The sequence below is a fragment of the Crocodylus siamensis genome, chromosome 2, assembly GCF_052110815.1.
Source record: "Crocodylus siamensis isolate JL-2025a chromosome 2, ASM5211081v1, whole genome shotgun sequence".
Taxonomy (NCBI): domain Eukaryota; kingdom Metazoa; phylum Chordata; order Crocodylia; family Crocodylidae; genus Crocodylus; species Crocodylus siamensis.
Genome location: NC_143396.1, coordinates 79,074,777 through 79,218,610, shown reverse-complemented (window position 1 = coordinate 79,218,610; position 143,834 = coordinate 79,074,777). Strand labels below are relative to the sequence as shown.

At 44.2% G+C, this 143,834-nt stretch overlaps 1 protein-coding gene and 1 long non-coding RNA gene across 7 annotated transcripts; one reads left to right on the top strand and one right to left on the bottom strand.

Annotated features, from left to right (window-relative positions):
* Window positions 1-44,974: 44,974 nt before the first annotated feature.
* LOC149870429 (uncharacterized) lies at window positions 44,975-143,371 on the top strand. 6 transcript variants are annotated; one of them, XR_016440751.1, is made up of 7 exons: window positions 44,975-45,060; window positions 45,265-45,372; window positions 92,481-92,555; window positions 122,015-122,115; window positions 138,208-138,310; window positions 142,592-142,783; window positions 143,093-143,371. It is a non-coding gene; the product is annotated as an uncharacterized LOC149870429 (long non-coding RNA). The 6 variants fall into 6 exon arrangements; XR_016440752.1 differs by lacking the exon at window positions 45,265-45,372 and having other exon boundaries at window positions 45,046-45,060; XR_016440753.1 differs by lacking the exons at window positions 45,265-45,372; window positions 92,481-92,555 and having other exon boundaries at window positions 45,007-45,060.
* Window positions 77,513-134,372, bottom strand: MFAP3L (microfibril associated protein 3 like). Its single transcript, XM_090036200.1, has 3 exons — window positions 134,238-134,372; window positions 90,090-90,494; window positions 77,513-82,308 (listed from the first exon to the last, which is right to left on the bottom strand). Exons 2-3 carry the CDS (start codon window positions 90,409-90,411, stop codon window positions 81,446-81,448), a joined length of 1,185 nt encoding a protein of 394 aa, XP_089892326.1. The 5' UTR covers window positions 90,412-90,494; window positions 134,238-134,372; the 3' UTR covers window positions 77,513-81,445.
* Window positions 143,372-143,834: the final 463 nt, after the last annotated feature.

The window sequence follows — 143,834 nt, the reverse complement described above, 5'->3', positions numbered from 1 at the left end:
ACTGGCTTAGAGTAGTTGACTCCAGTATCCCTATTTCTTCCCCTACCAGTTGTGCTGTAGATACTTGGTGTGTTGGCCTAACAACACCCCCTTCCCCACCCAACACACACATGTACAAACCAAGTGTATTTTTTCAGTGTTTCATCTCTAAAAACCACTTGAAACAATTATCAGAGGTTCCTTGAATGTTTTAATAAGATGTCCACTTGAGCACAGGTGGAAGGGGGGCTAGATTTGTACCTTATAGACTAACCAAAGTAGGTAGGTAGACAGACAGACGCACAGACAGATAGCTAGAGATTGCACAAGCTTTTGTGAGTTGAAGCTCACTCAAATGCTGTGTAAGGACATGCACAAAGCTATGTATAAGGAGAGAAAAATTAAAAACTGAATACAAGAAGCATCAGAGGCCCATCTACCATCAAACTAGCATGGTTAAGGTCCACCAGGTTCTATAGCCAATAGCACATAAGAGACTGATGTGACTTAACCTGCATTTGAATCCCCAACCCACATCACCAGCTACCCAATTACAGTTGGCAGCCACTTTCAGAGTGGTACAAAGCTTAAGTTCACATTGCTGAATCTGTACCATGGCGCCTTGGCCACTCTTTTACTATACCACCTAAACTAAGCTAACCTAGATACAATTTCACATCAGTTTAGAGCACAGAGGAGAATGATGCCTTTTAAGTAATATTATTGACGAGGAAATTCTTTATTATGGCTGCACAGATTTGATTTCTGCCTTACTATACTGTCATGGAAAAAGTTGGTGAGAACAACTATGCTCTCTTATTCCTTATTGTCTCTAACAATTGTGAAATTAGCTAGGGACAATTATGAGGGTGGTGCTTGTGATATGCATGTATTTGTCTACTGGCAACTACACATTCTGCAAAGTCATATCAAATAGGCTGCTAAACAGCCATCAGATGTGACTGTTGCAGGTGATTACTAAGGAGCATTTATGCTTTTAGCATTTGTGTTTGAATGGAGGGTCAATGGCTCTGTATCCCATTATCAAACCCCTGAATGATAGGTTGATAAAATCTTAAAGTTGTGACTTCCAGCAACAACTTGAAGGTAACTAACACCTGGATTTACAATACTAACAGCAGGATTTACAATAGAAATGCTACCAAGTACAATTATAAAAAGGTAGAATAATAGAAGTAAATGTGTTCTGTCTCCTGTTGTTCTCAAGTAGTTCTTCACTGTTTTAAATTGTACAAATAAATACATCAGGTCTAATTCCCATGAAAAGGTTCTTGTCTGACCTCTGTTTCCTCCTCTGCTTGTCAAATCTTCTTTTGAATGGGGCTTATCAGCAACTGATGGGCAATTGGTATGATTACATCATCTGGAAATATAAATGTCATGCAGGTGTGGGACTGAGGTCAGAAGATTTGTTATGATGATGATAACAAAGTGATATCTGCACCTAGTTATGACTGGGTAATCACTTGGCTCCATAGAATTTGAGGTTTGCATCCTTCACCTTTCCTTTTTTCCTTCTAATTCGTACTTAGTATGTATACCTTTTGAAGTCTCACCAGGTGTGCAAATAAGTTTTTCAGATGCTCATAGGACTCCGTCTGATTGCATGATGGAGTTGGTGTCCTGTACTTCTCTTCAAGCACATCATGAGTTTCGGTTAAATTCTTATGCTACACTTTTTTCCAGCAGCCACAGCAGCACTTATTGTACAAGGCCACCCATACTAGACTTTCAGTTTATTACTATATTTATTTGAAGCAGAACCCTACTCTTAATAAACTAGCTCCCTATGTGTATTCAGTTTTACCTTTTTTATTTTGGTGACAAAAATGTTTGTGTTAATTTTTACTAGTTTTGGCTGCAGAAACAAAGCTGTGAGAGGGTGCTCTAGATTTGCTTCCTCCTTGTTAACAGCAAGAGAACAGTGCTGTTAGGAATACCTATTATTGTGCACTCACTCCAGTCCATGAATGGGGCTTTTGTGTCCCAGTGAAATATGCCATTTTAATGAAACTTCACAGCAGGAGTCCAGGTCACTTTGTTATTAAAACCCCCCCCAAAACAAAAACAAAACAGCTTTCCACAAAATATTTTTTTTTCCTGCCTAAAGGGGATTCTCCTCAAATTAGATGGCTTGAGGTCCAGGATGCATGTTAAGCTCTGGTCAGGGGGGACAGGTTTATGGCCTAGCTTATGAAGAACTGGAAATCATAAACTGTAAAGAAGTAGCTGCCAGCTTTCCACTAATGCACAACAGATGCTTTTACAAGGAATGTCCTTGGGTAAGAACGTGAAACGGTAATTTTATGAAGGGAAAAGCAGTTGTGGGTTTTTAGGTGTCTCTCTCCTCCTTTTAGGCCTGTATACATGCAGGAAAGGATACTAAGGCAACCTGTCTCTACAGCAAAAGGAGACCGAACCTACCACCAATATAATTGGTTTCTAATTACACCAAGCCGGGCTCAGACCCATAACATTTTATGCATGTGTGTGGGTGTATCAGATTTTATAGATGCTCATATAACTGAAATAGCTATGTTGGACCTTTTTTTTGGTAAAAATGTCACAGCTGGATGTCAAAACAGTGCTGCATAGGAAATTATCTGAGTAACTCTATCCCTTCCTGTTTTATAATGGCCTTATACTACTGTTTGCACATATTTAAATAATTCATAGCTGGTGAGGCTTTGTAAATGTCTTTGCATGACCATTTGCACAGATGCTGAAAAAGAAAAGATCAATGCTATTGTGTCATTTGATATCAGAGCCATCTATGTGTTGACTGAAAATAAAGCTCCCCCTAACCCTCATTGCTTGTAAGCCTGGTTATGCTCCCCCTCAGCCAGTAGACAGGGTCATTAAGCTTGGTTAGCACCGGGGCCCTAGTTGGGAGGCACTCATTCAATTCCTCTTTGCTTTATCCAGTCTTGCTCACTTATAAACTAGGGAGTGAAACATCCTTTTACTCATGTTCCCTGTGTTGCGCAGGATATAGTGTGGAACTTAAATAGCTTGTAAGGGCTAATGAGCCAGAGTAATAATACTATTCTGAAAGGTTGTTTTAATTGGATATTTAGATAAATTTTAAGTGAGACACTAGATTGAAAGATGACCCATCTCTTCCTCCCCCCTCCCATTTTATACTACAAAAGGGCACAAAAATCCCCAAATCCCTTGATGATATTTTGGAGTCTGATGAATACCTGTTGTTAAAGGTGTACAGTTCATTGATCCCAACATATAATTTATTTTATATATTATATATTTCAAGATACAGGGCCAGAAAAAACATTTCCCTTAGCCTGAAAGCCAACCTACCATTTTCTAGATTTTAGCAAAGTGTGAGGGACTAGGGAAGGGGAAAGGAACAGAAAACTAGAGTTTTTTTCATAAACTGAATGGTAACCTTAACTATAAAGCTCCTATTACTGATTTATAACTTTTCACAACTCAGCTGTAATGATCTTTAGTGCATCATTTAAGGAATTTCTTTTGGTGAATCTATGCTATGTATCCACACACGAATGAACCCCTAAAGCTTATGGGGATAGATAGCAAACTTCTCTGTTAACTAGTCAGCAATAGTTCACAATTCTTACATATATGCTGCATTCTGTCCCTAGAAATACATTTTTGTATACGAATGATAAACATCCTATTAATATTCGCTAAGAATTTGAGTCAGCTTCCCAGTTCTTTTGAATTGAAAATCTGAATTATTCAGTCCACATTATAAAGGTAATGTATATTCAAAAGAGTTTATTGTTAACAGTGTTGTTGAAAGAATATCACAGCATTATCTAAAAGATTCATTTATTCAAGCAGCCATACAATTCGACCTTTAATACTGAAGTAGATGAACTCTATCCAATTTTTCCTCATTTACTTTCTTTTTAGAAATCTTCACCCCTCTCACCTCCTATTTCCTTCTGCTGGTTTCTCTTAGTAGGTCTGATTTCTTTTACCCTTCTTCTAGTTATTCAAAGATTTCCATGCAGTTTCCTCCTCTTTTAATATTTCAAAATATCTTTTCCGTTGGCTATCAAATTGTCTTTTCCTACATTTCTAAAAATGTGGGGAAGAAATTCTGTTGCTGTTACTGATTTTATGGGCAATCTACTTGTCCTGTTGAATTGCTGCTGTTGGGATAATATTTTGGACTTAATTTCATTTGAAAGGGGACTAACATTAATGAAGGCAACATCAATTCAGACTCTGAGGATTATAAACATTCCCCAAGAGAATTTGAATCAGAAATACTACTTGCATTTGTTCATCTAGAAACAGCCTTCTCTCTAATAATGTGATGAAGTTGAATACAGATATAAGACACATAATTTGCCTAAAGAAACAAAATTCCCACTGCTTGAAAATACACATTAATATAGCATATTGCAAAGTGACTTGAATTCTCTTCTCAAAACTTGGAAAATTCCTATGACTAATTTTTCCTGCTCCATATCCACTCCCATTTGGGAGACTACTACAGCACCTTACTTCTCTGCTAACTAAAAATCTTCTGACTTGCAGCTTAAATTTATTTAAATACCTTTTTGTTTTTGAGTCCGTATTGTCCTTTATCTAAGGAGCCTTTCTCCTTCCCTGGTGTTTATCCCTCTGATAACTTTAAAGACAGCAATCATATTCCCTCTTGGCCTTCACTCTCCATTTCCCAGGTTACACCTTGGGATCACATTTATTTTTTTTATGGTGGTACCACACTGGTGGTTCAACTATTTTTCATTCAAGTAGTCTTTCTCCTCTTCTGTTTCTTTCAGCTGATAAACCTGGGAGTACAACCTTGTACTCTATACTACTAATTTTCATCTAGTTACTATTACTCTTCTCCTCAAGGTCATCCAGTTTTCCTGTATGATAGTCCATTCCTCCATATTAACAATGCACCCACCCCTTACTGTACTGTTGCATCATTAGCAAGGAGTTGTTAGGGTGCTATATTTTATTAGACCAACTGTGTAGCTGGTGATATAGTTAGACGAACTTTTGATTGCAAAACAGAGACGAGTTTTCCAGATCAGAAATGACTGGCAGAGATACAATCATGCATACTGCTGTAAAAATGAAAATGATCACCCAGAAAATCCAAGTTCATGGATACAACCTCTCTTAATCTCTTCCCCTCAGTGCCATTCATCAGTTTAATAATAAGTAGAATAAGGCAGTATGTTATTTTATCTTTCTGATACCCATGTTCCAGCATACAAGGCTCTTTGAGGTCTGTTTCTATTCTTTGCTCTGACTTGCAGTGTAACCTTGGGCATTCACTTTAAATTTTCTCTGCCTAAGTTTAGAATTGCAGATAATGAGAATAAGACTGGGAAAATGCATTGAAATAGACAAATGAGAAGCAATACTGTATTCTAATCTTACTATTTAAACTTACTTCAGAACACATATAAGTTCCAGTCATAAAGCTGTACATTTCAGAAAGATATTTCAAGGAGCATAATCCAACTCAAATTTCTAGGACTAGAGAAAAATGCTTACAGTTCTCACATAGGTACTTTAATTACCTGTTATCTTTTCCACCTGGTCTTCATACAAAATGAATATTCTAGATAAGTGATTCTTAACCTTTTAAGACTCAAGGCACCCCTTAATAGATGCAAGGCACTCCTCGGAAATTGCCAGCTCCTAGTGTTCGCTCATTTTATGACTACAGAAAAATAAAAGAGCAGTTCTTCTGTTGCAAAGAACTCAGAAAGACACAACTGGTCACAATGTTTTTGACACTTTATGGGGATTCCTATTTGAACTTTTTGGGCACATCTGGAAGAGCAAGCTCGTGTGTTCCCTTGGGGACACTTGTGTTTCCTCTGGTATGTAGCATGTTGTTCTGGGTGGGGTAGGGGAGGCTAGGGCCAGCACTTCAGCTGGCCCCTGCAACCTTACCTAAGGTCCTGGGGGCCTCCCAGGACTCCAGAGACAGCGATCCAGCAGCAGGGAGCCTGGCTGGCAGCCAGAGTGTGGCTTCAGCCAGCCAGACTCCAGTGCCACCATGTGTACCACCCCACTTTTTTCCGCTGCAGGTTTTTTTGACACTGGGATCTCCTAATGTCAAAAACTGCCACCCCGGGCTGCAAATCGGCAGTGCAGGGAATGCCTGCATGTGTGGCATGTGCAGTGTGTGGTGCCACAGACAGGTCTGTGGTGCCGCATACTGCATACACGTGCTCATCTGGACGCGCACTCTGGATTTATCCTGTGAATCATGTTTGCACACCTAACAGTGCTAACACTGTGACACCCTAAGGCACTCTTGAAAGGCTCTCAGGCTGTGGCATCCTGGTTGAGAATCACTGCTCTAGGTTTAAAATGCAGATTCAGGGCAGGTCCTGTGTTATACTGAGAACCTTCAAAAGCCTTTGATGTCAATAAGAGCTGAAACTACTCAGAAACTCCCAGGAGGCTGTTGGAGCTGCAGCTGATAGAAATTCCTTTCATCAAAATGTGCTGATGGAAGTCTCAGCAAGAAGCATCCACTTTTATTGAAAGTATATTATCAAAAAGTACAATACATCTTTTGGCTTTAATGTGATTTTTTTTCAGAAGTTGAAGAAAATGTAATGAAAAAATGTGTTTTTGTTGACATTTTTGGAAGAGAAAAAAAAAATCCTGACCTTGTAATTCTGTAACTTGCTGTATTCAACATCCCTCATGCAACATACTCTTGGGAAAACATGCAGATTTGCTGACCAGAAGGACATAGAAGATTTTGAATTACTGTGCTTGAGCACACCATGTAATCCAGTATCTTGTTTGCAGTGAAAATGATATTACACTTTTGCGCACACGCACAAGAAAAAAGATTCTTAAAGGCACTGTGGCTGGTACACATATTTGTACAATTCACATCCTGGTAGCAGATGATTCATAGACAGTTAAAGGAACATCTCTTGTTTACGGAGCTTAATTTCTCTAGAGAACAATACCACGCAGTTTGTGCATTTGGTCACCTAACAAATAATTGAAAAGATTGGGATTGTTTACCTTAGAAAGGAAATGAGTAAGAGACAGCTTAATTGTAATATATAATAGTGAATGGTCTAAAGAAGGTAAATTAGAAATGTCTGGTCTCTCTCTCCCATTACACAAGACCAAGGGAACATTAAATGAAATTTAGAGTAGGAAATTCAAAACAGATGAAAAGGAACTTCACACTATATATCAGGGCTGTTCAGCTGGAGGCCTGAGCAGTTAATATGCAGCCCATGGGCTCTGGCAGCTGGTTGTCCTAGTGCCACATGGTAGGAGAAGGCCTGGGTGTGTGGGCACTGTCAGTGCAACCCACTCATTGAGGACAGGGGCCTGCATACCAGCAGCCCAAGCAGCAGACGGGGGGAGTTTGGGGGGGACTGTTGCTGCAGCATGTGTGACTAGGGTGGCCATTGGTCATGTTTTATATTGAAACATCCTGTTTTTAAACTCTTTGTCCGTGTCCATTTCTGAATGAGGAACAGACTGCAAAAAGTCCTGTTATTCAGTTCATTGGTGGAAATACATGTCAATCATTTGTCCTCATGATTCTATTCGTTATGCCTAGAGGTAGGGTGGTGCACAGCCTGGAGAAGAAGGGTTTGGAGCCAGCCAGGGAAGGAGGGAGACATGGGTGACTGGTGCCTCCTAAGACAGGGGGGACACAGTTTGTGGGTGGCAGCATTGGTGTTGGGGTGGCCAGCAGCGACCGCCCGCTGAAACTGGCAGTGGTGGTGGGGGGCAGGGGGGACTGGCAAGTGGTGACTGCCTGCAGAAGCTGGTGGTGGTAGTGGTGGTCAATCTCAGGTGCCCCCCCATACCTTTCCTACAAGTTACCTATGGAGGGAGAGAAGGAAGTGGTGGTCTCTCTCCTTCCTGCTGATTGGGCCAGTGGCCTCAGCCCTTGCTGATGATTGGTCAAGGGGGCCCACCCCTCACCAAGGGGCTGTACTGTATTCTGGGGATGTGTCAGCGATCACCTTATGTATGACCTGCATGCCATGCAGCCAGCAAGCTGCATACTAGCACCACATACAGCCCCAGCTACAACAAATTTGGATATACTTAGACTGTGGAACTCATTATCACTGGGTATTGGTTAAGTCAGCAAAGATCAAAAGAGAATTGGACATTAATATGGATAACAATAATATCCAGAATTACCATAATGAACAATAAAACATTTGGAGTGATATTACACCTAGTTTTTAAGGCTTAAGCAATATCTGATTATCAATATTGGCATGGGCAATTGATGTCTCCCGAGTCTGGGGGGGGGGTGGAACAAAAGGAGTGCCATTTTGCTTGTTCCACCAACCCTCCCCTCCACTTCCAGATATTCTGCTTGATGCCTGTCTTTTGTGGCCAGGTAGAGGCAGGGCAGAGCTTCTCCTACCATGGCAGACTCTTAGTGGGAGGATCCTGGCATCCTCTTATAGTCAACACCCTGGGCAAGTGCTCCCCCCATCCTAGTTGCACTAGTACAACTAAATGTTCTAAACAACTGTTAAAGAGAAAAATAAAACTAAATTCTTATGCACCAGGTTTGATTCCAACTTACTGGATCAAATGCAGACACTTCCAAAATGGAGGTAATTTACGTACCACATGCAGGATCAGCACCCTTTGCATTCTGCCATCTGGAGTTAAGAGTTGGCTTAGAGAAGGTGTGAGGTGGGATTCTCCAAAGCATCCAAGTCCCACTTCTGTTTCTCAATCATGAACGTGCTTCAGAAAATCCCAGCCATAAATATTTTTCTGTATAAAGCTTTCAGACACAATTAAGAATCTTAGCACTAATCTACAAAGCTATTAGCTGGATGGGGTGCACTGTAGTGGATGCATTTCCTTCATCTGTGGCCCTGATGAGACAGTCACTATGCTCAGGCATGCAGACTGCTAGAACCCAGACAGGCCAAGAAGATAGTTTCAAGGGGCTGGGAACAAAGTGTTCTGAGCAATAAGGGTTGGCTGTACACCTCCTGTGGGAGTGGGGGACACCATTAGCAACAGATATTTTAGTAATTCTCTGGAAGCATGTGCAAGTAATGTGAAGCAATAAAATCTGGAGTTTATTGACATTTGAATGTGCACCCAGGACGATAGCACATTGAGGTGTGTCAGAGCAGCCCTAGCTGGCAGGGGTTTTGTGCACTGTCAGCCTGTCAGCCTGGGGCTGCTCCCCCTGACTCAACATGCTGCAGAGGGGCTTGCTGGGGCACAAGTTTGCTTCATTGTGGGGATGACTGGCAGGCATCCCCTGCACTGAAGCACCCTCATGCCCGGGCCAGCAGGGGCAGCATCTACATGTGTGCCGATGCAAAGTTGTTTACTCCACAGCAGGATAATACTTGTATTTAGAAGTCTTATCTTGCTGTGGACTAAATTAGTTTACTCCAGCCTAACAGGGACACAAGTATAGATGCCATAGTGTTTACTGCATAACTAATTTGTCTACTGCACAGAAAGCATCTCATGTAGACGTGTCCTGAAGTTTGTTTCCTGAATAACCTAACACTTATTCAGTTTCCTCTGTGCTCTATAAACTTCAGGTTGTCACGAGCTGCTTGTTCCATCTGTTTTCTACTCACACTCCTTAGCACAACCTTTGTCCCGTATTATGAGGCTCCTGGGCAGACAAAGGTATCCATATTTTGTCTGCCTAGCTGCTGTCTACTGTAACACTTGTGCAGTTTTTCTTCCTTTCTCTTAAAGAAGATCATTGTCTTTGTGTTGTTGATTAAACCAGCCCAAATCACTTGCTTATCTTACAGAAGTCAACTTGGCTCTGCAAACCATTCCACATCCTGAAAATGAGTATCCTTTTCAAACTTCAGGTTGTTTTTCTCCTTGCTATTTATGTTCACTAAGGGGACATCTACATGATCATTAAGGCACTGTAGTTACTGCGTGTTTAGGTTAGTATTTCCTTAATGAAGTAAGTGAATGCACAGTACTGTAATTATATTTACTGTTCAGTAGTACTGGGACATGGTTTTTTGTGACAGTTACTGCACAGTAGTTTAATAGCACTGCACAGTAGCTTATAGTTATTAGCACAAATTTTGACCTGCACACTACTATGCAGTGTTATTAGGCTACCACGCAGTAAATGTCTTGTGTAGATGTGCCCAAATGTTTTTGCTTAACTTGGCCCCTACTTTTGTAATGCACTTTGAGCCATGAGAACCTCACTATCCTATAAAGTCAGATCAGGCTGAACCTCAATAACTGTGGAAAACTGTTTCTATTTATATCCATACTGTATACTACTTTGTGTAAAAATATCTCCTGCTTTAAGAAGGATGGTGATTTCATGAATCTGTAAATCATGACAGCAACATTAATACCTGTGGAAACCACTGTCAGAACATACAGAAAGGGGCTTACAATTCTAGTGCTGCCACTTTCCATGGTAATATTGCTGTCCCTTGATATGTTAGGTGTTTCTGATAGACCCAACTTCTAGGATCAAGAGAAAACATGGGAATTTCAGCTTTCCTCTAAATGTAAGATATCTATATGATTTATTTTTGATGGTTGTGGAGAAAAACTTGAACCTGTAAAGTGAGAAATGCTCAGAAATAGGAATGGAAATGAAAAAGCACCACATTTATTATTTACAAAAAAATCTCATTAACTTGAAGCCACTCTCGTGATTTTTGTGTGGAAGGCTAAGCACATGATTTCTGGCATACTGGATGTTGGCTATGTAGTAATTTTATGAAGGAAGAAGCTGTAACAATGTATTGTTGTACTGAACGTTTTAAAACATAGCTGGGTAGGTCTCTGAACTGTTCTTGTTGATTTTCTAGAAGTCTTGGAATAGTACAGCCTAGAAGAAGCAAATGTTTAAAAATGATAACTGGGATGAGCTAGGTAATTATAAGCTAGCCACCTTGACTCTGATCCTAGACAGAGTAGTGGGACAACTTATATGGGACTTGATTAATCAAGAAATAAAGAGATCTTAATACAATTAATAGGGAAAAAAAGATGTAATCAAACTAACCTGATATCTTTTATTCCTTATTTGTTCACTGAGGTAAAAGAGCTTGTGAAAAAAAATCTGACAGAAGAGTTTCCTGTTGCAAAATACTGTTTTGATGTAAGTAAAACATCCCATGAGAATAGTTAGCCAGCATACTGGGGGGCAGTGAGCCTCGAGATGGAGGAGCAGCCAGCCCTGCGTTGGCTCTTCCTCTGTCTCCACATGTCTCAGTGAGGAGGCTCTGCTTCAGAGCCCCCCATGTTGAGGCGCATGAAGCCCCCTGTGCCATGGCACATGGAGCCTCTGTACTTAGGCACCCTGCACCCCAAGCCAGCTGGGGAGCAGCTGGCTGGGGCGTAGTGTGCCTTGAAATGGGGGAGCAGCTGGTAAGTGTCTCATCTAGTACTGGCTGCTCCTCTGTCTCAAGGCACGCTGCTCAGGATGCCTCAGTACAGGGCTCCATGTACCTCAGCATGGGGGGCTGCACAGCAGAGCCTCCCAGCACTGAAGCACATTGAGACGGGTGAACCATCAGCCTGAGGCTGCCTGCTTCCCTGTCTTGAGGCACATGGTACCCCAACCAGCCAGGGTGCCCCAGCACAGGGGCTCCACAGTGCCTAGAGAGGGGAATCACACCACTTTGGAGTGCTTTGCACCACTTTTTTCTTTTTTGTTGTTGTTGTTTTATTATAGAGAAATTGTGGTAGCAAATTTTGCCCTGGTGTTATAAATTAGCAGTGCCATACTGTGTAACTTGCAACGGGTGTGGTTTGTGGTGCTGCAAAGAGGTTTGGATTCATTTGGATCCAGCTGTGGTCTCAGTTTAGACTTGCTCCAGTATGGAGCAACCTAGAACAGCTGTTACAGGGGAAGTTTTTTTTGACCGACACAGCCCTGGGCTGGAGTTTGCTCAGTCACTCTGTAGGAGCGGTGCACAGAATCTAGTGAGCACTGTAAGGCTGCTCCCTAAGGCTAATTTGAGCTGTGAAGATCTAGAAAGTTTCTTCTGAGGGTATATGAATTTTGAATAGTTTATAAAGAGGGCTGAATCTGACTAGACTTTCACCTCTTCTACTGATGTAGGAACCATGCAAAACTATGCAGCCTCCTTCTACAAGGCCAGTATCCGCTACTTTACACTTCTTATGTTATAAGCAATTACATTTCATTCATGGGACAAGAAGGATGTCCAAGAAGATCATTCAATATTCCTTTCCATATATCCACACTTGTTGGCTCTGGCATGAATCCTTCTTGCTTTTACTAGCTTTTTGATTAATCAGAATACACTGAGTTAAAAAAACAGCATAGCTACTTACTCTTGGAAGACCATTTTTATCAACATCTAATAACTGTCTCAAAGTAGATTTGTGTCTGCTAATTTTGCTTATTAATGAATATAGCTGAGGAATACGAGACGATAAATGAACTAGAATATTACTGGAAGCATAAATGTTCCAAAATTGGGAATAGATAGACCTTGGTCTTTAAAAATGCCAAAGAAATGTTTTGTGTAAGTTTTTTTCCTTGTGTTATTACCAGCCATATGGATAATGTAACAATACTTCATTTTCATTATTAAATGAATAGTTTCTTGGATAAGGTTATTATTCATGGTAGCTTGTGTGTTGAATGAGGGCTTTCATTTTGCTGAGAAAATGCTCTGGTTCAAGGGTCAGTACAAACAAAGTTATACTCAGTGTCGGTTAACCCTGATGCCAGATATTTTAACAGTGTTTTTGTAAAATGTCTACTCAGCTGCCTTTGATAATTACAGTTGCTCAGCTTATCCGCTGATTGTCAGTTTTAAAGTGAGAAGCTAAAATCTCTAATGTGAAATCTTCGCTTTCCTGAGCTCAGTGACAAAACTCCTATTCACTCCTAGCAGGGCCAGGATTTTATTAACCTAATGTTAGATGTGTTTAACTGTGAAGGTTAAAGCAGCAGTTAGGAGAAAAATCAGTGTTGAGAAACCATTCATATATAGTTGATCAAAGGTAGCTATTTTCCACAACCTGCTCCTCCTCTGGAGCTAACTGGTGTTTCACTCTAGAACACATGTAGAAGATGGAACATGTTCCCTCTTTAAATGGTATTTGTTGGATTATAACCTCCTAACCCTACAGATAATTTTGGCCATAGTGATGGTCTCAAATGTGTGATTTTTAAGGGGAAAATGGTATTGCTTCCTCAAGCACCCATTACTTCGATTCTCAATTCTCTGACTAGGAGACTCTTTCCACCTGGGACTATGTTGAACATCCCTGATGTAAAATATCTTATTTGTGCCTCTTGCAACTAGACATATGTAGGTAGGGATAAAAGTATTGGGTAAAGATAAGTTAACTAATAATTCTTACACCAGAGTGTTAAACTATGTCTTTTACATAAGAATAGGAGCAAAGTATCATTATTGTTTTATCACAATAGCTACTGTAGAGCAGATAACATACACTTACTTGTGTTTGCAAATGTATACTGTTAAAAAGGCATACAGAAGCCCAGACTTAACTCCTATTGCAGTAAAAGGAAGGACTTGCATGGAAACTATTCCTGAAATAGGAACAGAAATCTGGGGCAGAGTTAACATTTTTGGATCCTGGTCATTAAAAATGGTTTTATTCAATGGTCAGTGTACATGAACTTGTGTTAAGGTAGGCCTTAGAACTGTTTAAATAACTTTTGTTGGTGGTGTTCAGAGTCTTCGCAGATATAATAATACATCTTCTCAATTACATTTTACAAACTTAACCATAACCTAATTTATTTATTTAGGAATATTGGGAATGTCTACATTTATTAACGTACTGTTGTTACTGCGCGTTAAATTTAGTACCTCTAATAACTAGGTACTAACTAGATGCATAGTAATCAGTGCTACTGTACAGTAGTGCTGGTGCACATTCTTTTTGTGATGGTTAATGCACAGTAGACTAATTCTGCTGTGCATTAGTGCATTAGCACAGCTTTTTCTGTGATGCACTAATGTGGAGAAGAATTACTGCTCATTAAGCATCTTGTGTTGATGCACCCTCTGTGTAGTAGGAAGCTCGTATCTGATTCTCACATGTTCCTCTTAAGAACAGGCGACTACCCTACAAGGCACAGGCACCTCATCATGGTACAGGTGGAAAGAAGCCAGAAGAAAGAATCTTTGGAGGAACTACAGTATGCATCAGAAGAATTCAGGAAATACTTCATAAGAAGGACAGGAATAAAGTGACCCAGGTTTCACTGGAAATAAGAATGCCAAATAGTCAACAAAGTATGGCCAATTCCTAGACTTCTGATATCATAGTTGATGACAGTGCTTCAGTAGAGGTGGTGAGGTCAAGTGTGATGGGTGCACAGATGGCAGTACAAGATCATGTGCAACAAGCTCATAAAATTTGCAGTATTCCCCAGTGTGAGTGTCAGTATCCTGCTGTTGCTGCTGCTTTTGCCTTGTGTACTGTTCCTGCCCAAGGGCATGCTGTTGCTGTTCAGAAAGGCTTATTCTTTCCTCATCTCAATACTCTTGCTTTATAGTTATGGCAAAGTGAACAAAAAAGTTAACTAGACGGATACTCTCAGACAAGTGCATCTTTAGGATGTCCTGATATGCTTTCGTAGGTAACCACTTTTGATCTTCCCATGTCCCAGTTTGCCATGCAGGAGTGGCTTGGCTATTTCTGTTATTCACCTAAGCCTGTTACAGCCAAACCTTCATTTTACTTTGATGAGAGAGTTGTGTTAGTCTGAAATCTGACATAAGGCAGGTGGAGATGTACCTTATAGACTAAATAAATCAGAAATGCGTAACGTTTTGTGAGCCAGAGCTCACCCCATTACATGCTAATGTATATTTGATTTAATTAGTCTAGAAGGTGCATCTCTACCTTGCCTTCTTTATGCTTTAATGAACATGCAGATAGTAGGACTTTGTTATAGGACTTTATCGATGGCCATCTTATCATATCATATCACTGTACTTAGTGAAGGGCACAGAAGCGGTTCTGACAGTCCAGTATCCCATTCTCACACCTGCACACAGGAGGCTAGAGAGTCACGGGTGCTAAGGTGCAGGGTTGATAGTCCAGAGGTTGCAAGTTTGAGGCTATAGCAGAAGTGCTTATGATGTGACCCCCTCAGATTCCAGTATATCTGCGAACTTTAATGAGATGTGACTACGCAGTAGCAACAAGATACTGCACAGCAGCTAATTGCTACTGCTTAGTAGCACTGGGGGGCACTAGCCATGATGTGATGCTACTGCACAGTAGTAATGAGCTACTGCACTTACCAAAGAAAGTCCCAAACTAATGCCAGGCTTACTTTATTAACCTGCCAAAGATCACATTAGCTTTGTATATGCAAGAGAATATCAGCTTCTGATATACTGGGTGCGTCTACGTGAGATGCTGCATTGCCATAGTGACGAGCTATGGCAACACTGTGTTCGCAGGTACTAACTGTGATGCTGCTACTGTGCTCATTGCTACTGCGCAGTAGGCTCAGAAACAACCCATGAGCTGCTGGGACTGTGCAGTACCAGTAGGGACTGTGCAGTCATTTAGTACTTGCTTTAGTACTGACTCCATGCAGTACCAACTGTGCAGTGGGGTACATCTGTAGCCGTGCCCACTGAGCCTTTAAAATACAAGTAGCAGATCCTTCAGTGTACTATATATTATTTATATAACGTGGATGGACACTTGGATACTTAACATACAGGGTGTTTCTTGTCTTCAGACCACTATAACTACCATTACATGACTCACAGCCTTTAACCTGCCCATCAGCATACTGAAATAACATATAAGTTTTAATGCCAAGTATATGAATACACAGCCTATTAAATACATCTCACATCTTTCTGGCATTGTATTTAGTAAGCTCTTGCTAAATTCAATAGAATAATTTCCCCAGAGATACAAAAGGAGTTGGAGCAGGTCCTGGCTTGACTTCAGCAAAATTAACGTATATCTACATAGCAACATTAATTTGTAATTTTAGCATGTGCTAGCACATATGTGCTCCCTTAATCTGGCTAGCACATGTAACAAAGCCAGTGAACCAGCGGTAGCATGACGTGCTAGCAAGCAGGGTATGTACCCAGGGTCCCTTGAGAGTTTGTGCTCTGATTACCAACCCCTGCTGCAGCCTGTCACCATATCTTCACTGCTATTGTTAGCTAGCCATGCAATCAGTTTTACATTTACTGTGTAGACATATGCCCTGAACAGGGATGCTCTCCCAGTTTGGAACTTATTTTATTAAAACGTTAGGAACGTGCAACACATTTTTTCCAAGCCCAGGTTTCTTGTATGGGGAGATCATGTTACAGATTGGCAGAGTTACTGGTAGGTTAGTGACCTTCCAACTCCATCTCTAACTACACTAGTAACTCCATGTTTACATGGAAGTAGCTTTCCTCAGTTTTCTCTATATTTTTTCTGGGCCCACTGGCCTACAGTGGTTACTGCTCACATGTAACCATTGTACTTACAGAACGGTCTGACCAATGCAAGCTTAGCAGTTGCAGCTATGCCTGCCAACAAAGTGAAACTGCCTGTTGGCTGAGGGTAGCCAAAGAGTAGTATGCTGATGGGGAGGTTAAAGGGAAGGAAGAAAAAGAATACAGTGGGGAGAAGCAGGAATAGCACATGAAGAGAGACGGATCTATGGGGAACAAAAGCAATCCCATTGGAGTTTGAGCCCTGCAGTGTTTAATAAGCTCAAGGGACATGTTGAGAGTAAAATGAAAGACCATGTATTTTTATTTCATCTGCAGTCAATGAAACTTAAGCATGTCCTTAACATTACATAGATGCTTAAGTGCTCTCTTGAATCAAAGGGCATAAAACTACTAGTTAAAACCACTGTTCAGACCTGCATTTCTCTATTGGTATTTTCAATTCAACATATGTCATTCCTGCATTGCGAGAAGCAATATCGGGAATTGCTGTAATCCCATTTGAATTAAAAAAATGTCAGTATTTAGATAAATACAGGTATTTCCTGCTCAGCAGAAGAATTTTAGCCTTAACAACTTCTTCCAGTCTAGCTTATCCCTTTGAGACCACACTTCACATAGGGAATATTACCAGCAGGATTTCATTCTGGAGATTTAGCATGTCCTTAAAATACTCATATATAACCCAAACACAGTTTATTGTCAGACCATGAAGAGAAATGTACAGAGCTGCCAAGCTAGACCTAGGGAAAGGAGGGACATTTATATGAGAGAGCAGAAATAGCTTTTAGCAAAAATCAGATCACATCTGCTAACATGATGCATTAACATGCCAGACCCAGATGTTATGATAACCTGGTATTTGTCGTAGTGCTTTCAGGTCCTAGTTTCAGATCAAGTCTTCATTGTGCCTTCATCATGAAGTCAATGATTTTCAGCACTAGTCTCAGAAAGATGGAAGTGAAGCTGCTCTGAAGGCTCTCATTGCTGTCACCCTCAAGTCTGTCTCCAGTGAGAGTGCGCGGCTTCAGGGTGGCTTGTGACATGGGACTGGCATGTGCAGAGCAGGAGTGGTTGCTTGGGCATGCTTATTGTGCAGAAGTAGCACAGCCATGCCCTGTGTTCACTTTTATATTCTGTGTTTGTTCCTCTTGTCTTCTTACTCATTTTCCTGTTCTGAGCCTTCTACACATCTCAACCACAATCCCTCTTTGTGTCTCTCTGTAAGTACTAAGGATTAGGTGGTTAGTTAGAGCAAGTAGAGACCATGTCCAAGTCAGGGAAGAATCCAAAGAACAGTTAGAACTTGAGCCTGAGATCGGGAACCAAGTTGGGGGCCACAATCCAGAAATTGTGGTCAAGACGGCGTCAGAAACCATGAATGGGGGATTCCAAGATACTGGGTTCAGACAGGAACAGAACTAGGCTACGGCTGGAGTGAAGGACAAGCCAAAACAATCTAGGACAGAAACTGATGTCTGGACAGCAACTTAGAAACAAGGCTGGAGGAGGCATCAAGGCAGGAATTTAAAAAACAAGTATTGGTTTCCAATACTGGGGAAATTTAAACCTTCTACCTTCCTAATTCATCCACTGGCTTTCAGTCCCTTTTATTGTCCTGACCTCTGGAGATTCATCATGTTTTGTTTTCTGTTGACATCTCCCTTTGCTCTCTTCCATGTTACACTGATTCTGAGTGCTGCTGAGGGTGAGCACAGAGGGGCCAGCCTGGGCTGGGCCATGGGGGCAGGGCCCTTCCCAGCTGGCTGTGGTTAGGGCTCGGGCCACAGGAACTTCTGGCTTCCCATGCCCAGGCCAGACTGGGCTGTCATAGAGCTGCAGCTGGCTGAGAAGGACCCTGGCCCAGCCCAGCCCAGCCCAGCCCAGCCCAGCCTGGGCACAGGGAGCCGGGAGCAATCCAGGCACACAGCTTCTGGGGTCCCAGCCTGAGCCATAGCCAGTGGGGAAGGGCCCTGCCCCCATGGCCTAGTTCAGGCTGGCCCCTCTATACCTGCCCTCAGCAGTGCCTGCAGGCTGGCCTGGCTCAGCCCTGCAGCCCCAGCCCCTCTGCCCCAGCCTCAGCCTCAGCCCTGGGTGAGACAGGCAGATGGTGGGGCTATGCTGGACAACTCTGACTACCACCCACCACCATGCGAGTGGCCAGTGGGGTGGAAAGCTGTGCAGATCCTAGCTGAGGTTCCCATGCCCATACCCATGCTTGAGTGGGGACACAGGGGAGTTTTATCCCTCTTCCTGTCCCCCCTTCACTTGAGGCTGCTGCCCCAGCTGGCTCTGACTACGTCCCCACCACCCAAGTGGCCAGTGGGGTGGAAAGCCAGAGAGACCCTGGCTTGCATCCCCATGCTGGTAGGAGAGAGGAGAGACAGGGGAGTTTAATCCCTCTTCCTACCCCGCTTTGCCTGCAGCACTACCCTGGCCAGTGTCTGCCCACACTCCTCCAGGGACAAACCTGGCAAGGGTCGTTTCCCCCTTCCTGTTCCAGGCACACCCTGGCTGGGGTCCCTGCAGGCCGGGGGGGGGTGTTAAACCCCTACCCAATCATACTCAATGGCCTGCTAGGGCCTGACCATGTCTTCCACCCCTTCCCCACAGACAGGTTCCCTCCAGCCTTGCGGCTGCTGCAGAAGGGAAGGGAGGGCTCGCTCTAGTGCCCCCAGCGCCTGGCCTGAGCCACTGCAGGCATGTGGTGGCATTTCCAGGCTCAAAAGTGAATGTTACTCACTTGCAAATTGGTTCAATCTATGCAGATTAGACTAGCCATCAAAGATTGAATCAATTCAGGCTCAGGCTTTCTGAATGTCTCTACATAGCTTTAATGGGAAAAGGGTGGTTCAGAACTTGCATACTGAAACCTGTCGATAAATCAGGGCTGAAGGCTATGTAACCTGTGCCAATCTTTGAATAAGTTTTGATTGCTGGTGAGATATGCATTGATTTAGAGGTTTTCATGGTTTTAATTGGGCATGGCAGTCTGCCTATGGACTGCAACTGGTTGGTTTTGCACAACTGGGTATGTCTTTTCCTAGTTTGGTTTTTAGAGGCATTGTGGGAAGAGAAATTAATGTTTGCTAGTATGCCTGTTACTGAAATATCACAGCTAAAAATACTTAATACGCTATAATTAAATCTTGATTCCTGCCTGAGAATATGTATAGTCTGGCTACAGGTTGCCAAGCCTTCCCAATCCAGGAATCAAGCCAGGCATAAGATATTTTACACTATTAGTCCTTTGGGGAAAGAGTGAGTCTAATACAATCTTGTACAGTCACACGCTGGTGCTAAATAAATCATGTATAGTAAAAAATAATCTTAACCATTTAGGATGACTAGTGTCCAGCGTCATGTTCTTACAAGAAAAAAACAAGATACCAACCATATTAATTTGCACACTAATAGCCTTAGGAAACATCATTGCAGTGTGTGAGCTCTGGATTTAATTTGCAAAGCAGCCTAAAGCTGGGGACCTAGCCTCACTTAAGCATAGTTTAAAGAAGCTGATGTGCAGCTGATGTAGGGTTTTATTTATGTATTTATTCTTGGTTCAATGTCATTAACATTTAAAAGAAAGCATTCAAGATTATTCTGTATGATACAAATATGTCAATAACCTGAGCCATCAACATGTGGGTTTTGTAGTCTGACAAGGCTCCATTATGGCTATGATATCCTAACAAGCTTGTATGCTGGATGTTAGGGCAGAGCAGGAAATAGCTGGCACAGTTTTACAGGAGCTGGAATAAAAACAAAAGAACTTAGCTTAACGTTTGTTCTGTGTGATGAATACTCTTGCTATCGGAGGCATGCAGCATACATGTACTTTTAGCTCACTTTAAAAGCATGTATTTGCAGTTCTGTTTTTCAAACGGCTAAACTGATTATTTTCAATTTGCTTTTACATTATCCCCCAGGCCTGAAGCTTACATGCCAATTTTCTATCAAGAACAGATTTTTATAGTGGGAGTTAAAAACTCCCTGAAAACAAGGATTGCTGACACTATGCTAATTCTAACAGCACAAATAGGTAACTTGAATCAATTGTTATTAACTGAAGGGTGTTATTAACCAAGTCTTAAATTAAAGGGTTTGATTCACCACTCACACTGGTGTAAATCAAGAGCAAGTCTGTAGAAGTAAATGGAGTATCTTTAGGTGGAGGAAGTAAAGAATCAGGTCCAAAATCTCTGAGAGAGCTGATTTTTTGCTTAACAGCTTTTTTTGCAGTCATTTATGGTTGAACCTCTAGAAGAGAAATGTTCTTTGAATTTAATGGTCCAGATTTGCAGACAACAATGAGTCATGGGTAGAAATGCTGAAAAATAGCAGGACCAACTAAGAGGGAAGGCAGGTCTTAAAAGCCTAATTCAAAAGAACACAGGGCAAATCTGAAGCTCCAACAGATCTGAATATTCATCTAACAAATCTCCTTTTACTTTAGTTTCCTGGAAGGATATTGTTTGTAGTGCCATTATCTAGTTTATCCAAATTGTCTTCAACACTAAATAATATAGTTACATAACAGTTCAAAACTCACCAGCACACATGCAAGTGCAGTAGCAATACACAGAAGAAAACCTACATATAAACACAATTACAGTTGATTTTTAAAAACAGATTCACACTTCATGTGCCTTTTTTCCCTGTTGGATTGAAATGGAGATTGTTCCTTTGTGTCTAAGTATCACCAAGTTATTACAACCAGATTTACCTGAACACATTGTAAAATGATTTAGGGAATGGTGTACCATTAAACCCATCCAGTCAGAATAGAACTGTGAAAATATATACATTTTTCTGGATCCTTGGAAAATGCAAAGAAAATTATTCTGAGTCATTCTGAAAGTGTAATATTTGGAATTGTCAGCGCCTTTAACATTGAAACCCAAAATCAATTGTTTCAGGGCATTTAAAAAAAAGAGTGATGATAATGTTCCCTTATATCCCCTTATATCCAAAATTCCTGGGGTTAGGAGCCTTGCTTGGTCTGCCTTCCTAAAGCAAGGTTTTTTTGGGTGTTGTATTTTATTTGGATCATCTGTACAGTTGAGAGAGATGTTAGACAACCTGTCAAGCACAAAGTACCCTTCCTCAGGTCTGGAAAAGAAGCAGGGAATGCCAGATAAAACAATGGCTTCTATGTAACTCTATGTGCAAACAAAAACAGTCACTTAAAACATTTTGTAAACTGTAAAGCCTCACAACAAGAGAAGTGCAGCTGAATAGGTAACACATTATGAACAGAATAATCAGGCCATTCAAAAGGGAAAAGGGTCTCTGGAATACAGAATGCCAGTTAAATAATATAAAAGCATTGTACATTTTTATTTTTACTCAAGCAAGTGCATGGCTTTTAATGTCCAGTAAAATTATGAATTTTTGTTCCCCGGCCCATCTTCTGAAAGTGGTTTTTTAGACTTTCATACCTGGACTGTGGAGTCAGAGATGGAACAGTCACCCAGCAGGTGACTGGGCATCTCTATCCTTTATCATTTTCCCGTGAGTATTCATTCTGGAGCATCGTGGATGTTTAGTTTCACCTAGGTGGTTTCTCTGATGGCATTTGCTGCCTTGGATGAGATGCATTACACTGTGATACATGTAGAATCCGTGGATTATTATGGTTCTATTGTCAAGTGTGTAAAAGCAGGCTCTTCCTCTTCTTTCTCAGACCTGTGGATGGAAGGGTAATGATGTGGCTGGGCACCTGCCACACACAGGCCAGTATCTGGTCACCAGTGCGCTGTACAATCATGGTTGTGGTTACATGGCTGCAGAAGGAGCCAGTTTTTTCTATCCTTCCCCCAGTGCGACTACCCTGCTCACCCTGCCCTGGTTATGCCACTGCCTGAGGAAGGGTACTTTATGCTAGAAAGCTGGTCTAACATCTCTCCCAACTGTAGGGTTGGTCCAGTAAAAGATACAACAGGTGTTGGGGCTTAAAGCCCACTTTATGGAAATGGGAGGCCCCTCCCCAGCTTGCTTCTGTGCCCATATGGCTGAAGGCAGGCGAAACTTGGGTGCATCTGAAGCCCAAGCCTCCGGGGGTTTGGCCTGCATGTAGGATGCCTGCCAAAAGACTTTGGAAATATCTGAAGCCCCTGGTGGGGGTGGAGGATGTTTGCCGGTTGTAGGGCCACTTATGGTTTTGGACTAACTCATGGATTTGGACTTGATTTGGCTTGGAACAAGAAAAAATTCTTAAAAAAAAAAACCTATAAGAAGCCATTGCTTCTTGAATATTCCCTGGGCCATCAGAGCAACAACAACACTCTTATCCTACTTTCTGCCTGAGTCAGAGTAGGGAACTGAACCAAACTCTCCTGCCCATTAGAGTGTAGGCATCTGGGGGCTTCTCTCAATTTCTTCTGTTGAAACCGCTCCACTTTGCAAAAAAAACATTAATTTTATTAATTGAAAATAGAAAGACATGGGGGGGATCTAAGATTTTGAAAAGAGGAATTCAAGTGGGGTGGTGCATTACCCCATTACATAACATGTTCTCCAATTAAAAAGAAACTAGAAGCTTTACTAATATGCTAGGGCCCTAGGGCTATTTTATTCAATTATAATCCAAACAAAAACAAGTGCAACTGAGTCAGTGGGGGGACGACTGCCAGGTCCAGGTAGAGGCAGGCATCTGGTGCTGGTGGGGGAAGAGGGGTACCACTGCTACCCGCCCTGCGTGGCCATGGACAGAACTGCTCCCTGCATCCCCCACACATGAATCCCCCAGACACTCCACCATGGCCTCAAGTGCCTCTCACTGACTTTTTATGCATTGCCCCTGAACCCCAGATGCCTGCTGGCTCTACTTTCCCCTATTATCCCTCATATCCCCATGCTCAGCCCCACCCCATCATGCCCCAAACCCAGCAGACACCACCACCCCACCCATGCACCATTGAGTCTCATCCTGCCCACTGCATCACACACAGATTCATTCCCATCATGTCCAAGGCTCACTCACCCCTCGCAATCCCCCACGCACGCCACCAAGCCCTCTTCTGCCCCTCTGAGCATTTATCTCCTCAGACTTCACCCCCCTCAACCCCAGACTCCATCTGCCCTCATACTCCTTGTCCCCATAATGTCCCGTCCCCTCCTTACCCCAGTTGACTCCTTCAGCTCTACCTGAAAGAAGAGCAACTATTCCTCTCAGGCAGTTTGTTTTAAACTGTAAGCAGAACAGGAATCAAAGGGATGGGGGTTCAACTGCACCCCCCAAACCTGCCTGGGATATGCCCCTGGAAAAAGAATATCACCTGGTATAGGAGACTTGAGCACCATTACCTAGTTCAGTGATTATTTAATCATTTGATACAAAGTGGAACAACTGTAATATTAAATAGGCTATTTAAGCTAAAAGAAGGGAAGTGTTATATGTATGTCTGGGCAGCACCTATGCTGTTATAGTGCAGTCTGCCAAGTATGCTCAGTCGGGTTGCACAGGGCAAGTATAGCTACATGGATTTCAAGCTGTAAGTGCCAAGAATTGCAATGATGTGGCTATGCGAGTGCCGCTTAGACTTGTGAAGGTGAAATAGGATGTAGCTCCAAAACTGCATTTTCTCTGAATAAGTTATTGACTTTCTGTACATCAAAAGCTATTAAATTTTTTCTAGTTGCACCTGTATTGACAGGTATGGTGACAGGTATCTATCTCCCTCTGGTTCCACAAGCATGCATTTGAGCTTCACTCTGGACTTGTGCCAAAAGCTGCTCCCATGGATATAAAAAGATACCTAGCCACTCAGCCTGGAGAGTCAAAGGCATCTGAACGTGATATTCATTATATCACTTTCTTGCGTGTTGGTGGCTACGGATATCAGTCTACCTTAACCAGACTAGGAAAGACCTTTTACGTCAACATTGTACACCTTTATTGAGCTCAGTAAATTTGTTTGACTAAAGCACACTTTCCAGGAAAGCATCTTGATTTGAATACATTAAAAGATGGAGTTTTTATCCCTTTTCTTGATTGTTTTTTCCACTGGTTAATAACTGTTGCAGTTTCGATATGTTGACTTTATTTCTAATTTGAATTTGCCTGGCTGCTTTTTCCAGCCATTGATTTTTGTTATTCCTTTCTTTGGTGGATTAAAGAGCTTTTATTTTCTCCCAGAGTATGTACTCTGACTGTAATATAAATATGCACTGAAGATAGAGCAATGTGAAAAGAAACCACTTCAGACCTACTTTTTGAATTGCTTTACTATTTATCAATAACAGAAATAGCCTGGTAATACTTGACACACCCCATTTTTGTCCATGAATAATCAAGAATTCCTCTGTTACAAGGAACAAGCTGTTCTTTCTTACGAGGAGGCCAGCTTGGGATAATTTTATATCTTTAATAAAGTGATTCCTTGATTTGACTTATGACGGTAGATCTTTTCTATGATCTGTTATTCAACTTTAGTCAAGAAATAGTTCTAAATGCTTACTTTGAGTATTCAGCAATCTGTATTGATCTGTCAGTCACCACTACAAGAGCATGAGCTACACATTTTATACTTTAAATAAAGGGAATACTATAAGCTTGACATCTGATCGGTTTATAAAAGGAATTAAACGTTGTTTCAGGAAGCATTTTAGTTCCTTAGCCTTCATCCTATTTAATTCATTCTTTATAAATTGAACATATTTTTCTCTCTCATTGTGCTCCATACACAGACAGACACACAGTAGGGGAAGTTGACTAACTAACTGGGCATATGGAAATTAGGAAAACTAAGTATAACTTTTCTGTATCACCACCATGCTACATGAGAATAGAAGAGAAAAAAGAAACTGGGCCATTTTATGTGACTGAGCAGTGCCTCACTACTGCCAAGAAAGTGCTAAAGCTAGTATCGACAAGAACAGGAGATCACCACATGATAAGCAAAACGGGCTTTTATCCTGCAGTCAGCTTAGTGCTACCTACCCCTCATTTCTGTCTTGCCTGTTGGCTCTAAAACTGGTGAGCTCTGTCAACTCAGGGGCCAGTGGCAGCCAGTGAAAGAGCAACCTTCAAGATATTTTTCTGACAGAGATTGCAAGTCTTCGTTATGATCAGCACTGAGAGAACAGGATGGGCTTCAACATCCTTTTTCAGTCAGCACAGAGGCAGCCCATCACTCTTGGCTCCCAGCTAAGTGCAGTAATGAAAGATAGGCACTAGGGAATGAATCTCTCTCTCTCTCTACTTTAACATTCCTAATGGTTTCATAAAATATATACTGGAAGCAAAAAGTTATTGCTTTAACACAAATTCCATTTACAATTTAAATGACATGTAATTTACATTTACATGTAACAGTAAAATGAAAAAAAATTAAAAGGGTCTTTATTTCAAAGGATTATATTATGATGTTTTAATAGTGCATTTTATTGTGTGTTTGACTCTTAGGACTGGATGCTTTAATTCTTAAGATAAGAAAAAACATAAATATTAAAGGACACTCATTACCATAATTCTCTATATAAAAATGGCTTAGTCCATCTGTCTGTGTGTCTGTTTGTCTGTAATCCTCTTAGAGCACTCTGATTGGTTGTCTTGGCAGGTGGTCATACTGCTTATTGAAACAACCAATTAGAGTCAGTCGTACAGACAGATGCACAGACAGATGGGTGGACATGGGGCTGGGGGGCGAAGGGGGGAACTCTTGGAACTGTCCAGCTTGGAGGTGGTGGCAACGTGGGGTGCTGCTGGACATGGGTGGAGTGGGATGGCAGAGCACCGCCATGACAGTGGGGATGGAGGGAACTAAGTGCTGCTCCTTGGAGGTGGCAGCAGCCCTGCTCCTTGGAGGCAGCGGTGGTGCAGAGTGATGGTAAGAGGGGGATGGAGAGGGGGGCAAGCTTCCCCCCTACCTCCCTGCTCCTGGGAGGCAGTGCAGGGTGGTGCGTGGCGGTGCTCCATTCCCGTCCCCCCCATCATTCTTGACAGGCAATTCACTAGTGACATAATATATCAGATATAGAGATTATAATTAATCCAGTAGCAAATATCAGAAGTGCAACAAAAAGTATATCTGTATCTATATATTCATCTCAATTTATATGACGGAAGATTGTGGCTATGTGGGGCATATTTTGGATTTCACACCACGTGGGAGGGCTGGCTATGCTGCATATACCTAGGAACAATCATTTCATCATTGAATAAGGTTACATTCATGAAGTCTGTCTTGCCAAGACATGCTTAAATTCATGTACCTTAATAGAAAGAGTGAAATGGAGTACGTGAAGTGCTGTACTCAGTCAAATACATATGGAAATTTGCATTAAAAATAGGTTATGGAGCTCTCTACTGATGAATCAGATTAGCCTAGATTATTTTTTAAGCCTAATACTAAAGATGCCACCACTGAGGCACAAGGTGATGAGAGAAATGGTTAATGATCTATAAATGGGCATGAAAGACTAGTTCTCCTATTGTAGACACCAGGGCAATTCTGGAGTTGTTTCAGTGAAGCCAGTGGAGTTTTGTTACCGGTAGCAAGGCCATGGGAGGAGAATCAAGTTCATAAAGCTTAATTCAAGCCTCTTATATCCTGCATCATTCAGTTGACTTCAGTAACTCTGATCTTTCCCTCTGTAAGATCATGGTAGTTGCTCAGTCTGTAAAAGCTACCCCCTCAGTGCTTGGCATTTTTGTTTCTCCTCCCTTTTCATGCCACCATTTAATGTTTTTTTTCACTTGTACTTTGTGGAAGTCAACTTATTTCAAAAGACACTCTCTAGATACTTTTTATAATGTTTAAAATAAAGTTTTACTTGTTTCCAGGAATCCTTTGAAAGTGTGAAGCTGAAATCTGTTTCCTCACTGATTCACTCTGTTCTTCCTCTGTGTGCGTGTGCGTGCGTGTGCTGACTTATTATTATAACATTGCTCATCAGTGCTGGGCTGCTGGCATCCAGCGTTTCTTGAATTGAAGCACTGAAGCATTTCATTCTTCTATCCCCAAAATAAATGTATAGAATGTCATAGACTTTTGAACAAGAGCAGAAAAAAGATTAATTCATAAGTCTATAAAATTTGACAAGTGATTCAGCCCTCCCCATGTTCCTACTGGCCTCTTCCTCTCTGCTGGGCAAGCTTTTATCTGTCTGGGTCACTCCCCTCTTCCAGTCACATGGCCCGGTCAGCTGCACCTCGTCCTTGATAGCCCTAAAGGGCCTGTCTCAAAGAGACCAGGTCTCCTTTCCACTCTTTTCTCTTCCCTCTTTGTAACCAGGGCTTGACCCCCTTGTTGTGTAGTGCCCTATTAATTAACACTAAAACCACCTGGGAAACAAAACAAACAAGCAAAAGGCCAGGAAGAGATGCACAAATGCATCCTGGGAGATTTCTGTTGGCGATTGTAAATTGACAGCAGTAGCATGTTTTAGAGCTCAAAAAGCTTCTGTGTGTATTTTTTTCACTCCTGGTCTGTATATAGTCTTCAGAACATTTCAGGTACAGTTAATAGATAGGCATCTCCAGAATTTCTGCCAGAAGTGCGCGGCACAGCGGCTTCTTTAATCCTGGAGTTTCCCCCATGTGACTCCCGCCACTGATTAGTGGAGGGGCCCTGTTGCTCACCACCCACACCTGATAACCAGGAGGCAAAAACTGCTGCTGCAGTTTCAGGTGCAAGTGGTGAGTGACGAGGCCCCTCCATCAGTCACCGGTGAGGGAAACTCCAAAATTAAAGAAGCTGGCACACTGCGCCACACATTACTGGCATGAATTCCAGAGATCCCTATTAATAGAATATTTATGAAGTCTACGGTATTCTATATATCTTGTAATATAGTTCAACCCCAAACCAACCCTTTGGTCCAAATACCTCTGAAATCTGTAGAAGCTTGCCTCCAAAACTGTATCAAAACATTGCAGATGAAGCCCTTTTCTGCACTGAAACAGCTCCCTTTGAAGCCTTATACTTGAGTCCAAGTTTCAGATCATGACTAAGAAATAGGAATGGCAGGGAATTATTGAGGACTTTGGATTTTGACACTTGCTATACTGGATAAGACCTAACATTTTTTTCTGAAATTCTCTCCTATTATATTGAGTTTGTTTTTCTCTCTTTAATTATAGTTTCACCCACTTTGCCAGGTGAAGATGTAAGATTTATTGGTTTCTGATTCCCTAGATAGACTCCATAGAGAATTTATTAAGGTTTCAACATTTTCTACTCTGTAGACTTTTGAAACTGTGGCTGTTTTTAATGCATTTGCCAATATGCAGAAGATTACATCTTTTTCATTAGTGACTTAGCCCCTTCATATTAGTGCTGCTTCACAACTCTTGGATATAACCTTTGGGCTTGATGACTTGCTGTTTTTCAATTACTGTTTTGCTCCAGCACTACTATTTCCAATACTTTTGTTTCTTGGAATCCCTCATATTTTTTACCAGAAAATGATTGAATCAGTTAAAAATGACTGATGCATGGGCATTTCCTTTCATTCAGGTACAGTGGAATAACTCAGTGAGTTTCAGCTTCATAATTAAACCCTCATTGTGTACTGATGCTGTGTTAGCACACCAGACTGTAGCACTACTTCTGAAGGAAAAATGCCCAGAATCTGTTGGATTTCCTGACAATATCTAAGCCTATCTTTATATAGGTATTTTTCTTGCATTTATACAAGGAAGCATATTTCAATAGAAGTGATCAAACAGGTTTGTCCAGGCAACTTTTGATTTGAGGAAGCCTTCCAGTTCAGCTCAGCAGAATTGCCAGCTGGCTAGAAATGGATCCCACAGGAAGAGATGAGCAGGCCTACATAACATGGTGGTAAACATGGCAATAGATAGCCTATTCTAGAGTACCCTCCATTACCAGCATCATTTGTCCTGTGAATGGGGAAACACTTCTTGAAAGTTGCTGGTATAAGAAAGGCTTTAAAAGTCATGATAAATCACTGTCTTATCTTGTCATCACATTATTTCATAGACATTAGTGCTGGAAGGGACCTCATAAGATCATTGGGTCCAGCCCTCTGCCCAAGGGGCAAGAAGTCAAAAGATCCCAGCAAGATAGGTATCCAAATGTTTCTTGAAAGTGTCCGGAGTAGGTGCTTGCACCACCTCTGTGGGGAGTCTATTCCAGACCTTGGGGGCTCAGACAGTAAAGAAGTTTTTCCTTATGTCCAGACTGAAATGGTCTTCCAGGAGTTTGTGACTGTTGGACCTTGTCTTCCATTGGGGTGCTCTGGTGAACAAACATTCCCCCAGATCCTGAAACGTTTCTCCAGATCCTGATGCACACCCTTTATGTACTTATAGGCTGCCACCAAATCACCCCTGAGCCTACACTTTTCCAGGTTGAAGAGTTCCATGGCTCGCAGCCTCTCTTTATAAGGCCTATTCTCTTGCCCCTTGATCATGTGCCTGGCTCTCCTCTGGACTCTTTTAAGTTTCTCCACATCCTTTCTGAATCGCAGAGTCCAGAATTGGATCCAGTACACCAGCTGCGTCCTCACCAAGGCTGAGTACAGTGGGAGGATGACATCCTGGGTCTTGCATCATTTCTGCCATCAAGTGGAGAAGAATGATTCTAAAAGCCCTGAAGCCTGGACAGTATCCACTGAAGTGAAAACTTTTGTTTTAATTATGAGAAAAAATTGTTGGGGACAATGAAAATGGAAAATAAACCTCCTGATAACCATAACTGTGTGTCATAAGTCTGGGGGAAACACAGACATATAGAAATTAAACACTGGAAGGGACCTCAAAAGATCATCAAGTCAAACTCACCTGCTTTGGTCAGGAATACTGCTGAGATCAAATGATCCCAGTAAGGTGTCTGTCTAGTCTCCTGTTGAAGACTTCCAAGGTTGGGGGCTGCACCACTTCCTTGGGAAGTGTATTCCAGATTCTGGTCACCCTTATGATAAAGAAGTTCTTCCTTGCATCCAACCTGAAACCCTCCTCTAACAGTTTATGGCTATTGCTCCTTGTCCTCCCCTGGGGTGCCTAGTGAACAGTTTTTCTCCCAGCTACCAATATTCACCCTTTACATATTTATAGGTGGCCACCAAATCCCTCCTCAGTCTTCTCTTCCCCAGGCTGAATAGTCTCAGATCCCTTAGTCTTCCCTCATAATGTTTGTCCTCTAGGCAGTTCTTGCGGCCCTTCTTTGAAATTTGTTTCAAAGCACACTAAGGCATGCAAAATTTCAAACTCACAGAGCACAGGAAAGAAAACGATAATGCAGAAGCATGCCTTTTGGGAAATCATGACCTCTTGTTCCAGCTCAAATGGCTAATTTCAGCATGTTAATCCCAACATAGGAGTAGACCTTAAGGTTGGAGTGAAAGAATAAGCATGCTTAAATGATATATAGACAATGAGAAGAGTAATACTCAACAGTGACTGCTTCAGGTAGGAACATGAAACCAATTCAAGATACCCTACTGTTGTTCAGCTTCTCAGGATCACTTTGTTTAAAATGTATTTTGTTGGAGTGTTGGTTGTAGCTGTGTTGGTCTAAGGACATAGGCAGGCAAGGTTGTGTGTGCCTGAAAGCTTGCAAATAGCATTTTTCCAATAGCAGTCTCCCAGTGCCTGAGGAGGGGTGTTTGTGCCCGAAAGGACTTTTTTCCAACCATTTATTTGGTTTACTAAAAGATATTACATCTACCCAAAGAACCTTGCCCTTTTTTTGGAACAGCTGTTGAAGCAAGAAACAGAGGGATGTCCACCAAATGATATGATGTAGTGTATCCTGACATAATTCACGGAGCATCACATGCTACCATATACCAGATCCTGATAATCCTCTTTAACTCTTTTAGTTATAGGAGGAGGTAATGCAAAGGCCTGCTGATACTGCTTGACTTCATCAGATAGAAATGATGATTCATTATTGAGTGGTAAATAAGATAAAAGATCATTCTTGAAGTAGTCCATGGGCAGTAAACAGCTACACTGGCCATGAATTGTTTTAAATGCAAGTCCTTACCAGGGTTTTGAAAATGTACTTTGAATTATGTGTCTAAACGGAGCAATAAAACAATGAAATGGCTGGCTGTCCCTGTTGTGCTGCCAGTCCCTTGCTGCATTTGCTGTCTCTGAACGAATCCTTGCTCACAGCAGATAGAGAGTGTGAGAGATTCCTATCCATTCTTCTAACCAGAGAGATGTTGCTGTATTTGGGATCCAGTAAGAAAATAAAAAGCAAACACCCCAAATCATTACTAACATATTAAAAAAACCCCATCTTTAGCTGCATCTGAGAGTGACTACAGCACTTACCTTTCATTTTCTCTTTTGGACTCTATCATTAAACCTTGGAAGGTATATCTGCATTGTATGCATCCTTCATATATAATTTATTTGTTATGACATACTTTTATGCATTTAAATCCTGCTTCTCTTAACCTCATGACAAGAAAACTTATTGACTACTGTAAGACAAAGTCTGTGCTTGGAGAACTGTTCACTCTTATAGAAAAGCTCTTGCCAAGACTAGCTCCCTTTTCTTTTATACTGTGCTTCCCATGCTGTACCTGTATGTACTTGTGTGTGGAATACCAAAGATTGGACCAGCTATCAGAAATGTTGCAGGTGCAGTAAAATCAGTGCTTATTTGATACTGGAGAAAAACTGGAGCAGGAAAAAGCCACAAGAAAGAGGAAGGGCATGTTGGGCAAAGGAATTTATCAGAAAGATCTGATTGGTATTAACTGCTGAAACTTCAGCTACCTTATAAATATGTTCTGTTGTCCCTGAGATATAAAAACCCTAGAGGAAGTTTGCAGAAGGCTCTTTCTTAATGCATTGCAGTTCAAGATATGCTCTGTTTCCTTGTAGCTATTCACAAAAGAGTGCAATGTGTACACTCTTCTTGAGTACAGATGGGTCTGAAACAACACCCTGGATCAACAACTCTGCAGATTTCTGGGAAAGCACAGCCTGGATTTGGATTAGGAGCTGGACTTTCCTGATGAGACCTGTTTCTACTTTAGCTTTGAAGAGCCTGAGAACCTGACAAGCAGTTTCCAGAAGAATCCAGAGTATGTAAGTTTGAAAAGAGCAGTTTGTCCATCCTGCTTTGCTCTCCATGTCCCTTGTGTCAAAATGATGACCCTTCAGAGAAACCCAGTATAGATGGAAGACCGTATTTTATAGGGGGTAAGATTTAAACTTAGGAGGTTGTATACACAACAAAAACACAGGGTGAAATACCATACTTACTCAAACACAAGATGGCCCCCAGTAATTGGGGGGGGGGCAAGATGACCCCCAATGACTAGATTCTATATATAGACTATAAATTTGTTATAATTTTCCAGGTATAGAATCTAAGTATTGGAGGATTGCTGTGACTCCTCCTCACTGACTGCTACAGCAGGGAAAGCAGTAGCAGAAGGGTCAGGTGGCACCCTTGCCTTCCACCCCACTCACTTCTTCCCTCTGCAGCGTTCCTGGCCCCATGCCACATGAACCCCTCACACTCAGCACTCCACAGCCTCCACCACTTCCCTCTGCTGCCTCCAATCTCTGCCTCTTCCCCCCAAACTTCTCCCAGTCTCTCTGCCCCTTCCCCTTCTGCTCCCTGCAGTTTTTGCCTCTTCCCTTTCCCCCCACCTTGCTGTCAGATGCTGCTCAGGCTGCTCCATCCCAGAGAACGGCGCATGGAAGTTCAGCCCTTGCCTGGCCTTGCAGCACTGTTGGCACTGCTGATTGACTGGGCAGGGGAAGAAGTTTCCATTTACTCCATTCCTAGGAGAGATCCCAGCCCAGCCAGAGCTGAGCTGTGCCAGACAGTAAGAGGGACGAGTGGGAAAGGTCTGGGCAGAAGCTTCAGAGGGGAAGTGGAGGTGCAGGAGGAAGGAGGCTGCTGTGGATCTGACTCTATCCCTGACCCAGGCTCAGGACCAGAATCAGAGCTGCAGCAGCCACTTACTCCCCTCTCTGCCTCCTATGCGAATATGCGGGGCTTTTCCCCCATGCTAACTGGGGGAAAGGCCTTGTCTTATATTCAAGTAAATGCAGTAATTCTTGCTACATTTTAAGTTGCTTTTGAAGACACAAATGCAAACATTTTTTAGGATGGAAATTTAAGCATCTTTAATGCTCTCCCATTGCTATTCTGGGATTTTAATGATGGACACAGGTAGATGGTTGCTAAATTAAGTGGCAGACGTGCTGAATGGCTACCAAAGAATAACACATACCAAACTGAATGCATACCAAACTGTAGCTAGCCCTCAGCAATGATGAACAGTGAAGGAGAAAAAAAAAGCACAATACAAACAAGGAACAATAAACAGCATTTATAGAAGTCTACCTAGAAACAGCATCCACGGAGGGCTTACATTTGTTTAACAGAGATAACAAAAACCTTATTTAGTGTGGCGTGGGAGGGTGCTCCATCCCCAGTGAGTCCCAGTGGTAAATCCTTGCCTGAGAGTTTTGCAAGAACTGACACTGTTGACACAGCTGATAACAGTGACGTGCTGAGGGCAAAGGGAAGACCTCCTAAGCGGGGGAGAAATATGTAGAATTGTCTGGAAATTTCAAATCCTCCATCAGGTGGGTGGAGGAGAATGCCAACATGGGGAAAATGTCAAAAACAGACCACTTTAAGCAGAAGAAACCATTAGAAAATTAGATGGTCAAAAACAGACTTTTAAACAGAAGAGACCATTTTAACAGACCATTAAAAAACAGAAGAGAAGATTGTGCTTGTACGAATAGAGCTTTATGTTCCCTTGTGAGCTGTATTTTAAAACAGAAAGGTAAAAGAAAAGAAAACCTTGCCCTAGCCACCCTAGCATGGGGGATGCTGCTAACTGGTTATGTTCATGGTACATCTAGGAATCTCTAGACAGATGCAAAAATTGTCCTCTGAAAGCCCTTCTCATATGTTAGTGCGCTCTGAGCATGCTCACTTGAGTCAATCTTTCATTATTAGGCATGATACCTTCCATTTATTGACCTTGAAAAATGTGATCTGATGCTCTATGCCACATTGGGGAATTTCTGGTAAAGTTATTCTTGCTATGCTTAGTGTTAGAGTCTGAAAACAATGCAGAGTCCAGGAACTCCAATTAGATTCCCTGGGTAAGGTGGGGTTTTTTTTTCCATTTCTTGGCCAAGAAAGACTTCAGGCATGGTCAGAAAAACACTACTCCAATGTACTTTATAACAGGGGTGTGTGAAATGGGCTGTATTCGATTTGGATTCAGATTCAGCCCAAATCAGGGACAGTGATTCAATTAGTTAATTTGGATCACTGTCCCTGATTTGTTTTGGCCGAATCTGAATCTGAAGATTCAATGCTGATTCAGAGAATCAGCGATTCATCCATAGACACAGCTTTACATGTTTTTTCTACATACCTTGAGGTACCAAGTGTGGCTCATGAATGCTGCGATGCTGGGGCAAATGGAGCATCCCACAGGGGCTCAGGGCCTGCCCCCCCAACATGCTTGGCGGTGAACCCGGAAGTGGGACGGAAGTACTTCTGGTCCAGTTCCGGATCTACTGCCAAACATGCTGGGGAGCCCCCCATGCTCCTGTGGGACACTCCATCTGCTCCAGCATCACAGCCTTCATGAGCTCCCTGCTACCTTGAGGTATGTAGAAAAAACATTTAAAGCTGTATCTATGTCTGAATCACCGAATCTTTCCAAATCTCTCCGAATTGATTCAGAGAGATTAAAGGGTCTCCTGACTCAGTTTGGATTTAGAGATTTGGCCACCAAATCAGGCCAAATCTCTGCCAAATTGAATCAGTGACTAAAGCTTTGTAAACCTACTTTATATCAGGTTTTTATACTGATGTATCAATTACATTGTAATCAAGAATAAATCAGACACACAATTGTCCTGGGGTAGCTCACACAGTAGGTAACTATTATGGCATTTTGCCTGTAGGTGGTGATAGTCTGTATGCCTTTAGCCAACAGTTACTTTGGGATTGGAGCCAAAACCTGATCCAGCATAATTTATACCAGATTCTTTCACAGATTATTCGCCACTGAATTGGGCAAAATTACTCCCATTTAATGGTATGTGTCATCAGTCTGCTACGTTTTTATATGTGTGTAATGCTGGTTACACCAGTATACATACTTTATCTGTCTGTTCCTTTAATACAATTCTTATTCCATCCAGTACAGGGCAGTGGCCCATACCCATGTGGTCTGAGCAATTAATTGTTGTGTGTCACATGGGCCACTTGCCCTAGTAATCTTTGGTCATGTGAAATTTTATAGAGTCATAGGATCATAAGAAGGTAGGACTGGAAGGGACTTTACAGATTCATTTGAAATCATTTTGTTTTACAGATTGTTTAGATTCTGCCAATCCTAGGATTTTAAAAGCAGACAAAAAAGGCAAAGGAAACAGCACTACTGTCATGCGTGTAAATGCAGGCTGCAGGCAGTTTCAATAAATAATGAGAACATGAGAGGCACCAGTAGGAAACCCTGAAGAAATGCCAGTTTTGCAGATAAAAAAATGTAAGAAATGAAACAGCAGCAAAGAGAACAAAGCTAGAATAGACTTCAGTTTGACCACAAATCAATTTGATGGAGTCATTGTGCATCCATACCTGCATCTGCATCACTGTACACTGTATAGGTGATTAACAACAGTGCAAATAATATCAATTTTATCTACCAGTATATGTCCGTGGAGTTTAATGGTATGGCTATAACATGTTCCCAGCACTGGAAGCATATGTCCAGCTGCTCCCACTTGTGTGCATCAAATCCAGAAATGCAGCAGTGATGTTGCTTCAGGGGTGTCCCTTATCACTGCTGTCAAGCATGGCTGAAATCAAGGTCTTCAAAGTAGCCATGGGAGTTGCCCCAGGAGAGGCTTCATTGCTGCATTTCCATGTTTGATGTATGTGAGCAGTAATGCTTTTGCTGGGAAACCTCAAGGGCAAGAGCATATTGTCCCTGGCTAGGGCAGGGACAATGTGCCCCAATGGTCTCTCCACCACTCACATATAGGGGCTTTCCTTTCAAGCTAGAATCCTAGTCCTTTGTAAATGGGAAACAATACCAGACTGTGAGTGCCATATCATGAGAATTCCCATTTTTGCCATTATTTGCTTTGGACATCATCTGCCTAGCAAGAATATGTTCTGTTTAAGTGCCTGATCCAACTTCTTTGGGAAAACGGCTCTTGACTTCAGTGAGAGTTGGGCTGGTTTCTTAATAGTTTAGGGCACAGAGCATTTCATTCATATAGTTCTCACTCCAAATATCAATGATATTTTTTCTGTGCAAGACTGCCTGATGTTCAGGCGCGGTGTGATTTGTTCCATAGCACAGCTGATGTGTTATCTGCCAATGCTACAGAAAGTAAACATATTATTCCTTCTGTACATCTGCTGCTACCAAACAGATTTAACATATATTTGCTTTTGTTCTGTTTTTATTTGGAGGGAAGCGGAGGGGTGAACATAAGCTGAAATCCTGAACAACTGTATGTAGTAAATAAAGATCTCATGATACATTTTGCCACACATGTTCAAATTTTGCATGTATGTATACTTTATTCTGATTTTATTGACATTAATGTAAATTAGGAGTAACTTCAAGTAAATTAATGGATTTACATAGATGTAGAGCCAGTGAGAGACAACAGAATTAGATTTACATAGCATACATAGAAAGGGAGAGAGAGAGACATACACACTCCTGGGAGGACAAATTATCACATTACATATTCTGTGTGACATGTTTGTGTGATCCTTCAGCTTCCTTAATTCTCACCGTGAACACAAACTGAGACATCGGTGTACCAAGTAAATGCCAACAACAACAAGCAAGGCTTTCTATCATCTCTGGTTTGCTAGGAGATGCTGTGCCATCTTGGCAACAATGGTCTGTTCTTAATTATTCATGCCTTTGTCCTTTCTCAGATGGCCCACAGCAATATGTAATACCTGGATATGAAGCCTGTAGTATTTAGAAAACTGCAATGATGTAGCACAGTGGTTCTCAACCTTTTTATACTGGAGGCTTGAGGTACCCTGTGGAAAATGCCAGGTCTTAGTTTTCACACATTTTTTGACTACAGAGAAATAATAAAGCTATTTTGTTGCAAAGAACTCAGAAAGACCACAGCAGATCAGAACGGTTTTAACATTATGGATTCCAATTTGACATCCTTGGGTTTATGAGTCATGTTTGTGAATCATGTTTGCACACCTAACTGTTAACATTACATGGTGTTCTGTGGCATCACTGAAAGGATCCCGAGGCAACCCATGGTGTTATGGCACCCTGGTTAAGAATTACTGGTGTAATGCATCTCCTCAGTAGCACAGCTTACTGTGAGCACATCAGACCTGTCTTCCACATTTTATGCTGGTTTCCCTTAGAATTTTGATGTAAGTGCATTGTTTCAGTCCTTATCTTCAGGATGCTCTGGTCTTGACCCAAGATGAAGACCATGATCAACCATGAACCTCTTTGGCACAGTAGAATTCTCCATAACAAGGGTAATGCTGCATACTCCCATTATAGCAGCTTCACAGAAGGCAAGGTGGGAGATGGTGGCTATAGTTTCAGAAAGAACGTACAGAGCACAAGAATGGAAAAAAGTGTCTGTGTATTTCTTGAGAGAAAGTAGGGCTGAATCCTAACAAGGCAACACTCAGTGCAATGCTCCAGCAACAATTTACAACTTAGTTGTATTCAGGATCTGAATCATCAGAGTGAATCCATGGAATCCACAGCACTGAATGGTAGGGCTGCGCAAAACTTCAGTAGCCGATTTAATTCAGAGGAGATTCGGCCTGATTTGGGAGTTGAATCTATGAATCTGAATCAAATTGAGAGACCCATTAAAAGGTCTGAATCGAATTGGAAGCCTCCAAATCAATTCGGAAATTCGGGGAGTCCCCGCTCACCGCCACAGGGAGCTTGACCTGGGTTCTGTGCCAGTAAGTAGGGGGCAGGGGGCTGGTGGAAGGGGGAGGGGATCATGGGGGGGGCCCCCACCTGGCCCCATCCCCTGCCGGCTCCCCCATCTCCCATCCACTCTCCCAGGCCCCACCATGACTGGGACTGGGACCCCCACCTTCCCCAGTGCCTTGGCACTTAAAAAAACAAACAAACAAAAAAAAGTCCCACACTTACTGGCTGCAGCAGGGGCCTGATCGGGGCTTCTGGGAGCTCATGGCAGAGCCCCCCTGAATAGCAGGGGGTAGCGGAGTTCAGTCCCCCCACCTGGAACCTGTGCGGCAGCTGTTGCATTGCGTAGATGCTGTGTGGCTTGGCAGGGTGCTGTGGAGCTTCATGTGCTGTCCCAGAGCTGGGGCCACACGGGTGAGCCCTGCCGGGCTCTGGGTGACTGCTGGAGCCTGCCTCAGCTCCGGCACAGTGCACAGTATCTTGCCGAGCCATGCTACACCCATGAAATGTGACAGCTGCTGTGCAGGTGCCGGGGGGGGGGACTGATCCTCACCACCCCCTACTGCCCCACACTGCATGGGGCAGCTCTGCCACGAGCCCCCGGAGGCCCCAATCACCACTGCTGCAGCCAGTGAGTACGGAGCTTTTTTCTTTTTTTTTTTTTAAGTGCCTGGACATGGGGGCTGGGCCAGGCAGCTATGGGGGGAGGGGTTGGGGGAGTGGGACAGTGTGGCCCACCCACTGCTGCCAGGGGTGGCCAGCTCACTGCCACCATGCTCCTGCCGCCAACACTGCCGCTGCCACCGCCGTCTGTTTGATTCAGAGGAGATTCAGCCCAATTCAGCAGCCAAAACTCCAAATCTGAATTGGCCGAATCAAATTAGGACAGTGATTTGAATCACTGAATTGAATTACTGTCCCTCTGAATTGGCTGAATCCAAAGCCGAATTGAATATGTACTCCTTTGCACAGGCCTACTGAATGGTATGTGATCCAATCCTCTAAAACTGGGTTATTTCTTCATAACATCAAGATAAGTAGCTAAGGTAATAATTTAAGATACTGTAAAAAGGAACAGGGCATGTTATAACAGATGAGCTTATTTCCCTTTTTGAGGCTAACTTCTGGGATTCTAGCATAATCTCTTTAAAAACAAAACAGAAAGAAAGACCATAACAGAACACTAATAATATAAATCAGGAAGTAGCACATTATGGTATTGATGATACAACAAGTTGAGTTACAATTACAAATATACTTTTTAAATCTCTATTGAAATCGTGTCTCAGACAGAGTAAGGCAGAGGCAGTAATACTAGCATTTAATTGGCACTTAACATTAACAAACTCGTATCAGGCTCACTAGAATTCTTCACTCTTCCTCTACTGGTACATTTCTTGCTTTGTCATGCATGCATGGACTTTGCTGGCAGAGCTAAAGTAGATGTGTGGTTTTTGGCAACTGTGTGGGAAAGGAAAAGTTTCAACTCCTTTTTTCCTTCTCTGCTGCCTTATAGATTTGTCTATACAAGTACAGCTTGTTCCAGGCCTTTTGGAATCCTGAAGGGAGAAATGGCAATGTGTCGACATGTGATGTGACAAGCCTAGGAGGAAATATTTCTTTTCTTATACCTACTGCTTGTAGGGCTCAATGAAATTAGAGTCTGAATATTTTATTCACTGAAAAATGAAGATTTGGACTCACCAAAACTATATATGAATTTAGCATTTTGACCAAAAAAAAAAAAAGTAATTTCATTTTTCTCTCAAAACAACTCTTAAAAAAAAAACCTTAAATCAAACAATAAAAAGGGTAATCTCTACAAACCAAAACATGGTTGAACACAAAACTAATTTTTTAGTTGTTTTCACTTCGCTGGAAATAAAAAGTATTTGTTTGGGGTGAACCCAGCAAGCCAAAAAAATCAAGCAAAACAAACAAACAAACAAACAAAAACAGTTATTATTACAGATGCTTCCATAACAACTCTTTGGGGTTCAAACGGAGGAAACAAATACCATCAACCTGCTAAAGAAAATCCTGGTTTCTAAGATGTACAATCGTTGCAACATCCACACAACTCAGAGCACAATTTTTGCTTTGCTGAGAATACATTTCTAGTGTCCATACTTGCTAAGTCTTTTTGTTTGATCAGTCCAAGTTAGGTTATTACTACTTGAAGGCAGATATTCAGATGCTCTTATGCTTATATTTCATATGACTTGGAAACATATTTTACTTTGAGTCATGCTTTTAATTTAAAGTGGCCTGGCTCTCAGCGTAGCTGAAGTCCAGATTGGCCCTGGAAGATTTTCTGATTTAATTATAAATTTAAGCCTTCTGTGACAAGTTCCAGGCTGTAGTGATTCAGTCCATGACAAATACAGAGTCTGAGAGAAACAGGAATGAAAATTAAGAACTAATTTTCAGCCATTTAAGTAACATTATCAGTTAGATACAGCATTTGCAGAGCAAATTGGCTTTGGGAAACTATTATATTCTTCTTCTCTGGAGAGCAGGAAAGGAGAAAGCCTGGTAAACAGTATGTAGCTGCTTTTTTTCCAAGGGCTTCTAATATTAGTGATGGAAGACTACTGGAAATGCCTTTTCTTTTAATAGTAATCTTCCACTATTTTAAAGAAAAATGCTATTACTGAAACCAGTTCTACAAGGAGCTACTCAGATATTTTACATGGAGGTTTCTTTTTAATTCTGCTCTTTACCAATATTATTTACCATCAGTAATGTCATTGATAAAAGATTTTGATAACAAGGAATCAAGAGCACACAGTATTTCACTAAGGATCAAAGCTGGGATTTAGAAAGGGATCAGCAGTACAACTGAGGGGGATGACCAGGGCAACAGATGCTGCCTTTGTGAGGGGGTGCAAAAGCAGCCATTGCCACAGTGGCGGCTCATCATATCTCTGCAATCAACACAACAGGAGCTGGCACTTCCTTGGGCACAGAGCTGCGCTGTTATGCCTCTGACATGGATGATCCTGCCTTGAACATGGGGTTGGACTAGACGCCCTCCTGAGGTCTCTTCCAGAATAATGAATCAAAAAATCTCTCCCTGCCAGGTATGGACTGGTTCTTCTTCTTACACTTCTGTAAAATACATGGTAACCACTAAAGTAAATAAAGTTAAGCAGTGTAGATGAGAACGAAAGAAGTCTTGAAGCTAGGGACAGACATTCATAAGGCCTGAGCCTGAATTGATTCAATCTTTGTAGGTTAGTTTAACCTGCCTATACTGAACTGATTTGCAAGTGAATAGGCATTCATTGTTGATTCCAGAAATGCAGCCGCGTGCCTGCAGTGGCTCAGGCCAGAAGGCAGGGAGTTGCTAAAGCAGCCCTCCCTTTCCTTTGGTGAGAGAACCTGAATTGGAGGTGTGTGATTACTACTTGAAGGCAGATATTCAGATGCTCTTATGCCTATATTTCATATGACTTGGAAACATATTTTACTTTGAGTCATGCTTTTAATTTAAAGCGGCCTGGCTCCCCATCCCCCACCCGCCCAGCCTGCAGGGCTGCTAGGCTTTTAGGATGGGGAGGGAGAGGGAGTGTGGCCAGACCTTGGACCCTGGCCACATTGAAGCCATACCCCCGTGGAGGGGGAGGAGGAAGTGGGAGAGAGTCCTGGTCACTGCAGTGGCTCCCTGAGAGCCCAGCCTAGCCTGGGCATGGGGAGCTGGGAGCAATCCCAGCACGCAGCTCTCATGAGCTCCACCTCCGGCTGGGAAGGGCGTTGCCCCTACAGCCCGGTCTGGCCTGGTTTTCTTTTGGCTCCCCATGCCCAGGCTGGGCCAGGCTGTCAGGGAGCCATTGCAGTGGACAGGGCTGTCTTCCTTCTCCTCCCCAACTGCAAGGTGAGGAGTGGGGTCTCTGTGCCGTGCTCCTTCAGCGGCATCCTGACAGCCTGGCTGCAGACGCAGGAGCTATGTGGCTGGATTGCTCCTGGCTCCCTGTGCTCAGGCCGGACTGGGCAGAGCCCTGCCCCTGTGGCCTGGGTTGGCCCCTCTGCACTCATCCTCAGCAGCACATGCAGCTGGCCCTGGTCCTTTTTTTAAATTTAAATATAAGCTAAACAAATGATCAATCTGTGCAGGTCAACCTAATTTCTCATAAGTAAATTGATAAAAGTATCTTTTTGTTGTTTTTGTATTGGTTCATAGTATCTGCTCAAGTTTGCTGAGACCTATTAACCACTTTTAATTATGACTTTAAACACAGCATGAGTAAATGACTAAAAGTGCCGATCAAAGGCAGAGATACTGAGTGAATTAATCCAAAGCTGAAATGCATTTTTCACTTCACAGCTCTGCTCTCCTCAGGCACAATCTAGTTAAACCTCTTGGAGAGAATTACTGAAATTCAGCAAATCTCAGTTATAAATTTCACTCTGTGCAGTCAGCCTCCTACAGAGGTCTGTGGTGTTTCCTTTTTCCCTTTTATAATTAGATAGGCTGCTGTAAAGCAAACTTTAACTCAGATAGGAAATTCAGATAGCTTGCCTAATATACTGTAATAAGTAGCTCATCAGCCGTGCAAGCAACATACAGATTATTTGTAATACCTTCAGCTGGAAAAAATATCATCCACAACTGTGTTAAAAGGTTAGCAGTAAGCTTTAGGGAGAACTTAGAGGCATCTTGAAACAGCCCTATATTTCTTCTGTCTGGCAAACATCATGCTAAATTGAAATTGTATTCCAGAAGATGTTTCCTAGGCCCTAAACAAACCCATTTGTGAAAGCAAAGATTGGATTGGAGAATTGGGTTGATTCCATTGTGCCTAATGGAATTAAGTCCACTTCTGGGCTAAATACAGATATTCAAAAAGCCTGAGACTGAATTGATTCAAGCTTTGCAGGTTAGTCTAACCTGCTTAGATTGAACTGATTTGCAAGTGACTAGACATTCACTTTTGATTCCAGACATGCAGCCACATGCCTGCAGTGGCCCAGGCCAGAAGTGGGGGTGCCAGAGCAAGCCCTCCCTTTCCTTCCACAGCAGCCGCAAGGCTGGAATTGAGGGAAATCACTAAGTATGATTGGGGAGGGGTTTAAACCCCCAACCTGGCCTGCAGTGACTCCAGCTAGGGGCTCCTGGAGGGGGAGGGGGGAAGCAGGCCCTGCCAGTTGTGTCCCCAGGTGAGGGGGAGGGGAATTATCAGACACTGGCCTGTGCAGTGCCTCAGGAGAAAGGGGGGCAGGGAGGGGCATTTAATTCCCCTGTCTCCCCTCTCTCCCACTGGCTTGGGGAAACCAGCTGGGGTCTGGCTCACTTTCTGCCCCACTGGCTGCTCATGTGGTGGGGGGCACGGGCAAAGCGGGCTGGCATAGCCCTGCCATCTGCCCATCTCACTGGTGGCTGGGGCTAGAGCCAGGAGGGCTGAGCCAGGCCAGGCTGCAGGCACTGCTGAGAGCAGGTGTGGTGGGGCCAGCCTGAGCCAGGCTGCAGGGGCATGGCCCTTCCCAGACAGCTGTGGCTCCATGACAGCCTGGCTCGGTGTGCATGGGCAGCAGTGCAGAAGTGACAACTGCAGCAGCAGGCAGGCACCTTGGCAGCCAGATTGGCCACATGGATTGAGTTCATCATGCCTACAGCTGCCCAGACTAGCTCGGAGGTACTGATGGGCCCAGAGCCTGGCAGCTGCCCACCATGGGGCCTTGTGTGCTTGCAGCCACTGCTGCTGCTGCTGCACCCCCTGTCCATCATGGTGCAGCACCCAGCCAGTTGCAGCTGCACCATAAGCTGCACACTGGCTGGGGCCAATGGGACTGTTTTGCCTTCCTTGCCTCCAGCTGCTGCTGCTACTGCCTGTGCCACCAATGTGCCACTCTGGGTGGGCAGCGGGAAGCTTCATCCAGAAGGCTCCTGCCCAGCGCATGGAGCCCTGCCCTCAGCAGCACTTGCGGGCCAGTCCAGCTCAGCCCCCCACCCCCAGCTGCAGGCAAGGTGGGTGGATGGTGGGGTCATGCTGGTCAGTTCTAGCCATGTCCCCACCCCTGCTGCTGTAGCGGTGAGAGGGAGGGGAGGAGACCCTGACAGGGGCTCCTCTGCTCCGTCAAGGCAGATCCTGGCTGTGGTACCCCAGAGGGAAAGGGGGAATAAACCCCCTCCCTGCCTGTTCGCCTCAGGGGGATGTGCCCCCACCCCTGCTCCAGCTACAAAGTGGTTTGACCCAAGTCAGTTAAGTCTGATAACATATTCAACCAGGTTTATGTTAAACCATTTTCAGCCATTTTGGCTAGAGACAGAAGTTACACATACACTGTTTTAAGTGGTCAGAAACTGGTTTAAACTTCTAACAGAACAGAAGTTCAGTGCACATTAACCAGTTGCAAAATGGAGCAGTGAGGGCTGGTTGACAAGGAGGTAGCCCAGTCTACAGTGGCAGGGGTGACAGGGATGCTGCTCCCCCCCAGACAAACCCTGACCGGGGTCTGGGTCTGGGGGGGTGGGGTGGGGGTTAAACACCCCTTCCTTTGCTCAAACTTACTGATGGCTGCAACTGTGAACTATAAATCCCAGAGGCACCTGGAAGCAGGAAGAGAAAGTGATAAGCAGAGTCCTGATGCAGAAAGTCTGGACTGCAAATCCCAGAGACCTCAGGGGCAGCAGGAAGAGGAAGTGAACACACACACCCAGAGAGCCATGCTCTAATGCCCCCTGGCTTCTGGCCTGAGTCATTGTAGGCATGTGGCTGCATTTCTTGAATAAAAGGTAAATGTCTGTTCACTTCTGTTTCAATTTAATCTCTGCAGTTTAGGCTAACCTGCAAAGACTGAATCAATTTAGTCTCAGGCTTTTTGGCTGTCTGTACCTAACCTTTGAAACTGGTTTATGTGCATGAAACTTACGTTCTGTTACAGGTTTAAACCAGTTTCTGATCACTTAAGACAGTTTTTGTGTAACTTCTGTTCTTAGCCCTAGAGACTATCAGATAATCCCTACTGATATACTGCAGTTCCAGGAGAAATGAAGGGGTTGCTGTATAATCTACTGAGTAGGGTTCTTTCAACATGTCATAAGCAGGTCAGTTTTTATGATCAAAGTGGCCATTAAAATGTATTAATCTATTAATGCATGCAGTCTAGAAATGTTATACTGTGCTTAAAATATCATATTGTCTTCTTATGGCGCATTTTTAGGGGGCTGTGCAAAGCGCAGGTTACATTTGGTTCTCCTGGAGTATGCACGACTCCAGTAAAAGCAACAGAACTGAGCCACCTGTTGATTCATCTCTAGGAGATTTATTGAGTAGCTCTGGCGCCTCTGTCAGTATTGAGGTTGCTGGCAGCTTGCTATTTGAGAAAGCAACCTGTTTACTTAATCCACACCCTGCATAGAAGGTTTTGCCTGTTGCTCAAGGCTCTGTGGTTTCATTTATTTACAGATGATCATAATGCTTGATAATTATTCTCTCCCATAGTTCTCATATGTGACTAGTTTTAGACATGCTAGGTTTACTGGGGAGGGAAGACTCTAGATCTGCATCTTACATGGGATGCCTGTACAAATTTTAATACTACACCCAGTGTTTTCCAATGTTTGTTGAACGTTGAGGTAAACTCTCTCAACCTTGTTAGAAAAGCAGTATGATGGAGGGAACACTGGACTGACTCTCAGAAAACCCTGGCTGTATTGCTGGCTTGCTAACTGACTGAGTCACTCTGTTACTCAGTTTCCCCATCTGTACATCACTCTACTGATGAAAAGCACTGTCCAGCAGATGGGTATTGTTATCATTATTATGACTACCACCACTACTACTTAGTGGTACTTTTACTAATGTGTCCTATTTATTAAGCCACATGAAGTTTGGATCTCAAAGCTTAACTTGAAACGGAGCTTTGACAAGTTATTGTTGATCTGTGAAATACAATAGATGGAGTGTTTTATGTAAACTCGCAAACATATTAGTCCATGTAAAGATGTATTTGGTGTTGTATGTGTTTGTTTTAAATAGACTTGAACTCTCCGTTATGATTATTTTTTGTGGTAGACCCCCATGGCCTAAAATGATAACCTCCCCCCTACCCTCAGGAAATAACACAAAACTAAACAAGATGAAATGGGAAAGGGTGCTCTTTTCATGCAACATTTATGTCACAGTGGCATTCATGAATGATTTGTTAAGCAGAAGGCAGGGCAGGGTGGCACCTTAGAGACTAATTGGTTCAGAGAGGCATATGCTTTTGTAGGCAACAGCGTACTTTGTGAATGGTATCTAATGAAGTATGCTCTCACCTACAAAAGTCTATGCCTGTCTGAAAAGGTTAGTTTCTAAGGTGCTACCCTGACAGGTCTTCTGCCTGACTTCAGACTAATTTAATTATCCTGTCTACCCATGAATGATTTGTTGGGAAGATCCATGCTCAGGTTGCTCAAGATGTCAAACAGAATCGTGGCCAGCTCCCTCCACATCATTTTGGAGTTTAAATAAAGATGAGAAATTTCAGCCTAAAGGGTAAATATTGTCTAAGAATAGGAGCCACAGAGTCATTCGGGCCTGGTCAGCTTTGCTGCTTCTAGGAAAACACTCTTAGATCCAAGTGAAAAAGCTAAATAACTTTATGACTGAAAAAGCTTGTATATAGAGATCCTTAATTTGGCTTCCTTGTTTAATAGAAGTGCACAGAGTAAGCAGAGACAACCATGTGCTAAGCTGTCACATGTATGGCACCCCACGTGTTAATAGAGATTCTGCCTGGATAATGGAAGTGAATGTTAATCCTATACTTGTATGCTAGTGTAAGCATCTAATTATAAGTAGGAGAGGCGATAACTAGAATTAGAAATCTGTTTGGGCATGAGACTGTCCAACAAGTACAGTAATTTGTATGCAATGCAAACACGAGCGTTAACAAATTAAACTCCTGTTACTGCTACTTACAAGAAAGGTGCAGTGTTTCTCTATAAAAACTCCTATGGTTAGGATTGTAAATAAGCTAATAAAACACATTCATATACATGCGGAATAAGCAGGAAAAACAATTATTTAGGGAATACTTTTGGCAACTGCAATGTTTTTATGGGTGATTCCAACTTAAATCTTTTCATGCAACACTAGCCAGAGAGGGAAGAATAGTATGAAGCAAAACATGCTTTAATTAGTAGGAAAAGCTAAAAACCATGCTGAGACCAAGCTGCCAGGCTGTAGTGTGACACCTTTTTTTAGGCAACAGAGATACTTGAGACTCTAACTACATACAGATCTACAGATCTGTACATACAGATCTACAGATGTACATACAGATATTCTGGGAAATTAGGGGTGGGATCACATTAAAAATGGCCAACCATAGTTTGCCCAGCTGCAGACCCTACCTACACTTGGATCCCTAGTTAGGCCAATCTAAGTATGAACTATACAGAAGTTCAGGAAGGTTAGATCTGTCTAAAACTGGATGAGCCAATCTAAGTTAAGTGTACCTCGGAGGTAGTCTAAATTAGATTGGGGCTGGTGGGACTGATTAGTTATAAACTTCTGTGCAGTTTCCTGTGCAACCCCAGGGGGAATTGGAAGGAGGGGAGATTGGTTTCCTGTGGCAGCGGGTGTGTGGGGGTGTCAGGGGACTAACGGTAGCTCCAGGTCCCAGATGAGAGGAATCCCCTCCAAGGCCCTCGTGGACCGTGCTTGCTGCCCTGATCTTGCCAAACCCTCCTGGACCATATTAAAACCCCTGTGGGTCCTGCTAGCCCACCCAATCCCACCAAGCTCCCTTTGCCTCCCCAATCCTGCCAAACTCTCCTGGATGCCACTTAACTCCTCTGTGGTCACTGCTTACCCTGCAGTTTCTCCCATGACCCCACTACCCCTCTTATCCCCTGAAGCTCCCCATCTACCTCACTTGCCCCTCTGATCCTCCCAGTTCCCCTGCTAGGCTCCCATCCTGATGTACCTTAGATGGGGTCGCCATTTTTAGTTTGAACTAGCCTTCATCTAACCTCCCTGAAAAACTGTACATACCCTATGTTTGAAGGTGGGCAGAGCCAAAGGACTTGAGATGGCAATCCAGGCCCTTAGACACAAAATGTTTTATCATATTTGTAATTGTGAAATTTCTTATCTCAAAAAGCACCTACTCATCTTTCTGCTTATCAAACACTTTATAGATCAGAAAACAGCTGGTCACACTCACCTTTTGGGTAACCTATGAAACTTCAAGTACCCAACAGCTACCAATGCATTGCACAAAATTCCTGAGTACAGCTGTCTGTTTCTAATGCCTTCCAAATTGGGCACTAAGCCTGTTTATTTTTAGATTTTGTCTGAAAGATTTTTGTCTTAAAGTATTCCAGGTGGTGGAGGTCCACCTGGAATACTGTGTCCAGTTTTAGACACACACATCAAGAAAAATATAGGCAAATTGGAAAGAGTCCAGTGGAGAGTGACAAAAATTGATTAGAAGTATAGAAAACATGATTAATGAAGAAAGGCTCAAAGAACTGGGTTTATTTAGTTTGGAATAGAGAAGATAGAGGGGGAAGCTGATAATAGCCTTCAAATACCTGAAGAGTGGTTGCAAAGAGGAAGAAAATAAGATTATTCTGGGTGATGTCAGGGGACAGAACAAGAAGTAATAGTTTTGAAGTGCAGCAAGGGAAACTTAGCTTGGATATTAGAAGGAATATTCTTAGTATAAGAGTGGCTAAATACTTGAACAGATTATCTACAGAAATGCTGGAATCTCCATCATAGGAAAATTTTAAGAGCAAGTTATACAAACACTTGGATGGGGTGTTTAAACAGGGATGGTTTACCTTGAGAGGGGGTTGGACTAGATGATCTCCTGAGGTCACTTCCACCCTTGTAATTCTGTGAATCTAAATAAGGCAAAAGCTTTGTTATCCGGCATGAGTAGGGCAAGACGGGTGCTGGTTATCTACAAATTCCGGTTATCTAAGAGTTATACTGGCCCCGGCCTGCAGCAGCAGCTTGCCTTGCCCCATGCAGATCCCTTTCCTCTCCCCACACCCCTTCCTTCACAGACTTTTCCATTGGGGGAGAGGGAGGGAGGGGGGCGGTGCACATGCATACTCAGCCCCCACAGTTTATTTTTAATTCCTCCAACTATGCAGATATCAACTAGAAGGGCTCCCAGCAGCTCCTCTATCAGCAGTGTCACTAACTAATGTAAACAACAAAAATACTTGATGCGCATACTGGATAGGCCTAGCAAAGGTTACAGTTGCTAAAGTGAATTTGTATTGGGGGATATTGGAAATTCCAATTAATAAAGTATTCTGGTTAGTAAAATGCTGGTTAACACAGTTTTTACTGTACAAAGACATACTTAAATAGTTCATCTTCATCAAACAGCAATAAATGCTGCTTTTGTTGTAACAGGTCTTGCGAGTGAAAGAGATTTTTTTTAATTACCTCTGGGACCTAGTAATTAACTTTAGGTTTGTTTTGCTTAAAGACGAATATGGGATTCTGGGTTCATATGATGATTTTGACTTTAATTAGGTGATACTTATATTTAATTCAGGACCAGCTGAACTGACCCCACTAAATTACCTGTCTTGAGAATATGCTCAATAAAAGCAAAGCATGTTTGCGTGGTTTTTCTCATAAAAGTTTAGTGTGGATATATAATTAGAAGAGTTTCTACTAATTCAGCAATATCATCTCACCTGTAGCCTCTGAAAGGCCTAATATTTTGCTGACAGAACATCTGGCCCAATTAAAAATACATACAGAGACAGAGATAATCCCCTCCCCCTGGAGGAAGAAAGCCCTACATACATCACACTACACAAATACGCAGGCAGAGAGAAGAGGGAACTTCATCTAGCACTTGTCCCTTCAGTTTTATGAAGTGTAGCAAAGAAGAGGAGCAGCAAACTTGTGGAGTGGAGATTTGTAGTTAAGGAGATCCTCTGATGAGCATAATTAGGAAGGCTTCCACATTAAATAGATACTTCTCTATGTTTTTGTGGCAAACCTGCTTCCTCTAATTATATAGCTTGGGCAGGAGCCATAGAGTTACTGACTGTATTCCCTACACCTGTGCAGTAGGAAGAAACCTCCCAAGAACTGCAGGACCATTAATTCCTAATGGGGCCAAGTAGGACATTGTGGAAATAGGGTGGCTATCATAGAGGACTTTCTGGTTTTCTGCTACTTTATCAGTACAAAACTCAATGCCTTTATGTCCTCTATTTTTCTCTTCTTGGATTCATATCAATAGAGAGCAGAGAACAACTAGACTGTCCTCTAGGATAGCCACCCTATGTCGAAAGCATATGGCCTTCCCTGAAATACCATGAAGCCCAATCCCTACTGTGCAGCTCTAATGGACAAATGGGGAGCTGAATTATATTATCTGTAATTCTGTTCAATTGCTCTCTTTTCTGCTCCTTTTTTAGGAAGAACAGGCCAAAAGTCTGCTGCTTGAGAACTTTTCAGGACAAATATTACATAGAGTTAAACCTTGGTGCTCTGGCACACACAACCGTGAGTGTAGGTCAGGGGTAGGCAACCCCCCGCCCAGGTGCCAGAGTGTGGTACACAAAGGCATTTTACTTGGCACATGCACTGTAGGGTGGACAGCAGAGAAGGGTCCAGGGCTGCACTGCCCCAACAAGGATTGGGCCCCTTGCGGCTCCCCCACCATCTGCCTCTGGCATGCCAACATCTTACCAGGTTACAGGTGTTTTTGGCACTCTGCCCCAAAATGTTGCCGACCTCTGGTGTAGGTGTTAATAATATTTGCCAGTCGGCTACAAGGAGGAAATACCAAGTAATTTCCTAGTGAACAAACTTTTCGTACCGTCCCCACACATTTGGAGCTTTTCATATTCTTATACAAGATTTTTCCATCTCTCTAGTGAGACCTGATAATGCATGTGTAACATCTTGGCCATGAATAGGCATTCATTTCTAGCATTTCTGTGAAATTCTTAGCACTAGAAAACTACCCTAGAAGCTGGAGTGAACATGTGTTCAAGCCATATCACGCTAAAAGTCTGCTCACTAGGCTACCTTTGCCCTTACGGGAGCCTACTGATTGACAAACTGCCTTCTTCCCTGCCTGGGAAGGGGGCAGGCTGTCCATAGGCAGCTGGCAGATGCTGAAATGCGGATGCTGCCGCAGACAGTCTTGGGAGAGTTCCCACTCGAGGGGAGAGAGCCTCCCACCCAGCCAATCAGCTGGTGGCTGCGGACCAGGGTAATTTTCCAAGACAAGCTATCAGGGACCCAGTACTCTCTCTCTCCTGCCCTTTCCCTTGCAAGGAGGGAGGGAGAGCAGAGGACTGTGGGATACTGGGTGTTCTCAATACCCATGAAAAGTACACAGCTGTTCAACTTAGTGAAGGAAGAAGGAGACCTTTCTGGTAGAAAGTGATCAACTCTCATGTGGAGGAACCAGTTCTCTTCTGCAAGAAACCCCTAGAATGACTACGCTTTTTTTGTGGCAGGAGAAACATTTTTGCCAGGAAAAAAAGCCTAATATCCATCCATGGCCCTGGATTCTCAGTCACCTGAGGAAAATGACAACCTCTTTGTCTCTTCTAAACACTTCAGCATCTTTGTAGGAAATATTCCAAAACTCCATAGTTCAAAGATCCTTGTAGCCATATCAGTTGCAGTCCCTGAGTTAATTATCTCCTCAGCTTCTAGCAAGTTCAAACTCTGCAGTCAAGGTCCAAAAGTGTGCTGGTATCGAGATGCAGTCTTCCAAGAAGACACAGCTCATTGTCCTGCCTCTGCCCAGCATCTGGATCATAACCTTTACCCTCCTGATTTCTGATTAGCTCTGTCCTGAGGTGGTAAATATGTGGAATCTGCAAGAGTACTTGCCTTTATAGAAAGTTATTGAATAGCCTCAGAAACAACTATTTAGCAGATTTAATAATTACCACACTATTCCTCCTGTCTTGGGGCCCTTCAAATTCAGGTGCTCTGCACTGCTCTCTGTTTGGGCACAGAGACATAAGAAATTGAACCAAATGTCTGTATCTCACCCTTTCTCTGGAGATCAGCACACGCCCCAACCCCAAGATGCAGTGGTTCAATCTTACGGGTTACATATCCAGAGAGACATCTGCAGGGCTAGAAAAGGGAGGGGAAAATGAACTCTTCCCTGGAGGAATAGATAAAGAAATTAGTTATATTTTCCTAGAACTAGCAGAACATTAAAACAGAAGCTGCTACCCCTTGGGTTAAAAGTTTACCTTCTAATTGCTTAGCTAAACTGGATTGATATAATTACTATTATACATACCATTCAAATCAGACAATTAAAGTACAGAGTTTGGTTCTGTCACACAAAATTCTCTTTGCTACAATATCACTGAAGTCAGGGAGTTATACTAGTGATGAACTAGTAGGTTTGGTGGTCTTTCATGCTTTGGCTAAAAGATTTTCCAGTCTCTGTTTTCCAAAATACTTGGGTCTTTCCATTGTGTTGGGATGGAGAGGGAACAGATTCCCTTGCATTCATTACAGTAAAAGAATTTTGTGAAGAAAGGAAATCCTGCTGTGGTGCCTCAGTCATGGCACTGAGATCAGTGAGGTGAATCTTGCAGTGTGTGTGAATTTGGTGCTTCCTGGACTACCTTGCAAACACTTTGGCCCCTGCAATGTTACATATATTACGCAATTAATGGTCAATTGTGCAGTAAATTTAGACCAGCCATAGATGCAAAGTAATTATCACACAATAAAAATGACTATTCAGCTATAAAAAGAGCCAACCAGCTATAAAACTAGTGCTTGAAAATGTCTAACAACTCTACAGCTGGTTTCTATCAAACTTTAATTTGAATGTGTAGCAGGATCCTTTGGAGGATAGGACTAGAATTCAAGAGAAAATAGAAACCTGGGCTAGAGACAACAGAATAAAGAATTTCAATACAGTGAATGTAAGGTTTCTCAGCTAGTGAAGAACAACCAAATTCACACATAAAGAATGAGGGAGAACTGGCTGGGTAGCAGTACTGCTGAGCAGGACCTCTGGGTTTGATGGATCACAGACTCAGCATGAATCAGTGATGTGATGCAGTTCCAAAAAGATAAAATGTAATTTTAAACTGCATCAGCAGGATTAGTAGGTGTAAGAAATGGGAGGTGATAGTGCAGGGACGGGCAAAATACAGCTCGTGGGCCACATCCGGCCCACCAGGCCATTCGATCCAGTCTGTGGGGCCCCTAAAAATTTTAGTAAATTAATATTTATTTGCTCCTGGCTGCCTGTCAAAGATGACAGGAGCCAGGGGAGGTAGGACCCAGGGGGAACCAACAAAAGCCCAGCCCTGCCCACCCCCAGCCATTTCCCTGCTTCCTCCCTCCCCATTGCTTCAGCACCATGTGGATCCTGGCTGTATTGCCAGACCATGAGCATGGGGCCATGCTGGTCCATGTGTGTGCACGCGCGCAGGCAGAGGCAGAGTGTCTGTGTGTTTTTAGGGTGAGTCCCATGCATACACCCCACCATACACATGCACTCACCCCCCCTCGCACTGCCATACATGCAGACACCCACACCCCCTCACGCACTCCAGCTACTGTCCCCCCACACACACCCCGCCACAAACCCCATACCAACACACCTCCCAAATACCTTCACACCCACCCACATGCTCCCTCACCCCACATACCCACAACCCCCCACAAACCTATCCCCACCCCCTCATAATACACAAGAGTAAGACTTAATTTTAAGCTATTGTGGAATCACCTCTAGGTGCACTACACAAACGCATGTAAATCAGGACAAAAATATTTTTAAAAATCAAATTAATGAATGTTGTAGATGTTCACTTTAAAGAATATAATTTAGTGTTTTTCTGGTTCCAAGATAGCAAAATCCCTTCCTGAAAGGAGTACTTCCAAGGGCAAGGGGAGGGATTTCTGGTGGCAAAGGTCAGGTGTTAGGGGGCAGGACTTCCAGTTTCAAGGTGACGAACAGGAGGCGGTGCCCCTGTCAGGGGGTGGGGCTACCCATATGGCCCTCGATAGTTTGTCAAAAATTGGTAAGCAGCCCTCCACCTGAAATAATTGCCCACCCCTGTGATAGTCTGACCCTGCTAGTGATAGTTAGGCTTCATCTAGTGCAGAGGTTCTCAACAGCCATGCCTAAGAGATGGTTGCTCAAAGCACCTGAAACCAGAAGGCTTTGGAAGTAAAGTAAATGACAGCGTATGCAGGATGGGGTAAGCATTGCACACAGTGTAAGATGTGTCTGGGGACAAAAGAATATTAACAAATATTGCCATTGGTAAACATGAAACACAAGCCGATCGGTCAACCTGTGTATTGCAGGATATCAGTGCAGGGAATCAGTGAATTGGACAAGCACCTGGCTGGGGTCTTCTGACCCCAGCACTCTTTCCTGCCCAGGGCAGGGGGTCACACTCAATGATCTAATAGGTCCCTTCTGACCCTAAAATCTATGAAATCTATGAAACTGTGGTCCATGGACCACACCCAGTCCACAAGCTCCATTCAAGTATACTGCAGAAAGGTGACATAAAGCTAAAGCTGAAGAACATTATACTCGACTTCCCAGACCTTTGGTCAAAAAGCAGGCATATCCATCGCATTAGAAAGGTAAGACTATTGATATTAAAATATGAGTTGTAGGTTTTGATTCATAGAACAAAAAAAGTTTATTAAGTGGTACGCTGAGCCCTCAGAAATTTTCAAGTGGTCTGCAAAAAAAAAAGTTTGAGAACCACTGATTTAGAGTATTGTGTGCTGTTCTGGGCTCCACATTTTAAGGTGTGGAGACACTGGAGAGAATCCAGATGAGTGACAAAAGGTTTGGAATGCAAGCCATACGAGAAACGACTGAGGCAATTAGGTATGTTTAACTTGGAGAAAAGGAGATTAAGATGACGTGATAGCAGTTTTCAAATATTTGAAGGGCTGCTATAGAGAAGCCTGAATATTTGGGTACATTTTAAAGTTTTTTGTTCACAACCATAGCATTTAGAAACTTTTAAAATTAAAAATGAGATTCTGGGAAACGAGAGCAAGCGAGTGTACTTTGAGAGAGGTGTTGGTACAGCACATGAATAAAGAGCTGTTTTTGAATTCTGTCAGATTCTATTAAAAGTTTACAGTTAGAAAGTATAGAAAGCAATGGAATGGCTATACATCGCAGTGAAGTAGATATAAAACAAAACTTGGGGAAATGTCCTTACGGTTAGAACAGTGGAACAGTGAGGCAGTGGAATAGATTGTAGAAACTCCAAGAGGAGGCTGGACAGGGTGGTTTAATAATAGTGTAGCAGGCTTACCTTTTGGAGCTTGGGCTGAGTTCCAGGCTTGAGATTCTGCTGTTTTGATTGGTGGAGCCCATCCACCAATCAGGAGGCAGCAAGAGGACTTCTATCTGTGGGGAGCTGCAGATGGCTCCAGCAGTTAGGTTCTTAGTGCATAGCACGGCATCCGGACCCTGGGAGTTGCATGAGGTTGCTTGGGTCTGCAACCTTTGGCATGCGGCCAAAGACACGGTACACAGGCTGGTACACGGAGCAGGATCTTTGGAGCCACTTAGGGGGTCCCCAACCTCTGCACAAGGCTGGGAGCTTGGTGCAAGAAGGCACTGCATGGAGGGTGAGAGACCCTGGGAGCCACTTGAGGTGGCTTGAGTCTACAGCTGCTGGCACAGGGCAGCAGCTCAGCGCAGACAATGCTGCGCAAAGGGTCCGGGAGCAGACTGAGCCCCAGTGCTGCACAAGGCTGCCTGGGTTTCCAACCCCTAGAACAAGGCAAAGTGCCTGCTATACACAGTGGTGCATGTGGCCCTAAGCTGGGCCAGTGGCAGCAGAGTTGGGGGGCAGGAAAGCCTGGCAGGGAACAGAGCTTGACCTGGAGAATGGGAGGCAACCCTCTGGGACAGTGGAGTAGTAAGTTACCCTGGAGAGAGGGTCCCCACAGAGGAGGAACCCCCAAAGTTGTGAAGGGGACTGCTACTGGGTGATAGGTGGGGCTCTGGAGCCTTTGGGGTCTTCCTCTTCTTTCCCCCCACCTTCTTTCCTGTAGTGGTACCTTGGGAGTGGGGCACCTGCCCTGGGGGGCACCCAGGTAGTCTAAGGATTACTTGTTATATTTGTAGACTGTGCCCTATAGTTTATGTGAATAAGTTGAAGTAATTGTTTGTATATTTATAGAGTTATAAGGTTGCCCAATCAATATCCTTTGTTCTCGGTTATTGTATTGTTCACTTGTAGTTTTGAATAATAATTAGGTGTAGTTGTGTGTGTGTGTGTGTGTGTGTGTGTGTGTGTGTGTACACACACACATATATACAATATGGTATAGGGTTTATTGTTGAAAAGAAAAGATGAAGACTTATTTTGTCTGTGTCCTGTCCAGAGGTTCAGTTCTATGTGCCCTGCAGAACTGAGATACTTTAAAAAGCAAGCTCATTGTAAAGGGAATATTGAGTATACCTGTCTGTGAGCCTCTGGCAAGTTACACTGAACTTTATCAAGCTGTAAATGGTGACTTCAGCAGCTCTTCCTCAAATCTGAATCAGTATTCCTGGGAACGCATGAGTCATACCTCTACCTGTGGAGGTACCCTACTAGGTGGTTTCAATGACCTGCTGCAAATCAGGAAAGTGTTAGAATATTTCAGAATAAAAGGTTGGAAAAGAAAATGTAATGGTGCACATTAAGCCATATAAACATTGGAGTCCTTGTCATGCCTAAAAATACTCCTAATTTTAGTTAGCTCTTGCACTTAGTCTCTGAAAACCTGCTGCTACAGTTTTACACATGCACAGACACACACTATATTACTTATTATTTTAAATACATAAATTGTATATTGAATAATTAAAAGATTAGAATGGAATGTACTATTTTACGGTATTAAATGATTTTTTTACAATTATGGGTTAGATTATGTGACTCGTTCAAATTCTACAGCATCAGGTGAAGTGAATCTATACTACCTCATATGCAGCACTGGAAGAATGCCTTTTGGGAACACAGACTGTGCACCCGGTACTACATTCCTTAGCATGTTCCTGCTACTGGTTGGTGTCTGGGGTTTGAATCATATTCCAACCCCTTCTAGACTGCTAGATGTCTACAGCAGGAGTCGGAGCAGTCTGAGTTATTTTGCATTGTTTGGCACAGTATCTAAATATTTGCTTCACCATTTATGCAAGTCAAGGAAGGTGAGGGACAGGGAGGCATTATACAACTACTCCCCACAACATATGCCTACAGACCAGACAGAAACTCCAGATTTGGCCTAGTGATTTCTGAAGTGAAGAGACCAACTTGACTATCTTAAATATGTCCTGCTTTTCTCTGCACGTTTGTGCCTTATTTGTAATGTCCATGCATGTGTTATCTTATTGTTGAGTTCAGATTCATCATATTGTAGCATTCAAATTGACAAGTATACTGCATTTTTAAGTAGGTATTTCTACCCTGAAAATTTTAGTGTACGTAAAGATGAACTCTCTGGGGATTCTATCATTATTGCATTAGTTGACTGAAATGGGAAGCAATTATCTACTGAAGCATTTAAGAGGAATTAGAAGATCCATTAAAAAGAAGGCATTTGTTAAAGTAATACAGACCAAACACCAAGCTGGCGGCCCTGCTCTTGGAGGTTCTGAATGTTGTGTCCTGTCATTGAAAGTAATGGAAATGCAAAGTATTCTGCATCTTCCCAGAGGCACTAAGCACCTTACAGGATCAGGCTTTATCTTCGTATTAGGTTTTCCCTTTATTGCTATACATAATTGTTTACTTTAAGCATTTTCTTGCTGTTGCTTGGAAACATTTCATACGACGGCAGTGTAATCGCATCTCATTTAAGATTCACCTAGAATGAGCTTTAATTTAGTATTACATGTATTCAGATTTTTTTTTAAGTACCATTACTTGAGAAGTGCCTTGCCTCAGTGGGGTTGAGTGTCTCATGATTCATTTGATCAAGGCATCAACATTTAGATAGCAAGGTGTTTGTCCTTGATACTGCACTCTGCATAGGAAAATTTCTCTACCAAAAGCAATGGTCCTTCTGTCTGAATAAGCTGTACAGGATTGGCTGTGTTGCATGCATTACATATAGTTAATTAATTAGCAGTCAGTGACTCTTTGTTTATTGTTTTTTCCCCCCTCCTTGAGTATATGCATAGAAAGCTGTGTTTTGCCAATGGATTTACAAATCCATTCCTGATACAATAGTGCATGGCACAGGCATTTTTCCTTTGAGCATTCCAGGGGTTTGGGTCTACAAAATACCCAGCACCTCCTGGGGGATGCATTGCTACATCCATTTCTCTTAGAGTCTGTGGAATGTAAAGGTGTATAGCAAGCATCAGCATTTTGTAGTATTGGGCCCAGGTCACTGCGGTGGTTTGGGGAAGCTACATCAGGAGCCCGGGCAACAGGCAGGCCTACATTTTCCCCAGCTGCTCTGCCCCCATCTCCAGTTCCTCAGCAGGCCTGACTGTCAGCAGCCTACCTACTTCCAGTTGGCCCCAGTTACCTTTGTGAACATGGCTGTCTGTTTATAAGCAGCAGCTCTTTCAGTGCCCAGCAGGCTGTTCAGCACACTAGATACACACAGATACCTTTCTGTTTAGCCTTGGGTTCCTGACTCCCTGGCCCTGGTTCTTACCTGTTTATTTTTAAGTGTCATAGGTCCTGCTTGTTATCTTCTAGTTTCCTCTTCCCTGGGTTTTGTGTGTTGGCTTCCTGGCTTCATCTTTGTTCCTTGTTTCTGTCTGTTGACTCCTTAATCTAGACACCTTTGCTCTAGATTGACTTCTTGCCCCCTGTGTGGCTTAAGGTTTAGTTTGGTGATCACTATGTCTTATATAGCTGCCTGTTCTGGACCTCCTGGCTAGTGACTCTGGTCTGGATCTCTGCTTTGCATTCCTGATGCCCCTAGCTTGTGGTTCTGCCCAGGGCCATCTTGGCCTCTTGACCTGCCTGCTTCTGATCCACCTCACTCTAGTTGGAAGCCTTGTCTCCTGAACTTGTCTGTTCTTGATCCCCTGGATGCTGACCCTCTAGGACCAAGCCCCTACCACCCATACCCTTGACAACTTACAAGTCATTCACATGTGATTATAAATATATTTTTTAACAGGGATGTAGCCTGATGAAAAAGTGGCACATAGCCGCTCCTTCAAAGAGGGAGATAACTACATTTTGGGCACATATATGCACCAATACTTACTTTAGACTGATCTTCATGAGTGCTGGCAAGTGTGTAGACATTTGTCTGGCCCCACAGTCGGAAATTCATAGGCCTAAAATAGTACTAGTCAAATCATTAGATTATATCAGACCTCTAGGATTTCTGTTTCTGGTATCTGTTAGTTATGGGTAATACTTAACTTTAATTGTATATTTTTTGTGCAGGACAGATAGGAATATGCCAACACTTATCAATCAGATGCTTTACAGTACTGTTCATGGATCAAGGAATAGGGCCAAAAGGTTCATCTGGTAGTGGATTACACTGTGCTAGGATGCTGTAGTCCAAAACCCCAGGAGACAGGAAGTGTTTCCCAAATGTGAAAGACCTTGTACTAGCTCTTTATACATTGTGGACCTTATGAGTGATATGGTAGGCTTCTTTCAAATAAGGCATTTCTGAACCTACATTATGTCAGCTGCACTCCCTCTGCTTCAGCATCTGCCTACAATTCCCTAATTAAATGAGAAAACACTATTCTTTTCTGCATAAGAATTCCAGGATGACTGAAGCATGTTATTCTCAATATGCATTATGTAATTGAGATTCAAAGCACCCCAGAGAACTAGTGCCACATAAGCTCATTGGTCAACTGGTCTACAGTTTAAAGATACTCCAGGGATACCCAGGGAGCTGTGAGTTCAGGACCGCCAGACATGCTTTCCAATTCTGTTTATGCATTTTATCCAATGCAAAATGCATTAACAGCATGCTGAGCCTAAGCCAGGGCTTTTTCTGTACCTCTGGCTGTGCTCTCACGAGCAGGGGCATGCCCTGTGACCAGTGGGGTCCCTCAAGGTTCTCTCCTTGGACCTACTTTGTTCAACCTCTTCATTAATGATGTGGACATTGGAATCAGAAGCGGACTGGCCAAGTTTGCCGATGACACCAAACTTTGGGGTAAAGCATCCATACCTGAGGACAAGGGGGCAATCCAGGTTGACCTTGACAGGCTTGGGAGATGGGCGTATGAGAATCTGATGGTGTTTAACACAGAAAAATGCAAGGTTCTTCACCTTGGGAGGAAAATCTTGCAGCATGTCTATAGGCTCGGCAGTGGCCTGGCTAGCACTATGGACAAGAGGGTCTTGGTGGTCAGGATTGAACATGTACAAGATGAACATAAGCCTGCAATGTGATGCTGCTGCTGGTAAAGCAAGCAAAACCCTGGCTTGCATCCATAGATGCTTCTCAAGCAAATCTCAGGACATCATTCTCCCATTGTATTTGGCGTTGGTGAGGCCGCAGCTGGAGTACTGCATCCAGTTTGGGGCTCCACAATTCAAGAAGGATGTGGAGAAGCTTGAGAGAGTCCAGGGAAGAGCCGTGCGCATGATCAGAGGTCAGGAAAACAGACCTTACGACAAGAGGCTGAGAGCTATGGGACTCTTCAGCCTGGAAAAGTGCAGGCTCAGGGGTGATCTGATGGCCACCTATAAGTTTATCAGGTGTGTTCATCAGGATCTGGGGGAACATTTGTTTACCAGAGTGCCCCAAGGGATGACGAGGTTGAACGGTTATAAACTCCTGCAAGACCATTTCAAGCTGGGCATAAGGAAGAACTTCTTTACTGTCCGAGCCCCCAAAGTCTGGAATAGCCTACCATTGTAGGTGGTTCAAGCACCTACTTTAAACGCCTTCAAGAGAAACCTGGATTTTTTTCTTGCCGGGATCCTATGACCCCAGCTGACTTCCTGCCCCTGGGGCAGGGGGCTGGACTTGATGATCTTCTGAGGTCCCTTCCAGCCCTAAAGTCTATGAAATCTATGACATTTGCAGCACCTACTTTCAGTGTTACTTTGCAGTGTACACCACTACTTATGTGGTTTGCACCCCTGCTGCTCCAGGGGGGTGCTGGCTGGGCACAGGGTGCGTCAGTGGGGGGCTTGCTGACAGGCAGCCCCCATACTGAAGCACCCTGTGTACCAGCCAGGTTGGGAGTGGCATATGGAGACAGTTCATCTGCGATGCTTACACAGCATAGGCACCCTGCATGCTGAGGCACCCTGCACCCTAGCCAGCTGCTCCCCACCCTGGCTGGGACACAGAGTGCCTCAAGATGGGGGAGCAGGCAGCCCTGGGCTGGTTGCTCCCCTGTCTCTGTGTGCCTCAGCGTGAGAGCTGCATGCTGAGGCACATGGAGCCCCCATCTCGAGGGACCCTGTGCCTCAGCCAGCTGCTCCCAGTGGGCTGGGGCACAGTGTGCCTTGAGACATGGGAGCAGGCAGCTCCCTGGGCTGCTTGCTCCTCTATCTCAAGGCACACTGCACCCCAACCAGTGGCTCCACTCTGGGCTGCCTACTTCCTCGTCTCCTTGTCCCTGCCCATGTCACTTTGCTGTGCTTTGCACTGCTTTTTTTTTTTCCAGGGTTTTTTTTTTTTTGCTACTGGGAAATCCCGGTAGTCAGTTTTGTATCAGCTCTGCAAATTAGCAGTGTCAGACATGGTTTAACATGCATCATGTGTGGTTTGTGGTACCGCAAAGAGGTCGGTAGTGCCATTAACCACACACGCCTGCGTGTCTGGATCTGGCCAGAGTGTCTGCCACGCTAGGCTAGTCAAGCTTTCTCTTTATTGATTTCCTTCTGGCCCTATGGCTCTTCATTCATTTTTTCCCCCAGTGGTCCAGCTTTAATGTAAAAATGAAGGAAAGTTATAGCTGCACTTAGCAGATAGCCTAGTGGAAAGACACCCTTGGGAACTGGGACATGTTTGTTCAAATCCCTTCTGTTTGAACAGGGTTTATAGCCCAAGTCTCACTTCCTGGACAATGCCCTAACTACTAGACAAAAGTCCTGGTCCTTCCCAGCAGGCTTGGATCTCAAGATGACAAAGGTGCCTACTTTGCAGGCTTGAGTGCGATGGCTGAGTGGTGGAAATGCACTTGTCATTTCCCACTGGCTTCCTGAAGGTGATTCTCCACATGTTTTTGAGGTACATATGCCAAAATGAAAGAGATCTATGTCTCCCAAGTAGACAAGAATCTCTCTCCTTAAGTGAGAAGCATATTTTTGCGGCCAGAAGTAAGGTAATGTAAAGCAAAGAACTGCTCGAGAAGAAAGGAGGATAGTTAATACTGGGAAAGGTTCTAAACTGTAGCTCTACTTGGACTACTCAGATACTTAAAACTGAAACAATATATTGATGCATTTTTCTGGATTAGGATTTAGCTGTCAAGTTCAACCGCTTTCCATCAGAAAGTAAATTCAAGAAAAAGGAAAATAAATAAGGCTTTTTGCTCAGGTTTCTCTAGTTTAGGGTATATTTCAAGCCACTATATCACTTACTTGCTGACCTTAAGGGAAATCTATGAAAGAACCCAAAAATATAGGCTGGGAGGAAAAACACTGCTATTTAGGAGCAACCCAAGGCCTTAGTCACCATAGCTAGGTACAGACAGTCAATAAGCCCAAGGCTGAATTGATTCAGTCTCTGAAGATTAGTCTAAACTGCTGAGATTAAACTGAAACAGAAGTAAACAGACCTTTGATTCAGGAAATGCAGCCACATGGCTGCAGTGTCTCAAAAGCTCTCTGGCTGTGTGTTCATTTCCTCTTCCTGCTTCACCTGCAGTCTCTGGGACTCGCAGTCCAAAATTACAGCAGCAGGACTCCGCAGGGTTGCTCATCACATCCTCTTCCTGCTGTCAGGTGCCTCTTGGATTTGTAGTCTACAATTACAGCCAGCAGAAAGTATGAGTGGTGGAACAGGTGTTTAACCCTGCCTCCCAACACCAGCCAGGGTTGGCCTGGGGGAGCAGTCCTTCAGACAGGGCTGCAGCCCCAGCTGGGCTTGCCCTTGTGCCTTGTCAGCCAGCTCTTACTGCTCCATCTAGGGAGCAGAGGGGTAGAGCTAGCCCTGCTCTCTGGAGCAGACAGCACAGCCCAACCCAGAGCTCAAAAGCATGCTGGGATACTGGGGGACTGTGATCTAACTTGAACCAGGAATGGGTGTGGGACAGAACTTTCATAAACTGGTTTGACCCAAATCAGTTAAGTGTGATACTACATTCAACCAGGTGTATCTTAAACCAGTTTCAGCCATTTTGTGCACTGAACTTCTGTTTTGTTACAGGTTTAAATCAATTTTTGATCACTTAAATTGGTGTATGTGTAACTTCTGTCCCTAGCTCATAAGCTGTTGCTCCCTATCTATATTTTATTCTGCAGTCTATTCCAAAGTTTTCCTTTTCTTGAGTAGAGCCTTTCTCTTTGGGATTACTTGTCTCTCCTGAGCTTGGCTCGAATTGCAGTTAAGAGAGGCCTGTGCCTATTTGCTATGTAGGGAGCAGTTGGCCTAAGCTCACCAAGAAACCTGTAAGCCTCCCTCAGTTAGGGAAACCACTAACACAACAAGTGAATCTTTGGGACAACAAAAGAGAAAACAGGGATGGGAGTGATGGTCACAGGTTCATAATGCTGGTTTCCAGGGGGAACATGGAGCAGAGAACACTGGCCAGAACCCAGCATCCTTTGAACATGTCCAAGGATCTGTGGATGCTGCCCAGTGAAACTCAGTCTGGGACATGAGTGGAAGAGTAAAAAGCAAACAGCCTCACAGTTTCCTAGATTCTCCTTGCCAGGGCAACAGAGACAGGAAATGAGGTAAAGATAGGCTGGAAGCCAGAACAGGTTGTTGTGGGATTGCTGCTGCAGGACTTCATGTGATTGTTGGGTTGCAGTGCCTGGGAGAGGTTTGAACATGCTGCAGGCTGGGTTGAGCTAAGAGACTGGTTTACTTTCTAAGATCAGCCTGGACAGTTGCTGGGGATTTTCAATGTACATGGTCACTTTATGGGCTTGAGATGCTCTGAGGTTGACTTTAAGGAGCAGTGTAGACAAGTTAATATGTGGGAAGCACAACACAGCAAGCTCATTCCCTGGCTGAGATACTGCCATGTTTAGTTTGGCCTATTCTCAGGTTGCAGGTTGGCAGACTGAATTCTATGCCAGGTATTTTTGTATTTTGAAAGTTTTAATTTAAGTAATAAACGTGCAAGATACAGAAAAGTATATTCTCCTTAATTATATTCATTTCAACTTGAAAATTCATAGCTATTTTGGTACAAGGTCCCCCCCCCCCACCCCGTGTAAACTCCCGATCTCCACCCTAGAGTCCTTAAGGAATTGGCCGAGGTCATTGCAGGACCCCTGGCACGGCTCTATGAGCACTTGTGGTGCTCTGGTGTGGTCTCAGAGGACTGGAAGAGGGCCAACATGGTTCCAATCTTCAAAAAGGGGAGGAAGGAGGACCCAGGAAACTATAGGCCAGTCAGTCTTACCTCGATCCTGGGCAAGCTGTTTGAGAAAATTATGCTGGCATACATCCATGAGGGGCCAGCTGGGGACTGGATGCTTAGGGGCAACCAACATGGGTTCATCAGTGGCAGGTCCTGTCAGACCAACCTGGTGGCCTTCTATGATCAGGTTACCAGATCATTAGATGGAGGGGTAGCAGTGGACATAGTCTTCCTGGACTTCTGGAAGGCATTCGACACTGTCTCTCACCCTGTTCTCATTAAGAAACTGGGGTACTGTGATGTTGACGCCCACACAGTCAATTGGGTCGCCAACTGGCTGGAGGGCCGCACCCAGAGGGTGGTAGTGGATGGGTCCTTCTCAACCTGGAAGGACGTGTGCAGTGGGGTTCTGCAGGGCTCGGTCCTTGGACCCACGTTGTTCAACATAGTTTCATAGTTTCTAGGGTCGGAAGAGACCTGAGCAGATCATCTAGTCCAACCCCCTGCCATGGCAGGAAAGAATACTGGGGTCAAATGACCCCAGCAAGATGTTCATCTAACCTCCTCTTAAACACCCCCAGGTAGGATCCACCACTACTTCTCTTGGAAGCCGGTTCCAGACCCTAGCCACCCTGACTGTGAAGTAGAGCCTCCTGATATCTAACCTAAACCTACCCTCTGCCAGCTTGTGACCGTTATTCCTGGTCACTCCTGGCGGTGCTCAGGGGAACAGTGACTCTCCCAATGCCTGCTGATCCCCCCTGACTAGTTTATAACAGGCCACAAGATCCCCCCTCAGCCTTCTCTTTTGGAGGCTGAACAGGTTCAGGTCCCGCAGCCTGTCCTCATAGGGCCTGCCCTGTTGTCCCCTGATCATATGAGTGGCCCTCCTCTGGACCCTCTTCATGCTGACCACATCCCTCTTGAAGTGTGGTGCCCAGAACTGGACGCAATACTCCAGCTGCGGCCTGACCAATGCCGCATCGAGAGAGAGGATCACCTCTTTGGACCTGCTCGAGATGCATCTGTGGATGCATGCCAAGGTGCGGTTGGCCTTCCTGACTGCCTCTCCACACTGCCGGCCCGTGTTCATCTTGGAGTCAATGATGACCCCCAGATCCCTTTCCGCCTCCGTGCTGACAAGAGGGGAGTTCCCCAACCTGTAGGTATGGTGCTGGTTGTTCCTCCCGAGGTGCATCACCTTGCACTTGTCTGTGTTGAAACCCATCCTATTCTCGTCTGCCCACCCTTGTAACCTGTCTAGGTCTGATTGTAGCCTGTTGCAGCCTTTCAGTGTGCCCACGTCCCCCCACATCTTAGTGTCATCAGCAAATTTGAACAGGGTGCTTTTTACCCCCTCATCCAAATCGCTGATGAAGATGTTGAACAGTGCGGGCCCGAGGACCGAGCCCTGCGGAACCCCACTGCCCACGTCCTTCCAGGTTGAGAAGGACCCATCCACTACCACCCTCTGGGTGCGGCCCTCCAGCCAGTTGGCAACCCATTTGAGTGTGTGGGTGTCTACACCACAGCCCCCCAGTTTCTTAATGAGAACAGGGTGAGAGACAGTGTCAAAAGCCTTCCGGAAGTCCAGGAAGTTTATATCCACTGCTACCCCTGCATCTAATGATCTGGTGATCTGATCGTAAAAGGCCACCAGGTTTGGTCTGACAGGACCTGCCACTGATGAACCCATGTTGGTTGCCCCTAAGCATGCAGTCCCCTGCTGGCCCCTCCTGGATGTGTGCCAGCATAATTTTCTTGAACAGCTTCCCTAGGATCGAGGTAAGACTAACTGGCCTATAGTTTCCCAGGTCCTCCTTGCTGCCTTTTTTGAAGATGGGGACCACGTTGGCCCTCTTCCAGTCCTCCAATACCTCACCAGAGCACCACGAGTGCTCGTAAAGCTGTGCCAGGGGACTTGCAATGACCTCGGCCAGTTCCTTTAGAACTCTAGGGTGGAGATCATCCAGGCCGGCTGACTTGAATACGTCCAACCCCTCCAGAAGCTCCCTAACTAAATCCTCGCTAACCCATGGCCCAGCGATTTGGACAAGGGGGTAAAAAGCACCCTGTTCAAATTTGCTGATGACACTAAGATGTGGGGGGAAGTGGGCACACTAGAAGGTAGCATCAGGCTTCAGTCAGACCTAGACAGGCTAGAAGGGTGGGCGGATGTGAATAGGATGGGATTCAACACAGACAAGTGCAAAGTGATGCACCTGGGGAGGAACAACTGGCACCATACCTACAGGTTGGGGAACACCCCTCTTGTCAGCACGGAGGCGGAAAAGGATCTTGGAGTCATCATTGACTCCAAGATGAACATGGGCCGGCAGTGTGGGGAGGCAGTCAGGAAGGCCAACTGTACCTTGTCTTGCATCCACAGATGCATCTCAAGCAGGTCCAAAGAGGTGATCCTCCCCCTTGATGCGGCACTGGTCAGGCTGCAGCTGGAGTACTGCGTCCAGTTCTGGGCACCACACTTCAAGAGGGATGTGGTCAGCATGAAGAGGGTCCAGAGGAGGGCCACTCATATGATCAGGGGACAACAGGGCAGGCCCTACAAGGAGAGGCTACGGGACCTGAACCTGTTCAGCCTCCACAAGAGAAGGCTGAGGGGGGATCTTGTGGTCTGTTACAAACTAGTCAGGGGGGATCAGCGGGCATTGGGGGAGTCCCTGTTCCCCTGAGCACTGCCAGGAGTGACCAGGAATAACGGTCACAAGCTGGCAGAGGGTAGATTTAGGCTAGATATCAGGAGGCGCTACTTCACGGTCAGGGCGGCTAGGATCTGGAACCAACTTCTGAGAGAGGTGGTCCTGGCTTCTACCCTGGGGGTGTTTAAGAGGAGGTTAGATGAACATCTTGCTGGGGTTGTTTGCCCCCAGTATTGTTTCCTGCCATGGCGGGGGGTTGGACTAGATGATCTACTCGGGTCCCTTCCAACCCTAGAAACTATGAAACTATAAACATAATGAAACAGAAACATAATCTATTAGTCACCTGTATATTAAAGTCATGTAAGAATATGATGAAACAAACAGATCATAATACAATATTAATAGGTGAAAAAATCATTCAGGACCAACAGGGCCAGCAAATATGACACAGTCCCTGACATACCAGGAGGCTTTATCTAATGAGTGTAAATAAAACTCACAAGGCATTAGAAAATGCAGTGCTTTGTTCTGAAGATTCAGCATTCCCATTCTAACCACATATCCATAATCATAAGTCATTCATGACAGAAACCAATGATCTTACTTTTCTGACAGCTTTTGTTCACTGTTCTGCAGAGCTGCTTTCTATCTTCCCTCAAGGGAGTATTTAGAGGTTTAAGCTCCCTCTCTTTGCTTGTTTATTATGTACAGTACCATTCATTTGCAAAGTGACCACAGTGCCAAGTTCCAGCTTGGCACTTGTGGAACATTTTCTTTTCAGTCCCTTGAGAATAGTGCTTCAGCCTCCTGGGGGACTTAGAATTCCCAGCAGTCCCTGCTGAAGTAGGCAAAGATGTTGTCGGTGTCTGTTACTATGGCTACAATAGGCAAAAAGAAAATTGTTTACAATGCCCTTTCCAAGAAAGAAAACGAAGAAATCCCCCTTGTGTTTTCTCCTTGTAGTTAATATTGGCATTGGATTGAATCATATGTCTTATTTACTTAATAGCTCGCAAGACATTGATTTTCAGTTTCCTTTCTTAAAAAATTGCTTCTTTTGGGATACACAGAAAACAAAACCAACCAATCAAAACCTCGCTTCAACTTTGCAGTGTGAGACCCTGGGGGCTTGGATGAATGTGCACACGTTTCTGTATATGGTAGGAATTTTGATTATTTTGGAGTTAATGAGAGTCTATAAATATTATTGGGCTTCAGCTGACTATTGTTACAGACAAAAAAAAAATTACAGTGTTGCAGTCTATGGCAAATTTCTTATCTAGCAAAATTTCCTTTGGTGATGGTATCCCATACTATATCGTCTCATGAAAGATTAAGTTATTCTGCTTCAAGTTAAGTAACCATTTGCAATTGACTATATGGTAGCATACATCAGTATCAAGACAACGGGGCTCTTTCACAAAATGGAAATCACCAGGATATTTTCTGTTTAAAAACACAATTTAGTTAATCAAAGGCACCTGTCAGCTTTTTGTCAATATTGCCAATTGATAAGCATGGAACACAATTCATGCTGTTACCTGGAGACAAGATGAGGACAATTGCTGTCATTGAGAAAACATGTAAGGGGTCTCTGAGTTTGTTGTGTAGCCAGTGAATAGCAAATACAGAAAAGGTCTTAAAATTACTATGTGGAGATAATATTGTGATTAAATGTGGGAGTTTATTCCTCAGATTTCACAGTTAAAATACCTGAAAATTTCAAATATTAAACTGATGTTATAATAAATTGATGAGTTAGCATACTCGTGAATGTATTGTTCTGCAGCCCATCTTCTGAACATCATAATTTTACAGTATACCATTGTGCTCTAGCTTATGGACCCACCATAGAAAATGAAAGCAGGCAAACTGGCACCACAGGGCACTTTTACATGTGCTCCAGTGCATTCAGATTAGAATGCGTTGGAGAAGATTCAGTTAATCTAATCAGGACATGCCAGCGTGCTGCAGTATATCATGTATTTAGTGTCCCTGCATTTCAAAATGGCAGCGGGGCACTTTAACTAAAGCTTGTTTGACGAGCTTTGGTTAAAACACCCCGCCACCATTTTGAAATGCGGGATGCTGAATACATGAAATGCTGTGGGTATTTTAATTAAAGCGGCTCTTGAGAGACATTCTAATTACCCCCCACCTCACATCCCCAACACAGGAGCATATGTACAGACACCTGTAGGGAATAACTGGTTCAGAGAGGCATAAGCTTTCGTTAGGCTACAACTTACTTCATCAGATGTTACAAATGGACTTGCAGCTCCCTCTCTCTATCATAGAAACAAAGAACCAAAGCACAGGTCATCACAGGCTGAGCAATATTTGTCTAAACAGAGACCTTAAATCAAATTAACTTTAGTGAGTTCCTCTTAAAGAGCCATGAATATATGCACAACATTTTAAAAAAATCTATTATTTAGTATCTTAGGTCACAGTAAGTAACTCTTTGGAACAGAGAGCATCACCAATTCACAATGAGTTCTCTTTGTTTGTCTGGACACATTCCCAGTTATTCTGCTTTTAGCAGTCCTCTAGCTACTATCCCACACTGCACTGGTTTACACTTGAATTGGTCTGTCTGCCTCTGTGAGCCCTGCACTACTCCAGGGTCATCTCGACTGGATCTTGGTTCTTCATCTTAATGGCAGCAGGCACTGCTTCTGTATGGCCCTCCTCAAATGCCTAGGAGTTGGTTGCTCTATTTGGTAGCAATTGATGAATCACTGACATGCAAATGTCTGCAAGATACTATCACAGCAAATGAATTTATTCCCAGTGGCAAGTTAAAGCAAAGGAGCTCCTGAATGGAAGTACCTGAATATAAAGGAGCAGACAAGAAAGAATCTCTGGTAATGCAGCCACTAGCTGCACATGTTAGAAGAAAATTTAGTGTATTTTTCCATGTGATACTATTGCTAAATCTGAAAATGATCTGAAACATGTTAGGTAGCATAGTTAACACATAATAGCAGGATAGCTTGTCTGGCATAGAAAAACCCACAGAAAGCAACCATAACCCCTTCTATACCCTGTATTCACATCAGACTGTATTATTCAGCAGATCTGCAAGTTACTTACAGAGATAATTGTGTAATATGTAGTAACTTCTCCATTTCCTGCCCCTCCACCTCTTTATTTCCATATCACTGAAACATTCCTCTGACTGGAAAGGCACATGCATCAGCCTGTTTGTATTAATAACTGCCAGATCACTATGTCCTGCATGCTGCCTGACATGAAAGCAAAAAAGGAGCTGGCAAACTTAATGGATGCCAGGATTGGAATTATGTGAGTTTCTTAATTTGACTTTCAGATCCGAATTCCTGTTGTTTTCAGTAGGCACCCACCCAAGGGTGGAGCAGCTGAACGTTGCACCACGAGACATCTGTTCAGAATGCTGAACAGTTCAATCAGACAAGCACGGAGGCAGTGATTAGCAAGAAAAATAACTTACATTGGGATTAACAAGTTGTGTGCCTGTATTTCAGTTCAGTACAGTCAAATAGCTGCACCAAGAGCCAGCACACCAATCAAATGAAACATCCCAACGTACTCGTGCCCACAAGCCTGTTTTCAATCGAGACGATCTGCACACACGTGCACCGGTAACACAATATCATGGTATCCTCTGTAGAGCAGTGGTTCTCAACCCTTTTTGTACCAGGACCCATTTGTAAACATCAATGGCCAGTCCCGACCCAGTACCCCTTCCCCTTGACCTGTGGCCCCCTGCCCCCAGACCCCAGCTCTCCAATGTGTGGGGCAGGGGGTGGATGTGTGGGGTAGGGAGAGTATGTGTGGGGCAAGGGAGAGCCCAAACAGCCCCCCTAACAGCCTGCAAGGGAAAAGCCGTGGTTTCCTATGTTTTTTTTTTCTCCTTTAAAGGGGTATCCATTTTTTAAGCTTGTTTGTGACCCTTTCATATATTCTTGTGGCCCACTTTTGGGTTGTGACCCATGGATTGAGAAACACTGCTCTAGAGGACCTGCTAAATGGCTGCTCTACAGCAACTAAATTGCATCTTCCACAGCAGCCAAGTAGAGCACTATACAGTTTAGGTTTGGAGCTTGAAACATGGCCTTTGCATTCCTTCAGTTCTAGACTGGTTGCATGCTGGAAGCCATTCCTGGCTGAAGAGAGGAACCTGGATGATGCTTTAATTAACCCCAGCTGCCACATATCCCATGAGGATGTAATGGCAGCTGGGAATCACTGGGAATAGGGAAAAACCAACTGACAGCTGTGGGGCAATAGGGAGGTGGATAGAAGCCAAGGCTGCTGCACATCACTAGAAAATCCCTATATGCTGAGAAGATATGACTGGGCCTAGATAAGGCATTTGAGTGCTGTTACTGTGGTGCATCCACTTAAATAAAAAGTTAAGGTACTCCCTATCACCTCCTGTTTCCCTAAAAACAATGCTCCAAGTTTTCTTCTCTGTGGTTCCTTTGCAGAATTGGTGGACTGTAGGAGTCTCATGTCAGCCTTGGTGTGGCACCATAACATGTGGCTGGCAGATATAATACTGAATTGTAGCATCAGACACTGGGGATATTTCTAGTGTTGATATAGCTCTCTGTAAAGCCTGGAAACATGGAAGATGGTATTAACTTAAGTATATTACAAGCTCTAAATAGCAGCTAGTGGTTTTATGCAGGTTGCACATGAATAACAGAGGTTTGGATTATCTTACTTCACTCTAGGCTAATATATGGTATTAAATAGTGAATTTGCATGCAAGGGAGATTACATGGGAATAATGACATTTCTAAATGTATTTCAAAGCAACATTTTTATTCAGCAACTGATTATTGTCATTTTACTACACATTTGTGCAAAATTGAAGTTTCTCATTAAATAAGTGGAGAGAAATGGACCCTGTTAAGATAGAGAAATGCTACCTGGATATCTAGCATTTCATTCAAAATTGCTTATGTATTTTGAAAAGCATTTATGCTGTATTTGAACTGATACTTGTTTATATAACACCACACAGGTATTTTAGATAGGCTCCCACAGTGAGGAGGTTACATTTAAGGTAAACTACACATCACATAGACCTTTCTTGGTCTGTTCTAACACTTGTATATTGGCCTTCAGTTATTTCTATCAGCAAAGAAAAGTCAGGCAAAAGAAGCACAGTCTCTTCAGGACAGTGACTGTCATAAGGAGTAAATCAGTAGGACATTTCTTAAAAGTGCAGGAAAAAAAAGAAATGAACATATAATCTTTACAATCCCATAAGCAGCTGAGGACACTTATTTCCCTTCTGTGTTGAAAATTATGTTTTAGCCTAACCTTACTTATCTTGTCAATGCTTTCCTGCCAAAGTAGCCCACTTCAGAGTATTGATCAGCTCCTTTTATAGGCAGTGCTCTGGGATTGCTAATATCGATCTGGCTCTTTTATAGGCAACTTCCAGAGAATGGAGAATATACACCTATATAATTACAAATTAGTTGTACAGCTGGTTCCATGATTCTGCCCAAAGGCCTTTCTGACTTATTCTAAAAGGAATAATGCCCGGGACATTCCTCCAGATGAAGTGATGCTTGGAGGAAAACAAAAGTTGTTGGACAAACAAAAATATAAAAAGGGATGACAGGGTATCAAAAACAGAATGCAGAATGACATGAGCAAGTAGAAAAAAAGAAATGTAAGTTTCCTTCAACTTCATATCTATTGAACACACACAAAAAATTCCTTAAGAGATTCCAGTTAATGAAGAATATTTCCCTGGGGCATGGTAGATGGAGAGGATCTTTCACCATTTGCTTTAAAGAGCTGCAGTCTTTTAAACAGAATAAGTCACTATATCAAGAATTCTCTTCCCTCTTCTGGATTACCCTGACAAAAGAGTTGGTCAAAATTCTTCCATGTTACAATTAATTTTTTTTGTAAAAACACCTCAAACGGTGATAATCCTCTAAATCTTTCTTGTCATTAAAACAGAGACATAACTGCCCTGGGCAGTGGCAGCGTATGGTGCAAGAACAACAGCCAGAGGTTCCCTGCTGCAGGGAAAGATGTCACCTCCTTGTTTTGCCATGGTTGCATGTAGCATTTAAACATCAAATTTCGACAACAGTAAAGGGATGTGACACCTCCCCCCTGCAGGAGCAAACTTCTGGCTTTTGCTCCTACACAGCATATCATTGCTGCTGCTCTGCCTTTGCCATTGCTGGAACTAGAGTAGGGAAGGCTTTAGGGGAGGAAGAGGGTCATGGGACAGCAGCCTGGAGGGTGAGGGCCCCCTTGCACAGCTCCATTCTGGCATACGCCCTCCTTAGGCAGGCCTGGGGCTCATGCCCCACTCATCCATCCATTGTGGTGGTGCACTAAAAGGAGAAGTAAAAACTTGGAGATTTTACAATAGAAGTTTTACTGCTTTTTAAATAGCTCAGTGCTCAACTGCTGCCTTCACGTAAGTGCTAAGTAAAAACAGCGGAAGGAGAAAAAATTCTACACAGGCAGATTCCACATCGTGCTCCCTAATGAGCAAGCTTCCATTTCTGACGCTCTTTCAGGTTCCTTGAAGCCTTCTGCTGCTCACTTTACGTAAGGGTTAGCACAACACAAAACTCCTGAAAATCTGTTCAGCCTTTCTTAAATTATAAGCGAGGTAGAAGAGATTCTGTTTGATTATTTTTCAGTAATATTGCCTTGCCTGTAGTATATACATTCCTCTTAGGAAACAGTTCTGTGCAGACCAAACTTACTGTATTTACTTGAATAGAAGACGAGCCCCTGCCCCCAAATAGCCTGGGGGGGAAAGCTCCTTGTCTTATATTCAAATACGAATTGGAGGGGGCAGCAGGGGGCTGTTGCAGCTCTGACTCTGGCACTGAGCCGGGGTTGGGGCAGAGTCAGACCCACAGCAGCTTCCAGCTCCCCCTCTGCTTCCCCTCTGCAGCTTTTGCACCCATGTTGACCCCTATCCCTGGCCCTTACTGTCAAGTGCAACTTCGCTCTGGGTGGCCTGGGATCTCTCCTAGGCAAGGAGCACATGGAAACTCCTTCGCCTGTTCAGCCAACTAGCAGCACTAACACTAGTGCATTGCCTTCCTGGCCAGTCAGCAGTGCTAACACTGCTACATGTCCAGACAAGGGCTGAGCTTCCATGTGAGGTGCTCTGGGTTGGAGCAGTATCTGACAGTAAGTGGGGGAGGGGAAGAGGCAGAAACTATAGGGAGCAGGGGGGAAGGGACAGAGACTGGGGGAAGTTGCGAGGAAGAGGGAGAGACTGGAGGGAGTAGGGAGAAGGGCAGAGGCCGTGGAGGGGGGCAGGTGGCAGGGGCACAGGAAGACAGAAACAGGTGGGGCAGAGAGCAAGGGGACCACCTGACCACCCCCTCTTCCCTAGCCACTGCTTTCCTTGCAATAGCAGTGCAAGGGGGGTGGGATTCAAGACTCCCACCAATAATAAGATTCTGTATCTGAAAAATGTATATTTTCAAATATAGAATCTAATTATTGGCAGGGTTGTCTTATGTTGAAAGTCTTCTTATATTTGAGTAAATACAGTAATAGTTCAAAGGCTTCTATTCCCAAGGTGGAAGAAAGCTACAGAAAGGCATATTTGTGTGACAAATGTGCTTAATCTTAAAAATACTGTTTTTTTTTTTTATTTGAAGGGTAAGCAGGAGCTAAAAAGCAAATCTGCTAAATTTATAGAGGGATGGTTAAGATGTTTGAGTGTTGCTTTCCTTTGGTAGAGATGGAAATAAAAGAGTATTTTTCTGCTTATACAGTTTTCCTTTATTAGGTATGATATCATTACCCTGTTGATTTAATATTTTTTGCTATGGAAAATATTTTTTATATTGTTTTAAAGACTATAATTGGAATTAATCAATTTACTGCCTCATGCACGATGCACTGGATTTGTGGCTTCAGCTCTTGGCATAACAATATAGCTCAATATGAGTCCTGGAACCAGAGTTAAATATAATCCACAAGCACTAGAACCTTTTATAGCATGAAAGACAGTCCATTTATAAGACTGTGAAAGGCAAACCCAGGACAGCAATATTTTCTATAGAGTTGTCTTGACTTACGTAATGCTCAGTACACCTGCTAAAGCTCATTCACTATTTTGCCAGCAAAGCTATGTAGCATAGGCCAGGCCGTAGTGGGATAATAAATGTGATTCTAGTAGACAAAAACACTATGAATTGGCATTATGGTATTCTTTCTTTTGGGCTTGTTGTATGTTTGTGACTTTCTTACTTAATTTTATCCACACCCACATAAAATGTAGATTTCTACTGTCCAGCACTACAAAATATTTTTTTTTCTGACTGGCCATCCTGTAAATAGTATGGGCAGGCTCAAGAACAACACTTCCATTTGCGTTCCTATCGCTGCTTTCTCTCTGATCGTTGGTGGCCTGCTAGTTTGGCAGCAGCAGTGGCTTGGAGGGTTAAGTCTGTTAATGCCTTGAATACCCTTTGAGACTAATAGGAGAAAGTTACAGAGTGATGAACCTATGCTTCCTGTGGACCCCTTATCCCCTCCATATTTACAGTCACACAGACCTAAATAAGCAGAATAGGAATGAAAAAAGAGGATTATTCTGACTGTCTTCAGCTTCTGTTTCTTTCTGGTCCTCTGCAGCTGGCCACAGGCCACTGGATCAGAGTTTAGAAACAACTGCAACGCTCTTGGAAGACTGAGGGAGTGTGCTATATAGAACAGAGTGGACATCAGAAGAAAATCTAATCTTAGGTAGAGATAATGTCAGATAGGGTGCATCTACACAAGACGCTGTGTCACTGTAGTGACAAGCTACAGCAACATAGCATTAGCAGGCGCAACCTGTGATGCTGACGCTACTGCACAGTAGTAATCAGTTACTGTGCAGTTGCTTGTTGCTACTGCGTAGTAGGGTTGGAAATGACTTGTGCGCTGCCAGGCAGTTAAATAAGCAGTAACGGCAGTTACTTCACAGTCATTTAGTACTTGCTAAAGCAAGTATTAAATGGCTGCACAGTAACAAGTATACAGTTAGGGGCACATGTAGATGCGCCCAGCAAGAACAAACTTGAATTGCTAGAGTGCTAAGCTAGACTCAGTTTGGGTCCAAGTTCTGAATATCAACAACTACAACCCTTTCCCCACTGCTCCAGAAAGTAAAATTTCCCAGTTTACCTTTTTTTTTTTTGAAATGTCATCTTCTATGTTTCAACCATCTCTACTTACTTCCTTTTCCATAAGCATACTCATAGTGAATAAACTAAGTGATAGGGGTAAGGCTATTATCAGGGTTCAAATTACACTTTGACTCTGGCAGGGTGTGGGGGGGCAGTCTACAAAAAAAATTGGGCGGCCCATCACGATGCCCTAATAGAATTGGAGACCCCTCCCCCCCCGAGGTTATGATTTTCAAATCTTACAAGGGGGCTCTTGTCTCTTATGGGTGGTGGGGGACTCAGCCTGCCACCCTTCACCCCCAGCCTCCCCCTGATTTGAACCCTGGCTATTATGTATGTAGGTGTGGATACTGGGAGCATTGAATTGACTTATTTATGATCATTCAGTTGTAAGCTACAACGTGACTTAGATGTTCAGGTGTTAAATTCTATCTCATCTGCTTCAATTACAATGCAGTACTATGTGGACACGTCAACAAATATAGGGTCTACCATCAAGAGCAATATACCTGGTGAAAGGTCAGCCTGGCAGAACCTGGGCCACCCATCCAAGTACAAATTTCAAGCAAAGATAAGTGTTCAGAATGTTAATTTTAGTAATGCACCCTTCTGTTTCATCTGGGGAATGAAGGACTATTGCATAGAGAATGGACCTTCTCTTTCCTCCTGGTGAATCTTCCAACCAGTTATATGCAAGTTAAAATTCTTTGCAAGCTCTTGTACTGGATAAACAGCAGTTCTAAAAGACGCTGTCCCAGATTATAGAACTATAGGCATTGTGTGCATCTTGAATGTTAGCAGACATTCAGTGGAAGACAAGGGACATTTCAGCTTTGAAACAGAATCACATCATACTTTTTTCTGAGCAATTACTGTCATTCTGAGTGATAGTGACCCAAAACTCAGCATACTCTGTGCAAATTCTTTATTGAAACAATGATCAATTTACAAGCTGGATCACGGTTTTTGCCACTTTAGCATAAATTTCTCTTTGTGGTTTGCAGCTGTGAATTATAAAATCTTAGAATTGTAGTTGTTAAAAATCAAAATACAGCAAAATTCTGCTTCTTAACAGAACACATTCATAGTTGTCTTTTTACATTTATTGTAACATAAAACAGAAAAAATCAGAGTTGCTGAAATATAACTTAACATTTACATTAGTGCAAGCATTTTCTTTGCATCTAAGAAGCTTTAAGCAGTCCCACAAAATATGACAGGTATCTAGGAGGCTAACACTTTAAATAGTGCATTGCCAAGATTCTCTGGGTAGCAATTTTCAACCCTCTAAATTCAACACTATTAATACTTTAAAAAAAAAAAAAGATTACTCGGAATCAAGTTGTAAGTTACTTTAGCAAAGGTCAGGTGACCCTGGCTGTATATTACAGTACTTATGTGGTCAGTTCTTGACATACAGGGGTTACTTTAAAGTTACGAGTCAGTAAATTGATAAATATAGGCTAAGAAAATGGATGTGTGATGGGCAACCCTTAAAGTCAGTATCTGTCCACAATTAATCATTCATTATAACTTGTGGTTCTATAGTATCTTTAAGTATAAACTTCTATCTCTGATATCAGTAACTGTAGCTATTTGCTGATTTTTAAATAGGAATCACTGCAGAGTAGGTTTCTTCAAGACTGCTTATGTCAAAGGTAGGAAAAACATAAGCAGCAGTGTGAAAAAGGTGGGGATTCCTTATAATGAATCAAAAACAAAAGTAGCGGTGCTTAATGAGAAGATGAGAAAAATATTAAAATTTTTCTGTTCAGTATTTTTTTTAATGTCCATGCAAAACAGAAAAAATAAACGTAAGAAAATAAACCTGAGTCTGTGATGTCATGCCTGGTAGAAATGAAGTGGCAGTTCACTTTAAATATTTACAATGGTGCAATTATGTAAGATCACCAATAAGATGTTTCTAAAATTGCATTATGTGTTTAGAACTCCAAATGCGTACATCTAGGCAGGGACTTTGTCTATTTTGACTGCTGTATGGCACCAAACAAACTACTGGTGCTTACTTAGCTAACAATAAGTAAAATAGCAACATACAAAGCTATATGCTTAGGCCAAATAATAGGTAACTTATCACTCCTGTGCCTCTGAAGTCCTTTAGGTGCATGATGAAACCCATCAAGGACTCAAAAGACAATAATATAAATACTAGAAATATAATTATGGCTCCAACAAAATAGTTACTCAGTGCCAATTTTTTCTTGCACCATTAAATATGTACTGCAGAAGAAGTGCCTACTGTGAAATGATGCAAAAATCAAACAGTTTAGTTTATTTGTATTACAAGCACAAAGCCTACACAGAAGGAGATGGAAAGTTTTTAGACCTTGTTTACCACATCAGTCTTGAATGCGTGCTTGAAAACATTAATAAATGTTATGCTTATAGGTATAATACAATAGATACAAAAAGATACTGAAGATTGAGCAATGTATATGAAAATAGAGATCAAATGTATAAAATAGAATTTTTTTTTAATAAACCTACATTTCCCTCATATAAAGTTCTGTCTCACTCTGGTTAGTTCTATGCTAAATTTTATCATGCTATTAGTTTCCGCAATTTTTTTCCAGGTATACAAAGGAAAGAAAGTATTTAAACTGCAGTTACTGAATTAGCATCCAGTGGGTGAAATCCTAGCTCCATGGAGGTCAAAGGCAAAACGTATTTGACTTTCATAGGGTTTGAAATTCATATTGTATGAATACCTGGTCCAGACGATATAGGTAAGAGTAAGTTCACTATGCACTTTAAAATCTGCTGTAAGCAGACTTATTTTATTGTGGTCCAGCCCTTTGGAAAATAAAGTGTAAACTTGCTTGAAGTTACAGAATTTGTTTAGAAATTCTCTTGAAATCTATGGAATTATTTATTAACAATATAAACCAGAATGCAGGCACTTTGATTGTAATGGGAACTGCATTCTGCTAGGCCTTTTATAAACACATGGTATGCCATAATCCCGGGCTGTCCAATTGGTGACCCACAGGCCGCATACAATCTACAGGCCTCTGCAGTTACCTCTCCCACTGCCGTGCTGCAGAGTTTGAAAGGGGCAGGAATCCAGGGGAGCCTATTGAAGTTGGACAGCCCTGCCATGACCCCTACAATCTTGGGAAGTTTACAGTCTTGAAAGGTTAAATTTTCCCAAATATATAATGGCACTCTGTTGTGAAAGAAAGCACATTTACAACACTGTTCTTCCTTAGGAAAATTAAGCTGAAGAATAGGCAAGTCTATTTAAAATGCAAAACTATTTGTTATTAATTGTTACATAATTAGGAAAAAATCAAGATGCCTCTGTTGTGTAAGTAATTAAGGCAAATTAAGAGAAGTCAGTGCAAATTTCTACCCTTGCTTTACAATGCGTCTCCTCTTTCTTTGCCAAAAGAAGTCTAAAAACAGAACAGAAAGGAAAAAGATGAGACCATTAAAGAAAGATGTACTTTGTAGTGAACAAATTACTAAGTATATTTCAATCTTGTGGGTCAGGATAACCCCTTTCTAGCTCACACATGTCTTTTTTTCTGTACAGTATGTTCTAGATTTGTTTCAATTCACTGTAATTCATTTTAAATTCAGTTTTTAAAAGGACTGTACTCTGGCAAAGTTCTGTTTTGCAAATGCAAATGTTTCCATTTAGATGTCAAATTACCTGAGTGGTAAGGGCAATTGAGACATCTGTATGCATCCTCAAACACTGGACTTCATTAAAAGAATTTGGCCTTGTATTTATTTATTTTTCCCACATAGACAACCTGGGTGATTCAATGCAGAGATTAGGATTTGTTTGCATATTTTACAATTGGTGGTGGGTGCAAGACTTAGCCATCTTGATGCATCTCTGTGGGTTTTAACAGGAACATATGCAGACAAAGTACAGACAGTGCTCAACTCTCTGTTCATTATTATTAATTTCTAATGGCTGCAACTGCAGTGACCTTATTTGCCCTCAGTTTCTTATACAGTGAATGTATTTGAGCTCCAGACCAAAGACAGGTTTTATTACCAAGTAAGCAGAATAGGATAACAAGATTTGCATATCCAAAAATCTCTTTCAGTATAAGCTTCTGAGAACGTGAACATATGGCTAAGTAAATGGGGGGAAAAAAAGCCAGAACTTCACACAACATTTTACTGTAGCTTTCTGGCAGAAATTAAGTGCTTCCCCTTCTGTATAAACAAATTTAATGTTTACTCTCTGTGTGAGTGAGCACTTGTTGGCATCTCCATTCCAAGGAGGAGGGAGAACTATTTCCCCGGGGTCTAAATGTAAATGGCTTGGTCTCAAATTAAGTGGACATATTTAATTTTCTTTAATAGCTTCCTCATTCACAACACAGCTCAGCAAAGATGTTTGGTAAAATGGGATCTGCTAGCATATTATTTGGCTAAGGAGTGCTGGCTCTTGGACAAGATCTCAAATTATGGGACCAGTTTCACAGAAATGCAACAGATAAAAAGGAGAAGGGAAGAGAAAAATGAAAATCAGCTTTCTGTTTAGTAAGTTCAAGTGTTTTACATTAAAACACTACAAATGACTTCCAGGGGTCACTATAGGTGACCCAACCTAGAAATAGCTGAGGTAAACACTTCTGAAAAAAAATCCTAAACCAAAGAGAGCAATTAATATTAATATAATAGCAATTACTCTGTCATAAATCATGGTAAACTTAACTCAAACTGAGAAGAAAGTGCCAAATAATCCACATACATGCTTTTACAATGATAGTCTCCAGGTAAGGCTTAGCGGCAGGTACAATATCTATTTTTAAAGACGCACCTGATTTTTCTTGCTATGCATAGATTTGCAGGGTAACTATCATACATGGCTTTCATAAATAATACAGGTATTTTTGTCAGTTGCCAATACTGTCTCATTAGAGTCGAATTCAGTAGCAGGGTCAGGAAGGAGGTCTGTAGGAGTTGCTGGTATTTGAGGAATCTCTTCTTCCTTAGTTTCTATCTGCATGCTGTCTTGTGACTGGCCATCTATACAGTCCTTTTTGGACAAAGGGTGAACTGACACTTTTATCGCTATCTGCCGTGGTGGTTCATGCAGTGATGATGCATCCGAGTCAGCTGTGGGAGAGTCACTGCGCTTCAGAGCATTAGGAAGCATGTATACCTCATCTCCTACAGTGGTCTCCTGGCCTTCTGCTGTTTGCCGTACGAAGTTCTGTCCCTGCTCCTCCAAGCCCACCACCTCCATGATCTCTTCCATTATTGTCCTGCAGTTCATGATGAGAGGAGGCAGAGGAACGCTCCGGGCAAGTTCCTCAATGTAGCGAGCAAATTCCATAGTCTTGAACTGAGTTACTTTGGCAAGTTCAAGAGTTTTGGCTGAAGTTATGATTGGGATACGCTTAGCAATCTCAAAGGCTTTTTGGAGTTTTTCTGCTCCTTCCGTTCTGAAGAACTCATTGATAGCTTTCTCTGTTTTCTTCAAGTGGCTGCTCATCATACACAGCCTGGTAATATTCAAGATCATAACGATGGTAAAAGCTACAAGGCAGACAATCATGTAATAGATCCCCATATCTCCAGAGGTAAAGATGACCCTCAGAGTCACAGTGTTGTTCACACTGCCATAGATATTAGAAGCAACACATGTGTATTTACCTCTGTCTTCAAAAGATACCCTGGTAATGTTCAGTAGCCCACTGTCAAGAAACCACCATTTTCCTGAGGAAAGGATATAGAAGAATTTGATCAAAAACAATACTTGTTTATGTTGCTACCATAAAATTTTAATCATCAACTTTATCATATACCTCCATGTTTTAGGAAAAAAAGCTTAGCTCTCTTTGGGATTCCACCACAGTACAATTTGGGGTACTGTCAAGGTCAACAGTGACATAATCTCTGAAGTCAGATCTTGTTCTAAAAATGTCTCATCACCCACAATAAATTATAGTTTATATCTATCATAGCAAGGTAACCCACAATAAATTATAGTTTATATCTTGTGTAGCAAGGTAAATTATAAGCCTAATTTTGCAGAGAGCATCTTGACCATAGTGTATACCTCCTAAACTGCTGAATTTAAGGAACAATAGGAGTGAGAGAGAAGAAAGTTCTTTTAGGACTCACTAACAATGCTGTATTTCCTACAATAAGTTGTCTAGTATTTTGTAATAGTATCGTATATGGTTTTGTTTACAACACACCAAAAAGCCTGCCATGCATCTTACAGTGTAAATATATGTTGTTCCTGCCCCAAGCTTAATACATTTTAAAACATGATTTGAAAAAGGAAGTAATGAGATAGGGGTCTCATAGGTGAGAAAAGAAGAGGCCACAACAATAGGATCATGCTTTTGCTCATTAAAGACTTATGCACATCATGGGAGACCTGTTGTCTTTATGTATGAGGAAACTGTTCTGGAAGAACTTTCACGGAGATACACAATACTATTAATACCTTAGATGATTATATTTTACTGAAAGTTAAAGTACACATTTTTTGTTAGATGGCCCTAGTGTGGTTTGTTAAGTGCACAGACATACCCTCTGTACTGAAAAAATGTAGGCACATGCCTGCAGTGGCTCAGGCTAGAAGCCAAGGGGTGCTACAGCAACCCACCCTTCCCTTCCACAGTGCTGAGCTGAGGGGAGTGTGGCCAGGCCCTGGTAGGATTAGGCAGGGGTCCCCCTCCTCACTGGTCAGTGAGAAAGCCAGCAGGGATTTACATAGCATTTACTTACGCAGCAGGGAGTTACACAGGGAGCAGTTATCAACCCATCAGCAAAACAAAAATCTCTCTCATTAGTTCAAGCTCTTCTTCAACAACTTTTTCTAAGAAGGGACATTACCAGCTACCTATTGATTAGCTCCAAAAAGTCCTAAACTGACACAGTCCTGTCTGCCTTTGTTCTGTCTCCCACAGCACGGACCACAGCCAGCACATGGTGTACTAGCTAATGCTGACAGGTGTCTGTGTAAGGCAGAGGGAACAGGGGAATCCCTGATTCAGCAGGAAGTGGGGAGGGGGAGGGCAGGAGTAGGAGAAAGCCAGGCAGACACTGCTGTACCTACAGTCTCTGCCAGAGCTGCAGCCAGGGAACAGAGGGGAGGGGCCAGTCCAGCTCTCTAGAGCAGAGTGCCCTGCCCAACCCAGACAGTTGCTGGAATGCTGGGAGACTCTAATTTCACTTAAACTAGGAAGGGGTCTGGGACAGACATTGAATAAACCAGTTTGACCCAAATCAGTTAAATCTGATACTACATTCAACCACATTTATCTCGTACTAGTTTTAGCTATTTTCAAACCAGTTTATATGCACTAAACATCTGTTCTGTTAGAGGTTTAAACCAGTTTCTGACCTAATTTTGTAGGACAAATGCTTTCTTCTTGGACAAATGTTATGATTGTAGCCAGACAGTAGCCAGACAAGTTGAGTCTGACTCCCTGAATTTCAAATGAAGACCCTCCACATAAAACAACACATAAGCAGGGAAGGAAATCAGGGTCTGTGATTAAAGGATAAAGCAACACAAACTGTATGCAGTGGCTGTGAAGTGGTAGCTCCTGTACTACAACCTCACCTTCTGCTGCAGATTGATACATATATGCATTTAATTCTCTCCTCTATTTCATCCTCTTTGGAGGGACAGTTTTGTTTTGTAAAGATTATTTTATTTCTAAGAATTTTTTTGGGTAGTTTGAAATTCATTAGACAAACTGCCTTCAGTTTATGAAACTGAGAATAAATTGGGAGCTTTCAGTTTTTGGATTAGAATAATTTTCAAAAACCTTACTAACTAACTTGTTTTATACCCAGTGAAAATCAACTCCTTATTACTTTTGCCATTATATAGGCAAAGTTTAGATTTAAATTCCAGTTCCATAACTAAGTTGCATTTTAAGTGACTATCTTTAAACAACTATTTCAAGGCTAGGAAGATATTTATGCCCTGTGACCCTTAACTTTTGAGGGATTTTAATTCTTTAGTTGTTTTTCCACAACAGTATAAAGTTCTGTAATTTTCTAATGGAGTTATACCATCAAAAAGCTCTTAATTCTATTTTCATTGTATGAAAGCATAAATCTTTGAAAGATTTTTAGTGTTTGTAGGTATAATTTTGTCCATACTATTATGGAAGATACAAATTCTATAATGATGGCCCTACAGCTGCAATTTTCTACTCGCAGTATAAAATACAGTACAGCAGAATACACAAGGAATGTATATACTAAAGTACAGTTATGATCACAACTAATATAAGTCAATACTAGATTACAGAGACAGTTATCACTTATAAGAAACAAGGAAATGTACAGTTAATGCTTCTTTTAGGTAACTTCAGTATTTTGGTAAACCAGCTATTACAGTATGCCACCTCAGCGTAAATTATAAGTTCAACATGACTAAGGAAAGGGCTGTAAGTTTTCTGTGTGACTATGTATAATTATTTAGGCTGGCATGTACAGCTGTATGAGTACATCTCAAACCCACCATGGCTGTATGCAGATGTATGTTTCTACTGGAAAAAATTTAGTCCAGTAGAAAAATTGCCCAGGAGCTTGCCTGTGGCTGGAGAGTTTCACAGGCAAGCTCTCCAGCTAGGGGGTACTAGAGGGCTGCCCCTTGGGCCACCCTTGCCCTTATGGAGCCCGTTAGTTGACAGCCTGCTCTCCTCCCTGCCTGGGCAGGGGGCAAGATGTCAAGTGGAGTTGACTCCTGCTGAAAAGGTAGGGCCCCAGCCCCAGGAGAATATCCCCATGTTCCACCACTCAGCTGATTGGCAGGAAGGGGGCATTCTCCTATGGTGGGAACCCTCCAGGCTGCTCTAGGGGTGCAGGGAGAAGGTCGGGAGAAATCTGCCGCTGGAGCAAGGCTCCCTGCCTCACTCTGTACTTCTCCAGGCCGACCTAGAGCAACGTGGGGTAAGGCAGGGGGCATTTCATGATGGTGGCAAGGCCTCTGAGCCTTGCTGCTGTGACACAGCAGCTTGTGTCACTCTGTTCTGCTTGGAGTTAGCTGGGCAGTGTGGGCAGCAAGGAGAAGCACACCAGGTGGGACTCGGAGCAGCTGGGAGAGTTTCTCCCAGGAGAATGAATGTCCGCACACTTTCACCTGTCTTAATTTGTCCAGGGACCAGGAGGAGTAGATTTTCTGGGAGTGTAGAGAAGACATGAGGGAAACTTCTCCTGCCCTTCCCACAGACAGAGGGGAGGGATAGAGCAGCTGCTGGGGTCCCTCATCTGGGGAAAGAGTCAAGGGCTTTGCCTAATTGCTCCCCTCCCAGACTGCTGCTGCTTCCTGCCTCTTTTTCAAACTGGACACTGAGGAAGGGGCTTGGGGGGCTTTCCCCAGAGCTCCACCTGCTTTGCTCTATGCCTGGATACCAGAGATCTGAATAGTTACCCCCCAAAGTATGGCCTTTGACTTCTTCCTTATTTGAGCCCAGGAGGTTCTTCCTCCATGGTACCTGGGAATCACAAGGGAAAAGAGTGAAAGCAAAGAAGAGATTGGGTTCCTGCTTTCATTTCTGGTACTCAGACCTGGTTTTGCTTACAGCAACTCCAAACTTCAATTTTTGGGAAAGGCCTGCTCAGTCCTTTGGCATTAAGTGTGTCTTTACACGTGCTGCAGGGCTCGAGGGGGGCTCTCAAAGAGGTTTGATTAATTAGAGCACCCGCAGCACCTCCTTATTCAGCGTTCTGTGCTTTAAAATGGTGGCAGGGATGCTTTAACTTTGTTTGATGAACTTTAGTTTGTAACAGGGAGCCTGTCCTGGGCTGATCTCACTGGGGCCCACCTCCCTGTTTCTGGGCTAACTGCCCGCCTTCTCGCCCACCACGCCTTGTTGGTTCATTGATGTAGTTCATTGATGTAATTAAGCGGGAGGCTACCCATTTTGTTTTGCCCAGGGAGCACTATCTGCGGTTCTGTTCCTCCCCTGTGCCATGGCCCAAGCCTCACAGATGGCATCCAGATGTTCTCAACAGTCACCAGCCCCACACTGGGCCCCAGACTTCTCTGATCAGGACCCCTTTAAGATCCTTCCATTCTGGTGGCCTAATCCTCCTTCATCCTGGGCAGCATAGTTCCCTGCACTGCTCCCCCTTACAGGTGTGGTCCCCCCAGGACCTTTGGCTACTAGCCCTGACCCACTTCCAGGCCAGTCAGAACCCCAGGCCCTCAGCTCTTGGGTGTTCCTCGCAGTGGGCCCCTGACTTTTTGACCCTTCCAGTCCTGGCCCTGGCGTTGACTAGTCAGGGGATGTCCAGACAGGTGCAAGTCTATGGCTCCACTCTCTCCCTCTGGGGTTCCACCTTTCAGTCCCTACAAAGTGGGGAACCCACCCAGCTGTGGGGGCTAGGGGTTAAGGTGCCTCAACGTGCCTTTCACTGGGGTGGTAACTGGCCTGGCATTTCCTGGGGGCTCCCGCGCCACTGGGAGCCCCACCAGGCCACCCACTCCTGGCAGGGTGCAGTTTTAGGTTGTACCCAGGACCAGGAGCCTCCTGACCATTCCCTACAGCTCTTCCCTTACCTCCAGATGATACCAGCAGCCCTGCAGCCAGACAATGTTGTTGCCTGACCTCCAGCAGCAAAACTGCCCTGTTTATATGGGCAGCTCTAGGTTCAAAATGGCTGCCTTCATCAGGCACCTGGCATCTGCCAGCTCCAGACCCTTTTAAGTGGCAGGCACAAACATTGCCCTGCCACACACCCCCACTGCCATTTTGAAGCACAGGCGATCTGAATATACAGATGGAGAGGCTGCTGGAGCTTGCTAATTATCATGCTTCAGCAGACTTGATTAATTAAGTCTGCTCTGATGCGCTGTAATCACAGGACTTTGGAGCAGCGTCCCTACATGTCTACAGGCACCCTAAGATTCTTCAGGTATTCTAGCTTCCAAGCTCATCAGTATTTAATGAGCAAGCACAAGCTGAGTGTGTCTACATGACACATTTACTGCAGAGCTAATAAACTCTGAAGTTAAATGTCTCATGTTTACATGTGCAGTGCTATTAGGCAGGAGTAAACTGCCTAATAATTAACTCTGCAGCAGGTTAGTACTTGTAAATACTATTCTGCTGTGGAGTTTTTTTACTCTGTAGCAGTGCATATGTAGATGCTCAGCCAGCTGGCTGGGGCAAAAGGGTTCTTCAGTGAGGGGGCTCCCAGTTGGAACACTCTCATGCTCCAACCAGTCTGAGGCAGAAATTTTGAATGGAAAATTTCAGCCCAAACAGTTCAATTTTCAGAAAGGTTACATGAAACTACATTGTTACAATGAAAAATGTCAGCAAGTTTAAGAGAGTACTATTGGCCCCACTATGATAGAGTAAGATGCAATGTATTGGTATTGCTAAATTCTTTAATCAGTAGGTCCTTATTCATTGTAAAATAACAAAACAACGTGCTGATACAGCCTTAGTGCAGCTGTTACCAGTGACATAATGGCATTCATATTGTGACTCACTGAGTAGTTTTGTGCCAAAGGATTCTGGCTGAGAATACAAGCCTAATGAGACAACAATTAGACATGGGTAAAAGGAAGGTACCAGTGCTGATTCTCAGGTTATTTTTGCACTAGATAAACTGGAAAGTTATCCAAAGATCTTCAAAGATCTCAGTCACTGGGGGCAAAATTCATGGAACAGCAAAGCGCCCACACAAAGCCCTTTGGACTAGGGACAGACATTCAAAAAGCCTGAGCCTATATGGATTCAATCTGTGCAGGGTAGTCTAACCTGGCTAGACTGAACCAGTTTGCACAGACATCCCAGACATGCAGGCACATACCTGCAGTGGCTCAGGAGAGAAGCCAAGGGCACTAGAGCAGCCCTCCCATCCCTTCCACAGAACTGAGCTGAGGAGGCGCATGGCCAGGTGCTGGCAGGACACTCTGATTGGGCAAACTGATAACACCTCATTAAGAAAACAACAGAGAGACATTACCAGCTACCTGTTGATTCTGCCTGTGATTTAGCACAGAGTGTAGCCAGTATGTGGTCTTCTAACTTAATACATAGACACCTCCTCAGCAAGGCAGAGGGGATGGGGGGAATTCCTGCTTAGCAGGGAGTGGTGAGGGGGAGAGAGCAGGGGAGCAGCCCTCAGTCTCTGCCGGAGATCCAGCCAGGGAGCACAGGGGAGGGGAGCACAGGGAGCACTGCTGAGGAGCAGAGAGCCCTGCCCAGCCCAGGAGCATGCTGGGATGCTGGGGGTGTCTGATTTATCTTAAACCAGCGGTAGGTCTGGGACAGACATTACATAAACCAGCTTGAGCCAAATCAGTTAAGTCTGATATTACAGTCAACCAGGTTTATTGCAAACCAGTTTTAGTCATTTTCAAACTGGTTTATGTGCACTGAACATCTGTTCTGTTACAGGTTTAAACCAGTTTCTGATCACTTAAACCAGTTTATTTGTAATGTCTGTCCCTAGCCTTGAAGTATTTAAGTTCTATTTAAGATGCATTCAGGCTTTAAGCAGATCCTTTACAGCAGTATGAATTTAATTCTGTATTACTTTGAATTTCCAGTTATATGAATATTCTATAATGGAGTGCTACATCCCCACAGATGATTTATCTCGTTTTCCAGTTTGGTACCAAATTATGTAGATTCCACATAAAGTCTATTTTTTACCTGTTCTAAATTCTATGTGACCCTCGCCCTGTGATTGCCTATGCCACTGTACAGAACTTTGGCTGCTGTATTAAAAGGCCTGGGTGAGGAAATAACCACGCTAGGAGAAAGAATACATTTCTTATTGGATAAATATGCTAGGGAGGCTAAAGCTGAAGTAATATAATGCCTTAATCGTCGCGATTGGGGAGTTGAAAGAGCTCTACTATAAAAATCTCAGAGCCTCAGTTACAACACACTCCCATATCTCCTATTGATTATGTGCATTTAATAGTTCAGTCTGTTCCTTTCTGTACTAACACACAGAAAATGGCTGGCTACTTTTGGAAAACCTAATTTAAAAAAAACCAAGTAAACAACTTACAAATATCCAGTTCTACAGAAAGTCATTACCGAAACATACTGTGGTACAGATAGCTGGGTCAATCATTATCTCATCATGCCACAGTTCTCTATCGGGTCATCTATTAATAAGACAAGCCACCCTGCATTTAATATGAAAAAGACTTACTTGACTATATTGTGTTCAAAGCGATCAGAGTGAAAACTTTATAAAAGAACTAAGGGCATCTATACACATGCTCTGGGGTGGGGGGCATTCTAATTAGAGTGGCTCTTGGAAAAACTACTGGTTTAATTGTTTCTCTCAAGGTTGTAAAATAAATGCATTTACAACTGCCATGATCCCAGGAGACTGACTCCTTTCAGTCCCCGCTTGTAACTGTTTATAAGAAAAGAGTACAATAAAGTTATTAAAATTCATGTATATGGACTTAGTCCTCTATAAACAAGGTATTAGCTTTAACATTCTTGTTTGGGTACAATAAATTACTCAAAATATTAAAACCTTACTATTTTTCTCTTCCTCCTTCAGCAAACGGCCATTGGAATTGTACCATTTGTAATGAGGACCAGGGTTGCCTAGGACATTGCAGTCTAGCAAGGCACTACTCCCTTCTTTCACTATAATATGATCGATTCTGGAGATGACCACAGGCACAGATCCCAAGTTCATGTCAGTGCGATTTAAAGTGCTATTAGTCACATCCTCAGCAGTTGTCAAAACTGTTAATAAGATAAAAAGAAGTATGGTAGGCAAAAAGTTGTGGCCGTTCAGTAGTATGGTCATTCTTCTCCAGTAGGCTGCCAGCAGGGAGTTGGGGTAAGGAGTCATCTGTTGAGTTCAGCCCTTTGAGCTGTGCAAGTCAGAGGAAGGTTTTGCTGTGATCCATGAAGTTTTACAGCTAAGAAAAAATCCTATAAAATAAATAAATGGGAAAAAATGAGACATTGTATAAACATTTTATTAAATATGTTCCTTTAATATAATGACACACTCATTAATGTATTTCACAATCATCACTTCAGTGTCTTTCCTAATATCTATGTTATCACCAGGGATCCTGGTTTTCTCTGATTAAAAATTGCAATTTTTCTTATAAAAAATAGCAAATTCTCCGATTTAAAACCCCAAACCCACAATTAACATGCTACACACACACACAAATAAAATACACAAATATATACACGCACATATAAAATATACAATACACACATATATCTACACATACGTATACACGTATGTATACACACACATATATACATACATATAAATAAAGTCAACCGAACACATTTTATTGATATATTTGCAATTTTGAAGCAATTTGGAAGCCTTCCAGTGCCTCAATCAGTATAATAAAATAAATTCTAAATACTTATAAATTTTGGTATTCGATTTTGGGGTTTTTATCATGGAAAATCAGAATTCCTCTGCTCCCTTATCTCACAGAACCCAGATCTAGGCCTCTCACGCCCAAGCCACAGTCCCCTGGCCCTGCTGGTGCCCCTCACTGCCATGGCCCCCTGCCCAAGCCCTGCTGGTGCCCCTCGCCTCCCACACACAGCCCCCTGCCCCCCTCAGCCCTGATGGAGGGGGGCCCCCAGCTGCAAGGGCTACAGAGCCAGGGACCCAGGTCCACAGCCCTCTGCCACCAGGAGCTGGCAGCTGCTGCAGTGTACTGGAGCGTGGAGCCTAGCTCCCCTCCACTTGTGGGCAGCACAGCTGAAGCAGAGCCCATGGAGAGTGCTGGGTGTGGGCTGCCTGCTGCAGGCTTGGGCCAGGAGGGGCCACCTCCCTGCCACTGCATACACTCCTGTGGGGGCAGGACCCATGCCCTCCAGATCTGTGTGCAAGGTGAGGGCGGGTATGGGTGCAGGCTCCCTGCCCCACTGCCCTCCCCGAGGACCTCTGCAGCTCAGTGGATGGGACCTGGGATGGCAAGGCGGAGCAGGGTGGGAAGGGAAGCTCCTCGCTGCTGTGAACCCTGTGCCACCCTGGTAAAGTGCTCGCTGCCCACTCTGCAACAGTGAAGGGCACAATCCCACACCACTGCCCCTGCTGCTGGTGGGCAGGCTGGGGGCACTTCATCAGGGTGACATGAGGCTTGCAGCAGCAAGGAGCTTGCCCACCCAGCCCCACTCTGCCCTACCCTACCATGCTGGGTCGCACCTGCTGGACTGTGGAGCCCCAGGGGGAGGGCAGCAGGGCAGGGAGCCCAAGTCCACAGCCTGCACCCACCTTGTGCACAGATATGGGGGCATGTGCCCAGCATACTCGCCCAGGAGGACAGAGCAGCGGGGAGCTGGTCCTATCCCCCACCAAGCCACCCGTAGCCCCACTGCACTCCCTGCTGGCGCCCTGCAGCCATACATTCTGGCCTCAGGCCCCAAGCTCCATGCACTGCCTGGCTAGGCAGCAGCCCCAGCTCCAGCCCTAGCCCTGCCTAACTCCCGCCCACCTTCCCGCCCTCCTTCCCTATGGGGCCTCACACTTTGCTTCCCTCTGCCCCCTGGACTTACCTGTGGGAGCTGCTCTCCAGGCTGCCTGGCAGCCATGTGCATATGCATGCACTTCTGCCCCACCACCTATGCCAGCCTGTAGAGAGCTCTTTGCAAAAGCAGAAAATCCGCATGGTTCTCTCTTAAATTGAAAAATCCACATTTTTCTCAGGTAAAAAGGGAAATCCACATTTTTTCCAGTTTCTGTGGGAATCCAAAAACCTGGATCCCTGGTTATCATAGTCCCCATTCTTACTAGAGAAAGATGCACATGTTTTTCAGACAATAACGTTGTCCCAAATGACAGGCATGGGAGAAACCCAGGCACTTAGAAGCAATTTTGCTCTAGAAGCAGTTACAAGTTTATTCTAAAAATTCTACTTATAATTTTTCCCCCACATATAGACTGTCAAAATGGAAAAGAAAAGGCCTGTCCTACCTTCTGCACAAGAGGTTCTGCTGCAAGTAAGGAATATTCAGGTAAGGACTGCTGGAGTTAGTGTTTAGGTTCTTAAATATGTGACTGCCCAAATGCTATAGCAACACAGGTGAGATATCATTCATTTTTCTGAACTCAATTCAAGGTGTTAAGCTCTGCAGGAACAATGGAATTTGCTCAAGCTGGAAGAACATAGTTAAAGAAGAGTACCTAATACTTTATAAATACATTAACTTAAATTTTTATAGCAACCAAATCTAAAAGGCAAAAGAAGAGCAATTGGAATGTAATTATGTCTAGAATGTAATTGGCAGACTGGTTTTGGCTGTGTAACATTAAGAGTGCATCTACACCCTCAAACAACTGCGTTTGGGGCAATACAGTAAAGCAGGGCACACTTGCACTGTGCATACTACACCCTACATGGATGCAAAGTAGCACCTTAGAGTGGTCCTGGCCATGAGCCAGAAAATACTGCAGATGGAATTTCACCAGCACATGCCAAGCACTGCTCTGTGGTGGCCATATCATATTCATTTCAGGTCACTGCCAATAAAGCTACTTAGGTGTGGCTGCTGTCACAGGAAGAAAGAGGGCATGCTGTGTCTCACCATGGTCCTTCTCAGCACACTTGGCAATGTAGACATGACCTGAGTGTTTGGGGTAGAGTATTTGTGACAAGTCTTATTAGAGTTTCCTTAACTAACCACCCTGCCTACTCCTTAAGTTCTGTCTTATAAAAGTGACCACAGTTTGGATGTTAAGGGTAAGACTTAAAAGAACACCGACTACTGGCCTCATTATACTCCTGCAGAAAGCGATGGAAGTTTTATTGTTGACTGACAGGAACCAGAGTTAGTTCAAGCTAAGCATTTTTGAAAATCCCATTCATAATATAGTGCGAGGAACCCAATTTATGCTAAATCTAATGATGTCTAATGATAGTATTTTACTGATAGGTTTCATTCTGTCACTCATTCAGCTCAAGTTACTTAGCAGAAATAAACTGTTATATTTGGCATCTCACTATAAACATGTAGGGTGCTGACGTGTGAACCCCCCCCCCCGAAAAAAAAACAAAACAAAAACAAAACAACCTTAAACTGCACTTTAGTGGAGGAGGCAGCATGTTAGTTAGACTCGGGTCCAAAACGTCCGTATACATTGGGCACTTCGGCAGGACTTTTGGGGACTTTTCGGCAGAAAGCCCCGCTGAAGCACATGATTTATACAGACATTGAGTAAGCTGGGTCCAACTAATGCAGTGCCTCTTTTGCGTGTGCGCTGGGCTTAGTGCAATGGTACACCAAGTTTAAAGTATAGCATCTTTTTTGTTTTTGTTTTCTTGTTGTTTTTTTTAAACAGCTGTAGGCAGCCTTAATGACGCCCCCCTCTACAACCCCCCCCCCCCCCCCAAAAAAAAATCAACATTTTCCCTTGCAAAGTAGTTTAATTTTATTTAAGGATTTTGGTTACCAATAGAACACACTGTGGCTTTTTATTCATCTAAGTGTGGAAAAATGACTCTTGGCAAGACTAGTCACTTCCATATATTAAAAGGAGCAATAGAAGTTGAAAAGGGCCTCTTTACTGAGTTCTAAACTGAATGAATACACATCATTGTCTTCCACTGGCAATATTCAACTTAGTTCTTTTTGATTCCCTGCAACACAGAACAATTTACTCCATTACATACACATGGGCATTACTGTTCTTAAAAGAGCAAAACATTTCCATTTGTTTACCAGGAAGGACCATTGTTATAGACTCCAAACAACATTTTTGAAAGGCTATGTGCGCTTGTCAACACTTTAGAATTTGCAGCTTTTTTCATGTTTTGATCATAATCAAAATTTGAAGAATGTCCAATTTGAAGAGCCACAACAAAGATGTCATTTGTCTTTTAAAATCAAATACAGCCATCTCTAGTGGTGAGCACAAAAAGAAAACAATGAATGAGAAGCTCAGAATTATATTTTCTATTCTTCTACTGGCCTTGGGCAGGTCATGAGCAATTAAATGACTTGTGTTTGCTGCTGTCAGAGAGAGAGAGATCAGACCCCTCAAGGTACTTAAGTGGAAGTTAGGGATTTATATGATTAAACCAAATCACTTCTGAGCATGGATAGAAGCCTTAATAAGAGTGCATAAGGTTTTTCGCAGTACAAAATGGAGGTGCTGCAGCCACAGGAGCAGAGCCAGTTTGGAATTCTCTATGGAACCCAGGCACCTAGATTCCATGCAAGTTCAGCTTAAGAGGACCAATGTGGATACACTTATGGCCTTAGGATCTTTTAAAGTGTTTAAACATCACATGGAATCCCTTTCTGAGACAAACTGTCTGTTTTCTTATGGACCTGAGCACTCATACTCCCAAAAAAAGGCATGTTGAACGGTTGGCTCTCCACACCTCTGAAAATAGGGCTCTAGTCTCTCATGTTGGACACCAACATACCAAAAACTCTCTCACAATTTCTGTTTCTAAAACTCGTTAAATACCTACCTAAATTATACTATCTTTAACTTATTCTTTTCCTTTCATTCTGAACACATGCTTGCTAAGTTGTTTTTATTACCTTTGCCCTGAGCAAGCCAACAGAACGCACATCTACAGGAACTGAGAAACCTGCAGCATTAAAGTGTTTCTGTAGAATTTTCTCGTTTCTAGAACGGGAACGTTCATGCAAATGAATGAAGAGCTGTGCTATCTCCTCACAGCGTGGCGGAAGAAATATAAAAAGCAGTAAGCCTGGACTTCCTCCCCCTTTTCCTGCCTGTTGTTTTTAAATAATTTTATTCCTTTATAGTTAGTACCCTTGCTGTCTACAAGTCCATTCATGGCATTTGATGACGTAGACTCGTTCTCCTCTGAAAGAGTTAGTTTGTTACGTGCCATTATAGGCTGTCTTCATTTTATAATGCTTTCAATTAACCTCTTGGAAAAAAACGGGGGAAAGAGAGACAATGTAGCATTAGTCCTCCACTGTCACTATCAAAGCACATGTAGAAACAACATGCTAAGTTACCATAATTATCTACTCTATTAGGTATTTCTTCCTTGCTAAAGTTAATGCTGACTTTTCAGACCTAACACTTTTCCTTCAGAAGGGATGGTCTGATCAAGAAGGAAAAGAGACAATGCTACCATGGCTTCCTGAAGAGACAACCTAACTGCTGAGAAAGTAGTATGAGAGGGCTGGCCCTCTACATAAATACTCAGACCATGTGGTAGGAATGCCAGCTTCAAGTCCCCATCTGCTCAGCTACTTGAAGTTTCCAATTTTTTGCCCAATTTTGCCACTCTTGTGGCGTTCTTGTTGAAGTGTGCAGACATGTTGCAAAAATACAGTCTTTACAATGAACCTTACAGAAAAACATAGTGTCTACTTGGGCTGTGCAAAAGGGCACCATCCTGTCTTGACTTGCATTTCGATGTTTCAATGGAACAGCATTTTGTTTCAACTTGAAACCGCTGTTCCATTTCATTTTGTTGAAACAGTTTCACTGTTTCAACGTTTCGCTCGTAGCCTATAACGGGGAAGCTCGAAACAGCCTATAATGTTGTCCTTTCTGGCCTAATGTGGATGAAACTTGCAGGAATGGTAGCCCCTTCTGAGGGCATGAAGCCTGCCAAATTTCAAGGAAATAGGTTCAGGGGGTTCAGAGAAAATGGACCTCAGATTCTTGAAAGCAAAACTTGTCACATGTACTGTAAAAGCTGCCTTAACCGGCACCTTACAAGCTGGCATGCTCTATTAACCAGCGTGCCGGCTTGCAAGGTAAAAGTGAAACTGGAAGTGCCCACTGTGGCACTTCCAGTTTTGCCAAGCCCCCATGGCCCAGAGCCAAGCAGCCTGCACTGCCAAGCCCCATGGCCCGGGGCATAGCAGGCTATGCGGTGCCCACCTCCTTGTCCCTCGGGAGGGTTGGCAATGCAGCAGGAGAGGCGGAGATATGGTGGGAGGGGCAGTGATGCCCCAGATGTGGCAGGAGAAGTGGCCCCATTATCAATTTTCTTATCCATTATCAATTAACCGGCATATTTTGTTATCCAGCATCCCCCATTCCCCATCGGTGTCAGATAACAAAGCTTTTGCTGTATGTGTTAAGCCACAGCAGAGTCAAAACTGCAGGCATACTAGCCCCTGCTGAGGCCACAAAGCCTGCCAAGTTTCAAGGAGATAGGTGCAGAGGTTTTGGAGAAATTGCGCCTCAATCTGCGGACAAGCAAAACTCGTGACATGGGTGACACTGTGTGTGTTCAGGCGCAGCAGGGTGAAAGCTGCAGGCATGCTAGCCCCTGCTGAGGCCACAAAGCCTGCCAGCTGTCAAGGAGATAGGTGCAGACTCCCCCTGCACCTCTGGCTGTTAACAGGCAAAACTCATGACATGGGTGCTGTGTCTGTCTTGGGCCACCCGGGGGGCCAGGGTGGGGACGGAAAGTACTGCAGGCCTGGCTGCTAGGCCCTGCTGTGGCCATGAAGCCTGCCAGCTGTGTCTGTCTTAGGGCACAGAACAAACTACTGCAGGCCTGCCAGGCCCTGCTGAGGCCACAAAGCCTGCCAGCTGTCAAGGATATAGGTGCAGGGGGGTTCTGGGGCCCTGCACCTCTGGCTGCTAACAGGCAAAACTTGTGACATGGGTGGGTGACACTGCGTGTGTGTGTGTGTGTGTGTGTGTGTGTGTGTGTGTTCAGGTGCGCCCTTCCTGGTGCTGGGGCTTCTGCAGTGTGCCTCACTGAGTCCTCCTCCTCCCCCTACAGCCTCGGTCTGTTCACTACTGTAAACGATGGCAGGTGAAAATAACTTAGCTGGCTCAACACCATCAGCACCAGCAACATCAAAGGTAGCCACTTAGTGCATGTCTGTTAGATGCGCCCTCACTGTGTGACTGTGTGTGCGCGCGCGCGAGTGTGTACACACTTGTGTTCACATGAGTCCTTTCTGGTGCTGGGGCCTCTGCACAACATGGCAGTGTGCCCCACTGAGGCTGCTCCTCCCTTACGGCCTCATCCTGGTCCACCACTGTAAACAACAGCAGGTAAAAATAACGTAGGTGAGCCAGCATCAATAGCACCAGCAGCATCTAAGGTAGGCAAACTGAGCTGTCACTGAGCCTTTCTTTTTATAAAGAAATTGACAGCAAGAAGTAAAGGTGTTGTGTTGGATATATGTTATCTGTGGTATGTGATGGCTTATCTTGTGTTTATATGTTTATTATGAAAAACACTGGAATAGTTAGAGAAATATAATCTTTAGGAAGCTTTCAGGTTGAAAAACCCTTTGTCGGGCTGAGGAAGTACCTGCAGTTGGTGTGTCTCTTGGTCCTGGATGGAAGGAATAGTAAAGAAGCCAGAGGCTGGGCTGGTGCACAATGCAGGCAAGAGAGCCAGTCAGTGAAAATGGAAATGGAGGCATCAGGGGTGAGGGACAGGCTGGGGTGAGGTGGGGGGCGGGGGGATGTAGCAGTGCAGGCAAAAGTGCAGAGGTGCCTAGGGAGTCAGATGTCTGGCAGGTCACAGCGTGCCAGAATTCCACTGTCAGTGTCTATATTGAATTCATGAGTTTCTGTACCTACTACCTAGGAGGCTGATGAAGTGCAGTTCATAGGCCCAGCTCTGAAAAGTGGTTTGTATATTCAAACAAGCACCTAACCTCATCACCAGAACCGAAGCCAACTTCCCACAGCTCAAAACACAAAAAGTGCCAACTCTCTCCAGTACCCCTACAAACTGCCAACCAGAATCTACCAAAGACAACAAAACCCAACCACTTGTGGGGGCACATTCATCACCAAAAAAAACCCCTGCCTCCAGTCTCTCAGGCTTGATCCTGAGAGGGAACAAATTACAAACCACTTTTCACAGATAGGCCTATGAACTTCACTTCTTCAGCCTCGTAGGTACAGAAACTTATAGACACAATACAGGCAGTGGAATTCTGACACTGCAACCTGCCAGACATCTGACTCCCCAGGACTGTGTGTGTGCGCGCATTAGCTGGAGGTTATGGAGTCTTCTCCACACCTTTCACCAGGGGATCATTGGCCCTGCATTTATGGAGCTGCTGCACTACCAGCAGTCCCATCAGGCCTCCCTACCCTGGCAGGGTGCAGTTTTAGTGGTCATGCCCAGGACCTGGGGCCTCCTCCTTCCCCACAGCCCCAGTCCATACCTCCAAGTTTGTCCTGGCAGGGGAGTGAGCTCAGCAGCAACATGTTCTTCCCCTGCTGGCTGGTGATGCAGTGAGTGCCCCCTCTAGCTGGGAGCAGGGCATTAACTGGTTTTTAAAAAATGAAAAAAGGAAATCGGTGTGGATGGAGTGAGGAGGGTAGCATTCAGTCTGTCTGCACCTGGAGCTTGGGGAACCCCAGCAGTGGGGGGTTCACCTTCAGGAACACCAGCTGCTCCACCAAACCAGGATCCAGGCAGGTACAGTGGGGTGTCACTACATCCCCAGCAATGCTGAATACCCTCTCACTCAAAACACTGGTCGGTGGACAGGACAGGAGCTCACAGGCAACTGTGGCCAGATCCGGCCATATCTGGCTGCAGCTTGCCCAGCAGGCCAAGGGATCACATAGCAGTGGCTCCATGTCCTCAGCAAGATAGGCAGCCACCAAGGCGTGAGCACTACCTGCCTGATGGTGGGGTCTAGTGGCTCTGGACCCCACCATAGAAGCCATGCCCTTAGCCCATATTGGCAGCACTTGTGGTGGAGGACAAGACTGGCTGGTGTGCTAGCAGGGGACAGTGGATCCCCCTGTTCCACATCCCCCCGCCTCCGCCGTTCTGCCTCCCTGACTTTCTTTACTGGTGCCTCCATCCACTGATTCAGCGTTTGGCTGCTGCCTACAGTGCCCTTTAGCCTTGGGTCACACATGGCAGCCAGCATGTGGACTGTACTGGATCGCAAGGGATCAAGCCATTTCCTGATGCCCTCCTTCAGCCGCCCCACCATCTGGTGACAGTGGCTTGCCCTGGCCAGGAACATTGATCCCCTGGAAACTCCCCATTTGGCTCTGAAGTTCCCTCACTCTGGGGATCACCTGGCTAAGGAGGGCATCAGCAGCACTGAGGCTCTTGTTGGGCCCATGGGAGGGAAGCAGTGAGATGGTATCTCACTCAGCTCTGTTCAGGGGGGCACTGATCCCAATCTCCCTGAGCAAAGCCATCTCATGGATGGCATTCTGTTGCTCCACCAGCTTCTCGAGCATCAGGTATGTGGAGTTCCACCGACTCTCCACATCCTGCATGATTTTGTGCTGCAGGATGCTCAACTCTGCCTGTTTCTCCCACAGCATCTTGCCTCCCTTGATGCTGTAGTGGAAGTAGCCTGCCACCTTCCTGCATTCTGAAATCAGCTGGCTTGTAGCAGTAGTGGTGGCAGTGACGTCACCGACAGCCTTGTCCCCCTCCAAGGCATCCCTCACTATTAGGTGCAGTCTGCGTGCCACTCAGCAGATGTCAACATAGTTGGCATCACAGACAGCCTTCACCATATTGGCCCCATTGTTGGTGACCATGAACCCACAGATAAACTTGGTCTGCCCAGCGAGCCACCTCTGCACCATGTGGTTCATGGCCCCCATGATCTCCCTTGCTGTGTGGGACTCATCCAGCACCTTGGCTTGCAGTAGAGCCCACCGATGGCCTGACCGATTGCACCAGTGCCCTGTGAGGGAGAGGTAGGAGTGATTGCCACCCCGGCTGCTTCAGATGTTGGAGGTGAAGGTGCAGGATGCTCAGTTCTTTTTGTTTATCCTGCAGCATCTTGCTCTCTTTGATGCTCTGGCAGAAGTAGCCTACCACCTTCCTGCATTCTGGCCACAAGCAGGGAGGTGTTGGGGAAATACACAGAATGCCTGGCCGGCTCCACATCTTCCCACTTGCGGCTGGAGTGCCTGGACAGGGGCAGGTGAAATTGAAGTGGCTGTAGCATGCTTTAAAGGAAGCTGCATGTGGAAGCACCAGCTGGGAGCAGGGAGATGTGGAGCCAGCTGGGCAGTCAGGGCACTCAGTGTTGTTCACTGTATGAAGGTAAAGGGGACTGTGCCCCCAGATCTGTATGGGGGGCAGGCTGTGGGCTTGAGCTCCTTCCCTGCTTCCCTCCCATGGGGCCACTGTAGCCCAGCAGGCAAGACCCGGTATGGCTAGGAACAGCAGGGCAACGCCAGGATCTCCTTGTCCCCCACCACACCCCCTGCTGCTCTGAGTGGCAGAGCCCTGTACCGCTTCCCTCAGTGCAGCCCCTTGTGCAGGAGGTGCATCGCTGGGGCAGTGCAAAGCCAGCAGCTGCTAGGACAGGCTTGTCCAACATCCAGCCCATGGGGCGCCATCCGCCCTGCCAAGGCATTTTCTGTGGCCTGTGGTGCTATGACAGGAAACCCCTGCTGAAGAGCTGGGGAAGGGACAAGGTTCCCACATGTACTGCGTCAGTGTGGCGCGGCCCGGCCCAGCTGGGTCCCTCGTGGGGCCGGACCCCCCCTCAGCTGGGGGCCGAGCTGGCTACAGCTGCAGAGCAGCCCTGCCCCGCCCCGAGGAGCCGGTGCCGCGGGCTTCGGGCAGGCGCAGGTGCAGGACATAGCCTTCACGTGAGAACTTTGCCGCTGGGTGGCGGAGGAGCGGCTCCGCTTGTGGGCCCAGGTCACGGCGCTCGACAGTGGGGAGGATGCACGTCCGGGAGTGCCCATGCTCCTGCCCCCGCCCTGACACGAGCCCGTGCCCATGCCCTGCGCTGCCAGAGCGGCCCCGCGCAGGAAGCCAAGCACTGCCAGCCCGCACCTGTCTCCTCACCTACCCGCTTGAAGCCAGCCCCTCTGCCCTGCCCCACAGCAAGGTGGCGCCTGCTCCCTGGCCCATCTTCCCCTGGATGCTGCAGCTCTGTGGGCCTGGCCGCCCACGCATAAGGTCCCGAGTCCCGAGGGGGCCACTTCTCATGTGCTGCTGGGGAAGGGAGGCGACGCAGGCACACAGCCACCGAGGCAGCGAGGTGGGCAGTGGCAGAGCGGAGGGCACCTTTCCCGCACATCCCAGGGAGGCTGTGGCTGGGAGGACGAGGAGTCTGGACTGGGGCTCCCGTGCATGGCAGCAGCTCTCCCCACCCTGCTCAGCTCCGCTCCGCTCCATGCCTGGCTGCAGCTGCGACTGTGCCCAGCTGAGCTGCAAGTCTCTCTCGCAGCCTTTCAGATGCACTGAGGAGCCCCCGGTCCCTTCTCCCTCCCCTCCTGCCTGCCCCTTGCAAGGCAGTGAGAGGTGGAGGCTGCAAAGTGCTGCTCAGGTGTCTCCCGCCGAGACACATCCCTCCATCTTTGATTATCCCTCCACTCTGGCTGATATCTTTTCCACATTTGTTCTGTCGACTTGCATTATGCAACAGTGTTTATTTTAGTCGAGTTTTTTTTTATTATTTCATTGTTGCTTTTATGATGTTTTTATTTTGGATTTTAAACCACATTTCCAGGCCCACTTCATTGTCACTTCCTGCAACTTCACTGGTGTCAAATGTCACGTGACATCACTTCCTAATGTGATACCGCTTCCTGTGAGGTCTTTGAATATGGCTCGCCGGCCCACTGGGTGATAAAAAGTTCGTGATCCGGCCTCAGCAGCTTCAAAAAGGTTAGACACCCCTGTGCTAGGAGATCCCGATGTGGCCCTGTTGGGTATTGCCAGCAGGGCTACAGCAACCCCGCGGGGAAGAAGCAGGGAGGGAGCTCAAGCCCACAGCCTGCCCCATGTACAGATCTGGGGGCACGGGTCCCCCTTACTCCCTGGGACTGCGTGCTGCTGCCAGGAGCCAGCCCCACCCCTGCCTGAGTCAGCAGCAGGCAGCAGCAGTGAGGGAGCTCCATGCTCCTGCTGCAGCTGCCTTGTGTTGGGGGCAGGGAGCTGTGGACTTGGGTCCCTGGTCCCATAGCCCTGGCAGCTGGGGGCCCCTCTGGCAGGGCAAGAGGGCAGAGGCTGTGGGTGGGGGGGGCAAGGGACATAATCAGGCCTGTTGTGGGGGCAAAGGGAGGCACCAGCAGGGTTGGGGAGGCTGTGGGGGTCAGTGAGGGACAGCAGGGGGGGATGTGCTGTGGGTGGGCCTTTAATCCTGTAATCATGGAGTTTTGGGGTTTTATCAGAGAATTTGCATTTTTATCATGGAAAACCAGGATCCCTGGTCATTAGTATGTTAGAATGTATCAATATGAGCACCACTTGCAAGTCAAGGGAAGTGATTCTTCCACTTTATCCACCACCGACAAGGCCTCTCTGGATTATTATGTCCACTTAGGTCCTACGCTTCAAGAAAGAGGTGGAAACATTAAACAGAGTCTAGAGAAGGTCTAGGCAACGTAATAAGAAAAGGCTGGAAGAACTGGGATTCTTTAGGCTGAAGAAGAGAACACTGAGTGGGGATTTGATATCAGTCATCAAATATCTGAAGGTAATAAAGAGAACAGTGATAGACTATTCCGTGGCCACAGGGGACAGGACAAGAAGTTTTAAATTACAAAAAGAAAACTTAGCGAGGAAGTTCTTAATATTCAGCCTAAGAAAGTGCTTAAGATTGGAACACACCAAGTAGAAAAGTTATGATATTTCCATCCTTGGAAGTTTAAAAAGATGGATACCTGACTGGAATGGTTTAGACAGGTATGCTGCTGCTTGGGTTGGAAGTTAGATGACTTCCTTAGGTCACTTCCATTCCTATTTTCCTATGATTTTATTAATTATTTTGACCTGTCTGAAATTCTTTATTTCAATTTTGATTGAAAGTTCTCACTGAATTCAGCAGAAATTTGCTAATGGTTCCAGGCAACCACATCTACATTTTTCAGTGAATAAAATATTTAACTGAACTCTAGAAATAAAAGTTGAAAAAAAAAAAAAGTCCTTTAAGCTTGCCTGTTTATCACAGGAACTATTCATGTGTTACCATCAGCCCATTAATACTGCATCTAGTCATGCTTTATAATTGCACATTCACCAGAATAGGATTGCATACAGAATTAATTTAGACAGTATTATAGATTTGCACTGTGCTATGCAGAAAAGTTACAAGACAAGTTACAGTGCTTGGCAAGAGAAAAGGAACAAAAACAGTTTAGTACAATGGGAAGGGCAAAGCTACAACATAAACAAATCAAGAGGTTTATGGCTCATGGCAAATTAAATCATGGGGATAATCATGCCGGATGGGGTACAGAATGAGCAGGGTAGAAATGACTGCCTCCCTATTGTTGCCGTAGAACTGGTGTCTGATCAGTTAAAGAAATTAGACATACATAAGTAGCAGGACCAGATGAACTTCATCTGAGTGTGCTGAAGGAGCTAACCGATGTCATTGCAGAGCCGCTAGCAAAACTGTTCCAAAACCTGTGGCACTCTGGAGAGGACCATGGGGACTGGAAGAGGGCCAATGGTGTGCCCATCTTCAAGAAGGGGAGGAGGGAGGACCTGGGTAACTACACACCAGTTAGCTTAACTTCTATTCCAGAAAAATCCTGGAAACGTTCATTAAGGAATCTATGTGCAATCGGCTTGAAGAAGGTATGATTCTGAACGACAGCAAGCATGGCTTTGTCGTGGGTAGGTCTTGTCTAACCAACCTCATCTCCTTTTACAGTTAGGTGACTCACCACCTGGATAAGGGAGAAGTGATAGATAGTGTATAACATGACTTTGAAAAAGCCTTTGATCCGGTATCCCACAATGTTCTCATGAGAAAATTGGAAGATGGTGGCCTTAACTGTGAGACAGTTAGGTGGGTACGAAGCTGGCAGCAGGGTAGGACTCAGAGAGTCCTAATGAACAGATCTGTGTCTTGGCGAGACGCAGGCAGAGGTGTCCTGCAGAGGTCAGTGCTCGTTCCTGTACTTTTTAACATCTTCATCAATGATTTGGATGAGGGGGTAAAGAGCTCACTGGCCAAGTTCGCAAATGACACCGAGTTATGGGGAAGTATGGTCATGCTTGAAGATAGGCTACAGACACAGGCAAATCTAGACAGGCTAGCAAATTGGGCGAGTCAGAACCAGATGAAGTTCAACATCGAGAATTATAAAGTGCTCCACCTGGGGACGAATAATCCCTTGCACCCCTACAGCACTGACAAGCACTATGATTGAAAGAGACCTGGGGGTAATAATAGATGACAGCATGAATATGAGCCTGCAAGGCAACTCTGTTGCCAGAAGGGCAAATAATTCTCTGGCATGCATCGATCAACGCACCTCCGGCAAGACCAAGGAGGTCATTCTTCAGCTCTACTCGGCACTGGTGAGACCCCAACTGGAGTACTGCATCCAGTTCTGGGCGCCACACTTTAACAAGGACACGGTACAACTTGAGAGAGTCCAGAGAAGGGGTACCCATATGATTAGAGGCTTGCATGGAAGGGCTGAGGGACTTGGGACTCTTCAGCCTAAAAAAAGAGAAGGCTGAGAGATGACTTGGTAGCAGTTTACCGCTACGTCAGGGGAGTGCATCAGGGGCTCGGTGAACAACTGTTCACCAGAGTGCCTTTGGGGAGAACCAGGAGTAATGGCCACAAACTCCTAGAAGACTGTTTCAGGCTCAACATTAGGAAAAACTTATTTGCAGTTAGGGTGTCCTGACTGTGGAATAAGCTCCCTCCAGACATGGTGCAATCACCTACCCTGGACATCTTTAAGAGGAGACTGTTCAGTCATCTTGCTGGGGTCACCTGACCCCACCTGTCTTTCCTGCCTGGTGCAGGGGGCTGGACCCAATGATCTTCTGAAGTCCCTTCCAAACTTACAATCTATGAATTTTTTTTATTTTAACTTTCTATATTAGTTTAGAGAACGAACAATTTCAGGATAGTGGTCAAAGAGGAGTTTAGCTCAGAAAATAACTGGAACCAGAGTAGAGGCAGAAGTGAAACTAAAAGGATGTTCCAGATAAGGGATGAAGAAGAAATAAAAAGCATGAAAAAAAAATGCAAAAAAAAAAAATAAATAAAAAAAAATCAATTGCACGAGAAGATCAGCAACACAATAATAAGCACTGAGTTAGAGTAGGGGACAAATGGGAGCATAAAGGGTCACAAGACAAGATGTAGGGCAGAGCTATGCAGAACTGAAGATAAGGATCAGGCATTTGAATATAATACAGGAATGCAGAAGGCAATGGAGGACTGACTATTCTACTTCATGTTGGATGGCTTTATTTTGTAGTCTGGGGAAATGAGAGAGAGAGAGAAAGTAGGTGAAGCAGCCAAGTTAAGGGATGATTTGGGCAAAGACCAATGTTTCAGACATACAGACAAGAGGAAAGGACAGGTTTTTTTTTTTTCCAAGGTAATTTTCTGTGTGTAAAAAAGAAATACTACAGCTTGGCAACAGTGCCTGGTTGTGGAAAGGAAGAAACATGTAAGAAGTTAAGGTTATTTTGTGTGCACATACTCACTCACTCACTCTACTTCCACAGGTGTGACTAGAGCAATGGTTCCATGGTAGACTATACTTGACCCACTAGCCTATCTTCCCAGGCATACTTGTAACTTACTCAGAAGTTTGGTAATTTTGAGCTACAAAAGTATTTATTTTTATCCCCTACTAAAATTACATGGCCTATGGTGCAAATAGGAAACAGCTGTTTCTAAAGAATTCCTATGTTTTAGGATTAGTAACCTAAGGTTTCATATCCTGAAACACTGCATAGGATGACTGTATTTAAACCTTTTCAGCAATACAAAGTATCTGTTTTTGCTCTGGGAGTTTGCAGGTTAGCAGACTTCACAATCACGACATCCATAAATTGTGCAAAAGGTATTTTAGATACTTAAACTTCTTGTATAAATATATTGGCACTTATTTCTGTCACTCAGATACCCGCACACCCTAGGTAACTAAGGTAACCTGGGTTTATAGCTGAAAGGATAAGAAAAATAGCTGCATTTTTTTTTAAAGTGATGTTTCTAAAATGCTTTCCTAAAATGATATGCCATAATCATAATACGGAATGGGATGATGTAGATCTTTATTACCAGATGTTGGGGATAAACTACTTACATTATTTGTGGCTTTGTTGCCTGCAAATAATACACCTATTTCTAATGCCACAGCATGCAATGTGTTTGCACTGTTTAACATACCTTTTTTTTAAGACTATGTGCAACATGGTGACATTCTAAGAGTCCCTGGTTATTATGGTGCTACACATCATGGCCACATTGAAATTTCCAGTGGCCGAACTCAGATTCTAATGCTACAAAAATTGCTTTCACCTGAGATCTGACAGAAGCTATGCTTCTGTATTAGGACAATCTGAGTTCTATTGCTCCGAAAATCTGTATCAGCTGGGTACACTTCACAGTGATAACAAAGTCACAGACCTGTTGTGCTACTATCAGAAAGGCGAAACTCGAAGATGTGCTACCATCGAAACTTGAGGATGAGCGCTATCTAATTCACAGAGTTAATGAGCCAGCTAGTGTATATACACAACTCCATTCAATGCTAAACAAAGTCAGAACTGCTCATTTGCATGTGCTCTCTATCTTATTGCAACACCCACTTTTCTGTTAGCTCAAGTGCAAAGGGGCTGTACTATAAGAGGAGGAAGAATGGAGTTTCATTGCCTTGGTCACTGGAATTCTCTGCCTGGCTGTGCAGTGTTGTGGCCAGGATAAAAGTTGAAAGCTAAGGTTTGCTATAATGTATGGTGCTCATATATCACAGTGAGGGACAGAGTATGAGCATCTAAATAAGACAGCCTATGCTATACCCATTTTGATTTTCCTCACAAGACTCACTGTCACGTGTGGATGCCTTGTATTAAACTACAGCCTACAATGAAAACATAACCTTACAGTAGGTCTGGATACTACAGTGATGGGCACTTTAAAAACCATTCATCTTGACAATAAGGCTTAGGACAGACATTCAAAAAGTCTGAGCCTAAAATTATTCAATCATTACAGGTTAGTCTAACCTGGCTATGCTAAACTGGTTTGTAACTGCACAGACATACCCTCTGGACTGAAAAAATTCAGGCACATGCTTGCAGTGGCTCAGGCTAGAAGCTACAGCAGCCCTCCCTTCCCTTCCATACTGCTGAGCAGGATGCTCTGATTAGGGAGGGGTTCCCACCCCTGCCCCCATGGGCAGCCCAGCAAGGAGCTGATAATACAGTGTTTGTCACCCTAACTTAGTGTTTATCAACCCACTAAGAAAACAACAGCTGCTCTCCATTAGTTCAAGCTCTTCTCAAACAGCTTTTCCAAGGAAGGACATTACCAGTTACCTGTTAATTAGTTCCAAAAAGCCTGTCTGCCTTTGTCCCGTCTCCCACAGCACGGACCATAGCCAGAATGTGGTCTGCTAGCTAATAATAGAATCATAGAATCAATAAGTTAGAAGGGATCTAGACAGATCATCTAGTCCGACCCCCTGCCATGGACAGGAAGGAGCACTGGGGATGGGAGGGGTCATAAGACCCCAGCCAAGTGCCTATCCAGTCTCCTCTTGAAGATTTCCAGGGAAGGTGAGAGCGCCACCTCTCTGGGAAGCCTATTTCAGGCTCTGGCCACCCTTACAGTGAAGTAATTCTTCCTAATATTCAACCTAAACCTATCCTCCCTCAGCTTGAGGCCATTGTTCCTGGTGATTCCAAGGGGGGCCCTGATGAACAGACTTTCCCTGAGTCCTTGCTCCTGGCCCCTGATAAGGTTGTAGGCAGCCACAAGATTCCCCCTCAGTCTTTTGCGGAGTTTGGAGAGATTCAGTCAATGCTGAGAGGTATATGTGTAAGGCAGAGGGGAGCGGGGAATCCTTGCTTGGACAGAGTGGTGAGGGGGGGCAAGCAGGAGGAAGCCAGGCAGATCCTGCTGTGAATGCAGTCTCTGCCAGAGCTGCAGCCAGGGAGCAGAGGGGAGGGGCTAGTCCTGCCAGGCTGCAGCAGAGAGCAGAGCCCCACCCAGAAAAGCATCTGGGATTCTGGGGGACTCTGATTTAACTTAAACCAGGAAGGGGCTTGGGACAGACATTGCATAAACCCGTTTGACCCAAATCGATTAAGTCTGGTACAAGTTTCCCTCGCTTTATGCTGTACATGCATTCCTGGAAAGTGGTGCATAACAGGAACCCACTTTACCATGTAACAAATAGGAATACATTCCAAGACCTTGACTATACTGACCCACAGACCCATTTCTATGACTTTTACAAGACAATTTTGGTACTCACCAATAGCAGACAGTACACACAAGCACAGGGTGGTGGTGAATGTTACCATCATGGGGATGGCAACTATAGAAACACATGCTGCAGACATCGAGCGAGAAGCACAGTTCCACATGGAGACTATATTTTGGCATGCATCATTCACACAATGCACTGCACAAAGCAGTTGACTGCAGGCTTCCACCACACCAATCACATAAGAGTGAATTTCCATTACCCAGCACTCACGGGAAATGGGGGGTGCTGCATAACCAAATGTGCTGGTTATTTGAGAGGCATCTTTACCTTGTTGGGCAAAGATGCCCCTCCTGCCATGTATGGTGTGTCCACATCTCAGATTAACCATACCACCCCTCCGACTCCCCCCCTCCCTGGTTGTCAGTGTGCCAGGGGAAAGGGAAAGGGGGCTGCATGCAGGCTGCTTTCCCCTAGGCTGAGAGATTCGACAAGACAGGAAGTCCTACTTCCAGTCTCCCTTTTGCCGCATTGACCGGCGTTAACCGGCATGCTGGTTAATACAGCATGCCAGTTAATGAAGTGCCGGTTAACACAGCTTTTACTGTAACAAATTTTTGTATAAAAAAAGGTCATCGCATAAGAGCAAATTTGCATATACAGAACCTGCATAAAATGAGGGAAACCTGCACTACATTCAGCCAGGTTTATCTCAGTTTCAACCATTTTCAAACTGGTTTATGTACACTGAACATCTGTTCTGTTACAGGTTTAAACCAGTTTCTGATCACTTAAACTGGTTTATGTGTAATGTCTGTCCCTAGCCTAAAAATACAAGACTTCAACTATTCTGTATTAAAGCAACAGTATTTAAATTTATGAGTATGAAAACAACAATCAGATTATAATTATTAAAATATCCCTTCTGTGTAGATATGTCAAATTTAGCCTGTTCTTAACATGACCAACATATTGTCTAAACATACTTACTTACCAAGGAACTTGTTATTCTGGCACTGTACGTGCACCATAAGCTGCAATACTGCTTATAATAATTCATGCCTACTGTAGAGGATAACAATAATACTATTTCTAGGATTCCTGGAAAGTACAAGGTTAAGACAATTTAATGTACTCTTACTGAGTTTAAAATAAACAAAATTAAGCTTTTGGATAGTGGGAGAAATAATCAATTGATATTCTCAAACCACACTGGAATGAGATGACAGCAGTCTCTGCTTTTATTTTTTGCTTCAGGAAGATTTCCTGATGCTTTATGAATATATTCCAGGGTACAGAGAATAGGCAACTCCTAAAGAATTTTAAACAGTTATTTAAGACTTGGGATTTTGACAGCAAGTGTTTTCAAGCACTACAAATATCCCTAGAGCAACTGAAAAAAGAAGAAAATCCTTCTTTCTGTGCATCAGCTTTCCTACAAAAAAAGAAAGAATGGAAAAACAAAACAAAAGATCCCAACTGAAACTGCCACATCTGCAATTTTAGCTTGATTCTGAAGTCCTTACTCAAGCCAAGTTTTCATTGAGTTCAAGAGTCCTGAAATATCTTTTTTGCTCTTTCTCATGTCCCAACAGCTGGAGCAGTGTATACTAATGAATGCCATCTTTTTCATATATACATGGTGTCACTGTTCACATGGAGACACAGCAACTGTAAGCATTTTTATCATTGAACCAGGGAATAGTATAAATAAAAAAATCATTTTTGATGCTGGAAATAACTACATTACATTTCCTCTTTGGTTCCTGCACAGACATGTATACAAGCTATTTGCTGAGGTTACAAGACCTTAAGCCTACAGCGGTCGGCTTTTTTGTATCATCATATTATCTTCTTTTCTGGGGGCCTGTACAATCCTGTCATCCATGGAAGCTGATCCATGTATATGGAACATCTGTCCTTCTTTGAAGGCCCCTGGGTTGCTGTGCTTGAAGTGTGGCTGCCTTTAGTGCCTAGTCTAAACACTACTTCTAGCCCAGAGAAGCAAATGGTGAAAAACTGAAAGCAGCATCATTAACTTTCATGAAGGAATCCAGCGAGAAACTATATTATGTGAGGGGATTGTAGTGTACATCTCCAAGGGACATGACCACAAAAATTCCACTGTGGTGTCAACTATCACTGGTGAGAAGAAGTCTCCCTAGAGCTTGCTGTACATTCAGTACTTTATCTGGCATTTACGTCTACTGTATCTACTTAGTTCTACTTAGCACTGGGGGGAAACAGCCCCTGTCTTGGAATTGAGGTGGTGGGGAAACAAGCAGCTACTGCTGCTTTGGCCCTGACCCTGACCCTGACCCAGGGCTGGGGCCAGAGCCGCACCTGCTGCTCACCTGCCCGACCTTTGCCCCTATGTTACTTTAAGGGAGAAGCTGTATCAGGGACGTCTCCAAGTGGGGAAAACAGCACATTATAGGCTAGCCATCATGCCAAAATGAAGACCCCTGTTGGTGGCTGGAGAGCCACCTGACAGGAAGGGGCAGGGCTTTGGAGGCACATAAGGCCAGTGCCTGGGAATAGGCAGGCAGTCTGGCCCAGCAGGCATCAGGGAGAGGAGCTCCTGTGCAGGATAGCTGCAGAGAGGGACTGATTGGCACACAAGCTGTCCCTGAGAGATGCATGTACAGAGCTAAGAGGAAAATTATTGACCTAATATAGGGAGGTTTTTCTTTTCGTGATACAGCCAGTGGGGTTACATTTTGGTTCTAGTTTATACCAGAGGACTGGGTGTGGCTGGTAGGGGGTGGAAAGGAGCAATAGGGGTGCTGAAGGGACACACTAGTTTTTGAGCCTTGCCAAGGGCACATGCAGCCTGAGGCCAAGAAGGCCAGGGCCTGAGCCCAGAGTGGGTAATGGGGAGGGCCAAAGGCCAAGAGGGCCAGAGCCTGAGCAAGGGGGGCAAGGCAGGTAGCCAGGGGCTATTGAGAGGCTGAGATTGAAAGGCAAGGCCAGAGCCAGTGGGCCTAGGCTACCAGTCTATAGCCACAGTAGGCTAAGGTTAAGAAGGCCGAAGCCTATACAAGGGAGTAACTAGTAACCGAGTGACATCTGTGAGGGATGGGTGTGGCTGTAGGGGTAGGAGGAGGCCATGAATAGCCCTCAAGGCAACTGGTGCCCTGGGGCCTGGACAAAGCCAGGAGGGCTTTACTTTGTGCTTGAGGAACAGGACTAGGATCAGCTGGGTCTGGGAGAGACCTGCTGGCCTGAGAATAGATAAGGGCTCACTCTGGGACCCTGGAGCAGCCTCTCTCTTTACAATCAAATAATTCTACCAAGGCATGGCGGGAGAGAGGAGAGGGAGGGTCCCCAAGGAACTGGAGTGGGGCAGCAGCTGCATGGCCACCAGGGGGCTGCCCTGGGGCTCGGTTCTGTTACACCCACCCCTACACGGCCTCTGCCCCCCTGCCTGCCCATCCCCACCGCTGTGCTGCTGACACTGCTCTTGAGCTGGGCTGAGGCCACGCTTCATGCTCCAGACTGGAGCAGGGATGGAGCCTGCTGGCACTGGAGCAAGGCTAATGGAAAGGGGGTGGCGGAGGGAGGTGCACACAAGGGAGCTGGGCCTGCAGGAGGGAGATGGGGGACAGGAAGCCAGAAGCTGTGGGGAGGGGACAGAGGCAGCAGAGGCAAGCTGCTTCACCACCCCCACCCCGGCCAGCTTCCCTCACTGCCTTGCCCCCAATGCCTGCCTCCCTGCCACTGCTTTCCCTGCTGCAGGGCTGGTGGTGTGGGAGCAGCAAATTTAAGATGACCCTCCAATAATTAGATTCTATACATGGAAACATTTATAATTAAAAACATTGTTTTCCTCATATATAGAATGTAATTACTGTGGGGGTTGGGAGGGGGTTGTTTTAAATTCAGCCCCATTTTGGATTCAGGTAAGCAGGGTATTTGCTCTTACCTGTACAACACAGAAGAAAGGCTAGAAGGAACTATAAGGCTTTGTGAATTTTATCATTGAAGTTAGGTGGTGTTGTGGATGCCCTAGAGCAGGGGTCAGCAACTTTTTTGCAGCACATACACCTCTGGGTGGATTGCAGGGGAGTGGCTGGAATTGCACTGCTCCAGACCCCTCCCCCGCTATCCTCCTGGAGGTGCACGTGTAGCCCCAGCTGCCACTGCCATGGAGCCTGGCCAGAGCTCTGGAGCCTAGAGCAGCTGCTTGCAGCTCCTGGCTGCAACCAGTCTGGGTTCTGGGCAGCTGCTGCCAGCCACAGAGCCTGGGCTACTTGCAGCTGGGCTCACAGCCTCCTGGCCACCTGCTGCAAGTGTCCTCGACTATGTGGCTGGTGGCAGCCGCCCAGAGCCCAGGCCAGCTGTGGCATGCTAAGTGAAATGGCCTCAGTGAACCATGCTCTAGCACACGTGCAAGGGGCTGCCAACCTTTTTGGCAGACATGCCACAAATTAGCCCGGCACCCTTCACAATTCCCTTTCTTGGCCTGATCTGTGGCCCTGTTTTCTGCTCCCAGCTCTGTGCTCCCTGCCAAATTTGCTGCTTTGTTTTTTGCTTCTTGCCATCTCCCTGATCTGTCATATACCATACGCGTAGGCTGCCATGCCACTTTTGGCACCCATGTCACAGGTTGGCCACTCCTGCCTTGGAGGATGGGATTAGGATTCAGAATAAACCTAGATAAACTGGAACAAGGCTCAAAATTAGTCAAATGCAGTTGGCCATACTGAGTTTCAAAGACTTGCACTTTGGACAGAATAAGTGCATGCACAAATATATACTAGGAAATGACTGGCTAAGTTAAAAGGACCTGGAGGTTAGTGCGACTGTAAGTTGAATATGAACCAACTGTGTGGTCTCTTCGCAAAATAAAAAGAGCAAATAGCATCCTGGGATGTTGTTCCCTTGCAAGTCAAAGAAGTGATTCTTTTATCCAACTTTGGTGAGGCCTCATCTGGAGTATCGTGTCCAGTTTTAGGCCTTACATGTCAAGAAAAGTATGAACAAATGAAGGTGTTTTAGAGCCTGGTTCTTCTGACTGCCGTGGTTTGACTGTCTGGCCGAGCTCATGTGGTACTACACATTCAGCTGTTTTCTGTGCCTGGGAGATCCTGGGATTAAAAAAACCCAGACACAAAAAAGGTGGAGTGATGCATGCAGGGGCAGTGCATGCTGCCCAAAACTGAAGCCTGGCTAGGTAGAACCAGACTCCAGCTGCTCCCAGGCTCCGAGCAGCAGGATTGCCACTACTGCAGCCCCAAGAGACCCCCAGGACCTCAGGTAAGGTTGCTGGGGACAGCCTTGAGCTGGCCCCAGCCTCCCTTACCCCACCTGGGGTAAGTTGCCATGCACCAGAGTGCTCGTGGCACAGGCATTGTCTGGGAACAAGAAGCAGCAGCACAAGGTGTACTGCTGCTTCTTGGCCCCGGGGAGACAAACATCCATGCTCATGTGGACATGGCCTGTAAGTCCTTTTTTGGTATTGGTGTTGACTGTTACTTCCTTGCTTTTCTCATGTGCACAGCTATAGCAGCACCACTAAAAAGAACAAATAGATTGGTAATGGAATTGCACTTATGTGTATTTTGCCCAGTGACAGGCTGACTGAACACAGAGGAAAAGAAGGATGCTGATGCAGAACTTGGCCTACTTTGCTGCTAGTATATTGGCTTATTTTTCCTCTCCTATGAGTGTAATCCTATTATCTAGTGCTACAAAGTTATCCAATTCAATTGCAAACCCAAATAAACAAACTCAATGTGCAGTGAACAAATGGTATCTCTACAGCTTAAGGAACTCTTAACAGCCCAGCATTAATTTGCTTGACTAGTAGGCAACAATAAAGAAAAAAGAGGAAAGAGAAATTTAGCTTCAGCCCATTTATCCACAGCTCAAACCCCAACACCTGACTGGAAGTCAGCAGATCAGTGCAAAAAAACCCCCCCAACACACATACATATATATACACACATATATATAATTAATAGAAGGGGATATATATAGATATAGAGATCTATATAGATATAAATATAAAATCTATGTCCTTACCCTTTTAATGGTTTTGTTGTAATAATAAATCTGTATATAGTTAAGTAATTGATTGACTAGACCTGACGCTATAGGGGATGGAGGCGGCCATTGGGCTGTTGTGTCCCTCCATAGCACGCTGTCCTGCCAGTAATTCCCTCAGTTGGAGAGGGAAGTACAAACCTGTGTACACCTGGGATACACACACACACACACACAGAGTTATCATTTAAAATACAGATGAACAATAAAACAAAACAAACCAAAGGATATTGATTGGGCAATCTTATAACTATTCATATACAGACTATTACTTCAAGTTATTCACATAAACTGTAAGGCACAGTCCACAAATATAATCAGCAGTCCTCAGACTACCTGGGTGCCCTCCGGGGTAGGTGCCCCACTCCCAAGGTACCACTACAGGAAAGGAGGTGGGGGGAAAGAAAAAGGAGAGGAAGACCTCAAAAGACTCCTGAACTCCCCCACTATCACCCACATGGAGTGGCCCACATGGTGCCCCTTTGCAACCCTTGGGGGGGTCCCTCCCTTATGGGGACCCTCTCTCCAGGGTAACTTACTACTCCACAGTCCCGGAGGGTTGCCTTTTGTTCTCTAGGTCAAGCTCTGTTCCCTGCTGGGTTTTCCCACCACCTGACTCTGCTGCCGCCATCCTGGGTTAGGGCCACATGCATCGCTGTGTGTAGTGGGTGCTTCACCTTGTGCTAGGGGTTGCAGGCCTGGACAGCCTCGTGCAGCACCGGGGCTCAGTCTGTTCCCAGACCCTCTGGGCAGCATCATCTGCACCAAGGTGCTGCCCCATGTCAGCAGCTGTAGTCCCGAGCCACCTCAAGCGGCTCCCAGGGTCTCTCGCCTTCCGTGCAGCACCTCCTGCACCGAGCTCCCAGCCTCCTTCTGGGGGTTGAGGACCTGAGCTGCCCCAGGGGCTCCAAAGATCCTGCTCCATGCACCAGCCCGTGCACTGTGTCTCTGGCTGCATACCAAAGGCTGCAGACCTGAGCCGCCTCACACAGTTTCCAGGGTTTGGATGTCATGCACAGTGCTGTGCACCAAGAACCTAACTGCTGGAGCCGTCCCCCCCACCCTGCTGATGGAAGTCTTCAGGGGCTCTTCATGGGCTACTGCTTTGCCCTGCTGAGCAGCTCTCCTCAGCCCCACTCTTCTCTCTTCTCTGTCCCCAACGCATCTGCCCCTTGTGCTGGGCACGCAGCTCCTTTTATACGCTCCAGGGCTCCACCCCTGAAGTCTTCCAGACCTGAGCATTGCAGTCTTCAGTCAGGTCCGGGGGAGCCTTTCTCCCCCTCCCCTCAGGAAAGGGGCGTGATATTATTTCTCTTGCTGCCTCTTGATTGGTGGATGGGCTCCACCAATCAAAACAGCAGGATTCCAAGCCTGGGCCTCAACCCAAGCTCTGAAAAGTAAGCCTGCTACATATGTATACATACATACACACACACGCATATACACATGTATTTTTTTTCTGTTTACACCAATCCCCTTTCTAGTTTCAGCCATGAGCAGGGGGGGAAACATTATTTGCGGGAGCTGAGCCCTGCCTGACCCCTCTTCTCGCTTCCGCAGGGCTGTTGCGGGTTCGGCACATGCTGGGGCTGTATGTGGCGGTGGAGGAGCAGCTGCATGCCGAGCGGCGCTGGGCACTGTGGGATGGTGGCACTGTGGAGCTGCTGCTGCCATGAAAAGTTTGTGGGGGCTAAGCACCAATAACCCCGGCCTCCACCTATGGTTTCAGCAGATCATTTTTATATAATGGACAGTCATAAAAAGCAAATGGGTTTCGGTGGAGGTAGGAATTTTCTGTTGTACAGAAAGTTAAAAGTTCACTGGGAATTTGTAGGCTCATGAGTGTGAAAAAAAAAAAGTCTGTCTAGACCAGGGGTCATCATGTGGTACAGGCAGTGTCTGTGTGTAGCATATGGTAGCCTGGGGAGGGGACAGCCAGCACAGCAGAAGACGGGATAGGAAGCAGAAAAAACAGCAGATGGGGAAAGGAGCACAGGCAGGGAGTAGAAACCAGAACAACTGATTGGGCAGGGGAAGAAGGAGGATTGGAGTAGTGCTTGGGGAGGACGTGGGGCTAATTTGTGGCATGCCTGCCAAAAATGTCGGCCCTCTCTGGTCTACACCACTGCTGTCCACCTTTTGAGTGCCTGGGGGCTGCAGAGCCTCTGCCATACATTGCACAGGCCACACTATGGGGGCAGGCAGTAGTAGCTGGAGGAGGGAAAGCCCAGAGACTCTGGCAGCAGTGGCAGGAAGAGCAGTGTGGGAAGCAGTGCCCAGACCAGGAGCCTGGGGGCTGCAGTTTAACCCTGCATGTGGGCTGCCAGTTGGACAACCCTGAGCTAGACAATAACAGTAAGACTTCACTCACAACCAGCAGCAGTCTCTCAAAAGGGACACAATGGTATCTTCTCACTCTGTCTGGGAGATTTCATTACTTGGACCTTCACAATTTTTTTCCCCTCAGGCAGTGGCAGGACGATCATTACAGCAAGACTAAACACTTCCTTTTGAGCTTCTGGCATCTGGTTCTTTGACTAGCATCGTGGCTTGCAGCTTTCCCCTCTGTCCTTACAGCTGCTTTCAACTGCCTTGGAATCCTTACGAGCCTTCTCCTCTAGCGTCTCTTGACATCAGTCATGCCACCGGTCCGCTGCTCTCACCTCCACAAGGGAAGCATGCAACATGTCAGGGATAGTGCCCCGGCTGGTTAGACCGATGGTGCAATGGCCAAGCCACATGGCTGACCGAGTTTTTTTTACCCCTGTTGCACACTGCTTGTGATAGGAACTCATGTGAGACTTGTTCTAGGGACTCCACAAAAAGAAGAGAAGGAACCGTGATATGACGTGGGCTTTATAATCAAGCCTTTAGAGCACTGAGGAAAAGCTAGGAATCACCATGGCAACTTCCCTATAGCATGCTTTTATACTTTTTGAGTAGATGAATTCTTGAATAAGAAGGTAATTAATGAAAGTAACAATCTGATAGAAGTGGAATTAGAGCCTGGAAAGATCAGAGTTGGCCTTGCCACGTAAAGCAAAGGCAAATAAATGACCTGTACCTTTTCAAAACGACCTGTTTGAAGATTTGGCAATAGACATAACTCCAGATCACCAAATACTGAAGTAGCTGTGTGTGCGCTTTGGAATACTGTATTTTGCACAGACAGAAGGAATCTAAAGTGTATGCTTTTGATTCATAATACTAATCAATTTCTTGTGTCCAGAAATTGAGTTCAGCTGTGGTTACCTCCATATAAATAAAATAAAGCAGAAGTAGAATGAGTTCAGAAGTTTACCATGATAAAGGCTAGAAGATTATTTATCTTGAAGAAGAAAAGAGTAGAGAGGATATGATAAAAGTACACAATATATTAACTAAATAATACAGAAAAAGACGAGCACTTCTATTTTACCTTTTCTCATAATACACAACAAGAGGACCTTCAGTGACCTAGCATATTTAAACAGGTGGGAGAAAATAATATTTTATGTAGCAGCATTAAAAATGGACCCACCTGAAGGAATAGGAAGGGCTGCCTTGCAGAGGGACAGAGCGTGAAGAGGCAGTTTGTCCCTGAGGGCGAGTGAAGCTGTTTTGGAGGTAGCCGTCTTGGAAGTGGGAAGGGTGATGTAACCCTAGCAGGGGTTAGTAAAAGCCCGGAAGAGTCCTGGCCTGGGACTGGCCAGAAGGCTTGGTTAAAAGAGAGGAGCAATTTTCTGGGGAGGAGAACAAAGCAGAGAGAGAGGGGTGAGAGACAGGCTGGAGACCAGGGAAAGGATCTCCCCATGGCCTTCCTCCGAGAGCCCCTGGCAGCGCCCTGCAGAAGTAGCAGCAGATTGTGCTGCACCATGTCTGTTCTCCCTCCCATCCCCGGGAGCCCTGCCGGGGCAGGACAAGAGAGGAGCTGCCTGTGGTGAGACCCTCCTGCAAGCCTCGGTGGGGCTGGGTGAGCACAGCAGGGGAGGAGACACAGGGCCAGGGGGAGGCTGCCTTGTTTTTCCCCCTGTGAGTGAGAAGGCCCCGGGAAGCAGCAGGCTCAGGGTGCCAGAGGGAGTGCTGGCCTAGTGGGGCAGGGACTGCTCTGGCCACCAGAACCCTGGGGGCAGGCAGGGCCCAGGGACGGGCTGCGTTTGCTGGGCACTGTGAGACTGCCGTTACAACCTACAGCCCAGACACTGGTCCCTGCTGAGCCAGGGGAGGGGTCTGGGCAGGAATCAGCTCTTGCAAGGACGGCAGGGGAGGACAGGAAGATAGAGAACCACCACCTGCTGCACAGAGACCGCTGGAGCTCATGGGAGGGACGCCAGCACCAGGGACCACTCACAGATCCTGTGCCAGGTACACAGATGCAGACAATAGTATGCCCCACCAGGGGCTGGGCACACAGGGTCCTCAGTACACAGTGTATAAGTTATAGACCGTAAATAAGTTCTTGATGGTTTATTAGTTGGAGTATCAATGCATTTATTTATTGGTTCCTTATTTATCGTGGGTAATCTGTATACCTCCCCCTAGTGTAATGTGTATCCAAGAAACATTAATCCTTAAGCCACCATCACCAGGTCATGCAGTATTACCTTTGTTCTATTGCATTGGTTATATGTTACCTTGTAAATAATTAAATCATGTACGTAGTTTTATAATGGTCTGCAAGATTTTCGGATTGTAAGGGGATGGTTTTTGCTCAGGGACCCTGCAGCAGCTACCCAGGGAGCTGGATGGGGCCATGGGCTACCAGGTACCCCAGGATCCCACTATTCAGGTGAAGCAGCAGGCAGTGTTGCGCCCAGGGTTACATTTATATAATACACTGTTAGCATGTGAAATTCATTGCCAGGAGGCAATGTAAAGCCAGGAATGGGGCAGGATTCAAAGAGTAATTGGATATTTATGTGGATAATGAGACCTTTCTGTTAAATTAGTAACAAGACACTTGTAAGTGGACACACCTCTACCCTATGTTTGCATTGCCTTCTGAAGCAAAAAGTACTGTCCTTTGTCAAACATTATATTGTAGAATAAATAGCCTGCAATGTGTTCATTAGTCTCAAATTCTGCATGTAAGAAAATTTTACAAAATAGTATAGTGGGAGCTATAGCCTAATTTTGTCTGCTTTGAAGGCACCCTACTAAGCATGCAAAAACCTGTCAACCTGTTTTACAAGGTGGTAAGCAATAAATAAATAACGAAAGACAGGAAGATAGAGAATTCAGGAATAGACATTGGCTCTGAGAAGGTAACAGAAAAACTAACTGTGACAAAAATCAAGTCTAGTTAATAATGAAACCATACAAAAACTATTTGTTACAGATCTATCCAGGCCTGCAGAAACAGGGACTGGTTAGTTTTCTTTAACCTTTGTTTCAAGATCCAGCTGCATGTCAGTAAGTTACCACAATAAGACACCAAGTATTAAGATACACAATCTGATAGAAGTATATGGGGTTAAAAAAAAAGTGTGATCTAGTATAATGTCATTCACTCAGTTTAAGGAGCACTTGATTTGAGCAGTAAATAAAGTTAAAAAGAAAATTCACAGCCACTAAAGAAAAATACTGCTTTGCAATTAGGTTTTTCATTTTAAGGCCAGCATGAAAAAAACCCACTGCTACCACTCTTGTAGCACCCTGAACTTGAGAGGCTTGTAAGGATACTAGCCCCAAGGAGATACTTAGTGGAATTGGGCAGTTTTGAGGTTTCCTTTCCCATTTGTAAAAACTGAAGGAATTTGAAAATATATTTTTCCAGTGGACAGAGCAACTTAAATAACTCGGCAAAAAAGAAAACTTATGAAAACATGAATAAAAACAGCAATTGTAGCTGCTGAGTTAAAACAGCAGCATTCTGATGGGCATATTCTGTTAGTGTACTGGAGTTACAAGATACAGCACTATCTGCTGTGAAATCAGTAGCAAAGAAACTTTCTAAGGTTAGGAGTTGACATCCAGCTAGTTATCAGGTCTTTACAGTGTAAAAGTCTTTACAGTGTTTTACTATATAATAGTATAAATACTATATATACTGTATAGATAGCTCTGGTACATAAATCATCTGGCTTTATTAACAACTGCATTTGTTCGGAGGTTATGCAATCACCACTTCATAATTTGGTACACAAACAGCTTTATCATTTTATTAAATGGTTGCTTAACTCCTTACAAGTATACCCTTGGCTACAGCTTGTAGCACATCTACTTCTTTGGTGCAGGAGTAAACAGATGGATCAGAGACTTTGGGTGGAAACAGATGTTGCCTTTCATTGCCTTTGTGCCACCACAAACATCACTGTGGCAGCACAGAGGTTAAGCAAACAGCTGTCCATGCCCCTTGCCACATCACAAATGCCACATGTTTGTGGCCACAAAGGTGGTATTCATTTGTGCTGCTATTTAGCACAGGAGATCCTGGGCAATGCAGAGCTACCTGCACTCTCCAGCTACTCTGGGCAGGTACTCAGGAGTTGAGGGGAGCTTATTCCTGTGGACCCTGGGAATTTCCATGCAGGATAAGGCCCCTGAAATTACACATAAACCGGTAAAAGTGATTGGAAACTGGTTCAAATCTGTAACACACCAGAAGTTCAGGGCACATAAACCACTTTCAAAATGACCAAAATCAGTTTTAAATAAACCTGGATGGAGGTAGTATCAGACTTAACTGATTTAAGTTAAATTGGTTTGTTGAACTTCTGTGCCAGATTCCCTCCAGATTCAAGTGAACTCACAGTCCTTCAGCATCCTAGGATGCTTTGCACCTTCCTTGCAAATCTCCTCTCACAGGGTGGGCAGGCTAGCTTTGGCCCAAGCTGTCTGCTCCAGAAGAGCAGAAAGGGATGCTAGAGCACCTCCTGGCTTCTGACCTGTGTTACTGCAGACATGTGACTGCATTTCTGGACTCAAAAGTGAACGTCTGTTCACTTGCTTATTGGTTCAATCTATGCAGTTTAAACTAACCTGCAAAGCTGGAATCAATTCAGCCTTGTACTTTTTGACTGTCTGTATTTAACCTAGAAGTGCCTACCTGACTTTCCCTTCTTAGAGACACACCCCAGGGATGTGTCCCAGCACAGCTGACTAGCTTTATTTGCTGACATCTATTTCTACTCCTAACTTCCTTTTATTGAAGGTAGCAGTAACAGAAAGGAGGGAGGGAGGGAGGAAAGAAGGGCTGAGAAGAGATGTAGAACCTCTCCATCCTGTCCAAATACCATTTCTATGAGTTGCCTCATGCCAGGTGACTCTGTGTAGTTCTCATTTTCTTAATGTTCTTTGTCTCTTTTATTTATATTTGTGGCAGGTGGCTGCAAAATCCTGCTAGTTCTGTAAGTAATGGAAGACACTTGGTGTATGAGTAAAAGAGTATGCAAGAGAAAAAGGCAAAAGGCAGTGCAGACACAGGCAAGTATCATCTCTTTCCCTATTCAGTGAACTTTCTGGAAAGGTCATCTTTGCTTATGGTGCATCTGATTAATTTTTCCTAGATGATAAGGAGAAAAAAAATTTCCTTTGCTTTTTATACTTTCTAAAAATTGTCTGTAGATCTATGTGTGATGGGATCAAATTAAAGTTATAACCTAAGTTTAGTTTTAAAAGACTTTTTAGGACTCATCATTTAATACAGACAATCTGCTTGATCTTGTATGAAAAACTGGAAATGTTTAGTATTTTCAATGTATTCAATATAGTATTAAGAAACAGAATTTTAACAGAAGGACTCCTTTCAGTAACAGAAGCATTATGAATCCGTATATAACAACTCCCACCAGATTATTTTTTGACTTTAGGCAGCTACAATGATTATGTAAAAATATGTAAGAATTAATCTGCAAGATGCATGTTGTTACCAGTTGTTAATGAATCTCTTTGGATGTGTTTACATGTGCAATTAATGCGACTGAATATACTTCGTTTCAATCTGAGCTGAAGCAAACTAATCCTAACAGAACTGTCCACACACTTGTTTAAGTGCAGTAATTTACTGTACTGCTGTATACCACTTTTATCTGATGGGACTATTTCACAGAGCAGCAAAGTAGTGTACTGTGCCCTAACTGCCACACACATGCAGACGGTGATGTTATACTGCACAGTAAATTAGTCTGCTGTGCTGTACAGTCTTGTGTAGACGTGTCCTTTCTGTACTTACTGGCCTCCAGGAGAGTACTTACTTGCCTCCAGGAGATAGTGTGAAGAAGTTAAGTACTGACATTGTGATTATGACTAGTTTAGAATTCTCAGAGGTGGTTTTCAAGGAATAACTTAGCAGTCATTTAGGTGAGTTAATGATGGCAATTTAAAGTTTAAATTTCTTCACTCATTAGTAAAGAGCTTTTTGGTAATACTGTGTAGTCTCCCATATCATGGGGCAACCCAAAGTAGATCTCTGCATTGATGTGGAGACAAATTAAAGTGAAGTGGGGCCTGGTCAAGGTGCTGGGCTTCATTTCCATGCCTCTACCACACTGGAGAGCTAATGTTATTTAAATTTGAAAGACTGTAGGATTTTCCAATTGTCTTTTCACTATTTATGTTCTTTTTACCTTTCATGTTTTGCCCTTTTCATTGCTGTGATAATAACAATGCAACTCTTGCACATTTGTATATAGTCAGTATTAGTTTCTTACTCTCTCACACAGCAACCATGAGGCTGTAAGTGCTGTAGGGGAAACTAAAAAATTGTTTTAATTACAACTTTATTACAAAATATGAACCTGTCTCATAATCATATCCAAACTATAATTAAAAGACTGAATACAAACAAAGAGACTAAGGTTCTGACTTTCTTACGCCATAAGAGGACTTAGAGCAGGTCTAGTCAAAATAAACTTGAACCAGGTTAGCTATTTCAATGCATGATCTGATTTTTACAATAATACCACCCAAAGCCATTTTACCTGAAATCTGTGTGTTAGATCTTGCCAATGCACAGAATTTATGCCATTAATACCTTTTTAAGTATGCAGTTTTGAAACTATAGTTAAAGCAGTACAGCCTGTTTGTGTGGATTTATTTATACTGTACTATATGCTATATACAGCTTATCTAGTCATATAACTTATCCTGTTACAGCATGGTATGCATCAGGAAAGTGTTGCCAGTATGCCTATATGCTGATAGCAGATGAGCAAAGTGTTTCTGGGAAGGTCAAAACTATATTGTCCTAGCTGCACTTCGTACTTGTATGGAAAATCATCTTTTGTGAACGAACCAACAGATACTGTTTTGCTGGTGCAACTGTGTCTACATTAAAGGCTTCTTCTGGCAGAACTATTTCAAAGAAATGTAGTTAGCAGTATTAGTCTGAAGTCAAGTAGAAGGCAGGGTAGATTTGCATCTCATAGGCTAACCAAAGTGTGTGCGTGTCAGGGCCAGGGTATAATTGCACTTGTGCACACACTATATATATATAAAATGTAGCATGAGCTCTTGTGAACTGAAGCTCAGTTCATCAGTTTACAAAAACTTGTGCTTCATATCCCTAACACCCACATCCCTTCTACCAGAAGTCAGTGGTGTGGTCCTGACCTATGGAATAAGCTATGCTAGTATAAAGCATGTTATAACCATGCAATCTTGTGCTTTAATTATTTTTGTTAAAAAAATGTAATATCCCTAACCAAAATATTTAAATGGTTACAAAGCCTGTGTGTAAACCAAGCCTTAAGACTTTTCTGCATCTGGAGTTGTTTTGAACAAGGAGTTAATTGGAAGCATTTATTCTAGAGTAAAACATGGGACACATGGAATTACTTAGGAAGAGCTCCATATGCAAACATGTTCTCGTTGACAGCAGCTACTTATATTCTGAAATACAGAGCGTCCACATACCACCCTTCACCAAATAAATAAGTCTGAAGTCACACGTTCTGTTACCTTGGTACATGGTTGCAAGTCAACCAACCCTCAGCCAAAACAGATGGCTCCTGATAGGGAAAGAAGCTTTATTTGTATCCTCTCAGTTCAGTCTTTCTGTTCAGTGCACATTGTGATGCTTTACAATGTGGATATGATTGATTTAATTAAATCACAGTATGATGACCAGGGAGAAGTAATCATATCCCCATTGTTTTGATAATGGCATTTCTAGAATGCCCTTATATGCAGATAAGAAATTATATTATCCTAGCTAATGCAGGATTTTTCAGTTTTAAAGAACTAAATTAAATTAGTATTTCACCCAAAGGTGTCTGCATGATGTACAAAGCCACATATTGGCTCTAAGTTTGAAATGTTTTTGTCCCAGCAACAAAGAATAGAACAGTTAGAACCAGATCTCACACACCAGCCTTTTAATGTCATAGTAATGTTCCATGTGTTCTGCTCTGATCCCACAAACTAGGAAAAACATCTTAAAGATGTGGAGCAGGGATTCCTACTATTAAAATGCAATCTTAAAACTGTAGCTACTCGAATCACCAAACCAGATTCAGACCACCCTCTGACTTGCTACATTACCAACCCTGAGACACAGACAACGGAATTCCTCTGGTTGTCACCTACAGCCCACAGCTTGAACACCTTAGACACATCATTATTAACCTAGTCATCTTTTTCAAGGAGGGGTTGTGTCTCAAAGTAGCCTGACTTAGAGGAAGATTTGAGAGATGGCACTTGGGTTGAGGGGCTAAGTCCTATCCTCACTGAAGTACCAGGTCTTGCAATGGACCCAAATGCCTGCTGTGCCCCATCACTGGACTGAATAACAAGGAGTGTAACATTCAAGGTTAATTCACCTGAAACTCTACCAGGCTAAGTACAGACAGTCAAAAAGCCTGAGGCTGAATGGATTCAGTCTTTGCAGATGAGTCTAAGCTGCAGAGATTAAACTGAGAAGCAAGTGAACAGACATTCACTTTTGATTCAGGTAGTGCAGCCACATGTCTGCAGTGGCTCAGGCCAGAAGCTGGGGGGTGCTACAGCATGCCTCCCAGCCTGACAGCCACTGCCAAGGGGAAGGGACTGAAGCTCCCAGGCTATTCTCCCCTCCCTACCTGTGTAGAAGAGGCATGCCCAGGCCTCAGCCCTGGTGCTGAGGCTGGCGGGGGGGTGCTTTAAACCTACTGTGGCCCATGTGAGACCCTAGCCCAGGTCTGGCTGGGTGGGGTGGGGGGACAGCACCTGCCAGACTTCTCTCTCCCCCACTGCTCCCCACTCAAGCGAGAGGGCAGCCCCTGCCAGGCTGAGGAGGAGGTGGTGGGGAAACAGGTGGTGGCACTGAATTCATAAAAGCTTGAAGAAGAATAATGCTTTCTCTGAAGCACACAAAGAACAACAAAAATCTTTGCCTAAGCTAAGTTATGGTGCAGTAAAACACAGTGAGAGCACAAACACTTTAGTCTAACTTAAAATGGAATGTAAGAAACCAAAAAGACAAGAGAAAACCTTACATAAGTCTTACGTAATTCTGGAGGCAGCGTCTCCTTAAGCCAGGTATTAGAATCATAGAATAGAATCACAGAATCATAGGGCTGGAAGGGACCCCAAAGGTGCATCAGGTCCAGCCCCCTGCATGAGCAGGAAAGACATCTGGGGTCAGATGACCCCAGCTAGGTGACCATCCAGTCTTCTCTTGAAGATCTTTAGGGAAGATGATTGTACTACCTCTGGGGTGAGCTTGTTCCATAATGTGGAAACCCTAGTTGCAGAGAAGTTTTTTCTAATGTTCAGCCTGAAACTATCTTCCAGGAGTTTATGGCTGCTGTTTCTAGTTTTCTGCCAGGGCACCAGGCCCCTGATGTACACCTCTGATATAGTGCCGAGCCACAATCAGGTTCCCTCTCAGTCTTCTTTTCTTTAGGCTGAAGAGTCCGAAATCCCTCAGCTTCTCCTCATATGGCTTGCTATGCAAGTCCTCGATCATGTGGGTGGCCTTTCTCTGGACCCTCTTGAGCTTTAGCACATCCTTGTTGAAGTGTTGTGCTGAGAACTGGATGCAATATTTCAGCTGCGGCCGCACCAATATTGAGTAAAGTGGGAGAATCACTTCTTTGGTTTTACTGGAGATGCATCAGTTGATGCATGCCAGAGTCTGATTGGCCCTAGCAGCTACCGTGTTGCATTGCTGGCTCATATTCATGCTGGGATCTATTGTTATCCCCGGATCCCTTTCATTTGTAGTGCTGGTCAGGTTAGCAATGCCCAGCCTTTAGGTGTGCTGGGGGGTTTTCCTTCCCAGATGCAGCACCTTGCATTTCTCTATGTTGAACCTCATCTGGTTACATTCTGCCCAACATGCCAGCCTGTCTAGGTCTGTTTGTATCTGCAGCCTATCTGTGGGTGTGTCCGCACAACCCCATATCTTGGTGTCATCTGTGAACTTGGCCAATGGGCTTTTCATCCCCTCATCCAGGTCGTTGAAGAAGATATTGAATGGCACTGGGCTAAGTACCAACCCCTGGGGTATGCCACTGCCCCGATCTCACCAGGACCACACCAATCCATTCATTCGGACTCTGTGTCTTACCCCGCAGCCACTTAATAGTCCCACAGTTGAGACCGATATCCTCCAGTTTTCTGATCAGTACCTCATGGGATACCAGGTCAAAGGCTTTCTGGAAGTCAAGGTATATGATGTCAACTGCTTTTCTCTTGTCCTGGTGACAAGTCACCTGATCATAGAAAGAAATGAGGTTGGCCAGACAAGACCTGCCCACGATGAAGCCATACTGGCTGTCATTCAGTATTATACCTTCTGCAAGTCTGTCACATATAGCCTCTTTGATGAATGTTTCTATGATTTTCCCTGGAATAGAAGTTAAGCTAAATGGCCTGTAGTTCTCCGGGTCTTCATGCTTCCCCTTCCTGAAGATGGGCAAAACACTGGCCCTCTTCCAGTCCTCTGGGATTTTTTTGAAAGACCTCTGCCAGGCGCTCTGCGATTACTTCGGCAAACACTTGCAGCACTCTTGGGTGGGGTTCATCCAGTCCTGCTGATTTATATACGTCTAATTTCTTTGATTGACCATACACCAGTTCTATGGCAATGGTGGGAACGATGTCAATCCCACCCTGCTCGTTCTGTGCCCTGCCTGGCACGTTGTTCCCCTTGGTCTTGTGAAAGACCAAGGCAAAGTAGTCATTTAGGAGTTCCATTTTTTCCTGAGTGGTAGTGACCAAGCATTGAGTAGCAGCCTGAGACTCCCATTAGTTTTCCTTTTACTCCCTATGTAGCTAAAGAAGGACTTCTTGTTGTCCTTGATTCTTGTAGCTAGTTTTAGTTTGGTTTCTGCCTTAGCTTGCCTAATCTGTTTTCTACAAGTGCGGGCCATTGTTAAGTAGTCTTCCTTAGAGGCTGTCCCAAGCTTCTATTGTTTGTACACCTCTTTCTTTTTCTGCAGGAGGGCTGCAACTTCCTGCTTAGTCAAGAGAGTTTTTTTTGACCCTTCTGCTACTTTTGCTCCATAAGGGAATAGATTCAGCAAGTCCTTCTTGGGGAATCAGCAGGTGGCTTTAGGTGTTGGAGTGGAAATCCCACAGGCCCATCTCTACCTGGGTTTTTACAGGCGCACTTGCACCCCTTCTCCCATTTGTGTGCCTTGACATTAGTATGTTTGTCACCTATAGCACCTTTGGCAGCACTCTCATGCATTCAGTATCTTTTGTCTCTGCTTAGGTATTCCAGTCTCCTAACTTTTACAAGTTCTACTTTATAATGTAAATATAATTCTTTACTTCCTTTGGTCACACTAGCCCAAGCAGTCTGGGACCCTCTCCTGTTCCCTTAGCTCTGTTCCCACCACATACATGTGATGCGTGCGCCAGTTCTTTGCCAACATCTCCCACCTCTAAGTTTGGTCCTACAGGGCTTGGCCCTGTGCTCACAGGTGGCAGGGGACCAGTCCCTCCAACCCCAGTTCCTCAGCCTCTTCTGCCTCCCCCACGGCTTGAGGAAGCTGAAGGGAATTATGCCCTCTCCCCCTCCCCTTATCAATTACTTGCTTGCCTCAGTCTCTGCCAGAGGTGAGAAGGGGTGGAGTTTGCTGGTCTCCTGCTGTTTTATAATGTAAATGTAGTTTTTTGCTTTCTTTGGTCACACCAGCCCAAGCAGTCAGGGACCCTCTCCTGTTGGCCAGCACACTGAGCTGGGGAAGGGGGGATTAAAGCCCCTCCCAGACCCCAGACCCAAGCTGGGGGTAGCCTGGGGGGGCCAGTCCCTCTTGGACCGTTGCCTCCCCAGACCTGCCCCCACACTCTCCACGCCAGCGGGGAAGAGTCTGGCTGGGGCTGCACCACTCCCACCAGGCAGACCCAGCTATGGTCCCCAGCTCCTTGTCAGCCAGTCCTCACTGCCCCAACTAGGGAGTAGAAGGGCAGGGCCAACCCAGCTGTCTGGAGCAGATAGTACAGCCTAGCCCAGGGCTGCAAAACATCCTGGGATGCTGGGGGACTGTGGTTTAACTTAAACTAAGAAATTTCATAAACCAGTTTGACCTAAATTAGTTAAGTATCATTCAACCACATTTATCTTAAATAAGTTTCAGCCCCTTAAAAACTGGTTTATGTGCACTGGATATTTATTCTGTTACAGGGTTAAACCAGTTTCTGATCACTAAAACCAGTCTGTGTAATTTCTGTTCCTGGCCCCAATGTCATATATGCCATCACCTGTTTACAGTGCCCCTCTGCTGTCTACACTGAGTGATCTCTATGCGCATGAAGGAATCATAGAATCATAGAAGTCGGGTCGGAAGGGACCTTGTAGATCTTCAAGTCTGACCCCCCGCCTGGGCGGGAGGAAAAAACTGGACTCAAATGAGTCCAGCCAGGTAGGCATCAAGCCTCTTCTTAAAGACCCCCAGGGTAGGAGCCAGCACCACTTCCCTTGGAAGTTGGTTCCAGCTCCTAGCCGCCCTAACTGTGAAGTAGTTCTTACGGATGTCTAATCTAAACCTACTCTCCAATAATTTGTGTCCATTGTTCTTTGTCATGCCAGGGGGCGCTAGGGGAAACAGTGTCTCCCCCCAAACCCTTCTGGTCCCCCCTAGTGAGTTTATAGACGGTCACCAGGTCCCCCCTCAGCCTTCTCTTGTGAAGGTTGAACAGGTTTAGGTCCTGCAGTCTTTCATTGTAGGGTCTGCCCTGTTGTCCCCCAATCATGTGGGTGGCCCTCCTCCGGACCCTTTCAATGTTGTCCACATCCCTCCTGAAATGGGGCGCACAGAACTGGACACAGTACTCCAGCTGTGGCCTGACCAGTGTTGCATAGAGGGGGAGGATCACCTCCCTGGCTCTACTTGAGATGCACCTGTGGATGCACGACAAGGTCCGGTTAGCCCAGCCAACCGTGACCTCACATTGTTGGCCCATGTTCATCTTGGAGTCAATAATGACTCCAAGATCCCTTTCTGCCTCCGTGCTCTCAAGAAGGGAGTTTCCCATTCTATAAGTGTGCTGCTGGTTTCTACTGCCCAAGTGCAGCACCCTGCACTTGTCAGTATTGAAACGCATCCTGTTTATGTTAGCCCCCTCCTGTAACCTATCCAGATCTTGCTGCAATCTTTCCCTCCCTTCTAGTGTGCTCAACTCACCCCAAATTTTGGTATCGTCAGCGAATTTAAACAGGTTGCATTTCACCCTGTCATCCAAATTGCTGATGAAGAAATTGAACAGCGCAGGCCCCAGGACCGAGCCCTGGGGGACTCCTCTGCCCACTTCCCCCCCAGGTTAAATATGACCCGTCCACCACAACCCTCTTGAGTACGACTCTTGAGCCAATCTGCAATCCATCTGACTCTGTAGGCATCAATGCCACAGTCACCTAGTTTTTTGATGAGGATAGGATGAGAGACAGTGTCAAAGGCCTTGCTGAAGTCTAGAAAGACTATGTCCACAGCAACAGCTGCACCCATTGCCTTTGTGACCTGATCATAAAAAGCAGTCAGGTTGGTCTGACATGACCTGTCCCTAATGAAACCGTGCTGGTTGCCCTTGAGCATCATCCCTGAAGCCGGCCCATCGCACATGTGCTCCTTGAGGATCTTCTCAAAGAGTTTCCCTAGGAATGAATGGACACTGATCTGACATCAGCTGCAGAAAAACAGAGGCTTCTGGCAGAATACTTTAACCTCCCTGGATACTCTACTGCTGACCTCAGGATTCCTGTTCTCAGGCAACAGAATTTTAAAAACCAGTCTGAACAGGAAATTGTGGAACAAGAAATCATCCATAGACTGGATTGTGTTAAGCACGGGTTAAACAGGGGCTATGGATTCTTATCGCATTACCTGGATTAGTTTGTGACCCCTTTTTCCCCCATAGGTTCTCTTATTAAATTTGCTGCCCTCTTCTCCCCTCCTCTCTTCCCACCTTTTGTATTCAAATCACTCACCTCACTTCATCAGATGCTGTGAGAGGACAAGCACACAGTGTATAAAGTAAGCTGGAGTTCATGAAAGCTTGTGCTATCTCATTTGATTAAAACATTGCTAATACTCCCTTGGTTTCAGACTCCAGATTCTGTGATTTATGGCCTCACCAGCAATAGAAATGCAAATGACTCTGATCCCATTTACTTTGATTCCCTGTGCTCTTAACCTTGCAGGATATGACACGTTTGTTGGAAACATCTGAAAGTCAGTTTGTCTTTTTGTGAAAATGGGATCAAGCTATGTATTAAGTGTTTCTTTTCCTTAACCATTGTATAGCTGTGTCTGTTAGGAATGCTATTGAACACATGGGGAATATGGTAGAAACAACTTGGTACTGAGAGCATGTTTCATTTTGTTGGACAGTTAATGTACAGTATTTTGTTAATGTACAGTATTTTAGGCAGCTTCCTAAACACAACACTTATTGCAGTATAGACAGGAGCTGTCACAAACTGCTGAACTGGAGAAGATAGCTGAAACTGTACAATCTAAATTTTTCTGTGCTCATAAGTATGAAGTGCATATCAGCTGCTCATGCTACTTACAGTTATTAATTTAATTGCGTTTAAAAAACTCCCAATTTAAACTGCAAACTCTTCAGGACAGGAAATCTGTCTCTGACAAACACCACACACCTCTATGATGCTATATATGTACTATAATAGTTACTGTCCAGGGGAGGATTTCTCTCTGCTCTTGCTTCTAAGTTTGCTATTTGGAAGTGCTTAATTTAAACTTGTTTTCTTAGAGTTGTTTAAAGTTACAAATATTCAGTGTAATTTACAGTACTGTAGTGGTTTATTAAAGAAGCAGAGAAAAAGCCACAGGTTTTCTGTTCAGTAAAATGGTGTTTGTATCCAATAGTTTAAGCTAGAAGGCTTATATGGTAAAGAAAGGGATTTTTACTATCCCCGGCACAAACACAACCCCAATGCTTTTGCTGCCTGTAAACAAATAAACCAAACAAAAGATGCATGCCCTGCCAACAGGATTTCCACTGAAACGAGTCAAAATACAGCAAAGCTCTAATCGAACCTATTGCAACCAAATAAACCGTTAAAAATGTGTGTATTTAAACAAGTATAAATGCTAAATGTTACTTGCACATACATTAACTGTTCTACTGTGAACTGCTATTTCAGTTTTACAGCAGAGATGTATACTAAAGGAGATGCTACTAGTAGCATTTGGAAAGGAAAACAACAGCAGGTAGGATGTCTATCAGGACGTAAAATCAATTAGAAAAAGCTGCAACTTATTGACTGTCAAAGACACTAATGTTGTCTGATAGTTAAAAACTTTTGTTCCTTGTTAAAAAGCCTGGGCAGTGCAACCAAAGAAGTAAATATGCAACTGCTCAGTGTCATTGTTTGTTCTTTACAATAGATGATCTGATGTTATAGTGCCTGTATTGTATTGCTGAGAAACATTATATGATGGCATTATGTAAGACCAGTTGGCCGTTTTTAGCTTGTATGACTGCTGTCCTTGCAGGGCACTAACAAAATACAGATACCTCACGAGTGTATTTCACTGAGCAAAAATTTTAAAATTAGTGCAGAATACTACTTTCAATTAAACCAGTACAATTTGAAAACTCTCCTGTAAGGTTTGCTTTATCCTACTTAAAGGACTACATACTTTTTCTTTTCTAAAGAGGGACAATTAATATGGAACAGATTTACTATCTGCTGTCACCTGGCCAAAGATGAAAAGGTCTAAGCGAAACAGAGACAGAGAGATATTATAGTTTACTGAGAAGCACCAGAGCCAATCCTTGGGTTTCCAAGCTGAATCACACAGTATTTTAAAAACTGGCATTCAGAATTGTTATTGTTAGGATTATTTATTCATCTTTCCAACTATGCTCTTGCACCTTTCTATGAACCATCTGGTAATGGCTAGTCAGATGGGATACAGGCCTATCTGGACCACTGATCTAAGCATCAAATCCTGTGCATGTGAAAAAAGGCTTAATAAAACAATGCAAGTCCTAGGTATACCCCACACACCAGGCTGGAGGATCTCACATTTTGCTGCAGTTCATGATTTGATTGCCTGGAATCAGCAGTGCTGCAGATTAGAAATAGCAACAGGCTGTACTGCTGCAGATCCTTATCCAGAGCAGTGAATAGAGCACTAGAGAAAAAGGCAAAAAACTGAGGCCAACTCTCACCAAGCCCAGCCCATAAACCAGGGAGGTATGAAAGGCAAGTGACACCCAGAGCAGCGTGACTACTGACATAGTCAATGTGACATAGGCAAAAGCCAGGTTGCAAGGATAAGGAAGAGAAATTAAAACATTTCCTCAAATGATCAGCAACCATAACAACCGTCTCATCCCAAAAGGATGGGGAAGCCCCTTCCCTGGAGCCTAATCTTAGGAGAGAGAAGGCAATTTACTCTGCCGCAGCCTGCCACCCGGTCAGGAATGGACAGCAACCACCAAAGCACCTTGAGGAGCAAATCCCCAGCACAGTACATGGCCCTTTACCATGGTTAGGTCATATGTGGCTGGGACCTGAGAAGTCTGCCTTCCGCAAAGCCTGGTAGCACCTGCACAGCTTGCCATGCCCATGGGGTCTGAACTGAAGGGAGGCGAATTGCAAGACGCCCCCAACTCATTTTCTTGGGTGGCACAAACCGCCGCAGAGAGGGCAGGTGGAGGACCCCACCACCTCTGATCTTGAGGCTCCCCAGGCCTCCCGGAGCTAGGAGTCAGGCTCCCCCTCCTGGCACAGCTGGGCCGGGGGAGCCTCTCGCCTGGCGTATCACCAGCGGCAGGCTGGAGCCCGAGAGCAGACAGCCCGTCAAGCTCTCTCCTCCCGGCCCCTCACTCAGTCCTACGCGCTTCCCCGGGGTTCCCGGACAGCAGTTTCCTGTAATCCCCACCCCCCCGCGGTGCTGAGGACACGCTCTGCAGGCACGGAAAAGTTGCAGGAATAAATCCAGCCTCCAGCTGCATGCCGATCCCTCCCTCCCCCGGGAGCAAAGGCTCTTCTGCTCCTTTCCCTGCTGTCACTAATGCGGGTGCCCCCGAGATCCAGTGCGCTCTCCCCGTGCGGCTCCGCCGGAGGCTGCCGCGCAGCCTTTCGCCTTCACCCGTGTAGCGAAGGCAGAAGAAACTGAAGCGAAGCCCTGGAAAATGCTTACGAGAGAGGTGGCTCCGCTGCGGCTGTTGCCGCCGTCCTCCTCAGTCAGTGCTCTCCCGTAGCACACGCGCGGGCCAGCCGCGGGCGATCTCAGCTGCGTTCGATGGTGGAACGCTCAGCTGTCGAGGCGTTCGACCGTGGAACGTTGAAGTGCCGCCACATTCCAAGAGCCGCTGCCGAAGACAGCCGCACCGGCTCGCTCTCACACAGCTGAGCAGCCGCCGGAGCACTCCAGACATCAGCATGCAAAAAGTAGGTCAGAGCAGCACTGAGCATGCTCGACATGGAACCAGGCTGCTGTGAAAGCGCGTTGAGTTGCCGGCTTCTTCTCGTCCACCTTCCTAGTGAAGGTCACAGAAGGGTGATCCATCAAGCGATTAGGGGATCACATCTTCCGGGGGGAGGCACAGTATAATAGGTTGTGCCTCTAGCAAAAGGCGATGCCAGTGGATTATTACTTGGTTTGAGAGAAGAGCGTTGACAACACTGCTTTCCTGCTTCATTTGATTGACAGAAGTCAGACAATATCATCCTAATGAATCTTTCACACCTTCTCATTCCCTTAAAAAGATAGCTATGTTTCAAAAAGTCTAAAACTTGAGTGCTTCACAAATTGTCTCCATCTTTTGGGACAAAAGGAGGAATTTGAGTCAGGATGCAAATAAGGACCACTGAAGGCTTAGTATCTTAAGGTCTGTTTGAAGGTGATTTAACATCCGATCCACCTTGTGAAAATGCATCTTCTTTATATCTTTTTCTTATCTGGGATAATTTATTCCATTTTAACTCCTCTTTGAGTTACAGAACAATGCTGTTTAGGCATTGCAAATTGGAATCACGACACCGCGTCTCTTCTCAATTATATTGTCAGGCTAAAGAGCACTGCAGTAATGGTGTAGTGCAAAATGAAGGGGCTGAGAAATAATATTCAGAACTTTTCTTTCCAGTTGCCTGGCAAGGCTCTGTTAATGTTGGGCTAAATCTACAAAGTGTCTGAGACACCTAATTGTCTCTTTAGATACCTGAAATCCAGCCTTTTGGTGCCACTGAGACCTTTCAAATCCAGTAGAGATGCTGTCTAAACATAATAGTTATATACGTTTCTGGTGCTGGTGACATTTCCCCACATCCAGAAGTCTGATGTTTAGGGCAGTCACCTGAAAGGTGGGAAATACACTTTAAATCCCCTCTCTATTTGGAGTAGGACTAGAAATCTCTCAGGTGAGTGCTGGTAGGATATTGTGGTCTCTCTGTTGTTAAAGTTGTTTCACTTTGTACAAAAGAATAAATTAGTCTCTGGAGCAAGAACTAGAAACCAGATCTCTCAGATGAAGGCCCAAATCACTAAGCCATAAGGTCATCCCTATACTCTCCCTGGTGCAAAGTGTTTTTTATACAAAGGAAAAGATCTTTAATACCAGCCTGAGAGAGTCCAGGCTGCTGGATAGCCTGGTGATTTTGGTGCTGTGTTAGAAGCTGAGAGATCAGGTTCAAAGCCCTGGTCCAAGTTAAGTGGATATAGCATTTGAACCTGGGTCTCCCACATCCTGGGTGAGTGCTCTTAGCACTTGGGTATAAGGTGAGAGATACAAGCACTTTTTACTTTCATGAGAAAAAGTGTAACTTAACTTAGATGCTAATTGGAGGAAAGGATTCACAGTCCAAGTCCCAGGGAAGGGATGTACTTCTTACTTTGAGACAAGCAGAACCAAAGTCCCAGACTCATTTCCTTAGCACTTCCTACACTACTTGTTTGGGTCCCTGCTAATCCTGCTGGATCCTGTGAATTGTAATCTTAAAGCCCTACCTCTTGGCTTAAAATGCATAGGGCGTCCAGGCACCTAATACCTAGTGGTAGCAAGGAAACTAAAAATTAGCCATTGCATCACTGAGCATTGTGGCATTTAAGCATCACAAGAAGTTTGTCTATGTTGTGTCAGTGGTGGGTGTGGGGGAAGGAAAGACTGAGCACACCTGCCCACACCCTGCCCAGCTGAGACTGCTGGTATGTTCCAGAGCTGGGAGCTCACTTGTGAGACGGCTCTAGATTTGTCACCTGCTTTAGGTGTTTGGGATGTTTTCAGTTCTGTCTTCCATCAGCCCTGCTGCTGATCCTATATAGACAAGCTCTAAGTCTCTTTATGGATTTACTCTAATAGGATTTACTCTAAAAAGTTACTAGTTTTCTTGCATTTATCATTTAGTCTGCTGTAGCCTAAGCCTGTGATTTTGTGGTTGCTTCGTTGAGTACATTTTACTTCTTCAGTAGTGTTGGTTTAATTATAGGCAGCCTTTTACACTGGTGTAAACAGAGGCTAAGGCTGCCTATAATTACTGATAATGGTATTTAGACACTGTGATCTTGGCAGCTTTGTAATCACCTTTTTAGAAATCTAGGTAAGATTGAATTGTATTTTGCATTTAATTATAGTCCCTACCAGTCCTGGAAGGAGTGACCACAGGTGCATCTAAGCACTGCTTATAAACATTACAATATAGGCTGACAACAAAGCTGAGAAAGAAAGCAAAGTCGATTTTTTCATACGTAATTTGGAAGAGTAGTCATGTTATATAGTTTAGTAGCCAAAACAGGGTTTATGGAACAATTTTGCACTTAAAAGTTTGATTGTTAACTTCAAAGTGAAATGGAAGGAAGTATTTGATTGTGAGGAATGGCTTTTTTTCAAGAGAAAGATGTTGTATTTACTTTTACATTTAGTAATTTAGTCTGTATCTTAACATTAAAGTTTTTGTAACCCAGTGAATACTTCATAGATCTTACTCTCTTGCACCAAGGTCATAAAATAAATTGGTTATGCTTGTCATTACAATAGGTGCACTAAAATGTGTGTGAATATACACACCCTGGCCTATTTCTGTTGATGTCAGTGGAAAACTTCACCATTTTTTAAGCAAGCTTTATATGTATAAATAACAATATTTTGGTTCTTTGATAGCTAAAACAAATATTACATTTTTCACAGTTACTACGTCTGTGATTCTCAACTTTCTAAGGGTCTTTGTTAGACTCAAGGCATCCCTCAGAAAATGCTAGCTTAGTTTTCACTAATTTTTTTTTGACTACAGAAAAAGAATAGAGAAATTCTTCTGCTGCAAAGAACTCAGAAAGCCTACAACAGGAAAACATGTTTTTTAAACTATCAATTCCTATTTGAAATCTCTGGGTTTAACTTGTGTGCTAACATTGTAGCATCTTGCAGCAACCTTGAAAGGATCTCAAGGCACTCCAGGGTTGAGAATCTCCAGCTGAGAATCACTGTACTGTGTCATCCCATGAGAATAGATGGATTTACCTTTCCAAATCATACTGCTAGTCCGTCTGTCAGGTAGAGTGGTGTGTCCTGCTTTTGAAGAAAGACAAGGCCTCTTGATTAAGCATAAAGCTCTGGACTTGCAGTTTACCAAGTTTGGACAGTCCTCTGAAACCCTGTGGACAGTAGGATTCTGTTCAGGATCTGATCTCTATCCATGTACAGCTGTTCTCAGGATCAATGGGAGAGCCATGCAGCGTCAGAGCAGTGGCCCATCTAGTCCGGTATCCTATGTTTCTGCAGAACCCATCCAGACTAGATAATTGTAGAATAAGTGCTAATGAGAAATTTCATGGCATGTCGGTTAGAGGTAGGCTTGTGCCCTAAAGAATGAGGACATCTCTGTCTCTTTATTCTGTCAAAAATAACAGTGAACATGTGTGTTCAAACCTCCTTTCTGAATCTTACTAAGCTTTTGGTGTTATTGGTATCCTGTTACCATGACTACTACTCTATTATGTGGGGTATAAATAAAAAATATTTCCTTTTACAGATTTAGATTTTTTTTGCTTTCCAGTTTCATTGAATGCTTCCTTGTCTAATGCAAAACCATGAATTAGGGTTCCCAATTTATCTTATATATAATTCATTATTTCATTTTTTATTATGCTTTTTATTTACCCTCCCTCAAAAAAATAGTTCATGTCTCTTCAACTTCTCTGCATATGAAGGACCCTCCATCCTGTAGTCTACGCTCATCACTTCTCTGTGTGGGAGATGTTACTTCCTGACCTACTAATTGGTAGGTGAAGCATGACATTTGATTAGGTTTATGTCAGTAACAAATGTTGCTAATACCAAAATGATCTGCTTTTGAAATCAAACAAACCTAAGTTGCTTATTGCAATTGAAATGATTTATCTCGTTTACTTTTTGTGAGCAGTGAGTGCATAGGAAGAGAAATTGGAAAGAGCTAAACAATTCTTTTTTGAGAGGAGGTGCATTCATTTTTATTCATCAGATGCTACAGTGATGTGGGCAGTAGAACAACTTAGATTAACATGTTTATTAACTGAGAGTCAACATATGTTTGCATAAGTTACTGGCTCAGAAGCAGAGTGGTCTGAAGAGAAATGCCCGAGAGGCTAACAAAAGATGTATTTTATTAATGCCAACCCTTTAAAACACAAGGAAACAAAAAGCACTATGAGGAAGAGGAATATACATTTAGAAGGGGGAAAAAAACCCTTAGCTGTATTTCAGGCATTTAATGCATCATCCAAGTATTAATTTGAGACTTGTTTGAATTCCAAGCTAGACAAAAACTCCAAGAAAAGTAGTGAAAAAATATCTGTGGTTAACAAAGGGGTTGAAGTTTCTTGGTCTCCACAAGGAAGGTGTTCAATATACAGGTGAAGATACTGTGTGAGGTCTATCCCAAATCAATGTTTTGGGCATTTTTGAAGCAGCAGACTAAACACGTTTAGTTTTGTTACACTTCATCATATGCTTTTTCTCTATAATTTTTTTTCTTTGAATCCCATAAAATTTCCATTTTACCAGCTAATTAGAACTGCAGCTGGACACAGAATACTGCCTACTGGGACACTGCAAGCTGCAGAAAATTTAGGTCCAATCTCACAAGGGCCTAAACCAGGAATATGGGATTTTAGTACTTTGTTTAAGCCTCGCTTATCTTCTTGCAGCAATACTAGATGGTGAATGGAATAAAACAGCATGGGATGAAATCAGAGTACTGGGGGGCACTAAGTTTGATTTATTTTATCCTCTGAATGGCTCAAACTTTGAAAGTCTTCTTTCCAGGCCATGCACTCTTGAATCTTTTCAACCTGTTTTTGCATAAAATACTGCTGTTCTCTGATTACTCAGCTGGTGATCTATAAGCCAGAGAATGGCAGCAAAAGTTAACTGATATATGGAAATAAAAACAAATCTGTTCTGACAATTAGCTTTTGAAACCAGGGTGTTTACCATTCACTGTGTGAACCACATTTGACACATTAAGCCACCATGGAAACAACCTACTATTGTTTGCCATGACTGTAAAATAATATGAAGCACAGAATGCAGCACTAACTTGCACATGAATGAGAGAGATACAGGGCATGCTGCATGACCTTCAGTAAAATTCAGTATTTATGTAATCAGGGAGAATTAGCCAAATTATTCATGAGGCTGAAGGAAGGGAAAAAGAATTGTATAAAAAATATCAGGATGAGAATTTTTATTGTTATTAGTTTTAAAATTTAATTACAGAGGGGTCATCTTAGGAACAGTCACATAATTTGTTGGGTTGCAATCTATTGTAAAAGGATTACAGTGGCTTTTTTGGTTTGCAAAGTACCAATCAATATGACTCCTCTCTCTCTCCCCGCTCAATAAAGAGTAGTGTTTTAAAAAGAACGTGACCTACCTGATAGGTCAAAGACATTGTAAGAAAAAGGAGAACTTTCAGAGGGAAAAAAAAAATCATATTGTAATATTTTTAAAGAAACAAAGATGTATTTTATGGTTGTTTCAAGGTTGTATTGCAAAAAAAATTAGCTTAATTAATAAAAAGCAAATCCAAAGCTGATAAGCATCACCCTTATCAGGAAGTTCATATTATTATTTGGATTTACATTCCCACCCAGCTGTAAAAGGGAACAGATCCTCAAACCTGGCTTTTAAGGCATTAGTATCTCTGAGGAAGAGGAGACTGAGGGGGGGATCTTGTGGCTGCCTACAACCTTATCAGGGGCCAGCAGAAGGGACTCAGGGAAAGTCTGTTCATCAGGGCCCCCCTTGGAGTCACCAGAAACAATGGCCACAAGCTGAGGGAGGATAGGTTTAGGTTGGATATTAGGAAGAACTACTTCACTGTAAGGGTGGCTAGAGCCTGGAATAGGCTTCCCAGAGAGGTGGTGCTCTCACCTTCCCTGGAAATCTGCAAGAGGAGACTGGATAGGCACCTGGCTGGGGTCTTATGACCCCTCCCACCCCCAGTGCTCCTTCCTGCCCATGGCAGGGGGTCGGACTAGATGAGCTGTCTAGGTCCCTTCTGACTCATTGATTCTATGATAAGGGACCTATTTTATAACTGATTGACAACTGGAAGTTACTACAGAATAGCAATAACACAGTGGCAAAATATATGACTGCCTAGGTCCTGGTAGTTGTTTCAGAATTCCTGCTTGATATAACCCCATACATTTCTTAGGAGCTCTGTGTAGAAGAAGGCAGACCTTTGGTAACAAACACGGGGTGCGCCTACATGTAGAATTAATGCTATCTGGCTTTACTGTGCAGTAAATTTATTGTGCAGTATGCACCTTCACATGTAGTACCTGTGCAGTAAGCACCTGTACCTGCACATTAGGATTATTTACTAATCTTTCCAAGGAGGTTCTTGCACCTTTTTCTAAACACCTGGTAATGGCTAGTCATTAGGGCAGGGGCGGGCAATTATTTTGGGTGGAGGGCTGCTTACCAAGTTTTGGCAAGCTGTTGAGGGTACCCCCACCCCTTGACAGGTGCCCCACCCCCTGGTTGTCACCTTGGGAGTGGAAGTCCCGCCCCCTAACCTGTGACCTTTGCCACCAGAAGTCCCTCTCTTTGCTCCCAGAAATACCCCTTTCAGCAAGGTTTTTGCAATCTTGGAACCAGAGAAATACCAAATTATATTCTAAAAAGCAAATATCTACAGCATTTATTAATTTGATTTCAAAAAATATTTTTGTCTTGATTTACATGTGTTTGTGTGTGTAGTGTACATAGGGGTGTTTGCACAATAGCTTAAAATGAAGTCTTTCTCATCTATATTGTGAGGGGGTGGGTATAGGTTTGTGTGGGGCTGTGAATATATGGGTATGTGGGGTGAGGGAGCATGTATGTGGGTGTGTGGATACATGGGGTGTGAGTGGGTATGGGGTTTTTGGGGAGAGAGTGGCTGGGGTGTGGGTGTGGGGGTATGCGTGTATGGCAGTGCATGTAACTTACCCTATGAACACACACACACACACTCTACCCCTTTCTGCGCGCGCACACACACACACACACACACACACACACACACACACACACACACACACACACACACACACACACACACACACACACACACACACACACACACGCACACACACACACACACACACACACACAGCCCCATGCTCCCAGTCTGGTGATGCAGTTGGGATCCATATGGTGCTGGAGCACTGGTGGGGCAGGAAGTGGGGAAATGGCTGGGGGTGGGCAGGGCTGGGCTCCTGCCAGCTCCTCCTGGGTCCTACTGCCCCTGGCTCCTGTCATCTTTGGCAGGCAGCCAGGAGCAAATAAATATTAATTTACTAAATTTTTTAGGGGTCCTGGGGGCTGGATAGAATGGCTTGGTTGGCTGGATGTGGCCCCTGGGCTATATTTTGCCTGCCCTTGCATTAGGGTGACACTTTACTGCGCGTCGTCGACTGTGCAGTTAAGTGTCTCGTGTAGACAGCCTGTAAGGTGTTGCAGTGAGCCTTTTGTGGGATATAAAGCATAGGGGTGCATTATACTAGCCCTCTGAGGCAGCTAAGCACATTAGCAGTAAAACTGAACACACTGGGTGTGTCTACATGTGTGCATTTACTTCTCACTGAAATTACTGGTGCAGTACGGAAACGTATTTACATGTGCACACCCATACTGCACAGTGAATACAGCAACTTATTCCAACTTGAATGTAAATTTGATACTTGCGTCGTATGGGTATCAAATTTAAGACCGATTAGTTACTGTGAAGTAATGCATGTGTGGATGCCTTACTGGGCAGTAACACTGTGTGGACTGATTTGGGACCAAAGTTAGTCCACACACAGCATTTATGTGCTTTAACGCCTGTATGTGTAGATGCCAGCCTATTCCCGCTTACTGCACAGTAACTTACTGTGCAGTAAATTTAAACCAGTGTAAATGCACATGTAGACACGCCCACTGAAACAAAGCACATGCTGGCACAGGAACACTTCATTCCTTGTTTGCCTTGCACCACCTTCCTCTGGTAACATAAAGATTTGAAATGTCTATCTGAAACTTGTTCCCTTAGGAGTGAGAACTGAAGCACAACACCTGCGGGGAGATTCATCCCTGAAGCTGCTACTGCTGCTGCTGGCTGAGCTCCTACCTCCAGCGAGGCAGAGAGGCTGCCACTGCCACTGCCACGCCAAGCTGTGCAGCACGGAGGAAGTAAGATAGTGGCTGGAGGGGGCTGCACAGGCTATGGCTGCTGCTGCTCCAGGTGGGTGGCAGTGTGCACAGCCCTGGCTGCAGTAGCAAGGCCCTTCCCCAGGTGGGGTCAGGGTGCCCGGGCTATGGTCCTGCCAAAGGAGGGATGGAGGGAGGCAGGCAGTGGCTGCAGCTGTGAAGCAGTGCATGTGAGCAGAGGGCCGAGTATGCAGGACCTGAAGGAAGGAGTGGGGTGTGAGCATGCGGGACCCTGGTGGGAGGGTGTGCGTGTGTGTGCATGCACCCATGTGGGAAGAACCTCTCACCTCCTGTGAATTTTAGCCAATTTATTGAAATGAAATCTTCATATTTTCCCAAGCAGGAAGCAACTGTCACCACCTGAAACCTGAGATCCTGCTCCTGCTTTTGTTTTAAGACAATTTGCATCATCACAGATCCTCACTGGAGGTGAGATGCTCCATACCAGCTATCAGCTGACTGCCCGGAAGAGTCTTCCATGTATTGACTCCTCTGTGAAATTCTGTGAAATACAAACTTTCATTTCTACCCAGGAGAACTTTGACAATCTTTTCTCCAGTGCCTGGTGAAGGGTGTTTGTGCCCAAAAGCTTGCAATTAAAGAATTTTTTTTTTTTTGCAAAAATCTTGTTGGTCTAATAAAAGATATAATCTCTACTATGAGTCCTGATTATTTTTTCCTCTAGACCGATATGGCTACAACCTGGATACTTTCCTTGAATTGAAGAATTTTACAGAGAGGCCCTGGACAACACTGCAGCATAAGAAGAATGGGCAGTCAGTCTGAAAGCAAATGGAACTTGTAGTAAAGCTGGACACTGGTACAGAAGCCAGTGTGGTGTTGGAAACAGTGTTGTTAGTACCGAAAGGAAAGTTAGGTACAGTAGAAGGTAAAATTTAGAGGTTGTGTTGGTGAACTAAATAGCTGGATCAATTAATTGGCAAAGAATTTGAACAAACCTTCCAGGGGATAGAGAAGTTTCAACTAAGTACGCAATAATATAGAGCTGAAAGGGTTCACTTAACTGGTCTTTTTTGTCCTGAGGAAAGTTTCCCTCCTCATCGTGTGAGTAGAAGTAACAGACC

Excerpts from the sequence above, each read along its gene's own strand:
- MFAP3L (XM_090036200.1), bottom strand. The coding sequence starts at position 90,411 with ATGACTCCTTACCCCAACTCCCTGCTGGCAGCCTACTGGAGAAGAATG. Across the intron at positions 82,309-90,089 it reads GAAGGAGGAAGAGAAAAATA|GAAAATGGTGGTTTCTTGAC; the intron begins GTAAGGTTTTAA and ends TCCTTTCCTCAG.